The sequence below is a fragment of the Leptosomus discolor genome, chromosome 8 (assembly GCF_034619465.1).
Source record: "Leptosomus discolor isolate bLepDis1 chromosome 8, bLepDis1.hap2, whole genome shotgun sequence".
Lineage (NCBI taxonomy): Eukaryota > Metazoa > Chordata > Aves > Leptosomiformes > Leptosomidae > Leptosomus > Leptosomus discolor.
In genome coordinates, this window is record NC_141398.1 from 42,465,965 (window position 1) to 42,610,143 (window position 144,179).

Here is a 144,179-nt window from a genome sequence, read left to right on the forward strand (position 1 = left end):
TTGATTGCTTTTTTCTCTGTTCCCCCCTCCTCCACTTCTGCCAATAGCAAAACTCACAAGTTTTGGTCATGTAGGGATTTCATGGCACCAAAGGATGTAAGAAAAATTAAATGGAGTCTTTAAAGATCGTTTGAAGGCAAGTAATAGAAGGGAGGCATTGAGAACAGAGAGCAGATGTCTTCCCTCAAAGAGTCAGTGGATAAGCTCTGAGCCAGCCTGGTCCAAGCATAATCGAGGGAGCTTTGAATTTGACACTTCTGTATTCTCAGTTTCGCTTAACATATTGGCTTTTTCTTCAGCCTGTTGGTTGTCATATTGTTAGCCAGTGTTGAAGCTGTAAGGGAACAGAAGTAGTTGTTTAATAACACAATTGATTCAAATAATGATAGTGAGAGATGTTTTAAATACATTGGTTGACAAATATAGAGTTACAAAGAGGTTTCAAAATAACAGATAGTTTATAGCTAAATTTCTGTGCATTCCAGTTTGCAGTGAGAAACGTGCTGAATATAAAAGCTATTTAGTCAGCTCTCAGTTCAGTTTTAAAATTCAGAACTGCCAAACATATAAGAGAAGAAAATTTTTGTGCTTGTTTGGTTACGGTAGTAGGTGGTTTTTTTACAAACTTAAGCATCATGAACAAAGCACTAACTATGCTTTAGCAATAACAAAGCTATTCCCAGCTGTTCATTGAAGACAGCAACATGGTTTGAGGTATCATTAGGAATTTAGTTCTGAGTGCAGTCTTTTCTAATTTACGTGAAATTAATTTACTTCCTTTTTGCCAGTATAGATTTGGGTTCAGAGGACCAGTACTGTGTAGGAATGGCTGTTCATTCACACAGGAATATCTGCCTCTGGAAAAACCAAGTTATTACTTACAGCTGGAACATTAAATCCTCAGACAACTGAGGGCAGGAATAGGGGAAAGAGAAGGCAGGAAGAAGTGCTGTGCTACTACATATTCTTGGCCACATCAAATAAATTATGGTCATGAAACAGGAAGTCTTTTCTTCCTTCTTCCATTCTGCATCCCATGAATCTACACTTGGATTATTTCCTTTAAAATTCAAAATTATACTTCAAACAGTATTTTTCAGAGGAAGCAAAAGACAAATTTATTTTTTCAATACCAACATACAAACCACCACTATAAAATCTGGGTCATGTTTTGAGGTGGTGTGCATAATTCTAGTTGCTTTCCACTTTGAAGACAGAAAGTGGTCCAGCATGAATTTTGATAAGTGTAACAAGCTCCATATTTGCATCCTTTTCATCTTCTATAAAAAGGACTTTATTTCAATAAGCTCATTTTATTTGCTAAAAGGAAAGCAGTATTTGGAAACCTGTAGCATATTGTTCGTGGCTGCTTAAGAAGTCTCCAGTAGTGTTTTCAATGAACTGTAGGCCTGTGGGGAAAGCCTGTCCCACATAACCTAGCACACTATTTCATCACAGCCATTATGTCAAAGCTCTGATACTGGATATTTGTTTTGCTGCTTACCATGTGTTGTGGTACGTAATTGGAGCAGAGGAGACATGACTCCAGATTGCTGTGCAATAACTGAGGCTGAAGCTATGACCTGTTCAAATGCACATGATAGTTTGGAAATACCTTTGTCTCTTGGTGAGATCTCACTGTATTCAGATACAACCTAAAATACTGGATTCAGGTGATCTGTAAAATTGTGGGTTCCGCTTAGTCAAAGAAGGAAGGTGCCAAAAGCCTTCCAACAGAGTTGGTGTCTATGATACTGAGCCTCCTGCTTCTTATCATACTGGCAGAAATAAAGAACCACAGACCTGCAAAGGTATCCACTATGAGGAGATTGGTGCAAACCTGTAGTTGTTACTAAAGACAGAAAAGGGTTGGTATCAGGAGTACAAAAGGAGTACAAACCTTAAACTGCCTGACATTTCCTTGGGTCACAAGTTGGTGCTCATTTTCAGGTGTGATGCAGTAAGCAAGTCTCTAAACCAGGTGGGAAGAAGAGGAAAAAGTCAGCCATATGAAGTGGGATTATGTCTGTAATCCCAAATCTATAATGGAGAAGTAGCGTGAACTTTATTTAAAATGGTGACTTAAATCTTTAATATCACTGCATCATATGCCTTTAACTTAGTCAGTGAGAGAACAAGCTTATTATAAGCCCCTTGGTATTAGCCTTTAATATAAGAGCAACAGTAGAAAGTTTATGCAAATACAAAGTGCAAATATTTTTCTACATACAAGGAAGAAGTTCTTCACCAAAGAAGTTCTTCAACCTGAGGGTGGTGAGACACTGGAACAGGTTGCCTAGGGAAGTTGTGGATGCTCCATCCCTGGCAGTGCTCAAGACCAGGTTGGATGGAGCCTTGAGCAACCTGGTCTAGTGGGAGGTGTCCCTGCCATGGCAGGGGAGTCTGAACTAGAAGATCTTTGAGGTCCCATCCAACCCAAACCATCCTATGATTCTCTGATTTAGCAATTGCATATGGAAAAGAACATCAGGAACAAGCTGGTATCACAGGCCTCACATCCCCTAAATTCATGCTTTTCTGTTAGTGCTGTAATGGGGTTGACCAGTACCAGTGGGAAAGGAAGAAGGTACTATTTCCCAGCTCTTCTCCCGTGTCTACCCCTATGCTGTGCTATTTGGGATCACATGTAGATTTTGCTCCATCATGAACTTTCAACCAGCTTAGGGAGTTCCCATTAGACTAAGACCATACCTTTCCCCATACTTTTAAAAGTGACAATTGAGGACATCATATCTTATAGTTGTTATTCGGATGTAATCTACTAGCCTTTTGCTATATTTCTTATGGGGAAACTGGAGAGTTGTTGTCTACAGGAGATGTAAAAGACAAACCAGAATTTGAACTATACAATGAATGAGAAAATGTGGATTTGGCCAATGGCTTCTGCATCCCAATATCATTAAACTTGTGGCAGCTGGCAAAAGCCTGTTGGGCCAGTACAAATTATTCTTTAACACTTAGGTGATAATAGAAAATGGGTTTGTAAACCCCCAGGACTGGAAAAAAAACAAAGGTCTTCTAGAACTGCTGGAAATGAGAACTAGAAATTGTGCACGTCATTGAAATGTTGGAGCTGATGAAAACAGGGCAGGTGAAGAGGAGTTCCCATTTTGGGGTGCCTTTCTGAGGTGAACATTAAATGAGGTGAGTGTAATGTTTCAGGAGCAAGGCATTTATCCTTTTGGGTCTATGCAGGGTGGTGCACTCTGTCTAGTTAAAGGGTGAGATCTTATTTTGTGCTTAATTCTCTATGTGGCGGTGGCTTAAAGCCTAAAAGCATTAGTATCTTGCTGCACCACTGTGTAACTAGCTGCAGGAAAGGAAAGCATTAGAACTAGGTAAAAGTCAGAGAGTCTAGATTAGGTTATAAAATTATGACATGTAATGGGACAAAAATTGGTGCTGTGTAATGTTGAGGAGTCTTTTGAACATCATTAGAGGTTTTAAGACTATAGATAATTTACTGTGATGGTGATGGTAAAATTAATATGATCAGTGAACCTTAATCCTGTGCCATTTTGAACTGTTAAATAAAGAAAAATACAGGGGGGTGAACTGTAAGGAAATATGGATGCATTTTTTCCCATAGAAGCAGGTTCTTTTAAATAGAATTAATACATTGATATTACAGATAAACATATACATGAATTTAAAAGAACACTATTAAGATTGTAATATTAAACTTCTTGCTGTTAGGTAAATCATTAGAATAAGATGGTCACAAATGGTTTCTCCCTCAGTTTCTGTGATATTCAGTGCACAGACCAGGCATATTATGCGTGAAGTGGTTTTATGTAGTGCAAGATGCTGCAGTCTAGTACCCTGGTTCTTTTACTGAAGTAGTTAAAAAGCAACAGGCTAGATGAGACCATAAGCAGTGCCTATATCAGAATTTTCTTGATTTCCAGATCTATTTTCAGTACCTTGGTCTATCCTGAATATTAAGTTTCTTCAAGCATTTTGGTATTAGTGATGAACACAATAGAAAGACCTGCATTAATTCTAGCCTTGGCAGAATGTTGAAATAATTCCAGTAAACAGAGGATAAGGATACATATTTGACAGAGAAAATCAAATATGAAGTGGCTGCTGTTAAAGACAGAATACCTCAGAGCTGAATAAGAAGATACCATAATTTGTATCTTTTTTGTTAGTAGGGGAAAAAAAGAATCTCATCAACGGATTAATTACTTGCATTAAAAATAGTTTTTCAGAATTATTATGGTGCTGTCTGTAAAGCTGATTTCTATCTCGAAACTCAAACAGCATTCAGTAATCCTGCCTCAAAATTACAATCCATCTGGTCGTTGGATCCAAAAGGTCACTCATAAGCAATAAGTTTCAGGAGACACAGAAACAAACTGCCAACTTAGATCCAGCCATTTAATTTCATAGCAACATTTCATGACATTTTATTAGCATTCCACTTACTTCTTTAAAGGTCCCACGCACATTCATAAATTTATAGATAATATAGGCAGGCACGAGTATCATTGAAGATAATGCTATTCCCCAGCCAATGCGATTTGCCCAGAGAGGGAAGGTGTAGTCATCGTAGGTCAGAGGTTTGAAATTTATTATGCTGACTATCACAACAAACTAGGGAAGAAAGAATAAAATGAATCACAGTTTTGAGATGAAGAAACTTAGTGGAAAAATGATTTCATGTGTTTTCTTAGGCAACCACCCTAAGGTATATTTTCAACTCAGCTTTACCATTTATCTTCATCCTATTTACTTTGTGCCTCTTACTGCTTAAACTGTTGAAGTTCTTGATGCCTTTACTAGTATTAACAGTTCATTTTAGCTACTCTGATTGTTTGAATTATTTAGCTACACATATTATTTGAAATTTTGATGGGAAGACCAGGTGGTTGTATGCTACTGCCTCATTTAAACTAGCGTTACAGATAAAGGGAAAAAAGGAAGACCCAGGGAACTACAAGCCCAGCAAGATCATGGAGCAGATCCTCCTCGAAAATTTGCTAAGGCACATGGAAAATAAGGAGGTGATTGGTGACAGCCAATGTTTTTGGGTTTTTTGCTGGTGTTACCCTGTCCAGTACTAGATGGAAGAAGGAAAGAGTGTGGTACCACCCTATTTCCCTTCTGTTAATTCCATATGGGTTGTGTAATATGTAGAGTTCCTTGATTTGGTTCTCTGGGCCTAGACATTCTGCTTCATATAGCAATTTCAAATTAGAGTATTTTGAGCCTAGGGTTTCAAAGGCTACACAAGGAGAGTACTGCAGGCAGTGTTGAGAAAAAGCTTTGAGGAGGTATCTCCTCAGATCAGATACCTGACCAATTGTAACTTACCTTTTTCTTACAGAGAATTGTATTTATCATTAGGAATAGCTATAATACATTACCAGTCCCAAACAGGGGCCACCCTGCACTAAGCACGCATGGGCTTGTTAGAGCAAGAACTATACTGAAGTCTGACAATTTTATAGCCTTTTTCAAATTATCCTAAACTATATATATACATATATATATATATATATATATATATAAAAATACGTATATCTGGGTTTTTTTCCTTTGTGTTTACTATGGTCATGGTCTCAGTCTCTTCTGGTGAGGCAGTTTTTATGCTTCATATCGGTGGTATAAAAATGCTGTTTCTCAGATCAAGTGACCAAATTTCTAGAAATAGTAATTTTTGATTATGTAGGCTAATGGTGGACTACCTTTTTTCATGCTAGTGACTGTCTTTATAGTTTTCACTTATTAATAAATTATATCATTTGGGCCAATTTAAAGTAATTTGCTTTAGTTTCTTAATGTATTGAATAATTAACCCAAAAGATAGGCTGTATCTAATATTTACTTTTCCCCTGTAAATCAAGATTGTAATGTCCATGTTGCCTTTTAGAAAATTGAGAAAATCTGCAGCTATAACAAAACTGCTCAATATCCACTCCCCAGTGTGATATCATTCCCATGGGTTTTAAAATACATTGGTATCAGCAATTAAGTTGGTATGTTCCAAGTTTAGCACTTCCAGCTGGAAAAAAATTTTGTGCATTGTGATGGCTGAAAGATGCATTACCTACAGATCATTCTGACCCTTGAGTCTATAGGCTTCGGTAGGAAAGTATTGGGGCCATTTCACCAAAAAATCTTAAGGTACCTGAAGGTTATACTGACAGTCACTTCAGCTTTCTCTAGCTACCTTGCTAGAACTCCCTCTTTGTAAAATTTAATTTTTCATCAGTCTTCTAATGTGCAAAACCCAAGGATAGTTGCTGCAGCATTTTTCTGTGCTATTTCAGTCAGTCTGTTTGAAGTGCTGTGGGATATAGTTCTATACAAGCTTCTTTATATTTAAAAGGATAATGAGTACATGCTTAGTACGTACATACTGATGAATTGGGGCCAGAAGCTTTTATATATGAAAAAAAAAAGTGGACCTGAAGGCTGTCATAAAAGCCCACCTAGTGTACCTTTGGAATACCAGTACTGCTTTAAGAATGCACAGCTTTAAGGCAATTAATAATATCCTAAAATCATAGTGAGGTCAAGTTTCCATGTGATTCATCCTGACCTTTTGATTTACAAATATGCATCGCAAAAGATCCCAACATAAAACTGTAGTTTAGCTCTGTATCTAACCTTTACACAAAGCAACCAAATTCACACTTCGGGATTTCCCCCTCCGAAATGTAATGAAGTGCTTGTTTTTCATATCAGGCAGCTTACAAGGTATATTTAATACATGTCTCCAGTGTTTCACATAGCTAATTACTGGGTGTAGTTGCTTGTTAGCTTTTGTAAGGTGTCATTCCATGGTTCCGGGATCTTGGTATCCTCCAATGAAAAATAAAATCTTGCTAACAATCTTTTATCCCTGGCTAGTATATTTTCCCAACAGAATGATTTGTGTTTAATACACATAGATGCTGGAGGGACAGGCAGGACACTGCCTAAGTGTTCAGTGTTCCCTACGAAAAGCTGCTTTCTTCAAATCCAGCCAAAGTGAAGGAACAGAAGATGACCACAGCCACAATTAGCTTCCCTTTCACAACTGAAATGTATTCTACAAAATATAACCAATGTGATTGAGAAAAAAAAAGAATTAATTGGACTGTCTTCTATTCATCCTGACAACGTCAGGCATAGCAATGGGTATCTTGCTCTTGGTACCTATTGTATATGCTAGCAAACAACATACTAGTATTATTTCCATGATCAAATAATTATCATCACTTACCAATAAAAAAGCAGGGCTAACAAATTTCCAGCACAATCTCCAGTAGAGGCCTGGCTTGAAGCCCATCATTTGTTGAATATCTTCACTGAATCTGTCCACACCTAGAAGGGTTGTGAACATCAGACTGGCATAAATCTAAACTGATAAGATGCTGGCATACCTAAAACCATCTGCTTTTTCAGAAAGCAGACATGAATGATTTCCGAATCAGAAGACATATAACAACATTGAAACTCCTTTCAGTGACTAGATATGTCTTTGACATCACTGTATCCAAGACTTAAATGCCTGCAAGTGCTTAAGGCCTGTTGCAAATAGCATTACCATTGAAAAGTGGCATTTCACAAATATCTAAAATTTAAGTTGTGAATGGGGGACATGTTTTTTAATAGTTGTGAACTGTTGTAACTTAATGACTCAATACAATTATGACTACACTGAAGGAAAAAGCAGACCATTACTCACACAAACTGCTTACTGATAATGAGGTAGATTCTTAATTTATCAAAGGAGGCTTACTTGTTCCTCTTAATGGCATGCTTTACTTTCAGTGTTTCACGGAGTATCACGGAATGTTCATTATATCTATGACAAATGTAATTTCATCTTTTATCAACTTTCCAAGGAACTAGAGAGATGCTTTTTCTGTTCAATGTAAATGTGTGCAAAACAACATCAGCTAGGAACAGGTGGCCTTTTTTTAGAGTATCCTGTGTGGTTTTGAAAATTATAATACCAACTAGAATTTTCTAAAATTGTTATCTCTGTATGCATCTAAATACTTGGTAATGTAGCTGTTGTTAGATACTTTAGAAGATACATGATCTGTTCATGTGAGTAAAAACCAAGAGTAGTCGGAATTTTTACCTGCTGCAGTAATTAAGACGGCAGAGGATAACATGAAAATCGTTAAATTAAGACATAGATCAAAGATAAGTCCTGCTAATTGTACCAGGAATATAGAATATGGGTTTAGGAACATGGATGGCTTGATTATTATAATAACCTTGACAGTAACATACAATATTTCATTACAAGACTTTATAAAACTTAGCATGGAAGAAGTAATGTACAAGATCTCTATTGTCAGGAAAACTATATAACAGTATTCCATTCAAAATCACTCAAACATTAGCTAACTGCAGTGAGATTCACTGCAGTGCAGAGAAATGGAGACATCAGGACAAAGTGTTTAACAAGTGATGTAATGGACAGAGGGGAGAAGAGCCACAAATACCAAGTTCTGTCTTTAATATCCCTTGAGTCCATCTTGTCTGAGATTTTGTATTTGTGTGCATTTAGTACTTATGTCAGTGGAAGTATTAATAGCTATAAAAACAATGTAAATAGTTGCATCAGAAATGTGTTCCCACAGGCAATGCAGAAAGGAAGATCCTCTGACCTTGTTGACTCCCCTTCATAAACACTATATAGACTGTGACTTCAAAATCAGAATAGGTCATGCTATGCAGGCCAAGGTGAAAACAAAAAAGTCTGCTGTCCTGGCTTCCTGAGGACATACCAAATTCTTTAACAGTGAATAAGGAAGAAATGGCATTTCTGTCAGTGTCTTTTAATTCCTTATGTGTTTTACACATTTAAGTAAGTGCTATGAATTCTGTGTCTGAAGCACTGCACAAGTATAATGTGATTTCTGTGAGTGGCACGAGCCTTCTCTAGCTAATAATTTTGAGATGTCTACAAGGATATCAAGCTGTCTCTATGTGAGAAATGTAAATTTTTTTACTCTAGTAATATTAATTCATGTCAACTCACATCCTTTGGACTTGCTGGAAATAGTCTAGTCTTCAGTGGGACATTTTCTATCTTCAGTATTTATTGGAACACATTTTTGCATTAAGTAATTTACTATAATTTACTATGCAAAGCAAACATGCATTTTATAGTGACTGTAAAACCTCTATTTAAATGGTAGCTTCTTCCCACCTTTTTAATTTATTCTATTCTGGTTGGACTTACCAGTGTGCGGTATGTTGCAAAAGTTTAATCTAAGCTCACGCTATTTTCCCCACTGTATTTTAGAATGGGATGATTATCACTGATATAAAAATGGAGAATAAATGTCCTCAGTTTTCTTTGAAAAGAAAACAATCTCTGACTTTCCGTCTTAGAGGTACTGTCTCACAGAGAATTAGTTCTCTAGTGCAATCTGTCATGTCAGACTACTAGGTTGTAAGTTACTATGCTTGATGTGTTCAGGAAGTTTACTTTTAATCCTGAACCCCATTAGGTAAACAGCAGAAATGCAGCTTTTTGCCATGTATATTTGTTCATTAGAGAGGATGTATAGTTTACCGTAATAATTGTTTCTCTTCAAGTGAATCAGTTCAGTAGGATGTATTTAATGTAAATAATTAGGACAGCTTGAGCTAGTCCTTTACGTGCGGCCAGGATGTAACGTATTTACAAGGTCTGGACATTTGAGTGTGAACTTCTCTTTGATTTCCACTCCCCCAATATTATGTACAGGTGACGAAAAGTAGCTGAAAGAATCTGCAAATGCTCTTTAAATTTAATCTAATTCTATTTACAGTGCCTTCTGTGAACTTTAAAGTGACTGATTTTCAACTGCTATGAATACTGAGTGAAATTTATCATCATGCAGAAGGTCAAAGACAAGAACTAGGTATCTCCAAAAATTTTATTCATAGGTTTCCAGACAGATGTACCTAGAGATCAGGCAGTTCTTGGTGTTCAATTTCTGCTCAAAATGGGGGATAGGTAGGACATGATCTCAGACTGCTTTTTCAACAGCATGCTTTTTCAATACTGTATGTGTTCAAATAACGGTTCTAAGAGTCAAGCTGCAAAGTAGAACATAGCTATAGCTACAGGTGAGGGTAGCTGTAGGGCTTGTTTTTTTCCAGATCTTGAAAGCATTTACTCATTTTTTTGTGATTCTGTAGGACAAACTGAAACTGTGGGTGACTTGATTAATTACAGGAAAGAACTGGTGTACCACAAACAAAACTCCAGATTACTTGTTGGAGACCTGTTGAATATGGAAATAATTTCCTTGTTTTTCCAGTGAAAAACAAGTAAGAGATACTTAAAATTTATGATCAGGTCCTGCTTAAATACACTGAACCCAAAGAGAATTTCAGTGTGATTTCTGAATTAATAAACACTGTAGCTGCCTGAGAATGTCACCGCTGTAATGGTCTATTAAATGGCACAGAAAATTTGTCCTGTTCTCTATGAACGTAATATTGTGTTGTCAAGGGACTTAAATCAATATGCAAAAAAGAACAGATTAGGAAGAAAGTGAAAGTAGATTTGGCTATAAATGGAAGTTACCCTCCTCACATTGGGACAACCTTCTTTCATCTTGGTCAGGCAGAGATTAAAGATCAGATAGAATGAAAGTCTATGTGTTACCAGTACCTCCTGCACTCACTGCCTGCTGGAACTTTCTAAGTCATTTTGGTGCACAGGCTCAGCCAACGGCTCTCAGAACCACTCACTTGCACAGAAGCCCTTGACCAGGTTCTGGCCCTGAGGTGAAACTACTTGGTGGACATAGCTGAAATAATTTGTGGACATATTTCCAAAAAGTAGTGTTACAGCTTCACCAATCATTAGGATCCCTACAAGCAATCTTTGTATGTGTTGTTTTCCCCGCCTGTCTTGTTTAATTATGCGATGTATAGTATTCTGTTATGTGCTTGAATTTTTTTTTTCAATTTGGAAAGTAAAAATTAGTAATATTGCCTTTAATGCCACATATGATTTAAATGAATCCTAGAAATCAAATGTCAGCACTGAAATAGTATAGTAGTAAGATAAAAGGTGTATTGAATCAACCTTGAAGTTATTTTGCACTTAGTTCCCTTTTCCTGTGAATGTTACTTCACTGGTTTTTCTCCCATATTGAGTTTTACTTGTGTGGACAGTCGTAGCGGTGTATGAGCTCACACATAGTGAAACTGCTTCATTGATCCATCCTATATTTTGGCCCTTGGGAATTACAGTAAAACATGGAACCATCAAATCATTCCTGTTGTAGGAGTTCTTGGAAAGTCTCTAGCTCAGTCTCTTCCTCATATCAAGGTCAGCACAATTCAGAACAGCTTTCTCATGGCTTTCTCCAGCTGGGTCTTGACAAAACCTCCAAGAACAGAATCGGCAAGCACTCTCTGGGCAGATTGTTCCAGTGTGTAATTATCCTTACACAGAAAAATGATTTTCCTCCTTTCAATTTGATCACGGTCTTCTGTCCTCCCATTGTGCACCTTAGTGAAAAGTCTGATTCTCTTGACAACTTCCTTATAGGTATTAGAACGCCACTGTCAGGTCCTCCCTAAGCCTCCTCCAGGATAAATAAGCTCAGTTCTTTCAGACTTTCTTCACAGGGCATGTGCTCCAGCTCCTGAATGTCTGGTGGCCCAGCACTGGACTCTTGCCAGTTTAACACCACCTTCTTTTACTGAGGGTCAAAAACAGGACACAGTATTCCAGATGCAGTCTAACAAGTCCCAAGTAAAAGTCACCATTTCCCGTAATCTCCTGGTTATGCTTCTGCTGTTTGCCTTCATATCCTGGCAGATCACTCTTCTGATTTGTTTAGTCTGCTGCCCACATCCCCGACCAGCTTATGTTTGAGTGCAAGTAGCAGGAAATCCAGATGAGTGTCACTTCTGGTTTGCCCACCTAGCATCTATGCTAAGAAGTTGCTCCTGATACCTTCATCTGTAAGAACCAGGGTCTGATCTGGACTTGCATAAAGAAGGCTTCTTTCACTTCCTGACCCTGATCAGGTGCTCTGTAACAATATTCCCCACGATGCCACTCTTGCTGGCCTCTGCCCTGACCCACAAGCACTCAGTCATCCTGTCATTCATTGCCTACATCTGAGTTGCTTTTCTGCACATAAAGATGACACCTGCTCACTGCTTCTGTCCTAACGAGCATATATTTATCAAATGTAGAACCCCCAGTCATACAAGCCCTCAGCCAGGAGAAGATGGGGAAAGATACTGTTTTTTCACACAGTTCAGCAATCATTGGTATTGGGAACATGAGAAAGAAGGGATAACAAGAATATAAAAGCCATTGTATGGTGTTCATTTGCAAATCCTACAGAGCACAGAACAAGGTATCTGTTGATTAGCCATGTAGTGAAGTAACAACAACTGTCCCTTTTTGTTCCTGAGTCTCCTAACTCTGAAGCAATATTGATACTTATTGGTGGTGACCCTCACCTGATGGCAGTAAGGGAAGAAGCCATCCTGGTACCATTCCCAAAGAAGGGCAGCTGTGCTGGTATAAAAGCAAGCAGAACAATAGGAAACATTTCCCCACCATGGCAGTGCAGTAAGCTCTCCAACTGGGTTTGCCCCGTTTGTATTTCCATTCAGTGGAAATGTGTGTATTCATACTTTGTGTCTCATACCAGGCACGCATCCATACAAAAGTATCTGTGAGCAAAGATGAGTACCAGCAGTCAGTACTTCTTGATTTCTTTCCCTTTTTCAAAATCAAGCTGTCACCTTTGCCTTTATATGAAAAGAAAATCTTCTTTTGATCTGAAATTTCAGTCTAAGGAATCATTTTTTGAAATTATTTAAGTAAGTGAAAGCAATGAGATTACAGGTGAGGATGAAGATCATTGCTAGCTCATACTGAGCTTATTTTAGTCATTCAGGGAGGTGCTCACAGTAAAATCTGACTGAATAGAGACTTTCCTGCAAGTGAAACTGCAGGGCAGTTTTGTGTCAGTGAGAGATGAGTCCGGCTTCTTTTAGAATATTTATCAGAGGGATGATATCAGGTTTGCACAAGAGGAAAAATGGTAACAAGCTAGCAGTCATAACAAAAATACATCTGTGTAGCAAACTAACTAGCTCTCCCTTCTCTTACACATACAATTGGTCTTTGCAAGAAGAAACTTCACAGTAAGTGGTCATAGGTATAATTTGAAGTAAATTTCCGTGGTTTTGGTCTGTGCCAAAATGTCAATGCTTGCCTTCAGGCTGGCTTAATATTCATCTGGGTCATCAAGGCAACTGGGGTCTATCAGAAAAAAAGAGGTAGACAAGACTATGCCAGATTTAATCAGATTAAATAGCACCTGGGGCTGTAATAAATTCTTTATAAAGCAACAGGTCATGCTGTGTCAGTAAAAATATCTGTTAGCTGCTTAACACAAATGAATAGATATTTTCCTGGTTGTGGGGAGGCAGGAGGGAGAAAGGAAAGGATGATGAAGGACAGAAGGCACAACAAATAAAGAAAATTTGACTAACCTTAGCTTAGTCTGTGAACCATATACAAAGCCTAGCTATTGTAAAATGCAGTAAATCCTATTTTAATAGTAGCAGAGAATAACTTGCCCTTACTAACTGAAGAATATTTTTATGCCTCTGCTTCCAAGCTAAGATGTGATCACTGTCCTGCATTCAGCTCTTTTACAGGGATTAAGGATGGTTGTCTGTGAAATATAGTGCCTCCACTATTTTGAGGGAGAACAGCATATGAGCTGCTAGCTCCATGCTGATGTTGGGTGGCAGAATTAGTACATTAAAGCAAAACTATTTCTTTAGTAGATTGAACAGCTTTATGTATGAATGCCATTCTTTCACCTCATTCATTCATCAATAGTTTTTAACTCTAAGAAAGAGTTTGTTCGACTGGAAGAATATGGTGGCACAGAACAGATGGATAAATAAGTGACTGAGGGAGGTAAATGGCAATAAGAATGATAGTGTCTAAGATCCTTCTGAATCATACATTAACTATAAACACTATCTCTGAATAGAAATGAAGATGACTTTCAGGGGAAGAAAAATCTTATTAGGAATCAGGGCAGCTAGTTCAATACAGACTTCAGTGGGAAGAAGATTTGCAGGCTGTTGTGACATTGAAACCTGGTAATAATGAAAAGTTTTGACCAACCAGGAAGTATGACATGAGAATTAAGAGGAGACCTGGAGGAAAAACTTTAAAAAGACACTTGATTAATCTAGAGCAAGCAGTTTCAGATATAACTGATAGTTTGGACTGTTGCAGTGAGATTTGTATAAGACATAAGATGCAGAATACTATTGCTTTATTTGGAAAAAATGAGATAGTCTTTAGTAAACCTGTCTATGACAAGATAAAGAACTGATAGCATTCTCCCCAAAAGAAAAAGGAAGAATCGCTTTCACTGTTTCTTTAGCAAGTTATGCCTAATTCAGATTAATTTTTTTTTTTTCTGCTTGATTTGGTGACTTAACAGCACTTCATAATTTCTGCTCTTCTGGAGGTGGCATCTTTTCCAGTGAATAAGCTTGAGGCTATGAATTGCCCTACCTTCCTATATGATAGAGGAAATTTGGAACTCTTGGTCAGTGCTAGAACGTAAAAAGAACTCCTCTAGGTTGGGGGCATAAGGGGAAAAGGGTGATGTTTGAAACACTGACTTCAGATATTTAAAACCACTTAATCTAGTAAAAGCTGAATTAGGCATGGGGAGAACACCCAGAGGCCAGATACTCTCTCATAACTTTATAATCAGAGGTTCAGCAGGCTACATATAATCAAATATTTCTACTGTAAGCAATATTCTGTTTAACCTTTTCGTTTCACTTCTTTGAGAGTAGTAGTAGTCAGCTTTGTCGCTTATAGCAGCGGATTGGGTTTTCTTCCGTGGTGAAATTAGACAACACAGGATACTTCACAAGACTGTAAAGTTCCTGTAGGCTAAGGACTGAGCTCAGGCAGACTCGGTGTCCTGTTATTTTGCCAACGTCAGTATTGTGGCAGAAAGCACAACTTCACTTTGTTGGGGTTTTCCCAGATAAGGCTATCCAAGTGCATTCATACGGGTTTTAGAGCAGTGAATGTGGCTGTTTGCCATCATTGTGGTCATTTATACAGGGTGAAAGAAAAAAAAGAAAAAGGTTTTCTTCTTTCGTGTGACAGTTGTGTATCAAGTGTCTTGCTTTTTATTTATGTTACTTGAAGGAGGAGAAAAATATTAAGGAGCAAATAGGGCCAGAGAAGTTATTTAATAAACAGTACATATCATCTGAGACCTGACTTAAATTGTGACCCATATTTTTTTCAGGGTACTGTAGCACATCACTGCACTCTGGTTGGCATACAATAATTCCAGCCTAGTGCCAGAGATCAACTGAATACTCCTAAAGCTTGCTATATTGGGGATAAAGCGTATTACTGTACCCTTTTTGTGGCATAAATCAATATGAAATAATAGAAATAGTATTACTTCTGGTATTCCATACTATGCTATGGAATAAGGTAAATTTTAAGCCACTAGTGTTTTGCAATTAAGTAGAATACTGTTTCAAACAAAAGGGACTAATGTAGGAATTATTATAACTCCCTAAAGACAAACTACGTTTATTTGTATTGTATGGCGGGGAGAGCTTGAGATTGACCCTGGGGAAATCATGGAAAGGAGGAACAGGTGAGTCTGTATTTAGGCTAATCTACTTGCTTTCAAAGTACCAGGTATAAACCTGATACTGCAAGTCATCAGCTATGTTAAGAGCTGCAAAATACTGCCAAAAGTAGCAACACTTCTGTCCCACTGTAATCTCCTTCACAAGGCAGTTTTCTTTGGCTTTGTGCAGGGTTTCACAGCTTGGCTCACTGAATGTCTGCATTCCTGTCACTATGCATAAATCAGATGAAAATCACTGTATGAAACCTGGCTTGTCATGGTTTCATATATACAAGGCTATGCTGTCCCTTGAAACAATGTGTAAGCCTGCCATGAGCACTTGGAGTTTTAGAAAAGATTTTGCAGGTGCTTACCGTAAAACCAGGAAACTCCAATTGCCTCCATTAGAACAGCAAACAATATCGAAGTCCCAGCTGCAAATGTGTCCAGAAGTGTGAGCACATAAATTCCACCCTAGCATTGGGGAGTTAAAAGATGCAACAAAATGAAGTTACAAATGGAATCATCTCAGTAGTTTAGCATGTAGTTAACAGAAATCTGCTTTACTTGAAACATTATCTTAACCCAAGTATTTTAATATGGAGCTGATGCTGCAGACAGAGGTTCATATTTGCATACAAAATAGTGGAATCAGACTTGCAACTCTTCTAAAGAGGCTTCCTTTCACCTATGTCCTCACTTAACTGGGAACCAGAAGCCTAGGCTTAGCATGATGAATGGGTGCTCTTGGCACTTAGTGTTCACTGGAAGTTGAAGGCACTGTGTGGGGAAATGCTCAGCGGCTTGTAAGACAGGGCCTGCCTGCAGCAGTTAATGAAGATCTTCCTAAATTATAGGCAGGAATGAAGTGCTACAGGAGTTCCCAAAAGCCATTATCACTCAGTTTGATCCTAAGGCAAATTACTCTGTAGTGCAGTGAATCTGCTTAGACTGATGTCTCCTTTTCCCAGGCTGCCTGTATCTCTCTTCCAATGTTCCTGCAAAGGGAGTGGTTGCATATTAAGTCTCTGTTACCAGCCCAGCATGGAAGCAGCTTTGCCCTGTTTAGTTTCTTGGCTGCGGTATTAGCAACCCTTTGCTCCATGGAGAGCAAACCAGATCACCTCCCTTCACAACAGCACATTTCTGTGCTTCGCTGGTTCGTGACTGAGAACTGTAAATGCAATTACTAAAGTCTGGTTTCACTGATAATTCTTTTTAGCTGCAATTTGACCATTTTGGCCTCATTTTACAATGTGGTATGAATTTGTATAAATTACTGCTCATTTTCTTTAGTTCGGGCTGATGAGGAATGGAAGACCATGGTATGTTTACTTGTTTCAAAATGAACCTGAATAAAGTGTTTCAGGAAAGTCTTTGTCACATCTAAACAACTGAAATGTTTGCAGTTGCATTAGATTTTCATTAAAATCTTTTACAACCAAACTGGATCTGACTGTGCCTGTTCAGAAGGGGAGGAACAAAGGAATTATTTTCCATGTTTTTACCAATGGTATAAATAACACTTGTACTATTTAGATCTCTAGGTGATTCTAATCTCTCCAATCAATCAGTTTTCTTTTTTTTCTTCTAAAAAGATCGTTTTCTGAAACAGCTGTGCATATTTACAAAAATAGAGAGAACAGTACTTAGGCCTTGTCTAGGTTTTTAATTCTGTGGGGACGTGTCCGGAAGCTGAATGAACTTTGGTTGTTGTGTTAGAAAGAAAATGTTGCTTCTTGAATAACATTTGAGTTTGACCTCTTGTTTTTGCTCTACACCTGCTCTAAATGAATGCTTTTGCTATTAAACTTAGTAAAGTGAATGACAAATACAGTTTTGTAAGAAACATGTTTTGAAAATACAGCCTTAATATTTGAGAGGACAAAATCAAACAGATTAATGTGACGGTATAAGGGTTTTTCTTTGTATTTTGTGCACATTAGAAATGTTGTTCTTCAGTAATGTGAACCAATACATTTGGACAAGTCTGGGCAGTTTTGTGCATTCCAGCTGGTGGGGTGTAGCTAAGTCTATATAGGTGCCGTTATTTAAAAGCTAGTGCTAGGCTGTTATCTTGAACTGCTTTAGTTCACTTGAAGACAGTGGAATTGCACCCAGGTCCTTAACCACCGAGTTTCTCCTGATCTTATACTTCAGGAAATTTTATTCCAGTTGAAACTTTGAATAAGGAAGGGGGATGTTCAACTCTTTAGTTAATAATAGAGACAGCATGGTATTAAAAGGATAGTTATTTAAAATTATTTATCTATTTTTAGCGTCTCAAATGTTTTCCAGTTTGAGGAAACTAGCGTACAAATATTTGGGTATTCTTTTAGTGTAAAAAGAGCTTTTTTATCTATAAAATGATGCCATTTCAGTAATATTAATAATAGGTCTGGAAACCATTTCTACAGAAGGAGAGAGGTTCTGCACATCTACTTCCATGGTGGCTACGTCAAGCTTCATTTGTTTTCTGACACTTTTGGCATCTTTGCTTACAGGGCTTTTTGCTTTTTTGTCTAAAAAAGACCTCGAAAAATCAGAAGTTCTCTCTAACTTAGAACACTCTGATTCTCATCCTTTCATTAGTTGTCAAAAGCCCAGTGAGGCAAATCATTCAGGATGATGGTAGTGATAAATACAGGCTACTAGATGTTCAGGATAAGTTAACTGTGGTTTTTATGGTTTTAAGAGTAAGAGATAAAATCTAGGCACATGAAGGAACATTAAGAAACACATGGGGAAAGGAGATCATTATTCTAAATCTTTTCACAAGAAGTGAATGCTTACTTGCTTCAAGAAGAGAATAGCCTGATGACTAAGAGTCTGGTCGCTTGAAATTCCTGGTTCATCACACAGGAATAAGTACTCAACAGTGTTCCAGTTAATGTGATATAGAAAACCAAAACCAAGACAAGCTACACAAAACTAAATAAAACCAAGCAAGTTCTTTGGAACAAAAACCTGCAGATTCGGTCGATAACTAATGATCTTGTGCAAAAAAAGCAAAGAAGCTTCATGTAATTACTAAAACTACTAAATTACTAAAAGTAATTATCTGACAATAAAGTTGTTTTAGAATTAAAATGTATAGCAAAAATAGTCACCTGAGCCTATTCATATTTCTATATGATGAGGTTAACTGCATTTTTAAGGTAGTTTGTTGATGGAAGCTTTTGTTGTACTTACATTGGTGATGCAAAAAAGTGCAAGTAGGAAAGTGCCAAAAGAAACACCAAAGGTGAAGAGCTTTCTATGCTGCTTCAGAATTTGGAAATCATCTGCCAAGCCAGTGATGACAGCCTCCATTCCGCCCATCTGAGGAAAGGAAGGCAAGAGCTCTGGTTAAACGCTACTGAGTGTTGTAAATACAGACTGAAGAATGTAAAGCAGCTTGTATAATTAATTCCCAGCCTCTGTATGATTTCTGACATTTCATCTGTAAATCACTGATATTCTAAGGCATAACTTATTTTCTCATGGTAAAGAACTGAGTCAGGGAACTGGACACAAAGTGCCATCGTTAGCCATATCCTCTGTGGACTGTTTGCTGACTCACCAGTAAACTAAGTAGTCAGTACTTTGGGAAAATAATATACATTTTAATATACTTTGGGGAAGAAGCTAGTAGCTTAAGTAACCAAGCTCCTTAAGAGATTTCTAAGACAAAGACAGACACATCAAGCATCTAGGGGAAATGTACTGAACAAAGATTCAGTTTAGCCACTGATTAACCAAATCCAGTTTGGCAAAAATCTTTACAGACCTGGAAGAATCACTACATAGGAAGCTTGATGTAGTATTTTTTTTGTTGACAACATGAAAGAATTTTATGTTGTTTTCTATAAGTTAATGCTGAACATCACCCATTGTTTTGCTATTTACCTAATACAAGAAAGTTACTTTCCAAGTTTTCATTGAAATTGCTGGGTTATGTAGGTGGTTATGAATTTTACTTTCTTGCTACCAATGAAAGCATTCTGCCCCCCCTCCTCCACCAAGAAGTTGTGAAAATGAATTCCAGTCTCCTGTTATAATAAATAAATTTATTTAATATTTTGAGGAGGCTGGATTCTATGCTCTTTCTGAGTCTGAAAGACCATGGCAGGACCTGGAGTGCTTGGTGCAATACAATAGTTGGTTAGCAGATGCTGACACAGCCTATCCCTTTCCTATGAGAATTTGATGAAACCAACATCTCTGGTTGAAATCAGTAGCAGATAATTTTCTCTCTAGAATTTGAATAATTCCTGTCTAGAGCCAAATTTCTGGGCACAGTAGATCTGTGGGTTTTTTTTTTTTGAAAGTAACTAATAGTTCACATGAAAAACATCCTAAAACCTAGCATAGGCTTGTATTTCCTAAAGTCTGGGGGAGCATCAGTGGGTGCCCTGCAGTTAAGATGGGTTAATATTTGATGTTCTTAGAAGTTGTTACTGTGTAGGCACTTGAATGGTCTTGGAGAAGTTGAAGAACAAGACAGCTTGGATTATTTTGGCTAAGTACCACTTCTTAATATATCAGGATTTATTCCCCTTGTTAATTCCCTATGCCAAGCTAGATACTTACTCCAAAAAATGTTTGCAAATGTTTGTTCCATTTTCTGTCTGTTCCATTGTTGCTTGCTTAAACTTGCATGATCAGATTTCTCTTTGCTTAAATATTTTGACAGTTCCATTTTTGTAAGGATGTCTGTATTTCTGTGCCAGTCCAGGCTTATATGCGTGAATAAAAGTATTTTTATGTAATTATTCCTCTTTAGCTTTGGGGTAATTTGATTTTTAGCTTTAAAAATTTTCATTTTTCCTTCAGGGTCTTGAGCAGTCAAATGTGGGGGGGAGAGTTGGGAAGACCACCATAAAAAATATTACATGACCTGAGTTTTCTTAGGTAAATAATGAGAAATCCTGACCAAAACATGAACTATCAAATCCCTCCCCTTTTAGAAAGAAAGAGCTAAACTTGTCCACAGTTTATCAGTTCATAGTATTTTAATTAGCTCCACAAGAAAGAGCTTTCTCCACTTGTAGGAAAAGTGTGTTCTGCAATCTAAAGCCCTGTGTCTTTGCCACTCACATTTCTTTACATTGCCTTAAATTGACTGCTGTTGCAAAGTTAAGTGTTTTGGATCTAGCTCATTTTTCTTAGTTTTGCTCTTATCCATGTCAATTCATTCTTTCCCTTTCTTGTCCTTGAAAATGAATGAAACTTTCTGAAGTTGTAAGCAATGGAAACACTTTTTTTTTTGCCATTTCCAGCAACAATTTCCTAGGTCAGCTCTGTACATTCAGAACTACAAAAGAGACTTCTATGCTTTAGAATAGTAAGAAACCCCTACCCTACCAAAAATTATGAATGTTTGTTCATGGTTTTATTCCTCAAATACCCTGTTTGTTTTTCCCAGAAATTAATCAATCTTTAAGCTAAATATAACAGGATTTTGCGATGCCTCTTTGACCAGAACAAAGCAGTACAAAAGTTGTTAGGGGACTTGGGATATTTTCTGGGCTGAAGTTTCTGTGATTCTGAATGTCATGGTATAGTAGATGTCATCACAGTGTGGAAAGAGCAGACACACTTGTTGGACTAGACATTTTATAGTAGGCATAAAATGAAACCACTATGGAAATACTCTGGTGTGATTTTTAAATTGTGGCTAAATTTACAGGAAATTCTATGTCATTGCATATAGAAAAAAAATCAGACTACCTTCAGACATTGTCTATCTTGAGCATAATTTAATTTCAGCATGTGTAAAAAAATCTCTTCTAGGAACCACTCTACTCAATGTCTTACTGTGGCTTGTATTTTGCAAGCAGGGTTCCAAAACCTTATTGCAGGTTCGTAGTAGTAATAGCTCACATCAGTGATATTGGGTCATACCTTTAAATAGTAATAATTGTTGACGAACAGCCCCTCTGTAAGGTCATAAAAAAGCAGCAGTGAGTAATTATTTGCTGGCTTGTAATAAATTTGATCTTTTCCTAAACCTCTTAAATATCGTGAGTCTTTAAATATACTGCCAGGAGTAATACTATTGGTATGTGACTGTGAAAACAGATTCAGAGACTGCACAGAATGTTTGTTTAAAATGTAATAAACCCTCTGTTTAAGGTTGATAGCTCTCCAGTTACAGAATATAACAGTAAAAGAAAAATGTCAAGGCTAGAAGGAAGAAGTACTCACAGAACTGTCAATGCCAAGAGTAAGGAGCATGATGAAGAATACCACAGCCCAAAATGTAGATCCTGAAAGAGTTGAAATCGCCTCTGGATACAGGATGAAAACTAAACCAGCTCCTGCAATACAAAAGAATAAAAAAAGTATTACTAAATGATATTTCTTAGCTTCATAAAAGTGTTCATTTTAATAAGATAAATTATGACTAAGTTGACTTTTACATCAGTCCACATCACACTGAGTAGCTGTTAAAAGAAAATTTGCATTATACCAAAAATATCTCCAAAATACTTTAATAATGTACTCATGACAGTTTTTTATTTAAAAAAAAAATAATCTACCCCATTCTTTTCCACTTCTAATAATCTTTTATGGTGTTTGCAACCTTACTAGCTATTTTTCAGCTATGTAGTAGTGAAGGAACCGTGTGAATGTGGACTCCACTGTTTGGCAGGAGATCTCAGATGGATGAGAGATAAAGGAACTGAAATCATGGGTGACCTGTTACCAGAGAAAGGACTCTACAGATAGGCTTACCAGAACCATCCAAAACAGCCACCTGTGGCACTGAACAGCAATACTTTCACAAGGTACTATGTAGTCGTAAATGCCTGTTTGTTGCACAGGCTAAACTTGTGAGGGGCAGGATGTTGGGGAACCTCAATTGAGAAGAGGTGAGATCAATCAATACCATTTACAGTTCACATTTCAGCAAGGCATTTACACACAGTTTTTGTTCTAAGTAAGTTAATTCAGGTCACTTAATGAGATTTTCGTACACTTGTTTGAAACAAATATAAACACATTTGTAGAGAAATGGTGGACAAAAAGCGGTAAAACTAGTATGAAATTAACTTCCTACCTTCAGTGGCTACATCCTCAATTTTAACTTTGTGCTCATGAGCCATGTAGCCCAATATTGAAAAAATTGCGAATCCTGAGATGAAGCTTGTGACACAGTTGATGGTACTAGTCAGCAAAGCATCCCTAATGATGGAGAGAAGAACAGCCCAGTGAAAAAAAACACTTTAAGAACTAGATGGGGATTATTTTAGAGGGATAGGAAGATTCTTGTGATAATGCTAATTGTGCAATTATCTTGATGATTAAAAGCTCATATCAGCATACCATGCTAGGGAATTACCTACTTTGGTTTACTATTTTGATTTAAAACCGAGTTCTATTAAAAAAAATCAACAAAGCTATATTAAATATTAAGGTATTAAAGAGTAATGTTGTCATCCTAACCGGGAGCCGTAACATAGCAAGAGAGTGTCCTGAAGTGAGAGAGCATTACTATTCATCAGTTCACATGAGTAGGTATTCAGGAGTATTTTTGGACAAATCCAGAGTGCATTTTTAGCAAACTGTGCTGCCATTCAGATGGCACTGGATATCTATCCTTAATCTGTAATAAGGTCCCTTTGTCTCTGAAGGTGGCTAGGCTTTTCTGAAAAAAATACAACTCTTCTTTATCAGATTGTTACAATAGTGAATTTAGTTTAAAGGTTAAATAATATCCAGTGTGCATCATATAGTAATGATTGTACAAAGTCGTGGTTTTAATCAATCTACCATGGTGTTATGATAGACACATGAGTTTTCCTGGGTATTAATAATCCGTATTACCAAACCTCACCTGAAGATACGTAGCCCATACATCTTTAGATGTCTGCCTAATCTGCACAGTGTCTTGTATGTGATCTTTTGCTGCATATGACCTTCAGGACAGAGGACGTGGCTCTATGAACATCAGTAATGCCAAACAGTGCTTAAACAAGCAGAAAGATATGACTTCCTTTCATCAGTTACAATACCCAAAAACACAGGTGCCATCACCAAAATTTATCCTCATCCTTATATTACTTTATTTTGATAACATTGAAGAATTTGTCCTGCATAAGCCCTTTGAGTGTTTTCCTGGAGGAAGGCTGCAGGATCAAGAGAGACCAGATTGGACCCATAAACTCAAATTCTTTTCAGTTATTAAAGAAGAAAATTGCTAGGCATTTGTCACTGATGAGATGGCAACAGTATTTCTTGTTTCCCACAGTTCAAAAACACTTTTATGCAAGTGAATAATGCTTCTTTTTGCTTAGTCAATAACTGGATTATGTGATGCTTATCTCCATATAAAACTGAGCTGAGATAGTTTTCAGTATTTTGCATGTAAAACTAGATAATAAGTTTCAGATTTTCGTTATTATTACCCTACCTTACATTACTGGCACTATTCCTCCCAAGGAAGGTGTGTTGAAGCATAGATGGGACAGTACAGTGCTGAGTCATGGTCTTCATTAGGAAACTGTACTATTTTCAATTTGTTCTGTTTCATGAAAGCCTTCTGAGCAAAATATGTCAGCACATTATGGAGTTATTTGACCAAAAGAAGGATATCTGTAAGTGTTGTAAATGCTACTGAATTGAAGCTTACTTTTATTTTTAGAACTAAACCACAGTATTTAATGAAACTACAGATTAGTTTAATGGGGAAGGCAAGGCTTATGAAGCAACATTGAACAAATATACTAAGCTAAGAACTAAACAATATCATTTTACATATAGTCTGTGGTGTGTTTCTCAATTTCAAGTGTATTTTTTCCATTTCAGAGAAAAAATTAGAATACAGAAGAAAAACAATATATAGAGGGAGCTGCTATGAGATTAAGGCAAAATTATTTGCAGAAGACGATGGTTGTTATTTTGGAATACTGCTATGACTAGCATTCTAACTGAAGTGTCTCAAACCTGATAATACCACCTATTGCAAAGAATCAGCTGGCAACCTAAAGTTGCTCTGGGTTAAGTACAAAGCTCTCTGAAGTCAGTAGAATTATTCCATGATTTTTGCTTTCAGTCTAAGGCAGTTCTAATTATATATTTTCTTGTACCTTTTTACTTCAACATTTTTTTTGCCACCCTTCAGTTCACAATGTATTTATACTACTTTCTGGATTTATATTTCATGGGAAAATTTAAAGTGATGCTTGTTTTCATTCTAAAATGGAATGTTAACAAAACTTGAGCAGTTCTGGTTGAATTTCCATGGTGGTGATTCAGCAAAACACTTACAAACGGACTTAATTTAAAGTGCAGTCCTAAATTGGAACTCAACATAAAATATCAGAAATATAATTCCAAAGCACAGAAACACTTCTGGAAACTGGAATCCTTCTGCTTTTAGTTCCTGGACCAATAAGATTTTGGCCTGTGTTCACTGTTGCACTTAATGGTACTTTTGAAAGGCAAATACAAGCACAGTTTACACAGCTGTCTAAAGTCCAAATCTAATCCCATTCTGTTTTGCTATACAGCAGATATCTTGGCAGGTTCCTGTTACTAAAATTTCAGTAAGGAAGACAGTGTTTCAAGATTTGGGTTGGTTGCTATGTCTACACAAGACTGTGTAGTCATTAATAAATGACTGAAAATAAAAAGATAGCTTAGTACTTATTCCAGCTGTGGTTAGAGTAGAACAGTATCATTCTGAAGCAGTAATGAAAGAATAGGCTGTCTTACCTGTAACAGTTGTTGTCAAACTTGTTGTAACTGGCAAATGCAATTAAAACACCAAACCCGGCTCCTAAGGAGTAAAATATCTGAGTAGCTGCATCAATCCATACCTGCGTAATGACACCAACATCGTCAGTGTCAGTTCAGTCCAAAAGATACATGCAAGTGTACAAGACAGCTGGCTTTTGAAAGATGATCAGCATTCATGCTTACGGGAGTGTAAGTGCTTCTCAGCCCCCAGGAGATGTCACATGGAGCACAGTCATGGTCTGGAATGGCTTAACCTGAAATGGTAAGGGCCAAAGCAGTGGGCCAGTTCTCAGTGCATGCACACTGCTGCCATGGTGGGGTGTACCAGCTGGATCTGTATTTCTGAGCTTTTAGCAAGTACTGAAATGATTACATGATTTTTCTCCTGGGTGACAGAAATACACTTCAAATAGTTCTTGTTCCAAGTTAGTTTGGAATGTACAACCAGAAAACTAAAAATAGTTAATGGGTCAAGAGTTACAGGACATTTTCTTTCCCTTAAGAGAGCTTTCTTCATGGGGCTGTTAGTTCACTTTATACGATGCTTTCTTGTTTCAGAAGCTGAAGCACAACTTACATGCCATGCACAGAACCATGGAGGTTATCTGTCAGCTTTCCCACTTGGTTAAAGAAGGAGTTATTCCTGTGATTGTCATTACATTTCAGTTTAGGTGCAACTTGGTCATTTTTAGAATTGTCCATTAGGGAAAACATGTTTTTAATGCTGTAACATTTTCTAAAGTGACCCTCCAGCCCAACATCCACTCAAGACATGTAGACAGCAGTCAGGAACAATGCCACAGCACTGCTTTCCTGAATCAGAAGCCTGAAAATAGCCTACCCTGGTTAATGAGGGTTTCACTTGTGCAGTTGTTACACAGTGATATTTAAACAAGCATCTTCAACAAGGGTATTGAAGTCAGTGCCGTGAATAATACTCAACATTTCTCAAAATGAGATCTTCAATGTTTGATTAAATCTGCCAAGTTCTCAAGACTATGAAAAGCACTGGATTTCATCTCCATCCATCTTTACAAAATCACATCCAATATATCTATTCAGCAGTGGCTTTCTAACAGATCTAAGCAGCTTGTGAGCTCCATCTGCATTGGGATTTTGTTGCTAAGCTTTCACATTTGGCCTAGTGCAAAGAGAGTGCCTTATCCCATCCTAACACGATATATAAAAGCACTTATACTAGTGATCTATTTTTTTTCTTAACATAAATGATAGATGTTTTCAGCTACTCCCTGCTGAAGACTGTGAACCATTTATTGAACTCTGGATTTATAGAGAAACTTAATTTTATGAAATGTTGACAGTTATTTACTTGAAACATAATATGAAGAACAGCCTATGATGTGTTTATTGCAAACCAGCGAGTAGGTGGATATGATTTTTCTCAAATTGCAGTTCATACAGGGCTTTTAGGTGTCATGGATTTCTTTTACTAAATAGCAAAACAATCCTGTAAAATGAATTCCTTGCTCATTTTTTTATATACTCAGTTACATCATAGTGTTTTATCTCCACACAAAGATTGAAATCAAATAGGGTTGTAGTCTCTGAAGAGCATTTATGTGGGTAAGAGTGCATCCTGTAATTTTCCTTTTTTTTTTTAAAAAAAAAAAAACAACTTCCCATAACTTGTGTTGTTAATAAAGTTAACTTTTTAGAATAGATTTTGCTTAAACTATAACTAGATCTGAATGCTGCCACCATAAGGGATTTGGTTTTAGTGGTTCTGTAGCTCTTTTGTGTCTTGCCAGTGGAATTGTACTCATCATACTTCTCCTTTCTTAGTATTCAAGTACTGTTTTAAGCATGTGCTTAAATCCTATTGATTCAAGTAAGAGGTTAGCACCTGCTGCCTACCAAAGGAGTTATGCATATGCTTAAGTATCTGTTGAGTAGAGTCTTGGCTTATAGTAGCTGATTAGGAAACAAATTGAGAAGATCAAGATGAAGGGAAAAAAGACCAGAAACCAGAAATTCCTTTAGAACTAAGATTAAATGCAAAACACTCCCTTTGTTGTAACAGAGCACGATGTGAAACAGTGGGGCTGGTTCTTCTGCAGTTTACACTCATGTTCTCTGCTCACTTCAGCTGAATGACTTCTGATTGATGCATAGTCTAATATACTTTATGGTAGGATATTGGTTTTGTACGCATTAAAATTGTCCAGAATTTCCATCCCTGGAAACATTCAAGATCAGGTTGCACAGGGCTCTGAGCAACCTGATCTGGCTAAAGATGTCCCTGCTCACTGCAGGGCCTTTAAAGGTCCTTTCCACCCCAAAGCATTTTATGATTCTGTGAAAAAATAGAAACATTTTGCAGGAGGTAGTCATCAGTCTTTCCGGCTTTCTTCAGTTCTTTATGCCATTGTAACTTTTATGCCTATTCTTTCTTGTGTATGTGGATTTAAATAATTACTGTGCTGTGTGCAGAGGAAACGTTGTGTGCACCCCCAGATGTTACATATTTTCAGGAAACTTGTTAAGGTGTATGAAAGAACATGTGTCATCCTCATGTCTGATTTAATTCTGTATTAAATGCTGATTCCTTTAGTAGAACAGAAGTGTAGCTGCTGTTTACACAGATGTTTGATGTATCCATTTGTGCCATGGAGATGAGTATTGTGGCTACAAAGCTCCTGGACTTTCAGCAATGAACGTAGCTAGGCATTGGTCTAGTTAAGAGGTCCTCAGGTATCTTTCTCTCCTTTTTATAGAGACACTATATGGATTCAATGTCCCTGAAAATTGAGGTGTCTCAGGGCTTGCTCAGTGCTGTGCAGTTTGTGGCCCATAAAATGAGGCAGACCTTGACATTGGTCAGGATGCTCTCAGGTCTTTTAGAAGAACATTGGCAGAGCCCTCTGTTGTTACTGTTTGCGACTTTCAATGTTTCTTCATTAGATTCTTAAGCAGCACTTGGGAAAAACCTCCTTTGTTCATCCTTGCATCTTTGTATTTATGTGTATGCATAAATGTCAACTACTGAGGTGGCTACTGCATTGGTGACGAAGGTGGATGAAAGTCCCCTATTTGAAGTTTGGTTTGACTGTTCCAAAATAGAGTGAGACGGGGTCAGGGTGCTGCTGCTAACTTCTGTTGTTGAAGAAATGCCAGTTTCCAAATTTAGTGTTACAAAACCAGGGAAGGATTGTTTTGCTAAGAGTATATGAAATAGGTCTGTATTCTAACACTCAAAGTCTTTTTGATTATTCAGGAAAAATCAAGATAGGATGTATAGGAAATGTACAGTGCAACTATGTACAGACTGCAGACATCTCTGAAAGCTGCAAATTTTCAAGACAGTTCATTTTGTTTTAGTAGAACTACGTTCTTGCTTCGTAGTGTTGTAAGCATTTGAATGGCCTCGTGACCCATCCACAGAGATACCACTTCTTATAAATGATTTATGATATTTTTAGAGTAGCATAGTGGTAAGATCTCTCTTTAGTCACCACATCATTGCTCTTTGTAGGTCTGAAACGCTGGTAATTTCATGAGTTAGTGACTATATATATATATATATACTCATAGATGTTGCTTTACAATGGATGAAATAGTTCTTAGTTCCAAGGTACTCCACCAATTGAGTTGATTCGGATATATTTAATGAGAAGGTTCTGCAACGTTGTTAACTGATAAAGTGAAATGTACATTACTTTCAATAGTAAGATAAGAACACCACACTGTTGAAAATCTCATTCATATGAAGGATCATGATTTGATAAGGTGAGTTATTCCTGACTTAGTATGTTTAGTATTTCATAGTCCAGGATTTTTGTTTACCAGACTAATATTAAACCTAGTGATTCAAAAAGAAATTTTTCTCTTGAGGGAATTCTTAGCATTTTGAGAACTAAATTTTTGCATGACTCAATTTTCATGTATCAAGGATACTGCAGTTTACAGGGTGCACAGTCAAAGCATGGAATTTTTTAAGGGACTGCTGGACCTGAAGCTGCCCTCGTACAGGTTTCTTACGATCAAAATAGTTTGGGTTCAGGCTGAGATAGTCCTGTTATGGAGAGTGTTGGAAAGTTAGGCTATCAAGGACAGTGGACTAGTGCTTAGGCAAAAGCAGAAGTGTGGCTATATAATTTCACAAATTAGCTCTAATATTTTCAGTTTTAATTACAGGGGCAACAGGTTTAATACTAACAAGAGAATGAGAGCACAAGAGGACACTTACTGTGGCTTCTTTTAATCTTCTGAAATCTATGTGCAGGTATGCATTTATTCCATTGTATGCACCAGGCAGGGTTATTCCATGTATTAGCAAGACAAATAATACAACATAAGGCAAAGTGGCTGTTATCCAAACAACCTGCAGACAACAGAGATCCCAAAAGTTAATCAGTTGTTACAGAAGATTTAAGAATGTAGGAAAAATACAGCTGTCGCTTTCTTAGTTTTGTCCATTCAGTTCTATGGAGAACCTCTTTATAGGATGTCTTGGGGGAAAACGCTGTTATGTGCCGTAAGTCTTTAGGTATGTATGTTTACAGATACCAGTAGGAGACAGTTTTGACAAACAGACGACTTGGAGTGCTTATACATTACCAGTGTGTGTTGGACTGCTGATTACCTGTTCAGCTACATATTCATTTACTAAACAAGTGCAGTCATTGCCTGACGTTAGGTGATACTTTCATGAAAATGTACAAAAAGCTCTCAGATGTATCCAACCCTAGAATTTCTGTTGAGGTGTCTTCTGAGGGATGTCAAAGAGTAATTTCAAATTACTTTCATCGTCATGGCATTTTATAGAATAAAACTAGAGCATCTTAAACCATTGAAACTTTAGTACATCTGCCTAAGAATAGGAGGCACATGTAAGACAATTTGAAGTCTTTCAAAATATTTTCTGGATGAGACCACTAATGTTGAATCAAAAATAATATGCTAATAATTCCTGCTGGAACATCAGACAAGCAAAACTTGTAAATAAAATAAAGGTTGAATTGGGAGTGTGTATTTCCACTGTACGTATATGAAGGCCTCTCACATGGTCTGGTCCCCGAGGATCCCTCAGAAGCAGTGATTTAGTCTCTTGCTTTCTAAAATTAGGAGACTTCTTAAAGGAGACAAAGAATGTAGTTGAGATAGAAGGACAATATTAGCTCTACCTTTCCTGAAGTCTTCACGCCTTTCCACAGACTAAAGAAAAGAATGATTACCACCACCAAGAGGCAGAGGGAAAGTTGCCAGCGAGGCAAGCCAAGGTCATGGATTCCACGGCTTTCGTGCAGGTGCAGAACTCCTCGCCTACATACCGGATACACAGAAACAAAGCAAAGTCACTGGGGGAAAAAGGCTTTTACATATCTCATCCTGTGGACTGCAGAAGTGGATGCTGCACTGCAGTAGTAGTTGCCCTACTCACATCACTAGCAGTTGGTGAAATCTGTTTTGTGAAGCCATGTATTGTGCTTCTTCCCACAATGCCTTTATGGTATCACTGGCCCATCAGTGTCTGTTTAGCACCATAGTGCCATAATGATAGCACTCTTTTGTTCACTGGAAGTGTTTGGGCATTTTGGAAGTGTCATTCATTGATTCTTGCTTGAACACTGAACGATGCCCAGAGAGGCTGCAGAGTCTCTGTCCTTGGAGATTTTAAAACTTGGCCAGTAAAGGTCTTGAGCATACTGCTTTACTTTCAAAGTTAGCCTTGCTTTTGGGCAAGGAGTTGTATTAGATGGCCTTCAGAGACCTCTTTCAACATAAATTATTTTGTGATTCTAGGTAAGCAAACACTGGCTTCCTGCAACTTGAGCAGTTCCAAAGTTACTTTCAATTTCTTTTTGAATAGGCTGTAAGTGGTTGGCTAGGAAAAGCAACAGTTGGTAAATTTAAATTGTATTTAGTGTTCTGTGTTGTTCACTGAGAGAGTGGAGCGATAGCAGAGGAAATTCTGTTTCTTACCAAGGCAGGCTAATTCTTTTGAGATCTACACAGTGAAATGGATTGAAGTGTAGAAAAGAGTGTCTTCATCACTCCAGTTAGAGTTGTCAAAACACATTGTGTGCAACAGGCACAGGAATATGGGAGAGATGTTATAGTGGATCTCCCTTCCTTTAACTCAGTTCTATGCTATTGAAGTGTCTCTTACTGCTTTTACAAGTCTAAAAAATGCAAAAAGATTTTGCTTTCCTGAAAGCTGTATTTGCAAAGAGAAATGGCATTGCAGCTGGAGCACTGCACTAGAGGTGAACTGCAGAACTAACTCCTGGTTCTGATCTGCATCTAAAGGATGCTGGCTCAGGGATTCAATTTCTTAGTGTTTCGGTGCCTGTACAGATAAAATGGTCATGACCTTCCCTGTCTCCTCCCCTTTCTCTATCCCCTTTTATTTGTTATACACTGCTTGGGTGAAATAGAAAGTTGATCTCTGTTGGCTTCTCTTAGCACCATGATAGTACAAACAAATCAAATCAAAGAAGCAGTTTTCACTGGAGGACCTTGACGTGTTTTATGACGATAACTATATTTCAGAGAAACTGAAGTACTGAGTGATTTGCCCAGCATGGCTGCAGGCATGTAGAGACGAAAGCCTGAGGAGTCTAATTCCAGCCCCATTGGCTGTCCCCGTACAATCTTTTACTGGATAGATGGTGCTTCAGAATTAACTTAATCCCTTTTCTTATCAAGTCAGAGATGAGTGAGATAATTGAATAAGTTCCAAGACAGGGCAAACCTGTGTCAAATTACATGGAGGTAAACTAAATTTTTTCTACAGTACTAAAACTGTAGAAAAATGATGGGAAAATTAAGATCCACTAGAACGATCCATCTAGTAATATGAGAGAGTTGCATAAAACTACCTTTTGATCCCTAAAATATCAAGATATGATCAGCTAAGAATTGTAATAGTTCTGCTTCTGTGGTTTCTCATGCTTAGTAAGAAATGCTGTATTTTTTAACTCTTTCAACGATCAATCCCAGGTTAGATAAAAAAATACCTATAGAAAGCATCCTCCTAAATTAAGCAGCTGATCTGTTTCTGTTGCATTGTAAGGCTATAACAAGTAAGGCATTAAAAGGGTAGTGACCATGTGTTTGTGGCATATATTCAAGAATGTTGCTATTTAGAAAGTATGAGGTGAGTATATAGCTGTTACCTGTGGAAACAGTAAAAGAGGCAGACTTCTTGATATCTCATCTAAAAACCTATTATCTTTAAATATAAATAAATAGGTAGGTCTCATTCAACTTTTGCTTAGAGTGTGAATGAAAGTTACTTGAATTTCTGCTGATAAAGTATAATTTGCCAGAGGATCCACAGGTGTAAGTGAATCCTGGGCAGGGATGCCTGATTACACTTCAAACTTACCAGCTTGGGCAGTTGTTAAGTATAGCCAGGAAAAGCTTCACAGGTTTCTGATAAGAACTTTTGTCCAGGATCTTGGGGGAGTTTTGGCAATCTGTGCTATCGCAGTTACACTGCTATCATTATTAGAGCTGGATGTTGTAAAGAAAGTCCTTTGGATTACGATGTGTAGGTGTCTACTCAGAAAAACTGAATCTGAACGTGTGTTCTTTGTGCATGTTTAACTTTTTATTTTGCTTGCCCAAGTATTTTTTGAGATTTGTAAAGAAGCCAGCTTCCTTATGTGTTTGCTCTCCAAGAAGCAGCTAGCAATGTGTCTTTCTGTTTGGAACACTTGCCAGAACTGCCACTTCAAATGTGGGATTCCTAGGATTTTCAGGAGAATCTCCATTCCAAGACTCCCTTAATCAGGGTAAGGGATCATAAAATAGGAAGCGAAAAATAAGTTTGTAACCAGTCAAAACAGCTGTGTAACTCGGCAGCTAAACAAGGAAATCTTCATAGACAGCTGCTGTTTCTGAGCTGTAATTCTGGCAGGTTTTGCTTCCTTTTCCTTTTTTCTTTTTTGTTTTTCTTTGTGACCTTTGAAGATAAGTCACAGAAGCTTTCCAAAAGATGCCCTTGTTGAGGGTTGCTGGGAAGTAGTTCATGACTGTTTACCTACTAGAAGCTACATTTCTGTTCCAGTGGCACCATAAAGTATAAAAGATCTAGTGCTAGACTGCGATTTAGGTTAAGATGTGCTGACAACCGAAGAGATAGAGAAGCAGTGGCCAAAGTATTAGACTAAACCTTCTTGGTTTGAAGGAGATATATATATATATAGTTCTGTAATATTCTTTGAAAAACAGTCATTTTTGAAGAAGGCAAATATGAAAAGAACTTAGTATTCATCATGTTCATCCAAGTTAGCATACATCAGTGATGCTATAGAAAATCCAGTTAGCTCAGTTATGCCACAATTATTCTTATTTCACATCAAGGAGTACTTATTTCAGGAGCAGCTGAGGCTGTTTTTAGCCTGTCTATGTTAAGGTAGGATGAGTGATAAATCCCTAACTGGCTCCTTTAGGTTATATTCAGTCACTTCGCTTATACTGGCTACAAAGAGGAAAATGTGAAGTAAGAGATACTGCAATATTCCCCATTCAGGAAGCTCTGAGGTCGAAACACCTGAATTTTGAGCCTTTTGATATTACAGCAGAATAATGCAATGTGGCCAACATCCATTCCTGAATTGAGGTTGCCTTCACTAGCTGCAGGATTGTCCCATTTTCCAATGCTATAAAGACATGTACAAGTCATAGACAAAATGGCATTAACTGATCTCTCTTAAACCCCTAAGCCAGGGAACTAGAGGAGATACAGCACCAATTAGTATCGGCCTCTGTTGTCTGTCAACTTCTTTAAATTATGTCCAAAGCTACTGAGGATGTCTTAAGTAAAAGCTTCTGAAAGTGATTCTTGTTTGATAAGTATAGAGATATACGTCCAATTCTGCTGACAAAATAAACTCTCATAATTCAGAACCCTGAATTAAAGAGAAAGGAAAAATCAGAGGCAGTAAGACAACTAGAATTAGTATTTTGCCTGGAGATTGTTGTTATTGAGAAAGGAATTCGAGTAGATGAATGATACATGTGAAAAGGAGAAGAAAATGTTATGGGGGAAAGATTGAGAATAAACATTAACAGATGGAGCTGACAAAGTAGAACAAGGACCTATTATATTATGCTGAGCAAAATACAAGAGCAGCTAATAAATTGTTTAAGCTTTCTGGTGTTCTAGTCAGAGCTCTAGCAATATTTAGTTAGCACAGCACCAAGAATCAAAGAACATGCAAGAACATGCACTAGAGATAAGAAATTAACCTTTTTTAAAATTATTTATTTATTTTATATCAGGGATTTGTGCAAAGGAGACTGATTAAGCTAAGACTGCTTTCCGTGTAAGGGAGTGTAAATTACATTTGCAATGACTTTGAGACTGTACATCACTGTAAATACAGGTCCCGAGAGTCCTTCTGCCTATCTGCAAGAGGAGCAGGCATGTGAAGGGATTTCAGATTGAAGTTCCATTCAGAGATTCTGGTTTCTCTCTTTGGGAGATGTCTTCTTGTTCTCTCCTTACCTGTGGACTCTGCTGGGAAGATACCCCTAGTCACCCAATAACTCTAGCACCAATTCTTGCCTTGCTTCCACACTGCATTCAGCTAAAGGGAAATAGTTCACCTCCATTGAAATCAGCAAACAGCAATTCACTTGCTGGTACCACTGTCTTCTGTTTTGACTTTGTGCAGCACTTAAGTCCTCTTTAATTTGGTGTCAGATCGCAAAGAGCCAACAGGAAGCCCAGCTGTTTGGTATTCACACATAAACCCTACTAAAGACAAATTATTGAGGAGGCAGGGGGGCAGCTGCTCAGTGGGACTCAGTAAATGAATGATCCAGTCATAGTTCTAATAATAGGTAATGTTGGAACCAATAAACTCTTCTCTGTATCTTAGTGTTCCCATCTATAAAACAAGGATTATTATAAACCTTTGCTTTGTCTCCATTCTGAGCAATTCACAACATACTCTTTATGGAGGTGGTGAGTATTTGAGTATAAATAGGGAACCAAACCAAAGGAAAAAGAAATGCCAAGGGTCATGATCTGAAAATTACTCTGTATCTTGTTCCCTCCAAAACATTTAATCCATAGCCAGAAAACAGGAGGTAAGAGTTTTAGGTGTAGAATTCTCCTAGACTTTGTCAGACTGGTCCTTTCTAAGGAGCCTTATCTATTATTGATCCCTAGGCAGATTTACATGATTGTTTTTTGGAAATTTAGAAGGTTTTGTACAAACAGATCAAGTTAAAGGTCTTGGAGTAGGCCTATTTTTTCTAGTCCCAAGTCAATTATAATTTTAGGTTTCAATCCAAATATGATTACACAGCTTTATAGGCTCATTCTTTCTCTTTTTATTAAAGGTGAAAGTTGTTTGCCTAAATTTGATATGATCAATAGAAGGGTGTTGTTCATCTAAACAGTTTTTAGATGTCTTGTATTAGATTTGTTCAGATGCAAAAATGTTATCAACTTGTCAGCAAGTTAGTATGTTAACTAACAAATGCATTTGTTACTTAACATATTAAGTACTTCTAAAAACTTAAGTACTTCCAAGACCTTCCAAGTACTTCTAAAAGTTAGTAGTCACTTTTATGGGATCAAACCCAAATGGCTTGCATAGAGTAAGTATCAATAAAATGGCTAAGATATAAATAGATATAGCCCTGGTCTCCTGAGCTCGATTCCCTATTCTGGTAGTTAGACTAATTTTTTACGATTTAAAACTTAATGCAAATTGTAGATTGAAGATGCTAAAAGGACTGTCAGTGTATACAGTGTGCAATCTATAGAAATTAAATTACATACTCAATTTAGAAGGCAATCTGAAGCATGATAATTGTGCTCAATTAGAAGGCTCTCCTATATGCATCTCTTGTGTTATATATTTGGGCAACCATAGTTAAGTCATGACTGCTGCCAGTTTCCTTCAGAGTATAAAATGTGGTTGGTTCTTTTATCTGTGGAAAGTTGGGCTAGCTGTATTAAGCAGGTGTGGATAGAGTTCTTTTTGCATGGAATTTGCCAGGCTCCAGGTATTTTTACTTCAGGTACAGCATTGCTTAAATTCAGCTGTACTGTTTCCATGGCAGTTTGTGTCCACAAGGTATATATCCACAGCTGTGTGGGGCAGAGCTGGTGGTACAAACTCTGCAGATCTGAGTTGTCTCCAGGCAGATTGAACACCACTGTCTCCTTGCTGTAATTCTGGGGCTAGGGGTGCAGTGCAGAGATAGTGGAGTGGCTCCACATGAAGTCAGCAAAGTGCAACTGGGTTACCCTGGCTCTGCCATAGATCCAGCTGCTGCCTGAGCTGCTTAGGTGCCTCTGGGTGCTTTGTAAAGAGCTCTAGGTATGGCACCACTGCAGTGCAGGACAGCCTAGCTCCGGGAGAGTGCTCTCCTACAGCCAACAACATTGGAGAGTGGTGCTGAGCCATCTGATGTGCAATGTTACATGTGCACTACATACCTCTTCCTCACCCTGGAGTCCGGGCATGCCAGGGGCTCTGAAGCAGCCAGTTTGCGTTCAGGTGGATGTACTCACTCCAGCTCTGTTGGATACTGCATTGCCAACACCTTTGTTGTCTGGGTTTTTCTGTTTCTCAAGATATTTCAGCTCCCTCTTGTGTTGGAGAATGGAGCTGTGTAATGGACTTCAAGCTAGATTTTGGGAATCTTACAGAAAATTTACCAGTGGCACCATGGCTGGCATATAATAAATTATTATTTGTACTGATGAAATGGTATTTCTTTTTAAATCACAATATTCCTTAAATTATATGTGGCCACCAGGACTAAACTCTTCATTTACTGAGAATGTTTATCTCAACCCGCTGAAGTCTACCCAGCTTAATTCTCCCATTGATTTCATAATTCTGACCTTCCCTGCTATTTGTGCCATTGTGCCACACTTCAGCACATTCAAGTCTGCACAGCACTCTGAAAAAAGATTTTCAAAACCTTTTAAACCCACTATGTTGAGATTTGCAGATAGAATGGAAACGCTTGAATTTCACCCCTCTGTAGATCTCATAAATGCTGAACTCCTGAAAAAAGTTTATTGTTTGAAGATACATGGCAAAGCAGTTAGAGCACATGTGCTCCCAACTGCCCCAGCTCTTAATCAGCAAGTTAAATGGTGCTTCAGTCAGCATTTCAATGCGCCATGCACTGCCCTAGACAGGAGAGTCATGAAAGAAAAGCCCCAGCCTCTCCAAAGAAGCTGTTGAGCTTTCATGGAGCTTTACTGATTTCAGAAGAGCTGCATGGAAAGACACAAAAGTTGCCAGAATAAAGTCAGGCATAGGAATAGGCCCATGTGCTGCAAACTGAGGACATAAACGAATGCTCACTTTATGGTTTGACATTGGTTGTAATGCTGGGTCCTCTACACAGTGAGGTTAAGTTTGTCACCTTTTCATGGATTAATGGTTAGATGTGGTAGTTTTGGATGAGCAAACACTTCCCCTACAGGAAGCAACACATAAAACGCCAGTGATGGTGATACTATGTCAGTACTGTGTTGTAGAGAACATTTGATGAGAAACAGGTGAATACAAATACATGGGTGTTAGTTGTGTGTGACACTTTTATTTGCTTTGCCTTGAGCAATATGTGCAGGGGGAGGTGTTCCACAGAGAAAGGCTCTGCTTCTGCTCTCTAGGATTTCAAATGCAGGGTAATACAGGGGAGGTGTTGCAGCACTGACCTCAGTTGTTGTAATTATTGCTCAGAGCCTGGTACCACTACCAAACTACATAAGATTCTGTATGTAAAGAAATGGAGTTAGAATTCTTCCTACAAGTTAGCAAAAGGAAGCCCATCACATGCAGCATAATGTGCAGCTCCTGACATTTACAATAGCTCATAAACCCACCCCTGCAAATTTAAGTTGGCAAAGTGGTCATCCTTCCAGTTTTCTGGACTTGCTACACAAGGGTGTGTTGTGTTTTAGGAATCATTTCCATAAAGCTGTCCAAAGCCTAAGAACATGTGTACACACTTACATGGATTGACTTCCACTGTACTCGCATTTAATTATTTTTCTCTTTGTGCAAGTAAATGGTCAACAAATGTGAAGATGTGAACATATGTGAAAAGTAAATTTCAAAGCTGTCCATGTAAATATTTGTGGAATAGCTGCTTTTATTTTATGCACATAAATAATTGTACAAGAAATTTCTGTGCACTGAGTCAAAACCAGAAAGATTGAATTACTTAGTTGAGTCCAAAAAAATCAACACAGTCAAAAAGTAAATATACAATGTGTAGGGATGCAAATATGTTAGTCTGAGACTATGGATGTGTAAACAATGCACCCAAACACTTCATATATGATGTGCAGTTAATACAGAATTGATATCTAAAGCAGCTTGCTTATTGCTATTTCAGCAATGTGGCCATACATTTTCCACATAAATCACAGAATCACAGAATGCTAGGGGTGGAAGGGACCTCTGGAGATCAACTAGTCCAACCCCCCTGCCAAAGCAGGACCACCTAGAACAGGTTGCACAGGACTGCATCCAGACAGTTTTGAATATCTCCAGGGAAGGAGACTCCACAGCCTCCCTGGGCAGCCTGTTCCAGTGCTCTGTAAATGCAAAGAAGTTTTTCCTCTCATTGAGGCAGAACTTCCTGTGCTCCAGTTTGTGCCTGTTGCCTCTTGTCCTGTCAAAGTATTTAATAATGTATTTAATAAAGTATTTAATAACCTGATTCTAAGCTGACTGAAATCAGAGAAGTTCTGTTCCATTCAGGGGCTTTTCTAGGGGTGAAGGTACAGAATCTGGCTAGAATTGTTTAGCCTTTGATTGAGAGATCTCTATGAAGGTAAACAGATGACTGCTACCCAACTTCAAACCTGTCAGGAATATCTGACAACTTTCCTTTCAATCAAGATGCAAAAGATTAGTAAGTCTAGATGTCTAGAGAGGTTCTTAATTTCTCATTGCTTACAAACTCTCTAATTAGTTTATAGGATATGGATGTTGTGTGAGGAAGCCTCTTAAAGAAGCTTCAGGTGTATTCAGTGAAGGTTTGTTGTCCAGGAAAGTGACGTATCATTGAGAACTGCTGCTCATGTTTAGCATGAGCTTAGTCTTTTCTTACCAGATGTGATTAGCAGAATATAGGGCTTATCCACTCTTCCTAGTTCTTATTGTCTGATTCAATTTTTATAAGCATTTATAGGCAGAATTGCTTATGCTTTCTTTCAAAGTGGTGTTTTCTCTCTTTTGGGAGAGGTTGCTTCACAATTGTTTTATGGGCATAGGTTCCTGCATCTTCCTTTGGAGTACACAGTGTTAATCACTCCATTTGATGTGATACTGAACTATGTGGACCCTTTGGTCTGTGGTGGTATTTCCAATGAAAACTTGTACCCCAAAGCACAAACCTATTGGTCTATAAAAGTAACGTTTGCTGTATAGGGTGAGGGGTTTTTTCAGGATATTCTTGGTTCACTCACTCCTCATAAATTTATGCTCATAAATATGATAGATGTAGACTGCCATGACTGACAGTTGTCTTTTTTCCTTGTTGTTAGGTAGCTTTTTGCAGTTACTCACAGCTGAGCAGACTTGTGAATTCTGTGAATTTCCTTTACTGAATCTGGCATGAAAATTTCTTTGTAAAAATGTGGTTTATTTCTTACACAGAAAGAACAGATTACAGCCCTGAGAAAAAGTGCTAGCAGAGGAAAATAGGGGTAGCTCGACACATTTGTTGACAATTTCACTGTTTTGTTTAAAAAATTGCCAGGATTTGTTCCTACAACAGATCATGATTTTTTTACAGGCACAGTACCTCATGAGAAGAATAGTGCTTTTGTTCCTCCAAACTGGTATTTCTTAATTGTCAGCGTAAATGAAAGCAAGATGGTAACAAAGTTTTCCCAGACACAAGAATGGAGAAGAAAAATATAAAGTATGCCTGTATTCAGATGCAGTATTTAGATAGGAGTGATGTGGAGTAAATAGGGGACCTTTTTTTTTTTGCAGTGATGCGCTTGTGTTCTTCCCCAAAAAAATGTTTATGATGATTTTTTTAACATATGTTGAAAGGATAGAAGGTCTTTTGAATTTTGTGTATTTAACTACAAACCACTGAAAAGGGAAGTAATTAAAGCAATGTGTGTCTCCAAAGAAATGTGGATTTGACATTTTATTCCTAACTGGATTTCTCTTATGACTGATTATTACTAGCAGAATGGCACCAGTTGTTATCAGATTTTGGAGTGCTTGCTTTGCTAAGTTTGCAGTGTACAAATACTTTATAATTGATTTTTTAAATGAAGTATTGTAGAGGTCCCATTCCTTCCTGTTGTAACTCTCCCATTGACCTCCCTGGCACCTTGGCCTGAATTAAGCCTGAACAACTGAAACCAGACTTAGGGAAACTCTAGAAAGCCTAAGTGTAGAACTACTTCAACCTGAATTATTGCCCAGCTCTTGAGCTTGAAAACAAAGGCCAAATATGTTTGTCAAAATCTGCCTGTCACTGCCTTGGCATGGAAATTGCAATTTCAAGTGATTTCTTCCAAGTCTGAGGCTTAGAGGTTTCTCCCTGCTTTCCCTCCCCGCCAAATACTGGACAGCTGAAAGATTTGGCCTAGATTGCTAGCAAGTTTTCCCTTCTCTCACTCAATGTAAGTAAGTGGTGAGAATCAGCATATTTCTGTTGAACTTAGAGGTGACTTTCTTGAAGTATTAGATGAACTATCACATTACAGTACTCCCACCTCTTCCTACAGTTTATTCCTGTGCTGGTGAAGATGGAGACAGTCAGTTCTGGCAGCTGCATGGTTTTAGGAAATAATCTACTCTAAACTCATGGTGAGGCCAGCTTTGTGTGAAGACATTATGTCACAAAGAGAAGTGTCTGCTTGTGGCCTGTTTTGGAAGTACCTCTTTTCCGTCATTCTCCAACTGCAAAGTAGATGTTTGGTGTTTCTAGTGTCCCTGCCAACAAAAGTTTGCACATGTTCTTGGTGTAAATACAGAACCTAGAGAAACAAGTTCAAGCTGTACCACTTCTTATGCAGTCTTGAGGCTGAAGACTGAAGTGCTTGAGTGCATTTAGCATCTTTATCAAGTTTTCCATAAGTTGCAGTGCATCCCAGTAACACAGAGCAGCAAGTTCTTGTTACACTAGTTACTGTGGTTGAAAACATGCCCCCAAATACTCCCAGTTGAATGATTTCCCATATGCCTTGGTAGTACTGAGGAGAATAATGGAACTTATTTTCACCTCTACTGACAAAATCATTCTCTTTCTGTATTTTTACAGTGGGCATCAATGCTATTGCTGTTTTCAATCCCTGTTTTAACAATGCTGATTATCACACCTTATTGTGTTAGTGCAGAGGCTGGGCTTCCACAGGTATCCCACTGAAGTTTGAGTGGCATAGTTTGATTTTCCTCTGGTATAAAAGTAGCTGCTCTGTTTCCTTGGTTCTCTGTATAACTGATCGAGACTCAAAACCTGAAATCTAACGTATTAAATCTATTGCCTGAAAAGGAATCATTTCTGTTATTGCTAATGTCTTGCACCACTGGATAGCGGTACAAACCTTAAGACAGTAAACATGATCACAGAATTTGGAAACCAGTGTCTTCATGATGCTGTTACTTAAAAACTCTAATTCATCCTCACTATTTCTGAGGAGGGATCAATTAGCTACCCAGTTGATAATTTAGGATTTCTGGCTGTAAGGAATAGACTGACCTGACACAAACTATTCTGTCAGGAGCTGTAGTTTTCCTCTGGCAAAGATTTGTTGGTTAAGAAGTGACTAATGGCTATTTACCAGGAAGAATCAGGTGTGATTCCTACACAAGCACTTGGGTCAAGTTCAGCAGTCATTCAAGCAGTAGTGCAATATGGTATAAGGACACCAACTATTCTTAAAGGAATATTCAGCCTTGAAGGGGTTTTCAGAGGGAATGTAGCCAGTGAAGACCCTTACTTGAACTATTAATCAACATACTGCATGCAAAAATGGTGGTTCATTTTGTAAACCCACTATACTGATGCAAATTTAATATTACATCATTGCTTCTATTTCCTGACCCTGTTGCACATAATATGAACCTTTATAATCAGAAGATTCAGCTTTCCCTGTTGTAAAAAGACCATGGGAATGGGTTTGGTTATTTGATATAAGAGAAGAAACACTGTTTTCTGAATTGGGCTGTCTTTATTAGGTTGGATCTGAATACACTAAAACTTTGCACAAGTTTGGATCCACACCTGAGCTGTATAGCTGGACTCAATGAGCTAATCCAAATACTGGATAAGTGAACGTAATGCCCCTTGTGATTCCTTGTTTCTACAGCTGGGGAAGCAGATGTTACAGACTGTGTTACTTGAGTGGTTATTCTTCTCATTTTTGCAATATAGTCTAGTTGCTAATTAGTACAGGGCTTAGGGATGGCCCCAAAATGTAATGAAATGTCAAGTTCCCTTTTCATTCTTACCTTCTGAAAACTGCACTTTGAATCTATTTCATGATGAGGAAAGAGCCCTAATATTTCAAGTTTCTGTGCACAGACTGAATCACAAATTGAGCTGTTCCCCAGATCAGTGGAACTAAATCAAAACATTGTGAATAGATTCTACCACAACCTCACCCACTAAAGTCAAAATCATACCCCAAGCATGATGTGATAACAAAAATGTGTAGAACCACTTTAAATCATAAAGAAGCAAAGTGAGAATATAGGGATTACCTTTTGCTTTACAAAGGCTTAAGCGTAAGAAAATTAGGAAGAAAACATTTTTTAAAATGTTGTTCAAATGAAAGTTCTGTAATAATGCAACTGTTTGTTTGAGGATGCTGAATGTATAGTTTATTATAGTTCACTTCAAAGTCAGCTTCTTTAACTGACTACATGTGTAGATAGCCTTTTGCTATAAATGATCTGTCTTTACATTTGAGTTATGAACACATCATATATTGTCTTCGTAAGAGCAGTAGATTTCCTAGCTGCCATCATTTACCATTGTAGTGAGTTCCTTTGAACTCACTTCCCCTTATTGTCTTCAAAGCACTGAGTTTAGTTTACCCAGACCCCTGATACAGTTTGTGTATCACTACTGATCTTTCACTGTGCTGTCTTTAGAGGAGAAACAGCAGCCACAAATGTTTCAGAGCTATAAACACACTGTGTCCCTACTGTAGCCAGGCATGGTGTAACACACGCTAGATTATTTATGGTAACAGTGGTGCACCTTTGTTTCAACAGGGTTGGACTCACTGCTCAGCAGGTGTCTGCCCTGATAGCCTTCTATTCCCCACACAGAAATATTAGTTGATTATTCCGATTAATTCAACAGCTGATTCAATTAGCCTGATGCCCATCCTCCTTTCTGTCTCCTAATCAAATCCCATTTCCCTGGAGGTACATAATGCAATTATTTATACACAGATTGATATCTTTCTTTTATAGTTCAATTGTTAAATTAAATACCTTTTTGGGTTTGATTCCAGGTGTTTAATTTGAGCGTGCCTTTGCCTGTCTTGGCCCATATTGCAGAAGGCTTTTTTACTTAGGAATTAGAAAAAGTCCTTCTTTCTACAACTGTGATGCTCTCCTGCTCAATGCTGCATCTCACTTCATTGAATTACTGAAACAGCTGAGCAAACAGAAGCCTGCTCTGAAATATTTTGCAAGGAGAGAAACAGGCCAAGCCTGTTGAACAAATGATTATTTTAAAGCCTTAAAGTCAGCTCAGTTTGGCATGCAGTCGTCTTTGTCAGAATATTGCTGTGTTTCCTTGCCCTGGCAAAGTTGGTGCAAGCAAAAGTGGTACATTGGGGAAGATCTGTGTCTTTGGTCCAATTCCATTGTGCTCAGTGGCAAGTATTGCATTTGTACAGGAGAAACCAAAGCTCACAGAGACAAGAGTCTTAATTACACAGGAATACAGATCAACATTACAACTGCATTTTAACCTTAGTCTTCTGATGCTTATTCTAGAGGCTGGATGATAAGCTATTTTACCTTCCAGAGAAACACTCTTAGATGTAGAATTTTGAATAAATAGCAAAGTGAAGTCAACACTTACTCATAAAATTCAGCTGCAGGAGTGAGCTTGTACTTCGAGTATTTGGTACCATTGCCAAGCACTGATGCATTGAAGAGTTTGGGATCTGTACAGTTTGGACTGTTCCAACTGTTGTCGCAGTTTGTCCAGGGGAGCTCAAATGTGAATGATGAAAATAGATAATACAGAGACCAAGCTATGATAACGTTGTAGTAGAAACCCACGTAAAGAGCTATGAGTATCACTGCATAGCCTACACCTAAAGACAAAGGAAAACTAGATTATACATTGCATTTCACATGCAACAGTATATGCAAATACTATAGTTACTCAGCCATACAGGATTGCAAATTCATTTTAGATCTTCAGACCAATAAAAGGAATTTTTGACGTTTACATACACACATGCGGACACAGTGTCACTGACCTTGAAACAAAAAATTACATTAATGATTTTGGAAAACCACTGGCTTTTAGCAAATCCAGTTGTTTGCCGGAAAAAGAAATTAAGCAGTGCAATGTCAATATTTGCTCTTGTACAACTCCATGGCTGATTTGCTTCCAACGCATAAGATTACAAGCCCATCTTAGGAGTGAAACTCACTTCATTTTCATAATGTCAGAATCCTTGGCAACTTTTCTTGGAAAAGTAAATCTTGACACTTAAGGGAAGTTTCCCTATGCTTCACATTCCCACCCTGAGCTAGTTTGGAACAGACACCGATCTCTCTCCTGTTTCTTTCCCATTGTTACTCTCCAGACTGGCTTCCGTCAGTGTGTAACTATGTCCAAAACATGCATGAAACAGTGTGTGCTGTTCCACCGAGGGGGCTCCAAGTGGTGCTTGGGCATGCCAGTAAATTTTGGTGAATATCAAGCTTGGGGCTAAACTCTGTGTGGAACTTCAAACCATTTTATTATCTCCCCAGGATTAGAGAATCACCACTGTAAGCATTCTCTTTTGACTTTGAGCACTTATTTTGTGGTTTTGTGTACTGTGAAGTGTGCTTGTAAGGTCCCTTTAGCGAGAGAGCCCCAGAGAGTGCATGTTCTTTTCATGAAAACGGACATTTTTCCAATGGTTTGGGAGGAAGCTGTGGTACTAATGTCAGAGCAGAACAATAATTTGTTGCTAGGATTGTTCAGGAAGCTTGCTTTACCTTGGCTTATGTCATTCTTCCTTTACTCTGTGCACAGCATTGTCCTCTGAATCCTACCCCAAAGTTGTATGTATTACATATAACAGGTAGAGACTAAAGCTGTTTTATGACTGTCATCACTGTACTGTCACAGCACCTAAGTGTAAACCTTTACTTCTGATTTTCTTCAGCTTAGTTTTTTGAAGATACTGCATTGGAGGCCTAGAAGTTGGAGACCATTAGGCTTTCATATTTCTTGATAAAGCAAGGAAGTAGCACACACTTGGAGTATTAATCCTTGGTTTAAAATCTGCATAAGGAACAGATGCTGACCCTGAAGGAGTCGGTAGTTCAACGACTGCTGCATATACCAATGTTAGTCTTTGCTCTTCGGGTGGCTTTTAATAAATAGGCCAGTTTGCTCATCCCTAACATCAGGGAAACGATTGTGAAAGTAAAGATGAAACTGTATCTTCAAATGCTTGGGGCTTAAATGAATCCAGTACATGAACACTCAAACTCTAGTGATACTTTATCATCAACAGAATGGAGCAAAGGCGGGAATCACCCAAGGGGATAATTCTTAAATATTAATGTGAATGTTAAAATACTAAGTGTGAATTATACATGTTGCACTGAAATGGGATGACTCCTGTTTGAAAAAATTGTTCCTGGAATTCCTCCAATTCAGAAGGACAATAGATATTTAATATCAAGATTAAAAATACTGGATCAAATGTATCTTAAATGTCACTCCTCTGAAATCGTAAGAATGTTCAGGAATTAATTTGCTCTCCTGCTTCTAGGTCTAGCTTTTCCTAAAAGTAGTGCTGCACCACCCACACTCTAAAATAGACGCTGGAAAATGCAGAGATGAAAGACTGTGTTGCAAAGGTTACAGGGTATATTTTTAATTACTTGTGTTATGAGAGCATCTCATTAGAAGTAGAGTCCTTAGTATTCATAGCAATAATATTCATAGCTAAAATTAGTACTATAGTGCTGTTCATTTAGAGAAGCTGTTATAAATCTGTGTAGACTGTGTACTCTTCATTTGAGTGAGAGATTTGTGTTATTCCAGAAACAACTCAAAAGGATTAGCAGTAAAACGTGTTTGTATGTTATCAGAAGATCTGGTCAAAACCGTAAAAGTACTGAGTTCGTACTAGTGCTGAGGTGGAAATACAACTCAATGCTTATTACTTTTTGAGAATCAAATAACTTATGCTATTCTATATCCTAGTAATAAGAACACTTAAAAATCAACAGTAATGTATGTTTAGTCCACCTTGAAAATGTCAGCTTAAAACCATAGCTGGAATGTCAACATGACTATACATGAAATATGTTCTATTTTCCTTTCTCATCATCTTTTCAATCCTGAAGTCAACAGATAGAGTACCTCTGAGTGCAGTGGTATTTGGCTTAAACACTTTGAGATCCTTAAGGTCTAATTTTTGCAGTTAGGTTTTCAAAATCCTTGTTGCCATCCAAAGGTATTAACTGATACAGGCAGGAGTTTTGATTAAGCAAGGGTCTTCAGCTTCCTGGGTGCTGGGATGAATTTAAGGTGGGATTATAGAAGGGCTAGGTAAATCCATATGAATTCATTTTAAAATTTTGAGGCACATATTTTATTAGCTCGCTTATTTCTTTCTTATTGTATCTCTAATTTTGCTGTGAGTTTTGAGTTTGACTGATAAAAAACCCTGCAGTTTTCTTATTCTGTGGCACTAGACTCCTTGAAGAGGAAAACTGTATTTTGAGAAAGAAGACTAACATTTACTCAGTGTATGTAACCTATATCCAAGCACTGGATCTGCCATGTTTGGACTGCTATTGTTAAGCTCCTCAGCATTTGTCAGTCATGGGATGAACATGATCTGAATTTTAAGCTTCTAAGATCAACTGAGCTTGACTGGTTTCATTTCAGATAGCTCTGTGTTGAAAGGGCTTTTACATAAGATTTTAGATACAGCCATGTAGATATAAGGGAACTTAAAATTTTTGCTGGTAAGCAATGCTTAAGAAAATTCTTGAGGCTCCTTAACAAATCTTTGTTTCATGTACAGAAAGCATATGACTTCTTTCACCCAGGGAGATCCCTTTATCCCTGGTGAAAGCCAAATACCCTGGTCAGTATCCAAACACCTAACCTCAGCTATTTCTTCCTTGCTGAATGACTGCAACTCAGCGCACAAGACAACACTCTGCAGCCTTTTATTGTGACACTGGAGAGTTAACCCTAGTGGAAAACACTCAATAATAATGTTTAGGTTTAAAAAGTTCTTTTCATTGCTAGATTTGAAAAACACTCTACAAAGTCTATCACAATCATTGCTCCCATTTCATAGGCAGGAAAACTGAGCTACAGAGCCACAGATAACTCATGTGATGTTACAAGTCTAGCGGCTGAACTACAGTCTTCACAATTCCATGGAGTCAGTGGTTATCTTAGGCACTGGGAGAGACAAGGCTGAACTGACCTGGATGCGATTTGGTATTTCCAAATGTTTGCATTGCCAAGCCTCTCTCCACCTAGAGATACCTAGTTCCTCCCACTCCCCAATATGCAGGGGAAAGGGAGGGCAGGGCTGAACTGCTCCTGCTCTCATTGCTCTCTGTTGCACTCCTCAGCAACCACCCTGATGATGATTTCTGTGGCTTTTCCCATTTTGTGCTCCACCTGTGATAACAAAAAGACTTCTGATTTCAAGGGTTGGGGAAAGGTCTGCAAATATCATGCTGTCCGTGAAAAGATGAGAGACCTTTACTTTGTTTGTGATCACAAGTGTGTGGCACCCTCACGGTGCTATTCAGGTGAGCAGAGGGACACTTACCTTTGAAAACCGGACAGATTTTCCACACAGTGGCAGCCCCTTCTCGGTTATACTGTCCCAGTGCTAATTCCATATAGAACAGAGGCATTCCAGCAATGATTAAGAAGAGGATATAGGGAATAAGAAAAGCACCTGGAAAGAGAATATTTAGGCATTGTAGTGTATGTTTTGGTTACATTTTGCTTTCTCTATTGCTTACTTCTACTGGCTGAAGACAAAGCCACTGCCTTTGAGAAGCAGAAGGGAAATATCAGGAAGCAAGAACCCATGTTCTCTTGTCCCTTTCCTGTATTTTTTTTTTAAGGTCTCAGACACAGAGCCCCTGAATAAAAAGCTGTGGACCGTGGCTCCTATTCCCCCCTAATGTTTCCCCTCTGCTTTTTGGCTTCAAAGGGGAAAAAAAAAAGTGTCCCTGAAAATTAATCCCTAACTGCAGAAGAAATGATGCTGAATACACTTGCAGAGCTAAAATGGAAAGGGACTATGAAAAATTTTGTTTAAGATTTTTTTAGTGTAGTATGGTCAAAAGGGAGCACGGAGGCCAGCAACAGAGGGAAAAAAAATGTTGTATGAGTTCCTGTTAGTGTGGTTTAAATCATACTGTGTAAGGTGTCTGCAGGAACCTCTGGCTTGAAAATGAATCACTACTGGTCAGTCATACAGAATTCGGGCTTCTATGGCATATTTTGGGATTTTTTTGTTATAATAAATTCCCTTTTTCTTATGAAATGTGTTAGACAACACACCCCTTTCCTACCTAGTGATACTCATCATCGTTAATGTGGAGTATGTACCAGGTTTCGCTGCTAGGCCCAAGTAGAGCATCTTTCTATTGCAGCAGGACAGTGCTGGCACTGCTTGCACTTTCCTGGAATACAGAACTTTACTTGATTGAGGATTCTCCTGTGAGTTCATAGCACAGAAACTGTCACTTGTGGAAAAATCCTGATGTGTCAGTGCTACTATCATAAGAAGTATTGCCATCTGAAATAGTGATCTGAAAAGGATCATCTAATATGGAAAATTTCTTAGCTATTTTATATGATCCAGGTCACAGAAAGAAGACTACCCCAGTGCATGGCTACATATGATACTATAAAGCAATTATAGTTGGTCTCATGTTTAATAACTGGATGCTCTGTCAGTCCACTGCTTTGTGGTATCTGTGAAGTGTAGCTTTTATTTTATTGCATTGCTTACTTGGTCCAGAACAGTTCAATGCATGTAAAATTTGTCTGTATAAAAAAATGATTAGATTGTTTTGATAAATAAAGAGATGACAGAGCTACGTATCCTGAATAACTGACTGCTGTCCTTAGGAGTTACATATGAAAAAGACACTAGATTGTGAAACTCATGGTTAAAAAAAGAAAAGATGAAAATAAGAGCAGCTGTCTATTTCTTCCAATAGTAAGTAGCAGGAAATTTTGCAAACCTTTAAAATCTGTGATGCTGGTTTAGTAATTTGAAAACTTGCCTTGCAAGTAAATTTGCATTGCTTCTAAGTATATAAACTTACAGAAGGCATGTGTAGTCTATAAAAGTATAAAAGCTGAAAGCATGACTGTAGCTATCTAAAACATGCCAGTACGCAGAATGAATTGCATAGTTTAAAAGTACTTCTGAAACTACTGTTGTGCTTTTAAAAGTCTGAATAGTTGTTGCTTGTTTACCTTTCATGTTTGCTTTTCACATAGTAGTAGTGTAAGCTGCCTAGCGTGACTGTTCAGAGAGGGAATTTTGAGGTTATACAGGAGAATAAGAATGGAAAAACAAACTCTGTTCTCTTAGTTGTACCACAAATCTACTTCTAAAAGTAATGTACCGTAACGTAATGATAAGGACAATGTATTCAGCATTCAGTCTTAAGTTTAGGCATTTGAAAGTTGAGATCTTGCAATGAAACGGAGAGATATCAACAGAAAGAAAGAATAGCTTAAAGCTTTGAGAATGTATCCTAAAAGCTGAAATATATTAGTTGTACCACTCTGAGGGCAGGAATCTTCTTATTCATGATGTTTATATGGAGTGTAGTGTGAACGCAACCTGCATTCACATAAGTGACTACAGTACCAGTGATATATGTTTTAATAATATTTCAGTGTTATTCATAAGCTGCTTACTATGATTGGCATGTTGGAACCATCATATGTTTGAATATTGCAGAGAAAAAAAATTTGTATTCAACAAATACTTGATACCCTGCAGTTCTGAGCTCTGTTCAATGTTGAAACATACTTGGCTAAATCAATGTGGGATACTACATATTGCTTTCACTATATCTACTATCTAGAAAAATTATTTTAGGTGGTTTTACTGTCAGATTTCTTGTGACAGCCTTTGAAGTGCTATACTGTCTTGCTTTGATAGTATTACTGTGTGTGGAGCTGACTCACAAACCTAGCTTGTATTTGGGAGGTATGGAGTTTGCACAGAGTGGTTTGATTACCTTTAATGTCAAGAGCCTCTGGAAAACATGATGCCACAAATTGAATAGGAAAGTTTGTGTTTGAAAAAATTAATCCGGAGATGTGTAGTGGACATACATATTAAATGCTAATTTAAAGTACATGTTTTTAAAGTATGACTAATACCATGATGAACTGTGAAGTGTACTGTACTTAGGCATACTTGCTTAAGCGTCATCTGTTTGGCTGTGAGTGTCATTCCAGGCTTTAGTTAAAGGAGGTTTCTTTCTTTTTTTTCTTCCCCCGCCCTGCCCCCGCAAGGGATTAATAAGATGTGGTGTAATTTTCAGCAAAGAGCAATTACACAGTATGGCAGGGTTTCATAGCTGGGTTACTTTTCAGGTAACTAAATGATTGAAGTATTTTGAAATTGAGATAAATATCGAAGTAAGGGTGCTTAGTCACATTAAGTTGATTTAATGTTTTGGAGACTTCTGGAAACTTCTTGTTTAGCAGCTTCTGGTTAGGTAAAAAAAATAGCAAAAAGTCAGGTATTCTATAAATATCTTGATATTTGCTCTTCTCTTCTTAGCCAATATCCAGAATCAAACTTCATGGTGTTCACCGAACCCTTTCTGAGATCATGGGCACTTCAAAGGAAAATAAATGATGGTCAAAGTATCATTCAAATTGTGGCAAACTAGAATGGTATGCAAATGCTTATAAACAGCGTATGTGTGATATATGATCAACCTCACTCTGCGGTTGCACAGGTGCTCCATCATAGGACTGGTTTGTATACAGTAACTTATGAACAAGAGGTGTTGTTTGGAAGGAGACTTCATACCATCCTGCATGTGTGGACATTCTGTGGGCCAGAGAGGAGGCAAACAGGCATCCTGGTGGGCCTCCCTCTGTAGGTCCACTGGTGTGAATTTGAGCATCATACCAGACTTCTTTGAAGGAGTAACCTCGCTGTTAATGCCTACGTGGTCTATGAAGTCAAAATGTGTTAGGAAGAGTGTCACAATGCCAGCAATGTCACTCCCGCCTGTGCCACTGGCCACAGAAGCTGCTGTGCTTTCATTGTGTGAATCCAAGGGCCAGTCAGATTTGTATAGCCCAGACAGCTGAACTCTTAGGGAACACACAGTTTGGCTAACACTTCAGACTAGCTTGCCAAGATCTACCTACCTCAGAGAGCAGAGTGAATGCAATCTGTGGGATTGCTGCATTGGCAGTTAACATGCTAACAGCACTCAAGGGGATTCCACTCCCCCACTGTGTGATGAGATTGGGCTGAGCACACAGCTGCATCCCACAAGGCAATGCTGGTCTCAGCAATCCCTAATGGTTCAAAATTTCCCTTTACAGCTACAAACTGAAGTAATTAACATCTGTAATACAGCCCTGGCATACTTGGCTTGCTACAGAGTCACATGCAGCTCAAAAGCCACAGGTTGGCCCCCAACTGTTGCGAATTGCTACATCTCTCTGTTAACAGATTTCATGAGATCTATATACATCCCTTAGGGTATCAGTGGACACATGGAGTTAACACAGCCTTGTGTCTTATGCAAAACTAGATTAGGTCAAACCCTCAGCTTCTACAAGAACCATCTGTGTGAAACTTCAAGTGGAAACTTATACAGAAGTTTTTTTTAAAAACTATTACGTTTAATTAATGAAGGACAAAGTACATGACGGGCTTTGCATTCCTGTGTTCAGTGCCAAAACAACTTCTTAATTTTAGTATAACAGAATCACACAAAGAGTGTCTCCTTCCTCTGTTCTTCAGCATTCACAGCATCCTAGGGGGTGGGAACCAAAGAGGAATACAGCTCTAAATACTCCTTTCAGTCCTATAAGGAGGTCTCCTCTTGCTTTTAAATACCAGAAAGAAAGAAGCATCAATTTACTAACGACTGAAAAATCATTTAAACAGCTGCTGTTATCCTAAAATGATCTGTTGATACACATGCAAGAAGCAGGCCAGGAGATGGGTAGTTAAACAACTTTGAACTATTTGTGCTCGTTAGCCTTCTGCATTTTTTACCATGGTTATTCTAGTCAAAATGTTAACTGGCAGGGATGTCTGCTAAAACAACAATCTTTGTGCAAATATTGCAGTATATTTTCAGATAGGAGTGTTTCCAGTATTTGTGCAGGAAAAGAGTCTAAAACCAAAGATCTCTCAATTGGTGAATTGAAATACAAGCTAATCACTGTAGCTGATTAACACTGCTTGTCCTTTTTTTTCATACAGAATAAGTAGTACTTCAAACAGTATCAGCAAACAGTTGATAGAATACAGTACGTTTGCTTGGACAACGAGGAAAATGGGTGGAAGCTGTAATCTGTGCAGACTCTTGTGAATGAAAAAGGAAGTCTTCAATGCAGAGATCTTAAAATATACATTGTACAAGATCACCCTAGGTAGAAAAACAAAACTAAGTAAACAGAAAGGCAGGCATTTCTTAGTGCATGAACGTTAGTTCTGGCTCTTCAGCAGACTAGCTACCAGCTGGCTTGCACAGCCATAGAGGGCACTTCTGATGTAGGATGTAAGCTTGAGGCTGTTGCTGACTCCTGGGAAGAAGGGGTGGAAGGGTAGATCTTTATTGACCTGAGATTAAAAGCAATAAAGGTTTGTGTGGTATAGCAAAGAGAAGTCAGAGATACAAAGGAGCATGATGTAACCTCAGTGTCAAAGCCAAGGTGCTGATTTTAACAGCAGCTGTATGATGATGTTGAGTCCAGCCAGCAATAGATTATAGTAGTCAAAAATAACATTTTTCTGCAAAACAGATCACATGACATACTATAAAAACTTCAGCAGCACTTTGCACATATAAAATCCTTCAAACAATAAAATCTTCCAAGTATGCAACCTTTTTCATGGAAAGTATTTCTGAATCATAAAACCAGTGGAGCTATACTATGGTGAGTGACATGTTTCTTTTGAAGCCCTTATATTTAGCAACTGCCTCTAACAAACCATTGCTAGATTTGAACCTATTTATATTTCTACTCCTCAATTTGGGCTCAGAGCCTTCAGTTTTTCCAGAATTCCAATTTTAATAGTGTTCCTTTTACTCAAAAGAAAGTGAAAACAAATAGTTTCCAGAAATGTTTTGGTGCTGTTCATGGACTGATGCCAACTGAAGCCTGCATTTTTTTGTCTTGAGCTGTTAACCTGTTACTGCCTTGAAATCGCTTGAAGTGACTTAAGTGCAGTGTATTTATAAGCTGGTCACTGGGTTGGAAGAGAAAGGGTTACCCAAGCCCTTCCATGCAAACACAGTCATCTCTTTGGCTTTTTGTTACAAGAGTAATGAGGTAAAGAAACCCATTAGTAGCTATTTTGAACAAATTAATGAGAGTTAAATATACCCAGCCACTCAGAGCAGCATGATTCATTCATAAGTTAACACCCAAATCATTGTCTAAGGTCCTATTTACATAAATAAATGAAATGATCACCTTTAAAACAGTGTGTAGTTTAAAGACAATTGCAGGAGTGTACAGCGGAGCCCTGGCTTATGTTGTTTGATAGGAAGTTAAAGGATAAAGAGACATGGTGGGTTTGAGAGATTTGAGGTTGGCCAGTGTGGCAGTGGGCGCTCCGGAGCTTTGCAGGGGGTTCCTACTGCTGATCTTCCTAACACTCTCACTGCTGCTTGCTTAGGAAATTAAGTCATTCCCATCTTCTGCCATGACTGTGACTGTTGAAAGTCCAAAAATCTGCTTTGCAAGGTTGCAGTGATAGCTTCTGGTTTTACACCTTGCCTCCTTATAGCAGAGTACTATTGAAGCTGGCCCCTTTGTTTCTAAATAAATGAATTAGCATCAAGGTGAGTTTTGACAGTAGTTTGCTAAGTAAATAGCCTGGAGTTTGTAACAATGTGAAGGTCTAGCTACTAACACTCCTGCCCAAATCCATCTTCTTGTTCTTCTGCCTTTTTCTTTTTTAACTACCTGGCTGGTTTAAAAAAGAAATGAGAGAGTAAGTGAGCTGGAATGTGGAGCCATCTTGTAGACTGTTTTGTTATGTGACTTATGAAATCCCTAGAGTTCAACAGGACAGGGTTTGTACGAGTGGTAGTATCCTTTCCTGGAACAGCTAACACTATTGGGAACAAAATGGCAAACTTTCTAGTTCACAAGCTCTTTGGAAGGTGCTGGTCAGAGGAAGTATGTACACTGGACTGTTGCGTCAGCGTGCAGATGCCTAGCTGGAGAATTCTGCTGCTTCACAACAGACATGACTGGAAGCTTAAGAGATAATAAATTAAGAGGAAAAAATACACTTCTATCATTTTATTAACAAGAGTATTCTATTCATGCTTTTCCCCCAACCTAGCAATTATTAGGGGTGACACAAGGGTATATTCACCTGCAATTGCATATCAGCAAAACCACCCATGTAAGGTGTAGGCTGTACTTGAGATGTACAAAATCAGTTGTCTGTCAGAATGTACCCTGACTTATTGGTGGTAGAACATCCATGGCTAATAATATTTTTGAATGAAGACATAAGAAGTTATTTGCTGTGAGCTTGTGGATCAAGATAAGCAGATTTTGCTGGATTCCAGCACTAGAATATCCATAATAACGTAACCTTATGGGATGTTTTCCTTGAAAGGTTTGTACTGAAAAACTATTTTCTGTGATGTACAGAACATAGTCATATTCATGAAAGGAAATACTATTTCATCAGCTTTAGCTGTCTCTTAAGTGTAGGGAAGTCCTTGTTTGGTGCCAGGGAGATTTTGGCAAGTTTCACTTCAGATACAGACTTGGTCATAGTTTTCTCTCCCTTCTGAGAGAACTTGTATGTTTGTTTGTGTTTGTTTTGTCTCAGCTAGCTGTAAACTAAAATGAATGTTTCAAAATTCATGGATCCATCTGATGTTGATGCCAAAATGGACTGTTAGATACTTTGATCTAACTTCCTGTCTAACATAAACTAGAGTTTCAGACAGAAAAACATACAATCGTGATTTGAAGATAGCAGGCAGATCCTTTGTGTATTTTGGTAGTTTATTTCATAGGTTAATAACTCTGGTGTTTTATAAAACCCAGTATTTTTAAAAAAATCATTATTTCTAATTTGAATATATCTGACAATTGATTGTGGCAGTACTTTACCTGATAAATTAAAATACTCTGCAATACTTTCTGTTTCCCTCCTGTGAAGATGCTTAAGCCCTGCAATCAAGTGTTTCAGCCTTCTTTTTATAATCTGAAGAGACTGAGTGAACTAAACTAATGAATTACAGTGATTCATGCTTTTCTGTCTAAAATTCCCACCTTACAGGTATTTCTTGGTGTAGCGGGTTTATATATTGGCAGGTTGAAAAGTTATGTGGGCACTTTTTGTACCCACATTAAGTTATGGTACTCAATTTGAGCTGCGCATTTGATGCTTCAGGAATGTCAAGTTTCTATTCCTGACATGTTCCTCCACCTTACTAGAAAAGAGCCTGGGGTGAATCCTCTGGATTGCGGCCCCTCATTTAGGCAATGTTAGTCCTTGATTTGGTCTTTCTACTCTTTCTAACGTTCTCAGGATTGCCCTTGTGGGAGCTGCTCACCATCCTGTGTACATTGTACAGGATATACACGGGGCAGACTGACCTCCTAGTTATGCCACCTGCATTGGGTGCCTAATATGAGGTGATGCGACTGCCCTGGCAGAGCTAACTAGAGCCACAGTAGTAGCTAATGTACACAGTGAGACAAGGCGTGTTAAATGTGCTTTGTTCTGTAGATGTAACAGTGCAACTTGTGATTCACAACACAACCACAGATGGAGGGGGTTTCTCTTAAAGACCGCTTTTCTTTTGCAGGTTGTCAAAATAAAAAACGGCCCCAAAGTTAAGCACCCTCTGGAGAGGACACAGTACCCGTTTTAGGCAGCATGAGATGCATTACTGTGCCAGAGTAAAACAAAGTGCTTAAGACATCTTAAATCAACTCTAGACAAGTGCCAGGCAGCTTTCAAGAGGATTAATGTACAAACCAATAGGAGGTAAATGCCTTGAAATTCTGCTAGAGAAGAATCAAGTATAAACACTCTGAGGTACACTGAAAACTTGCCTTACCATTTAGTGATTAATCCAATTTTAAGTTGTAACTCAAATTTTTTGACTCGGTGACCAAAGTAAAACATTCCTTTTCCTTCTAGGCTTTACTAGAGATTTATTTGTAATAGTGTAATACTTTCTGTACTATCTTAATCTTTACAAACTCTTGCACAGCAGAATCCTCTAAATTCTTCCTATCAATAAAGGGCTGTGTTCTAGCACAGAATTGTAAGACAGTTATATGGTCCCAGCTATAAGAATTCTAGGAAATCTAACCTTTACTCTCAGTCATTATAAAGGAAGCTTGCAAGACGAACGTTCTTTCTGATGCCACTAAAGGAAGCAAAATAACTATACTCTAAACTATATATAATGCATGTTTATACAGGGCATTAAAGTAGAAGGCAAACAGTTACATACACTATAAAGCCATTCTCTGTGTTTTATTAAAACCTGCCTATGTTTCCTGTCAACACTACTGGAAAGTATTCTTTATGTACAGTTTTCTGGTACAGCTGTATTTCTTAGACATGCTATATACATTACAAAGTACAGATTTCACACATATTTTGAAATATATAGTATGCTATCTAGCCATAAATAATATTTTCTTATATAAGAGAACAAATGTTGCATCAATTTAATTTATTTGTAAATGTTAATGGCTGTGTGTGATGCTGTTGGCAATGTTTTTGGCAAGTTTACCATTACGGTGATGGCTATTACTGCAAATTGCCTTGAACAAGGCAAAACCCTTGTACTCATATCAAAGGTTATAGTTGCTATTGGATTGTGCTAAAATTTTGGAAGGTCTGGGTGAGGGTAGCTTCCAAATGACTGTGGCTTATTTGTAGCTTTCTATTAGCACTGAACACAAGAATTTCACAAAAACTGAAACAGCGTTCTTCAGAGAAAACCTTTCAATTTGGAAAAAATCTGTATTTAGCCTAGGGTAGTGCTGGTAATATTCTGTATGCAATGCAGAGCCATTGGGAGGGGTCTGAGAATTCAGGCATTGTGGGCACAAAGCAAAACTTCTCAGTAGCACCCATATAGGAGGACTGTAATAACTACTTCTCTCAATGTTACCTTGCTCCAATGAGTAGATCTAGCTGCACTGGCTAGCAACACCATTCCTTCTTTTTATGTCCAATTACTCTCCTTCTTCTGTGGGAATTAATCACACAAAAGTTTTTATTTGTTTGAAACCCGAGCTTTATGTTTGTTCTTATTTAGTGGACTATTTTCCTAATAGGCTTTGAGCAATGAAGTAAATTTTCCCCTCAGTCCAAGCTGTCCAGTACGTACTTTATCACTGCCATTCTGCAGAGGGCCTCCTAGCTTGAAATGCCATAGAAGAATGTGAAAATGACCTCAGGGCCCATCATAGCTCACTGCCAAGATGAAGCAGAGGCTTATTAACAGTTTGAAGGAAAATCCTTCTTGTTTCATCACAGTGCAAACTTTTGCTACGGCAGATTGCGGGGCAATTTTCTTCATTGATTACTCAGACCTTATGATAAATCAGTGTGTCTGAGCTTGGTGTTTTCAACATACTACACAGCCTTTTTTTTTTTTTTCATATTTGTAAATGGCTTTTAAACACATAATACCTCATGAGTGTAAAACAGTATTTAGAAGGAAAAATTTAGGTGATCTTGAAGATCTCCAAATCTCTTAATTTAGGGTTAGAGGCAGTGATTTTTGTCATCAGTCTCTGTATGCATCAATGAAGGGTTAACCTGCAATTTAGGAATAGCCTGGTAACTGTTTGTCACTTTCTTTTAGGGAAGAGTCAAGGGAGAGAGTAACCGATGCCAGCTATATTCCTACAACCACCAATTTCAAAAGTTCAAAAAACACGGGTTAGGCCCCAGAATAATTTAAAATGTCTTAATATGTAAGATCTTCTAGCCCAATCCTTTTATTTGCCTTCTAGCTTTTACTCTTGTGCTTGCTTTGTATTTTCCCAGCTTTTCTCTTTAGCCTTGAAAGCTAAGAGATTCCTGCCCAATCATTTGTCTCTATGAAACTGTGAGAGTAAAAGGCACTTCTTAAAATAGTACTTTTTTTATTGCTTGACCCCTACATAGGAGAATACCGAGGTCATAGTCTAACTCTCACAGAGTAAATTTATTTTGTGTAATAATGACCATCATCTGTGTAAGTCCTGACATTTTGCTTATTAGGTAAAGTACTAAGCTATTGCACTGAGTGAAGATCAGTTATTAGTCAGTGGAAGTCTTCTATATCAGTTTAGTCTGAATAGTTTTTTATTACTTTACTCTGTTTTTCTTCTCACATAATTCTTAGTCTGGAAATTCTGTCTACTTAGGAGTCCTTAAGAGAGAGACGTCTGCTATTTGGGTTGAAATCCTGACTCTGGTGACGTCAATGGAAAAAAACCACCCATTGACTTCAGCTGGGTCAGGATTTCTCCCTTGAGGTTTACAAATCTATTGATTTTAACTAAGGCTCTAGAGCCGTATATAATTGAGAAACAAACTGCAGAAAAAGAGCAAATGATCAGACACTTCCCCAAAACAAAATCCTGGAGTGTTTCTGGTCTCACCAACACCTGCCTCATGAGCTCATTGACACATCTGCATTTCTCTTGTGAGAGGAGACAAAAGCACTGCACAGCACAAGCTATTCCTTAGTTTTATGATAAATCTTATTTATAAGATGCCCATGTACAGCTATAACCACTCCTCAGTCGGTTTCTTCTAGCTTCTTCTAGCATCAGTATTACTGGACATCAGAAGGCAGATACAGTCCTGCATGCTGACAAACAGTCCTGTAGCAAAGATACCTTTGAGTAGCTTCTAAGCTGTGTTTTGATAACACTTAGCCCTGAACTTTCTAATATCATAGTTAGTCCAATATACTTAATTGTTCTTGCTCACTGAAACTCTTTGCTTTCTGTAACTGATGTTGTGAAATAATGATGTTTCTGCCAAGAAGGCAAGACACTGAGACCTGCTGGAAGGCGGGTTACATTAACATTGAAGAAGAAAAAAAATAAGCATGAAAAAAAAAAAAGAATGGTAGTGAAATTCTGTGTGGAGCTTGTTTGTTTTCCAAAGGTAAATCTTCTGAGGGGACTGCAGAGAACAACCTCCTAAACTTAGTAGTTGAGAAATTATTTCCTCCTGTATCATTCCCTGGGGGAAAGAGACTGTATCTCCATTTTAATGTTGCATTTGTTTAAAAAATAGTGTCTTCAGGGGGTAACATCTTGTTACCAGTGGATTGTCTCCATGCTGACAAGGGAGCTCCTTGATGTGAATTTGGCATCACTAAAAGCTGCCACTCCTATAAAGTCCTAATAATTTAAATGAATGAGGAAATCCAAGAAGGGTCTGCTTGAGAACAGTCTTTGCTATTACTGGGCAGCTCTGTATTTGAAAGTCACGAGCCACACTGTTAGGTGCTCTAGTAATACTTTTTTTTCTATAAATGCAGTAGGTTGTTGTTACATTAATTATCTGGTTAGGATCTACGAAGATCTCTAAGGATCTACTGCTCCACCTTGTGGTGTGAAAAAAGTTTTCTATTGTGTTGTGTAGAGTGGTGTGTCAGGAAAAGTCCAGCCTCTCCTTTTTTTATTAAACTGGAATTTGACTGGAATCGGTATCATACTTTTCCTTGAGATACCGACCTTAGGGCAAGTAAGTTGTTGTCACCTTTGGCATGCTTCAGGATAGACATTGCAAGAGGTGTCTGATTACAGAAGAGAAAAAGAAGAGAAATAAAAGTTAAATCACTGAAGAGTGCTATTCATAGTTCAGAAGGTGCAGAATAAATTATAAATAGCTAGCAAAAAGTAAGATACACAATACTCGGCTGCTTTTTTTCAGTACGTACGTTAGGCCCATGGTAACAGCTTGTTTGTATGGTCAGTGAGGCAATCAGATAGGGTGTATTCTTCCATGCTGCCAATGGGCCAGAAAATCAGTGGCTTCCCACAGTTCTGCAGACTTTGGTAAAGATGAATGCTGTGCAATTATCTGTCCACAATCCTTCCTGTACATCAATGCCACAAAAACTAACAAGAGTGCTATAGCAAGGAATGGCTTTTTGCTCACTCTGTCACTAATTGCAGTGCTTGGAAAGCATGCAGTATTTTTCCTCAGCTCTGAAATAAAGACCGTAAAGGAGTAATAGTCTCTGCTGTTGAAATCACAACTCCTGTGTACTTCAATGGGGCGGGATCAAACCGGTACTGCTCTTCTGATGCTGGGTTTGTTCTAGGGAAGCAGTTTATAACAGAGCAGTCCAAAAAGGCTTTGTATTTGTGTAGTCTAACACCACCAGTTTGGGAGTGTTGGACCCTATTTTGGACAGTTAAATTAACTTGTATTTTTAAACAATAGTAATAGCCAAACAATAGCAACCAGTTAATACCTACATTAAAAGCACAGCTTCTGCAATCACTTGTGCTTTTGGAAGTGAGTGGTTGTGCTTATAAAGCCTTAAAGAGTAGGAGCACTGGGAAAATTACCATCTTCTATAAAAAGGTTTATTGTATAATAAGGGCAGCTTGCCTTACTGCATACCAGCAATCGGAATGCTAGTCATAAAAAAAACATTTATGGACTGGCAAAAGACAACTGCTTGCCCAATCCTGTCCAAGTTTTGTTTAGTTTTTGTTTAGTAATATGTTATCACCGAATTCCACGCACTGGAAAGTTGGTAGTGTGCTTTGGATGAATATGAGTGTAAAGAAGTATGTGGCTTACATAGCCAGACCTCCCTGTTGGCAGCTTCTGTTTCTGAATGGTAGAACCTAGTTCTCAAAGTGGTGTACTGTGCTGTCACCTTTGTCATGCTTCAGGAGAGAGATTGCAAAACTTGTTCAAATGGAGAATAGGGGAAAGGAGAAGGAAAAGGGAAAAATAAAACAAAGGATAGCTTTAATAAGTCATTTAGAGGTTTGTTCCTATGGTCTTCATGAAGAATACTATGTCACAAGGCAAGGAACTTAACTGTTTCCCTTCCATTCCCCACACTTCCTTCCCCCTTCTTTATGGATTAAAGGTTTCAAAATCTGTAGGGCTAAAATTAAGTATGTTGTACCTATACAGAAATTAAGACGCAGAATTACACTGCAGTTCTCTCTCCAGAACTTCCATAGGAACAGGGTTTATTCAGCATTACTGGGGGTCTAGGCACTTCTAATGCCAATTTCCTGAAGGACTCTGATATCCATCTTTATGAAGTCAAGTTTTGGGTGTCAGTAAAGCCTTTCATTTGAAACAATTCTGACTTGGCACCAGTGTGTAAGATCTACACAATTAGGATGAAACCTTGACATGAAAGGTTCAAGACTTAACTCGGAGGCAGGGAGAAGGAAACGGGAAGATTAAGGAGTTGTAGTTGGAGGAGGGAATTACAGGTTGTCAAGTCACGGGTAATAGGCTACTAACATGAATCCTTTGTCTCCAAATGCCCCAGAAAGGGAAACTGAAGGTTTATAATCAGTGTGATATTCCTGGAGTCTTTACATACTCTACACTGAAACTGGATTGGGGCAGCAGAGTTGTCCTGAATACAATTTATTTCAACTTTAATAGTAATTTCTTATGGTCACATTTCAAGTCAACAGTCAGTTGCAAGATTTGCCCAAATCCATTATCATGGCTTTGTATATTATATATGTAGGATATATACAGAAAGAATGGAAAGTACAAAAAGCAAGGTAGTACTGAAAGATCCTGAACTGTATTACAAAGACATGCCATTTAAATTTGTTTCCTGCCTCCTCAATTACAATGTTTTAATATAAATACAAGTATAGAATTTATTTGGTTATGGTTTATTATTTTGTAATAGTGTTGAGGGCATCATCTAATAATTGCAATGTATGTAAATGCTGTGGAGTTTACAGTGCAAACTGGTATTAGACAGCCATACTACAGTTCTTAACTATTTAATCAGTTGGCAACCTGGGACAAAGGCTTTAGAACTGGGAGTTGCTGATGTGCTTCCCATTAGACATAGTAAAAATGAAAGCATGAGCTATTTGATGTTGCTCCTCAGAACTGTTCAGAATTCTTTAAACCATTTGTTTCTGTTTTAATTCACAGCAAGAGGTTCAGTAATTTGTCGACTGATTTTAATCATCATTTCCCTCACAGCGTACCTAAACACTCACTAAAGCTGTATGTTCCCCCTGATCCTATGTGTAGTATTTGTATTAGCATTCTGTTTTGTATGGGTAGAAGTATGGACAGCAAAGCATCTGTCTTGAAATAACATCTTTAGACTGCTGGAGCTGTATTCACATACTGACAGACAGTGTGATATTTTGCCAAAAGATGAAAGGAAAATTCTGCCCCCAAACCATGTACACCATGTCTCAGTCTCCTTAGAGATATTTTGGTTTCTTCAGTAAAGAAGGGCTGTTGGCTGCTACACTCCTAATACAGCCTTTCTATTTTCCATTGCTCCCAGCGAATTTAATACAGAGCTTAAAAAGTTGTTACTGAGAAAACAGACTAGAAACAGATGAAGCCTGAGTGCCTCCTACTTCAGCTTGAACGAGTATCCAAAACCTGAGATCCCTAGCCAAACTCTAAGAAACCCCTGTATCTGTTTTAATGGGTGTTAATACGAATGTAGAAGGCTTCCTAATGTGACGTTCAAAATTTACTTGTCCAGGAGGGATATATATCCTACTGAAATGGCTTTCTAGTGATATTTCAGTGCTTCAGTTTCTTGGCAGCATTGAGAAGGGCATATAGGAATAAGGGCGGGTGGGGAGAGGGGGGAAAACCTCAAGCAGAGATTTTAAGTTTCCAAACAACAAAGTTTACTACTTGACGCCTTGTCTGCCTCTTACTTTAGAATGAAGTGCTTCTGAGAAGTAATCAAAATGAGTTCATTCAGCACGCTTAGCAAGAGGTATCTTTGCTTTGTCAGAACGGCTCGTTTGGTTCATACCAGCTTTTTTATTGTCTCAGTAACATGGAGGAGCAAAGGTGGAAACCCAGTTTTGGTGATTGATTGGAGCACCCCTTAGATCAGTTCTGAATACCTGCCCTGCATTAATCACAGGATAGTCCTCCTAAGGCGTAACATCAAGCTAAGTACTATGAATCTTGTCTAGAACCTTTCTGTGCTTGTCTGTCTCTAGAACCTTTGTAGAAGTGTCAATCTAAGGGTTGCTAGAATTGTTCAGGGACAAATAACTTCTTTGCTCAACCATGTATTAGCTGAGAGTCCATATACTGTACCACCTACACACTATTTCATGGTATCTTATCCCAGAGTCAGAACCTAGAACTTTAGAATTGATGAAAGATTTGGGTGAGGAAGATTCAGTTCTTTCTTACCAACTGTGTAGTAGGTATGTGACATAGTAGCTTATAAACCTATGGACATTACAGTTCCAAAGATTTATTATGCTGAGCCAACAAGACATGTAGAGAACAAGGGAATTCAGAGAAGCGGCTGGCAACTGGTGTGTGAGCTCCAGTGCTGGTGAGCCAAGGTGAGTCTGTGCCCTGTGTACACCAGACGATTAGTGGCTGATCAAGGAAAGGAAAGAGAGGTGGTGAAGTCATGTGGGAAAGGGAAGAGAGCAACTGTGAGCTGGCCACTGAATCCAGCTCTGGGGAAGGAGGTACTGCCACACTTCACAACTGAATATTGTTCCCAATGTCACACGATGCCCAGGAGCTCATGGCCACAGTGTGGAGATCAGCATAACAGTTGAACCTACCTGAGGTCACTGTTAACAGGAATTGAAAATCCCTTATAGAAAAACATTAGATTTGCATCTAAGCTTTGATTGATTGATGAGTCAAACTCTTGGCGTAGGCTTTGCAGTGAGATTACTTTCATCATCAATGCTATTTTGGAACGTAAACCCAGATGTTACAAGGCAAAGGTCATCCACCTTTGAAGTGTAAAGTGCCAGACTACATTCTTTTTCAAAATAGTGATAAAATTTGGTGGCAGACACTTGGCTAACCACAGGGGGCAGAGCTAGTAGAAAGGCAAGGTGCTGCTGGTTGGCATCATAGTTTGCTTTTGGTGAAGTGGTGCACTAGGCAGGCTCACAGCTCTGTGGGAGGTGATACTTTCCCTGGTGTCATACTCAGTGTGCAACAGCTCTTGGCTCTTGCCTTTGTGCTGGCCCTGTTTGGTGATATTCGGATTTGGTTGTGTGCTGTCTTTGGTACCTGTGCTGTGGATTGCTCAGTCCTGCGTTACGCCTTATGGGAGTATGAATAGGAAAGGGAGCATTAGGATAAATTGTAAGCTACTTTTGTTCTAAAGTGTATTGATTGCTGGTGAACTGTTCTTTGAAACAATTTCTTCTAGAAATACTGTGGTCTACAAACACTTTAAAAATAATGCTTCAGAGGAGGTTAAAAGTGTGTATTATGATAGCTAGAGAACTGTTAAAATATTTATCTACAGCTATTTGTAAATTCATGAAAAGCTTAATCTGATTCTTATGATACAATAAGTCTCCAGTGACTAATCCGACAATTACATGTTTCCTAATGAGTAGTCGGAACATGACTGACCTTGCAAATACTTTGGCTCACAAAAAAAAAAGTACTTTATGTTGGTAAATTCTTTTTCAACAAATTTCAATGGGAAATAGTAATTTTGCCTATGACTATGCAGGAAAACAGACCAAAAATTAACATTAATACTAAAAGTATCCTGTACAAAAACTACAATAGCTTTGTTAACTAAGACTAAGCATCTTCCTCCTCCACTGTGAGCACATCAGTTAATCATACCAGGCATTACTCAACTTCATTTGGCATCAGTAAAATTTTAGATGTAATCCAAATATCAGGGTAAATCTTTCTCGAAGTTGATGAGAGTCTAATTTTAATACTTTTCTTCAATTCAGCATAGCCTCTTACAGAACTAGGGAGTACTTAAAAGGCTGGATGTGTTATAAAGACTTGTTTTGAATATATTGATGTTGACCACTTACATGGACAGTCATACAGCTAGGGAGTCTCTTTTTTTAAAAAAAAAATAAATATTTAGGCTCTTGCCAGAAATGAATTATAGCGAGGATATAGCACTTGTGAGAACAGTCAGTAGAAATGACCGTAGTTGATGATTTCTCCAGTGACATACCCTGCTCCTTGAAACTCTCACAGATGGACTGCAGAAAAAGTATTTGATTTGCTGCGTTTCCTTTGTGCTGTGAGCAGCAGTCAAATACATGTAAGTTGTGGTGTTTATTGATCAGCCAAAGTGACAAGGTGATGTTTGAGAATTCCCCCTTCTGGAGTGTTGCCTTACCTGCTTAATAAGCGCTTGCAGAATTTTACCATCTGTACAAAGCCTCCCTGTCATCTTATACAGTAGTTTAGAGCACATAGTGGGCTTATCCTGCTTCCAAGAAGTCAGTGAGGGCAAGATCTCATCCAGTCTGTCTGATCATACTAAACTGTCTGGAAAGTTTTCTGTGGCTCATTTCATATTATAAGGCAGCCACTGGATCTGTCTCTGCCCTTGTTAGGCAGGCAAGTCCTATGGAAGTAGGTGACTGATGCAAAAAATAAACACTCTAGCTTTTTAGATCTTACTAAAGATTGGGGATTTTTTTTTTTTTTTTATAGCAGAAGAATGTTTCCAAAAATCACAGTTGTTCACAGAAGGGTTACATTCTGCCATCTATCTTTGTGCAGAAGTCCCATTGGGGTCTCTCAGCAGGCTACTCCCAAAACACAGATGTTTCTGGCTATTCATTCAGCATTTTAGTGCTGCTGGATGCTTTTTACTCTCTAGCTTTTTGTTACTGGCAGCTTGTTAAAATAAAAATAGGGTTTTTCTTGTTAACACCACCGTTGCCGTCTCCAAAGTTACCTAACATAAAAAAGTCTATGTAACTACCACTGGGTGGTGTATGCCTCGTGTAAGTAAAACTCACTGAAGTAAACTATTGGAGTTCTGTATGTGTGGAACTTCAAGATCTAAGCTAAAAGCCTGTATGTCTAGGTTTTAATCAGGAAATTTCACTGGCGTTTATCAAAGAAAGAAACACAAGGATTTGGCTAGTAAGAAAGTGGGGGTGCATACGCATCCATGTCCTTATAAAAGTCAACTTTGAATGAGGGAATACAGGGTGTATTTATACTTTCCTTCTGAGTTCCTGTAAGTTCTCATGCTTTACTGAGAACCACCTATTTTTACAAGCATAGAAAAGCCCTTAGTGTGTCTGCTGGCATCTTAAATTAATCATAGCCAGTCTCAGGAACATAACAGTCTACATGTCACCCACATCACTTTTTTTCAGATCTAAAGAGGGATGCCATTTTCTATCACTTCCATGTCCTCCATGCTGCTGTTGAACATCTAACAGTGTTTGTAGAACCTTTGTGGGTGTAGATTTTGGAAAGATAACAGAGTTTCTTTTCACTAGATAGCACAACCTATGCTGAAAACGAGCATTAAAATACTTCAGTGGCTTAGGACTTACTGCATTGCAACATGCTTCCTTTTCACTGCCTATTTTGTATCAATCTGTTGAAGATATCCGAGTTCGTAACTCATATTTGACTATCTTTGTCTAAAGTCAGGTCCAGTTAAATTGCTGAGGCTGACTAATCGCTGAGGTTTTCAGGATAAAGAGAAACTGAGGGAGGAAGAGGAAAGGAAACCTTTTTCCTTCCACTAATTTACTTTATACATGCCATCCAATTCAAGTTTAATCTGTTTGGGGTTCGTTTCCTTTATCTACTAGCTCCTTGTAAATATCAAAAGGCAAACTGTAATCCCATTATAAGCATCTTGTAAAACTTTTTTAAAGAGCAAGTCTGAAAGTATAGAAATGCCACCTGATTTTGTCTCTTCAGCTTGCTCGACAGTCCACCAAAACTACTAAGATAATGAAATTAAATTTTCTCCACATCTATTGGTACTTTTATTTTTATTACACCTTCTGTTTGCAGATATGTAAGCCAGCAGCTATAGGAAACCCATTGGATTATTCTTTTGAGGTAGGAAAACTTGTTCTAGTGCTAGAAAGGTTCCCTCCTGCAGTAGTAGTGTGGGGGAAAAAAAGATATCAATGAAAATCAGCTCCCATAGCTCTGCCCATTGCCTCACGTTCTGAGGTCTTGTAGGAAAATTTACCCATAGAGCAAACAAGCTCCAAAACCCAGTTTGAAATAGAGAAGGGAGTGAGTTGCCTTGAAACTCAGTACTTTTAGAGCCTGAATCTCTTACAGGAGTTTATACTAAACAAAATTGATATGGAAGTCCAATGGACGGAAAATTTGTAAGATAACATAGAGACAATTGTCGTAAAGAGAAGGAAGAGAGCTGTTAACCAGTCCCTGGCTATATTTCCATTTGGTACTTCTCAGCATGGGTCTATCCTGGAAATTCTGTCATGACTGAATACTATTAGCTGATATGCTGATGGCCATACTCTATCAAACAGCATAGAAAACGAAAAATAATTTCAATACCTAGATATGATTAAACTTCATTAAGCCAAACACAATCAAACTCTAAAAATTAGTTTGTCCCCCTGTTAGCCACAGCCAATGTGTCTTTGTCCAGGTCAGCTAGCTGATGTCCTCCATGAGAACACCTCCTTAGGAAAAGCCCATTGTTGATCGTTTTTGACCATCGGGATTATCCCACCTTTCATTTTATGGTAAAATAAGTCTTTTAAGCGCCAGTAAAGGATGTTGTGATATTACATACGTGTTGAAGAATGACATCCTAGGTGTTGACTGAGATGCTTCACACTGCGGTTTGTTCTCTATTGAAGAGCAGAGTAAAGTGCTTGTAATCTCTGTATCAGTAAGCAGTTCTCAGTCATTCTATAGACTTTGATAGCATAGGGCCTCTCTACCTTTGCTTGTAAAGGTCTGATTTCACTTTGATGGTATGGAAGAATTGGTGCAAACTTTTCACTGAAGGGTGCCTCGTGTAGCTGTGAAGTAGTTAGATTTCTCTCTGCTGCAATTTGGAAGTATTTGAATTAAAAGATGCTAATGCAAACCCAGGTTTCTCTGGCTGAACTGACACAAGAACACATGGAGACTAAACAAAACACACAAGAGTTGCAGGCTGTTACTTCCTGTGCCTGAGCTAGCGGCAAATTATAAAGGAAGTAGGTTAGGACATTAAGTGACCCAAAATACGATTGAAAAGAGAATTCAAGCACTCTGGGTGTCACCTAGTGTAATGTGAGATTGATTGAGGGGAATATATCACTTTCCCTAAAAACTGCCAGACGACCTGGAGATATGGCAATGGTGCATATATATGTACTGAGGGGCATGAATGCTGCTGCTGCTGCTACACCTGCACCTGACATGTGGAAGCCTGCTGGGTTCATGATGCATTGTACTGCTGTAGTGTGAATTGCTAGAATCATTTTTGGAGATAATGAAATAAGGATGGAGGTTATTTTTCAGTACTGACTACTTTTCTTCAGCCTGTCTGGGGGGGTGAGCAGAGAGATTTTCTGACTCCCCTCAGAAGTTTTGGAGGTACCAAACTAGACCAAATGTTTCAGTACCAGCCCTTTCTAGTATCCTACTAAGTTCCAAGGATAGGTGTAATTCCATGTTAATTGACAGGGATTTTCCCATCCTGTATTCCTCTTTTCACAGGAAGCAAGTATTTTATGCTACAAGTGTGAACCATTAGCCTTTATCACCAGGCAACCACGTTATCAAGACATACATAACTGTCTTAAAGAACATGCCTTCTCTCTAGTAGTTCTTCTATCTGTGTCGTTCACCATTCACACAAACAGTCCTCCATCTGCTAGGCAGGGTCTGTTCTTCCTATGTGCGATTGGAAAGCACCCCAGGCACCTGCCCGGCTTGCAGATGGTGTTACTCCATCACAGTGTGGACTCATCACTGACAACGCAGCGTATTGAAGGGGGATGGTGGAGTTAAGGTCTTACTAAAAATGTGCCAGACAGTGTGAGCTAACTGTAGTTATTGTGTGTAATTTTTTTGTTGTTGTTGCTGTCATTGCCAAACTGTGCAGGAGGTGAGGTTTTGTTTGTAGCAAACCCCCAAAGTGCGGAAGGAAGGGCAGAAATCCTGATCCCACGTTAAAACTGCCCCCAAGAAAACTTTCAGTGGTCCGGTGGTAACTTTTCTGGATGCCGTTTTTCTGCTCAAGTGGTTTTGGCTTGGGTTTTTTGTTTTGTTTTCGTGTTGTTTTTTCCCCTCTAGATGCCATTTTTGGCAAACGAAAAAAGCGTTAAAGCAGGCTGAAGTGGCAGCAGAAGGCGCATACGCCTGTGCTCAAAGCTAAGTTAAACTCCGAGGGGAGTGCGAGCAATCCTCGCCGTGAGGGACCCGAGCGGCACGGCGGGGAGCGGCACCCCGTGCGCTCTCGGGGCCCGGCGCCGCGGCGGGTGCCCCGCTCGCCGGGACGGCGGTGCCGGCTGGCGGAGCGGGAGCCGAGGAGCGCCGGGGCAGAGCGGCAGTGCCGTCGCTCCTCCCTTCGCCAGCCGGCACCGCTCCCGGGCACAGCGGGGTAAGCCCCGGCTCTTGGCTTCCCCCCTGGAACTCCGGGAAGAAGAAGGGGATGCCGCCCCTGCGGCGGTGCGGCTTTGGGGCGCGGGGAAAAGGACCTCGCGAGCGGTGCTCTTACCCCCTCCATTTTTGTAGCAGAGGTATGGAAATCGCCAGACGTTGGCCAGGTCCACGGCGAAGCCAATGACGGAGAGGAGGAAGTCGATCTTCTTGCCCCAGGTCTCCCTGTCCTGGGGGCCGTAGCGCGGCGCGGGGGCGGCGGGCAGGAGGCTGCTGCTGGTGTACTGCACCCCGTTGTGCTCCTTCACCAGGATCAGCTCCACGTCCTTCCGCGGGGGCGGCGGCCCCGCGCGCTCCGGCAAGGGGGCCACCACCGACACTTTGCGGTCGGGCTGGATCTGTTTGTTCATCCTCGCCTTAAACATCCAGAGAGAGCGGGCTGAGGCGGGGAGCGGGCGCGCAGATAACGGAAGTGCACTTCCCGCTGGAGGCGACTCCGCGCTCCAGCCCGCCGGTGTCAGCGCGGCAGGAGCGAGGCACGGCCGTAATAAGAGCCATGCAAATGAGGCGGGAGAGGGGGGACCGCGGCGCCCGCGCCCGCCGGGGTGCCCCCGGGGAGCGGGGCTTCCCGCGCCCTTCCTCCGCGGGGGAGCGGCCGGGCGCGGCGCCGCTGCCCGCAGCCTGCCGAGCCGCGGGCGCACCTGGGGCACGGCGCCCCTGCCCCGGCCGCCGGCGGAGACCGAGCCAGAGCCTCCCGACCCGCGCCGCGAGCCGGCTGGGCCAGGGAGAGCGGAGCCGGCCGGAGCCCCGCACCGGCCGGCCCCGCGCTGCCCCGCCGCCAGCGCTGCCCCTTGTCCCCCGGCGGCAGTTTCACCTTAGAGCTGGACAATTAGGGCTTGTCCGGCCGCAGGCTGCGGGGCGCCCGGAGCTGCTGCTTCCCGCCAGGCCAAATAGGCATCCCCGGTCGGGCAACCTGAAAGTGCCGGGCAACCTTAGCAGGCAACAGGTAGAGCTAATGTGGATTGCCCACTTGCCTTCTTCCCCGACTGAGCTGCAGTACAGAGGCAGCTTTCCCCTGTCTGCTAGCGTGGCTTTAGTTAAACACCAGAATTTGGCTTTTGACATCAGAACCTGGTGGGGTGCGGGTTGAATGGCAGAGCTGGACACTGCTCATACTCCTATGCCAGGATTGGTGCATGCCCGGCTTTTTCTTTCCAGGCAAGCGTGGGGCTGGTAGGAATCAGTTGTCAGGTTGAGGTATTTGCAGGACACTAACTATTTGCTGCTATTCCAAATGGGACCCGAGTCTTTTGCATGTTGAATGAGCAAAGAATTAGCTGGCAGAAGAGCGGTGGTTGGTGCCAAAAGTTGCCTAAATACAGCTGCAGAAAGGGGTTTTCAGGGGCTCTTCCTGTTACAGCTGTGAGCAGTAACTCTCCATTCAGTGTCTGTTAAGGGCATAAAATTCAAGCACAAAAGGCAGAAAGTGGCTTCCCCTCCCCAGTGTTAAACAGCTTCCTTTCGGCCTGGCATCAATGAGAACAGGTCAGATCGCAGAGGATTCTCAGTGGTGTTACAGCTTACCTCTCTTATTCACTCTGCTAGCACTGATAATACAGTATTATAATTGTAATATATGAAGAGGTTCGCTAAGAATACCAGGTTCCTCTGCAAACTTGGAATGTGGAAAAGAAACCCAGTTCAGAGTTGAAGCTCGCATATTGGCATCTTCCCCTCCTCTCTTTAGGCCACAGACTACAAAGATGCTAGTAAGACAGCTATTGACAATTTGCAGATTTTTCTGCCTTCACAAAAAGCTCTTGGTTCAAGCTCCAAGATCCAAGCTGTGACTTGGATCCGAAAGCCCTCATCTGGGTGAAGCATTGGAGCAGTGGCTGTACTGTTGCAGAGCAATTGTACGCTTACAACTTGCAGCTCATATGTTCTCTTTTGGTTACTCCATGATTTCCTGCCCTCATCTTCTCTGAGTACACCACACAAGACCATTTCTTCTATTCTTTTTGACACTTCATGCCATACGTGCTGCAAGTACTTCCCCTGTCCACAGTCATTTCATAGTAAGTACACTGTAAATACCTGCCATTTGCCCATGCAGTACAACCCATGTTTTTACACTCATGCACAGCTACTCTGCTGCCTACTCCTCATACCATCCGTCACTGCCACCACATGCATCACATACATACCCATGTTATATGCCCCCACTCCCCTGCGTTTCAGTGGGCCTGCACGCCCATTCTCCCATAGCAAATAAAGGACAAGCTCTGTTCTGGGCATAAGGAGAGCCTCTGCGCCCAGCTGCAGAGGCCTGAAGCCACGTTGCTGACAGACTCACCAGGTAGCACTGGGGATGTCTCTGTCCCATTCCCTCGCACCTATGGGGAGGGGGAAGCTGACTGAAGGGGGGATTCCTCCTTCTTGCTTCCACCACTCTGGGACTGCAGTCTCTCTGGGAGCTGAAGCTGTAGCCTAGCCAGTAAGGAGCTTTTTAAACCTGGTTCCTCTCTCTCCACGTGACTATTACTGCCTTAATAATCTGCACAGACTTCCTACGCCAGGCAACAGCACTCCCATATTGCTTCTGGAAAAATAAGGCCTTGCTAAGGAACACCCTTTTCCTCACAAGGTCTCAATTAGCTGAGCTTGATCATGATGTCTATGGTGGGAGGAATCTAGAAAGCCCCCGCTTATTTCCTAAGAGAATTAAGTCACTGTGCATATATATATATATGCCTTTAGTTCTTGCATGGAAAGCATGCACAATCTGGTTAATGTAATATCTGCTGCACCCTCAAGGTAAGAAAGTCCTCAATTGGATTTTATAAAAAAGTTGCTTAATCTTGAATCTGTCTGGATCTTGTTATGCCTAATGGAGCCTGACAGCGGGTAGAGGTGAAGTCAGAGAAGGGAATATAGTATTTAGAAACCTCAATGGAGCCAGGCAAGATGGCAGGGTGTTAGTGATATTCCACTGTTGACTGGGAAATAGGCTATAATTTAATTTAGAAAATAGTCAGGTGTTGCTAGGTTAGTCATCAATTATTCAAATTCTTTTCTGTCATTCTCTTTGCAATGTATAGAATATACTGTATGCTGTCACAGTAAGCTGGGATTGTCACTCATACATTAGTGTCTATGAAGAAAAAAACCCGCAATGGACAACAATTTAGTGTGTACTTCTAGATCTCCATTTGCTGCGGGTGTGAAGGCTCACTGTGCTTGTCGGCAGCAGGGTTTGAATTCTCCACCTTTGGCAGCACAGCCTTCTGCCACTGATACTGCAGAACTGGACAGGAGCTGGCTACTGTCCTGCCTATGGACCAGCTTTTGAGAAGGGCTGTATCAGACAGTGTTCAAGTATGTTGGAAGTCACACTTGTGCAGTTGCTGCATCTGAAAGCGTCTTGCTTCATGTTGTGTCTGATACACTTGATGAAAGAGCTTGACAGTTAAGCCAAACAAAAAAGTGACCCAGAGAGGATATGATCGCTTTATAAATAAATTGAGGTAAATGCTGTTGAGGAAAAAAACCCGCCACGAACAACATTTAAAGCAAAGGACAAAAGAATCATGATAATTTTAGTTGGAAAATTTGATAGTTAGAGTTCTAACTATCAAAGCAGTGCACAGAGAGGTAACTACAGACCTAGGTTTTACGATATTGTTTTATGAGCAGGGTTGTATGATGAAGTTGCTTGTGAGAGCTGGGATTTGGACTTGAAGACCCAGGGCATCACTATCTTATTATAATGCAAGATAAAATGAAAAGAGTAAGAAGGGGCAGGGGATATATATACCGACTATTTAGTTTTACATCCTGGTACATTCACAGAAACTCTGAGCTCACTCTGGCCTTAGGGCTCACTGGCACTGAAAGACTAAATCTTTTTCAACCAAAGTGCATAATGAATGAAGTTAGGTTTGGTTATTCTGTGATAGAAGAAACTTGGGGAATAGCCAGTTGCTGCAGGAACAGGGAACAAAGTAGACAACAGCATTTTAACTGAATCAATGTTAAAACAGTTTCACAGTGCTAGGAACATGGCAGTGGCAGGGATGCCCATCTTTCTAGGTTAGCAGGTAAAGGATGCCACGCTGTAGACTGTATCAGATGCCTTTTGATAACAGTAGGTACATCAGCTCCAGCTTCTTGGCCTGTTAGGTGTGGGTTGGGCAGGTTTGCTTCATCGTATCTCTAAAAATATATTGCCATTCCAATAGTATTTAAGAGCTTTGTATTGTGTTGTTAGGAGGCTGTTGTCATAGCATCTCTTCCCTAGAGCCAAAGAAATGCATCTCTTTCACCGAGAGGGCCCATTTGGGTTGGTCCAAGCCTGCATTTTGACAATCAGTGTCTGTCATGCTACAAACTGTCTTCAGACTGAAAACAAATATTACAAAAGCACTCCACAATGTTTTGGTATTCCATTTATGCAAGAATGTCAAGTTCCAAGGGAAGACAAGGCCTCTCCCTGTTTCTTACAATAGTAGTATTTGTATCTTCCTTATCAAGTTGCTTGAGATTGTCACAAATACATGCCTCCCAAGCTCATTTTACCTGTGATCTGCTATCCCTGGCATCACATGACCTTCTTTAAGGGAGCCATCAGCGTCACCCAAGCAAGCTAACCCATGGCATCTATCATTTTATCATATATAGAATATGTGTGTGTGTGGAGAGGATGATGGTGAAGTCTAGGAGGTTTGTCCCTCACAGTTCCACCACTACCCCCTCTCTATAGGCACACCCTCTTCACCTCACTTTGACCTCTTTCCAGCTTACTAACCTTACTGTCTTTTAAAGATTATATATCTACTTTGGAACATTTCACACCAAAAGTAGTTAAGTTCAAGCTTCAAGAATATTCTTTCTCACTACCTGTTTTGAATTGCTAGCTCTGGTAGCTGCTTTAGTATCAGGTTTATTCTTTCTCAGAGATAGTTGTATGAGAGCAATTTGCAAAGCTACCTATAAGCAGGGTGAAACAGGAAGCATTCCCAATTTCAGTCTGACTATGCATGAGGTGCAATCCGTCCTCCTCCCTTCATCTTGGCTTGTGCAGGAGAGAATCCAGGTGCAGGGTCTAGGAGGGAGCAAGGGCACACACTGACCTAGTCCCTGCTTTGAGCAGTAAGAGAACCAGAACGCTTGTGTCCACTGTAGTCCATCCTCCCTTCGCCTTCACTATGACATATGTCCATGTAATCTTTTTTTTTTTTTTTTTTTCTAGTTGGGATACATCTTTGCTAGGCAATAATGGCCTAGATTTTATAAGTTTTACCAACATTTAGTGAAACAGTAATAATTCCCAGGGTTATCAGCCAAGACTTTAATGAGAAGGGGTTCTCACTTGCCTTTTTCACACCTGTATTAAATGTCTGTCCACAAACAGGTTATAAACACCCAAGTCATTCTGCTCTGTCATTTCTGTAATTCTTAAAGGCCAGGTGTAACATTTTACTCTGTTCGCTTCCATCCCATTTCTCTTACTCTAGGATTCCTTTTTTTTTTTTTTCCTGTACGAGTCCCATTCTTCACTGATGTAATATTGCCTGCCAACTTCATCATCTCCAAATTTCATTAGCAAACACAAACTTTTGGGTGCATATTACTAATGCAAATATTTAATAAGCTTATTCCCAATAACAGATCTTTCAGGATGGATAATCTCACTCCAAGGCTGTAATTATCCTTATAGCACAACGTAGTATTATATCCTCTTTAGTCAGTTCCTTTCCTGTCTTAACAGTTCTATTTGTCTCCATCTCTTCTGCTCAGACTAACAATTACAAGTGTCATTGTAGCAGCTGCTTTTGTTAAGTTGTGATAGATTAGTATCTACCACATTTTCTTTGCTTTTATAAAAGGCGGTTATCAGAATAAGGTACCAGATTAATCTGGCTTCCTTGGGGAAGTTCGTTTTGCATGTAGCAGTCTTCTGTGCTTATATGCCTATGGGTAGAATTTGTGAAAAGGGTTTCAACTTGAGAACACCATGTGGTCATAGGATTATGTGCATCTCCCTAAATCATGGCTTTTGTAAGATACTTCATAATTTCTGTCATCTGCAGACCCTGAACAAGTTGTCCAAAGCTAGACTGAGAGATGACTCAAAATATATCATGATATGAAAACTCGTTGAATTTCAGATGATCCAAAGATTAGATTTTTTTTTACTGCACTGCTGATGGCAAGGTGCTCGATATTATTTTGCTCCTGTTGAAAAGACTAAACAAAAAACCAGAAGCAATCTGTCCTTGCTTGCTGGGAGGACCTGGCCTTTCTCTTGGTGCCAGTCTCTTGCTGATATCTCTGCTTGTACAGCAGGTAACATACATCCAATTGTGCAGGCTGCAAAAAAAGACTGAGAATGAGCACTGGTACCTTGCTTAATTAGGAATAGGCACCTTAACATGGGCTTCTGATCTTAAGTTTATTGTGTACTACACTGATTATTGAAAATACACAAAGCCAATCTTTATGTACCCGCATATATTTTAAGAGGCATCATGCACCTATATCTGAAGACACAATACGACTGATTCTTCTTCCAAATGCAAACTAGTTGATTTCACTGATTATACTAAAGCCCAAACAAACAGTGAGAACATCTAAATTATTCACTGTTGGTGCTTTCTACTAGGCCTAATATTAACATTTGGGACCAAACTATTTCCTTTGGTATAGAAACAGTGCTCCCTTTGTGGCCAGTGAGAATGGTATGCACAGATCTGGAGAGGAGATGTGGAAATGAAGGCCTCACTTAATCTAAATTCTGTTTGTAATTTTTGGCTTTTCTAAGAGTACTCAGAAACAAACGAATTGTGCTCAGTAAAGTTGCCTTTTCAATAAGAGAAAGCCTGCAAGCAGCAGCTGACACTAATGTTGCCCAAGGCTTACACGGCAGTTATATCTAGATCAGAGTTCCGCTGTGGTAGACGCTGAACGTGCACAAGCAGAGAAAAAAGTCAGGTTCACCTTATCTACCTAGAAGCAATTAGCTTTGCATTGCGGGTAGCTCGAGAGAAAGGACCGCTGTGACTGTCAGTGGTTCTAAGGCAACTGGTTTCCTGAAGCTTTGCATATTGTGATCCATTTCTTCAAGACAAGAGAAAAAAAAAAAATAGCTAATTGAAAATAGTCTCCTCCAAACACTGAACAAGACCAATTCTTTATTTCTTTTAGAAACAAAGTGAATCTGTAAAAATACAAACATTCAAAAGGATCCAAGGGTATTAGTTGAAGAGCCAAAAATAATTTCTTCTCAAAGTTTAAGAACTTTTGTGTATGTTTTGCCTTATGTAAGTTTACACATTCATCTTACAAGTATTTTCAAGTGGTCACCTTATGTATAGGTTTGAATGGTTTTACTTATTTTTACAGTTCAAAGTCTTTGCAGTTCTATAGCAACAGGTCCATCAAGTTGTGGACTGATTTAATGCTTGGAAACCTCCAGTTGCCCTCAGTTGTAGCATTTATCCGAGTACAGCATCAAGTAGCAAATAAGCTTCCCAGCTAACATTGACTAGTTTGGACAGTAATAAGTAAATTGTTTTTGTTGAGCTGATTGTTTTAAAATTAAGCCTCCAAGCACTGAAAGAATCAGCAATGCTGAAGGAGACTCAGAGCCTGTCTTCAAAGTTATGACAAGTCAGGCACTTGGCAGTTTTCACAAGGACCTATATTTTAATATGGGCTATTGGATTATTTCTAAAGAGGCTTCTTAGCCATAAAAGAATTATGCTCATTGGCTGGGCTGTGGCAAAAATACAATTGAATTAAGGATCGAAATAATTTAGGATCCAGCTGGACAAGTTGTCCCTGCGGCTGAGCAGTCACAGATGTATTAAGCATTGGAAATTGCACAGAAAAAAAGGTATAATTGATCTAAGGTAACCTCACTACTTTATATTAAATAAATCAGTGCTGATAAGCTGAAAGGTTAGAAGGCAAGAAGCTGAATTGAAGGAAGGTGGACCTGGGAAAAAGGAAGTCTAGGTATAACAAGTTAACTTTTAGGTCCTAAATGTGGTATGGACCGCGGACAGTTGAGCACTCTGTACGTACAGTGGCTACGAGTTTCCAAATCAGCAGGAATGCTGGAAGGTGTTGGGGCAGGGCAGAGGAGGGGGTACCAAATTGCTCATCCTTTGAGAAGGGACACATTTTCTAAGTGAGGAAAAAAAATATAATTAGCTGTCTCTATGTTAATCTGTGCATCTGAAATAATTTGCCACTGAAAACCATAGGTGACCCACAGCCCTCACTCTCTCACATGCTTATGTACCTGTCTGTATCACTGCATTTCAGCTCAAGGATTAAAAGGGAAGGCTGCACTGTGACAACCACGTTACACAGAGCAGTTGATGTTTTAGGAGTGCAGTGTGTGTGTGTGTGTGTGTGTGTGCGCACATGTGGGTTAAAAGAAGCAGGTAAAACCAAGCGGTTGGCAAGTCATGTAGGATACAGTAAAATCCTTCTGGAGACACTCAGTGCCTGGACACTAGCAAATGGAGCGGTACTGGAGTGGAAGACTATAGAATGAAGAAAATTTTTTTTTTCTAGCCGTATCTGAAAAGTCAGAGACTAACATTGCATAGTGAGAGCAACTTCAAATAAACTCATGTGTTTTTAGTATAGATGGAAACACTGAAAGGTAGTAGAAGACAGGATTTCCCTGTTTTACTCACTTGTAGTTCCTTTTCTGCATTTTCAGACTAAGCACAGGTGGTTTCATAGGCATTAACCTTGTTTTGCAAAGAGCAAGAGGGTATAGAAAAGACATTGTGTTACTGCTTTGAGAACGTATATTAAAGTGAACTTGTACTTGCATGACTGTTACTGCTTTGGGTGTACATCTATTAAAGCGAACATAAACTTGCACGTCTATTGAAACTGAGAAAAGGAGGCACCCAGTTTGGCAGAGACAGGCTCGCCTCGGCGAGGGTGTTGTAGCGAGTTCTGTTGCCGCGTGTCCCGCTGAGCAGGTAGAGCAGGTGCCAAGATGGGGTTCCGTTTGTCCGGATCGGGGTTATTAAGTAAGTGCCTAGAGGGATAGGAATCACGGTGCTTCGGCCTCTGGTTTCAGAGCGGCTCTGTTTCTCTGGGGTGAAGCCTTGCGGGGCCGGCGGCGGGACACGCAGGAGCGGCTGCCGGGGGGTGCTGCGGAAGGGTAGGGCGCGGCGCGGCGCGGTAGGGCGCGGCGCGGCAGGGCGCGGCGCGGCGCGGCTGCCGGTGGCCCTCAGGCGCCCCCTGCTGGCGGGCCGGCCCTCAGGCGCCCCCTGCTGGCGGGCCGGCCCTCAGGCGCCCCCTGCTGGCGGGCCGGCCCTCAGGCGCCCCCTGCTGGCGGGCCGGCCCTCCGCCGCGGGGTGCGAGGAGGGCTGGTCCTGCGGAACACGAAACTTAAGAAAAGTCGCTTAAAGGAAGGTGGGTCTTGGCTTTGTGCCTGCCTTCTTGCTCCTACCAAGTGCTGTAGACCTCTGAAAAGAGTAGAGCTCAGTGGTTTTCTACAGAAATTAAAGGCACCTGCTTTGAAAATAAGGAAGGCATGAACGTCCTAATGATGCAGCAAATATGCTGATTTAAAGCATATATTTGAGACCTATGAATGGTAATGTTAAAAGCCAGTCCCAGCTGCAAAGTCAAGCACTCAAAGTTTAGGACATGTTGTCAGGGCAATGTTTTAGTTAGGATTTTGCTGTGGCACAGGCAAATGGAAGAGCTGGTGTTAGATCCTACAACATGGCTGCGCCTCTGACGTTCCTCTGACAGCCAGCCCTCTTGCACATCAGACGTCTGCTGTCTCTCTGCCATTTCCAGGAATTGAAACTTTTGTGAGCTAGTAATTCCATGTAGGTTTCCTAAAGCCGGTACCAAATTTTGCCTGATTGCTCCTTGTCCTGAGCAGACAAGAATCTTTGACGTAAAAGGAAGCGGAATTAAAATGCTGAATTTGAAGTTAGATGTGGATTTGAAGAATCGGTTGTTTCTTTGTTCATTTCAAATAAATGAGCTGAGATGTAACCAGCAGGTAAACATGCAGTTATCCCTCCTTGCTGTCATTATTTAGTTTTCAAGCTGTTCTTAATCAAAGTACATTACTTGCATGTCAGCAAACATAAGCATAGAAATGGCTAAACATAAAATTAAAAAATACGGTGATACTTTGCCCAGCCAAAGCTTCAATATTTGTTTATGTACTGAAGGAGTAGTGATACCGGAAGATTAATCAGCATGAGAGAGTCTTTGTGAGATACTATACTCTGAAGGAAAGATGAGGCATTCAGATGTATCCTCAACATTCAAAAATCTCTTTTGTGCTCTGAAGATTTTCATGTTGCATTCCCTTGGTGTCCAAGTTATGATGACAGAGTATATAATTTCTCATGGTCAAAGTCAACAATTATCATTCATTGGGAAACAATGGTGGGGAAGTTGAATGTACTCCCCTCTATACTGTCATTAACAATTTTTGTGCTGTTTCTGAGAGAACACTGTGACTCGTTTGACAGCAGAGTCTAGAACCCTGTTGTAATAGCAAGTCTACAGTGGACTTCATCCTGTGTTCATGCACAGTTAGAGACAGGAACAGGAGATCACGGTGGCAACAGATTAGAGGGAGAGGAGAAGAGATATGTAAACAGTGTCTCAAATTATGCTATGGAAGAGGTCATCTGCTAGTCCATGGGCAGAATAGGATCCTCTGAGTGTTAGTTCTTAGATTTTCTGCAGACTGAGGATACATCTGCAGACTCTTACAGTCTCTCTTCTACCTGGGTAGCTTAATATTGGGATAATTTCTCTCTGATGCATTTTAGAGTACAAACTTTTTAGCATTCACAGGAGGAATCATGGTGGTAAGTGTGGTAACACTGGGATTCCACGTTGGTAACTGGACTCCCATTGCATTTCATGAGGTATAATGAGAACTTACCCTGTTAATAAGAGCTGACAGCTATGCTCATTTTCTTTCTTAGTGAACACCTGTATTTACAGTCTCCCCATTCTCTATCCCACTGGTGGTCCTTTATATCCCTTTGCAGATTATCATTATTAATTGATTAGTGCATGTTCTCTCAGCATAAGAGTATTCTGCCTCCCTTTGCTGTGTCTTCAATTTGGATTTTTCAAATTTAGGCATAGAGAATATGACTGTGCACTGGAAAGGCAAAGTTGCTACACAGCTTATCTCCAGGCATGGCAGAACGTTGTGCTATGCACCCACCTACCCTTCATCTGTGCTTTTGACTCTGGTGAACTGCAGTCACTGTTCTTTTAGGATTCAGGTACAGGATGGAAACCCAAAAGACGCCATTCTCTCCTGGTTTAACTGACACCATTTGTACATGAAGAACAGTGCAGTGGGAATGGGATGGGACCTGGGCCTGCCTTCACTGTGTAAGGGGAGGAACTGGGGTGGTGCAAATGTATTTGCTCTTCTGGTCATAGAGAGGAGCCTAGAAAAATAAGCACAGGGTGGATCAGCAGTGCGTGCTCTGAAAGGATCTCCCGCAGAAGGGAATCTCTTTTTAAAGAGAATCTGAGAGAGTGCCAGCCCCAGGGAGTCCCTGGCAGCGAGGTGGAGTTAGTTGGAATAGGGCTGGTGGGTGGTGTGGCCTGGTGCAGATGGGCCACTATGCTGCAGCTCCCCAGGGATCCTCTGCATTTGTGGGTAGGCCCAGGGTTGCCAGCTTGCCCAAACCTCACAATATTTAGGGACTTTTATTTTCATAAAATCCCACCTTCTGAATTCATGTGATTCTGTTAGAAACCCAGCTTCCATTCAAGAATAAGAAGATAACATTTCTAGCTCATAAGCTTGAAAGTGTGAACCATAAGGACTCCAAACCAGAAGGCTAATAAGAATAAATGCCTTACTATTTTTTGGAATGAAAACAAAGATGAATTTAGGAGGGCTTTGTAGTTTGTTTTTGAATATCTTTGTGAGACAGAAACTGTTTGAGCCCCTTTCTGTGCATTCAGGGAGACATCTTGGAACCTTTTTAAGATACTTCACGGTCTGAAGTTCTGCCATGGTAGGGAGATAGAGATGGGGAAGCAAATAGGATCAGGCCCTAATTACATAATGTATTACTCAATTGTGCTGTCCTGTAGCTGTACAGTGCAGAAATTTCCTGCACAAAGGAGCACGTGGAAATTTAAAAAATTTTTAAAACAGATGGGGTGGGAGGGGAAGTGAGTTGAATGTGTGTGAAAAGATGGCAAACTAAAAGCAAACTAGCACATTATTACGGAAAGTCAAGATACCCTAGCAATCACGGTGTGATCTGTTGAGCAGCATAGAACAATGAGTTCTACGTGCTCACTCCAGATTCCTCAAAGAAACTTTTGCTGTTAATAGCAAGCTGTTGTTAATTATTTGTCTGCATGTTATTAATGTAGGCGGTGCTATTTCTTAAGATGTTCTTGTGATGCCAGTGTTTTCTATTGTTTTGTTTGTTTTAATTTCCAAAGTTTGGACAAGGATCTGCCTGAGCTTCCATATGTACTGCAGAAGGAAATCAAAAGGCCAGTCTCATCCCCGACTTCTGCATCTTATTAGCAGTTTGGAGATTTTTCTAGGGGAGGGAGTGTCGAATATATTCAGTACCTCTTTATGAGGGGCTCAGACTCCTGTGGGGCCACACAGCATTGTGGTTTGCCTTGAGTTCAACTCCACCCAGAGTTCAGAGTCCTTCTGGTGAGGGCTCTGAGCTAATATAGTCTGATGCAAGTGAGTTGAGTCAGACTCAAAACTTTCAGAGGAAGTTGGGAAATGGGGTTTCTCCTTTTTTATTTTATTTTTTCTTATGAAGGAGAAAAAAGAAAAAAAGAGATAGGTATAGGTACTGGTTAAGATTTGGATATGCTGGCAGCTAAGAGCTGGTTTGTTTATTTAGGTTACAAGGAGGAGTAGGCTAGCGTATTTGCTGGACTCTGATCTCTGGTTAGTGCAGGAGCCCTTTCAATAAATTAACAAGTACGGAGGAAATTATGGGGGAGTTGGAGGGTGGGAGGATGAGTTGCTTCAGTGTGGGACTTCTCTGAAGATTCCTGCATCTTTTTTTACATCAGGGCTCTAGGAGGCCTTAGGTCAAATTTGGAAGGCAAACTCTACTTTGAAGGAATATTGTGTATTTAGTTATGTCAGTATATGCTGACTTAATGAGACTAGAAGAGGGAAAATAAGAAGATAGAACCAAATTAAGTTTGTATGGTTAATAACCTGATCAGAGAGAGGGCTACTGAAGGCAAAGCTACCTGTATTTTACTACATCTAGGTCAGTTACTAGTTCGACTGCTTCTTTTGGTTCTAGGATTGCTGCATCTCCCCTTCCTAAGGGCTTCAGCCCCTGCAGCTCTTCATCTATATGTCTATAAGGAGGCATAAAAAGGGTTCAATGCAGCAACAGCATTTCAGGATTCTCTTTCTCAGTAAATTAATCATTAATATTGACTACTGACTCCCATATTATTTATCTTATACTTTTCCCTATTTTCTCTTACCCTCATTCTTTTTTCCCCTCTTCTGAGTTGATCTCAGCAAAAGTTTGTTCCAGTCCCTGCTGTTGGGTAAGTCTCTGCAGCCCCTGCGGGGAGAAGGAGAAAATGGGTTAGAGCTACAGAGGCAGCAGCAGGGCACGGTCTTCTTACTGGAATGAGTATGAGGCCAGGAACAGAGAAGTGCTGGAAGCTTCGTGCTGTGTTTCTGTGGTATAATAACATAGCTTTGATAGCACACTAATTCAGTTTTTTTACTTTTAGGAACCACTAAGGTAGTATTGATGCTTCCTTAACTGTGCTAGTTCATTGTCATACAATGTAATTATCTGATTCTGGTGTACAGTTTGTAGGACCTGTTTTCTGGGGCCTGTGTCTTGACAGATCTACCTGATAATGCAGCGTCCAAAAATGTATGTTAGAGGGTCAGATTGCTCTGCTGAATAAATTCTTATTTGTATTTTGCTGGGGTTTGGGGCCCTGTTGTGATAGGTTCTGTAAAATGTCTAACATAAGGCCAGTCCAAGCCCTAAAGAATCCAAGTTTTAAAAAAACCCCAACGGGTAAGAGTATGTAATAGGTTCGAGTCAAAATCCCAACCTTTTGGAAGGAATTTGGATGTAAATTGGAACTTGGCAGCTCTGGAGGGTTTATAATTAAAAATGCCAAATAAAACTTTGTTAGGAGCCTTACCATATCATTGCTGACATGAACGTTAGGCTGCCTTACTTAGATTGATAGAGGCTTTCTTTCTTCTTGTTTAATAATGTATTTCCTCTTGGAGGAAAACTGCGGTGGTAAAACTCAGCAAAGCCAATAAAGTCTCATAAACAAATTAATTTCCTTCTTCAAACATTGTTTCATTCAAGAGCAATACATTCGAAATTCCTTTTAGCACTATGTCTTTAATTAGTTCCTTCTGCAGGAATGAAGGAGCCATTCTTTGAATCTCCCTTGAAGTTTGCTGAATTTGTTAAAATCTGCTGTGTTATCTCCTGTTGGGAATGCATCCTTTACTGAATTGCAGCAAGCGAATGACCTTGATAGCATACTTGATGTACAACTTTATTTGGAGTTTCCTAGGAAAAACCCATACATTTGTTTTTAATGGTGAGCATTTGCCTGTAATATGTAAAAAAGTCACCTTTAACGTTTCTCTAGAGGGATGCAGTTAGAGTTTCAGGATTGTTTAACGTTAGATTTTTAAAATGCAGGAGACCTGTTCCTGGAGTGAGGAGACCTCATTTCAGCTGTCTCTGAGAAAGCCTCAGCTGCTCTATTTCTCCCAGAAACTTATTTAGTAAGGCCCAAGGAAGAGGTAATAGGGCACTTTCGTTTGTTTAACGTCAGGTGTAGCTTTTGTTGCATTTCTTGATTAATTGATTATTTTTTTTTTGTTTTCCACACAGTACTGTGATGTACAGATGTGATTTGAATACAGGTTTGTTTTTTTGTTTTTTTTTTTTTTGTTTTGTTTTTTTTTTATTCAGACTATACAGTCTCTTTGCCTCCAGTTAGTAGGCATAGTTATTTGAAATGCAAATGTATCTGTGTTACTTCCAGTGTTTAATGTTCTGTACAGGGAAGAGACAGAAATGGAGAGGGTGAAGGTAAAGGAGAAGTGATATGATCTAAATGATTTTGTGGTTTAAGACTGAATGCTGACAAAATCTGGGAGGAATAAGCACTTGTTTGGGGAGTATTTCAGCAAGAAACTAAGTTCAGTTTATTATATTCTGTAGGAACAAACGAAATTCAGATTGCTAGTTGCCAGACGTTCATTGAAACAGTTATGCAACTAAAGTTACCTTGCTTTTAGCATTAATATTGCCTCGAAGAGCATTAATATTTCCTGGAAGGCTATGGTTAGATTAGTGGTTTATATTCCCTCCTTTTTTGGGACGTTTTGGGATTTTAAAAAATATGTTTATCCAATCAAAGAATAGGGGATACACCATGTGGTCACAACCATATAGTGGGAGTGGTAAATAAGGCTGAAGCTGTGGAAGACGGTCTGTAGTGTAACCCAGGGCTGAATGTGTTCAATTAGAACTATTCATTAGATGCTCTCTCATGATGAGTGGATTCAGAGAAGATCAGCACTGGCTTTTGAACCATTTATCAATTAATGAGAAACCAAAGTTGCCATGAGTACGAGGATAAACATTGACTAGTTATAGTAGAAGCTTGTAAGCAAGAAGAGGCCAGAACAAAACATGGCACCTTGGCAATCTTTCCTCACCCAGCCCTGAATAATGAAAGATCTGAATAGAAGTTGCCATGTTGGAAAAAAGCCTACACACATAGCCCTGCCTTATGAGGTGGCACCAACTTTCAGTAGCAGTAACTAAGTCAATGTGCTACTGTGCCATATAAATGAGATGAGCTTCCTTGTGCATAATTGAGGCTTTCAGCAAAGACAATACACGGGGTTTGTTGCACTGGGTGGCAAACACCTTCCGTTATCCCCATAGCAATGCTGACTGGAAATTACTTGGTTTACCACTGTAAGCCAAAAAGGCTGTGTCATGCTGCTGCTGTGCCTCTAGTTGCAGTTGCCTAATTAGCAGGACGAGAGTTGTTCTTCTGCCAGTATGGTAAGCACTGCCTGGCTTATCATCAGCCTTTGTTTGCTCTAAGAAAGCAGTGGGGAAAGAATGGCTTGTGTTATTTTACCGGTCCTGTGCTTAGGTCCTCCAGACAGCTTATTTTCACAGTGAAAATGGAGTTAATAGGGATTTTCTTCTCTTCTATCACAGCCTTTTTGTGCCCTTCAGCTGATTGGGCTGTGTTTTCTGAAAAAACAAGCTGAAAATGTATTTTAATGATACTTGGTCCTCTAAACTGCAGGTGGCTCTTGGAAAATGGTACTTTAGGCACAGAGGCACCTTTGAGCTTTAGACAACATGACCTTCTGTCTGTGAGTGCTTCCACACAGCATTTATCTAGAGATCAAGGTAATTTTTTGCCTGAGATGTTGCCTTTAACTGCTTCTGAAGAAATAGAGAAGAGCTCTTGATGTTTTTTCATCATTCACCACTGTCTGAAAGTGCATGCCACCAGTGGGTCACAAGCATCTGTCTAGTGGCAAACTTCTAACCCAAAATTAATATTCTTGTTTGGTGGTTCATTTCACCACTAAAGACACGAGCTATAGAGTTCTAGTAACTGAAGACTCCACATCTATATGTGTTTTATTCCTTAGAGTTTATTCCTTTTGGGTGACTGGATCGCAATAGCACTATTTTCAGGAGAGAAGAGATGCTAACCTTATCATCCCAACTTTATTACAGTTAAGGTTGCATCTGAAACAGTTGCCAAGGTGGTTTCTTTACTGACATTTTTAACTAGGAAGCATCACCTATAAATTGGGTTCAGTTTTGCTGTATCAGTATAATTTATTACGGAGAGCACTGTGAGATGAAATATATGTAGTTGGCTATCAACTTCATGTCATTAAGTTTTTTTATATTTTTGCAATTAGAAGATGGTGGGATACCCTGATGGGTAGGCCTGATGTAGGCTCTGAATAGGATTAGAATATATTTTTCATCTAAGAATAATATGGGAGTTTCAGTATTTTAAAGAAAGGGATGAAATACATAAAATTTATTGCACTTATAGCACAAATTACTTTCAGAGAAACATCCAGTGATTAGGAATGATTCAGTCTTGATGAGTTACCCTGCCTTACACAGTGATACAGCTAAAGGACACTTCTAGCTGGCTTCGTTTTGTATGGCCGGTGCGATATATTCACAAGAGGCTGAAGCATTTTCTAAGGAGGGAATACATTGTCTTCATTGCATCAATAGTCCTTTCTTGGGTACATTGTGGCATCCTTTTTGTGGGATGTGTTTGTCACCGTGCTGTATGGGAGATGTGTGCGTAATGAATCCAGTGGAAATAAACAGTGTTTTCCCCCTTATGAATATTTGATCTATGATTTATTTATCCACCCAGACTTGGACTAATAGCATGTCAAATGCTGCCTGCTTGTTTTCCTGTTGACATATTTCTATCAGCAGTGTCTTCTGTATTATGGACAGGAAAAATATTAGCAGACTCATAAAACAATGGCTTAACAAGACCAATTCTTTGATGTAAGCTAGATGGACTCCACTTGGGAAAATAATAAGAGATTAGGTGGAGAGGAGGGGTTTTTTGTCTACTGTGAAATTGTTCACATTTGGCTAGAAGAAGAGCAAATTGAGACTGACTGACTCCACCAGAAGGTCAGTCACTGACCGGTGCTGGCAGGCCGGTGTCTGCTAGGGCAGAGCTTACCTACGTACCCCTGTGTAACTGTACGGAGACCTGAGATTTCTTTCTTTTGCACCTTAGCATGCACCAAGTCATGGTGGAAAGAATCAGGCTTGATATCACTGAAAATGCCTAGTGACAACAAGCAAGTCAGAGATAGCTGCAGGTAAGAAGTACAAGTATTTTGAGAGGGGAAAAGGTGCTAAAAGAGACTAAATGCACCATCTTGCCATAAATGATCAAATCTGTTTAAGCCATGCTTTTCATGATCTGATGCTGAGTTTGCCTTCTTGCATCTGAAAAAAAAAATCAGTGGGAGTGTTAAAGCAAAGAATGTCAAATTTGATTGCGAGGTTTGCAACACCATGAGCACCCATGGGTAATTCACTTAATCAGGCGTCAGAACTCCTGTATTTCTCTCTGCTATGCCAGTACCCTCTGTGTAACTTTTGGCAAGGTAGTCACTTCACTTTTGCCTTGTCTATTTACAAACTGTTAAATATCCAGGAAAGGTAGAAACCCTTGATGTGCTTCACACAATACTTACTTCAATGGCTGTTAATGTTAGCTCTTCTGCTAGAGCTGTGAAGTCCATTGTAATAAAATGAGTCATAATGGTTTTGTCAAAGTTGTCTCCTGTTACTTGTCATTGTTTGAAGGGCTGGTTCTCTTTGGTCCAGAGTGTCTTTTCTACTGAAAGAGAAGTTTCCACTATATAAAACACAAACTTTTGCCTTTAAAATTGGCAATAGTAAAGGTAGAACGAATGGCTCCTGCTTGTATTTATTTCAAAGGTTGTTTTATGTTTAGTATAGCTTTGAGTTAATAATAGTTCAAACCTGCATTCAAGCTGCATAGGTGAAAATGCTACTGCTTCTCTCTCCCCAGTGTATATTGACAATATACTTTTCTGCTTACAAGAGACAGGCTGTCAAAGACATGTAATTAAATAACATTATGGAGGTTGGCATGCTTTCATTTGAAAGACCAGAATCTAAACACTTTAAATTATTTCTGCTTTGAATGGCTGCTGCAGTTCATGGCTGGTTATCTCCCGTTTCAAAGACTTCCGGCATTGAGGAAAACAGCTTTCCTAAAAGCTGCTCGCAGTTCTGGTATGACTCCTTCTAGTCTCCTACACTTTTTCCTGTTCATTTCTTTTTTACATTTTGAGAAAACATTTTGAATTTTCCTGCAATCTTTGATATCGGGAGATATGAGCAGAAACACAGACTTGTGTATCTAATTGTGCACTTGGCCTTATCTTTGTCTGCAAGGCTGATGTTTACCTTTGAAAAGGAAATGATTCCTTTTGAACAATTATAGCCTCTAAACTTTCATCATGTCTCTCTAATTTGTAGTGCTTTGCTTCTAGTGCACTGTCAGATGCTTAGTGAAGTTTTAGTAAGATAATGTCCTTAACGAAAGGGACATCCTTCCTAAAACATCCTTTTTTTTTTTTAGAAGGAAGCTCTTTTAACAATAATCTGAGTTGATCAAATGTTCTTGATAAACTGGTCTTTTAAATTCGGTAAGGATAAAGCTAACATACTGCAGTAGGTAGCAATGAGCAATAGTAGGAAGAGAGAAAAGGGGAAATTGGTTAAGGAACAGTTATTTAGAAGAGGATCTAGGGCTTACAGGTTGGTGATAGCTGTATGAGTGGGCAATGCTGTGTGGTTTTGGAAAAGCCAAGCCTTATGCTGGATGTGTATGAGCAGGATTATTGACAGCAAACTATGGAAAGAAAGTGTTCAAATCTACTGAGGAATGGTAGGGCTGGAGCTGAAGCACTATTTCTGGAGAACCTAAATGAAAAAAATCAGTAGTCTAGAAAGTGTGATCTGCGAGGAAAGAAAGAAAGAGGTTTTGCTTTTTGGCTTAAGAAAGGCAGGCTGGCAGAGGCAAGAGTGAAACAGGCATGATGATAAGCTCTGGATGTAGATATGTAAAGATACAAATAGTTACCCTGCAGAGAAATAGAAATTAATCAATTCTTCTTGAGCAAGGTCAACATAAGAACTGGTGACTTCAGCTGCAGAAGTATTCAGATTATACCGTGAGAACAAAATTTGTAACAGCAGAAATTGTTAAGCAATGGGCTAGATGGTCTGGCAAGGCTGTGCAGTCTTCCTCTGTGGAGGCCTGTAATGACAGGTTTAACGTAATGAATTCTCTCTTCTGCAAATAAATTCTATTTGCTGGGTTTATAGGAAGGGAATGCTTTTTTTTGATGTGTGTTTATTGGGTATTCTTGCTAATGTCAAATGAAAAATAAACTAGGTAACATCTTAAAATGCCTCTATTTTGCTCGCAATTCTTAGAAAATACAAATTCCACAATGTCTTTTATAAAACCCATGACTGGTTTGAATGGTTCCTGTTGTAGTTCTGTTACACCACTAAATTGTGTCTCGTGCAGCCATTGTATAACCTCAAGAGATAACACACTCAAGGAGACTTCTAGAAACTAGGGAAAAATGCTCTTGTCTAAAGCAGTATGCATGCAGATGTAACTTTAAAGATGAGCCTCACTTAAACTTATTTTATCATGCAAAAGAAGATTTTCAGTAGAATATTTTCTAGATAGACTAATAAAAATTAATGATGAAAAAGTTAATATCATTGATTTACTTTCAGCTCATTAAAGCATGTAATAGCATGAAAACAGAATAATCGTGGTGTGAGAATAGAGGAGGGATGCATGTTTACTTTCAACCTGTTGCAGCACAGTGGTCTTAAAAAAAGACAACAGTGGGTAGTGCCTAGCTAGGGTGATGAAGTATTTCCTGTTATAACATTGTCATGTGTGTCTGAAGTCTCACCAGTCAAGCTGTGGTTGTTACAGAATATCTTAAGCTAAGGGGATTGCACAATAAATGATAGCTTCCATAAAATTTAATCAGTTGTGATACTGTTTTCCTTGGTGGGGGGGGGGTAATTCTTACCACCATTAACAATAGCTAGCCATGGAGATTTTTCCTCTTTTCTAATTATTATTATTGTGTGCTTCTAATAAGTACGAACTATCTGGTTGATGCCCAGAGGATTAAGCATACACTTAAGTGCTTAGCAGAAGTTGGGTCCTTAAATGACCCTTCTGCATTTCCTTTGTCACAGCACTAAACCTGCTGCGCTTCTTGAACTTTATCTGAGTAAGTGCCGCATACTGTATTTATATCAGACACATTTTTTTGTTTGCATTTTGGCTTTATGAAATGTCAGAATCAATCTTATACTAATGAAATGTCCAAATTTCATCTCAGCTATGAACATAGCTGCTAATCCTATAAGATGTTTACTTTCTGCCTGTCTGGCTATGTATAGTAACAGAGAGTCTGCCGACTTAAGCACTGCTGACAAATGTCTCCCTACTGCTAGTCAGTCTAATAAATGTTATTTCATTGAGTAAAGATTTAAAATTAATTAATTAAATGTCATTAAAATCCCTTGCAACCTTTGACAAGTTTGCTTTTACTGCAGGCCAGTAAAAGAGGTTACCTGAATGCTGCATTCAGTAATTTTTATGCTTTAATCTTACAATTTCTTAACTTTAATCATTGTGGAATACAACTTTTGATGGTAGTGTCTGTGTTTTGGAGGAAATTGTGGAGGGAGAAAGCAGAGAGGAAAGTAGGCTGTTCCGAGGGATGCAGAACTGTCAGAAAAAATGTAAGCCAAAGGCCACTCTGAACAGAGTCAAGCCTTCCTAGCAAATCATACAAAATGTAACTACAATCTCCCAAACCTTTCTTAAAAATGGATTCTAAATTTTTTACTGTGGCATACAGTGAGAACTATGTAATTCTCAGGGTGAAACCTCAGGCTGCTTTGCTCGGTGAAGGCTTTGGCTGAACAGTCACAGGCAGACTGTCCACAGAGGAATGTGGGTGTGTTTGTGTATGTAGTGACATATTTCACATTTAGTTTTTAAGCTTCAGGCTCTGATTTTCCACATCCATGCATTCTGACTAGCCCTTGGCACCTATGCAACCACCACCAGAAGCCTGCTCAGGCAGAATGGCGTGTTTATTTGCACTGGCATAGTGCCTGAGGAATTACCCAGGAATAGGGCCCTGGTGTGCTGACCACCATAGAAAAAAATTTCTCAACAAATGTTTCTCAGCCTTCTGATACTCAGGGAGCACTTTGTTTTAGATGGGAATTGCTTGGAAGATGACAGATGTGGCCAAGCAGCCCTCACCCTGTGCAGCAGTCCTATGAACAGTCATTAGACCTGTCACACAACACGATCCTTCTTTGGACTCCCAGGGCTCTTACTCCTGCTGCGTTCTTGAGAGGAGTTGAACAGGTAGAGCACAGAGCTGTCTTGCAAAATTTCCCTGGAAAACCATTTGGGAATCACTGAACTTTTTTTTTCCCTCTGTGTTCTAGAGCAAGCTGATGAGGAAGTAGTGCCCACAGGAACACTGTGGGAATACGATTTGGCATCTTACTTGTTCTAATGTAGATGAGTACAAAAGCTCGGAAGCAGCAGCCACTGCCTGGCTTGGTACCTCTGAGCGATGCTGCACAGCTATTGACTGTGAAACAGGAGATCCATTTTCGGATGCTTTCTGTCTACATGTTACTGCTCCTCATAGTTCTACTGATGGACAGCAACCAGCCAGGAATTAGGTGATTTTGGCAGTTTAGGACCAGATCTTATAGCAGCATGATCTGACATGGAACCTGGATGTGTCATCTCTGCTTCGGTATTTATTTAGGCAGTGCCACTGATATAGCAAAGGATGTACAAATACAGTTTTAATTTTCTTGGATCAGAAGATTTTTCCCTCAGAAATCAACCTCTGGTATGGCCAGTGGAGAACCTGTTGATTCAATTTCCTTAAACAAATTGATCAGGATTTACAGTATTAGTATCTTCCTTGTTCCGGGGTGAATAAGGAAGGTCCACTTTTCTAGGTGACCTACCATTGCCTTTCATGTGTTCAGAAACAGGAGCCTAGCTTTTAAAAAATGTAAACAAGATTTATTCATAGTATACATACATAGTTATCAGAAAACATGAAAACCAGCAGCCCATGGGCCTCTGTTCTTGAGAGTTAGTTGTGTTTTCCTCTTGTAATAGACTTGTCCTCATCTGATTCTCACCCTTGTTCAGTTAAGATCACTGGAGTTTCTATATGCTTTACAGTGTCTTATTTTGGTATCTGTGAAGGATTTATCATCAAATCCATGTTACAGCATGACAGAGAAGTACTAATTAAATAAGTGATGTTTCCTGTAGTAACATGGGACCAAATATACCTTTCTACTAGCTGTACTGTGCAGGACACAAAATGACCATTAAGCAGCCCATAGAGTTAACTTCCTGAGGAAGTTTCAGGCAGAAAGGTGTCATCCCTCAATGCTTGATGGAGAACCATTTTCTGTTTAGTATTTTTAACCTTCTCTTTCTGTTTAGTTCCTGCTCTGCCACTTAATGTAATGCCTGTTTATTGCAGACTGCTTTTACTTCGGTCCTTTTAAAAGCTCCCTGAGGCACAATGATACCTAGAAATTAATGTATTCCCTTCCTGCACATCAAGCAGATGTGTGTATATTGAATTAGTGTCTCTAATGTTTAGGTGGTTTCTTTTCAGAGTGTAGTTGAATCACTGCTACATACCAAACCCATTTGTAGCCTTTCCTCCTTAAACTATTGGGATATGTAGATTTATATACACAGTATTTTTAGCTTTAATCGCAAAGTGCTTGTGTGACTTGCAGGCTTTTGTAAAATCACTAGTACTAAATATGCTATGCTATTGGGCAGCATAGTGCTCCAATTGTTGAATGTGGCTGGATTCAACAGGAGCACGCGTAAAACACGCTTGGCATTCCAAAACCTTGGAAGTGGTGCCTTTGTCATCTTTGCCCACCCATCTTTTTCTTACTGTTTGGAATAGAAGTTGTCTTTGAAAAGATTACTGCTGGTTGCAAAGCTGAGGACTTTGGTTAACATGCTAGGTAAAAGCATCTTTGCCAAGGAATTAACATGTATTCCAGCTTCTGTACAGCCAGGTTAGGGTAACTCCTGGTTCTTCTTCCCTAAAGTGAAAGAAAATCCTCTCCGAATGTTTGTATTGCACAAAGCTATGATTGTTACTTTTCAACTGTGGTTGAGGTCACTCATTTTACCTGTAATTGGCGAAGCCTTGTTTTCCATCAGCTAATGCAGGTAACTCTCCCTATACCTGCAAATCTTCTTTGTATCATATCCCCTCTTGCTGAGGCAGTCAACCGAAGTAACTCTTTGGAAGAGCATCAGTCCTGTCCTATTTTCCTAGCTTTACCATAAAGAAAATTGCCGTTACACTCAGAACTAAAAATGCCAACTTCAGGTTGCATTGTATTTCTCAAGGTAAAACATCATAAGGATGATTTCCTGGAAATCCCCCCAGACCCTTAAGGTAGACAAGAGTACCCTTTCCACTGTACTAAAAACACTTAGCTGTTCAAGTAGAGTCTTTTAAAAATATAGATTTATTTTAAGCACATGAAACATCAGGATAGGCACCATTATAATAAACACAGACAGACTAAACATGGCAATGAGCTTGCAGCCAGACAATGCAAGCAATAACTTAAGAGGCAGAGGTTACCATTTCACATATGAAAACCTGCTGAAAATCAGCTATTTTTGGTACTAGACATTCTAGACTTTGCTCATCTCAGTTTTAATTTGAAAGTATCCTGTCACTCCACCCCTTCCAAGTTTTTATTTAAAGTACTTGTGTAAATACCTATATATTTTAAATACTGTATAAAGTGCATTCAGATGAAGGATGGAAAAAGGTAAAGGCCCGATTTCCAGTGCACTAGAGGGGATTGAAGCAAAACATACTCAAATCATGGACGAGAGCAAGCTTGGTTTTGAATCAAACCCTAAGAACACACTTAAGTAATGGCACAGTAATGCAAATACAGTTTCTAGGAGATAACTTTAGAGTAAATACTAGAACTATGGCTGGACAGCATATTTGCCTTGTAAGTTTTGCAGAGCAAGGTCACATTCCTCTGTTGATAATTATTAGAATAAAAACATGCTGAAGTTTGAAGTGTTCCTCCTAAAGTGATCCTGAACAGTTGATACTGTAAACAACATTCTATTTATTTTGAAATAGTCATTAATTCTTGGGTCTTATTGTCTGCATTTTCCTGTAGACTGTGAGCTGCTATCTTGGCATTCCAATTAGTTTTTTGTTGTTAGAAGTGCAGCCATTTCCATCTTTAACTAGCCTTTAAGCCTGAAGCTGTTTCTGTTAACACCAGTGAATCAGCATGTCTTGTTCAGAAGCTTGGGCTTTATAGTTCACAAGTAGTTAAAGGAAATCTAAGGTCGGCTAAAAGAAAACACCAGCTTCAACTCTCAGCTTCTTGTAACTCATCTGCATCTCTCAGAGACCTGAGAAAGGCTAAGGGATGTTGCAAATTATAACATTCTGGCATAATTTTTTTTCCCCCTTAAGACATATTGGGAATGTACAGCAACCAAGCAGCACCAAAAAGCCCACTTGTTACACAAGTGGACTCCTCGGTCTCCATTCTGAGAAGTCACTGCAGTGCTGGAGCCTATTACCCCTCTTAGCACATCTGTTATTTTTATGGAAGTGTGAACTTGGAAGACAGTGAGCAACATTCCCAGTACTGTGATACTGACATCAGGGATACAATAGTTACAGCATTTTTTTCACTTACACTCAAACAGGAATAACTCCTCCTGATAGGAAAGTAAAAAAGGAAACTTTTTTTTAAATTGTAACTTCCATCTCTATTTTATATCATTTGTGCTTATGAATAGCTAGAAAAAAAATAGCTAGAAAGTCCTGCAGAATTCAAGAGCTGAATTCTTTAATTCTTCTCAGTCATCCTTTTTGTCAGAGGTACTTGAGTTATCCTCTTCATTGCCTTCAGGACAGACTTTATTTCTTGCAATTGGCATTGTTTCTGAGGCTGGGACTGTACCCTTTCTTACTGGGCTGTGTTTGACTTGAGGTGACTCAATGTCATCCTCCTCCAACATATCTAATTGGTATCTCTGTAGCTCTAGGTATGTAGTAAACAACTTGGCGTATTCTGGATGCTTGAATGCAAAGTCTTTGAACTCATCTGAAAAATACAAAAAACACAGATACTATAGGGCAGCAACAGAATCAAAGACAATTTCAGTGCCTGCTCCTGTTACTTTGCTCTGAAGCATCTTGGGCATATCACACAAAGTATCTAGGTCTGTGCTTCAACAGTTTTACCCAGAAACAGGGTATGAGAACCATCAGATAATTTCAGGGAGAAAAAAGTAGGAAACTCTCACTGTTAATGTGCCTATCAGAGTGCTCTTTGTTATAAAAGCATGTAACTTACCATAGGACAGCTTCCCGGTTTCATCTGCATCTATTTCTTTAAAAAGCATAGAAACATCAAGGTCAGGCACCCCCAGAGCTGACTGAATGATACAAGCAAACTCATCCTCTGTTATAGTGCCATCCTCATCCATGTCGAAGAGCTGGAAAAGACATTACATGTAGAAATACTTCAGCATCAGTTTGCCTATGAACCTTCTGTGCACATTATCCACCCATATTAAGTTTCTAGTATTCAAGAGGTGATCTGCAAACAATGCCGGGGATTTGAAGAAACCAGTTGCATCTCAGCTACTCTCTCTTGCAGCAGTTTGTATGTATTTTCTCTGGAATAAGACTAAGCAGACACTTAGCAAAGCAATGTACATGCTGTAGTTGGGATTAGAATATGCTCTAATAGGAAAGGTATGTGGCTAACCTTCAACAGCAAACCAACCTCACAGTGTTATTCAGTAATAAAACTCATACAAAACTGATAAAAACAAAACAGAAACAAAGGTTTATGTTAATTGTCACCATGAGCTATGCTAAGGGCCTATGGGATTCAGCTGCTCCACACTGGAACATCTTAGGTTTTAGTCTGCACTTTCATTAAGTTATGGCACATCTACCATCAGATCAAACTTGCTATAGTTTATGCTCAGATGTAAAATACCTAAATTTTAGTATATGTGATCTATCACCCAGTAAAGAATTACTGTAATTAACAAGCAATTTTGATGACCAGAATGCAGGCAGTGGATGTACACTGCTCATCCTTCCCAGCGCAGCGACAGTAAGCATCTGCTATGAATCAACCCCTTGAGAAATCCAAGGGATGGATGGCTATAATTCTTAAGTACTTGCTACAGGCAAACTTTCCCATTGCAACGGAAAGTGGCAGAGAAAACAGGTAGCAAAAGGAAACCCACAGTTCCATTTCAGAATGAAACAGGCTTTTACCTGCTGAACCACTCATTTCCTGCTGAAACTGGGCATTAAAACAAATTACTAATTTTATATTCAGCACAACCGTTAGGATACTGAAGAGTATCGTCTAGAAAACAAAACAATGAGACAGCAACAATAGCTGCTAGGCTTGCTTCTTCATAGGAATCCGTAGCGATAAAACACCCCTGAAAAAGCACAAACCACTTCGAACAGCTGTAGTGCTTATCTGTAAAGCTGCCAGTGGATATAATGGGTTGCCATAAAAATTGTGGTACTTCCCACATATGCATCAGTAGTAAAAAGTAGCCAGTTTAAGATGAATGTGATCCATATCCCAATATATTGTTCAATATGGTTTGGAAGAACAGATTAGTGGGTAAAATAACTGAATCTGTGTCAAAGATCTACTAAAAAAAGAAGCCACTCGAGCATTTTCCTATTCACGGATTCACAACCTGGGCATCCCTGTCATGTACTGCCTGCTTGTACCTGAGATCTGAAAGGAGCTACTGCTCCTTGACTGCTTCTACTATCAGGACAACATAGTACAAGCCAATAGATGATCTTAGATGTAGCACAATTTTGGATGTGCCAGTCCTGAATAGCCCTTCATTTTTTTTTTCCCCCTCCTCATTGTTAACAACAGTGACTCTACTGAGCGGTTGACCCACAGGAGGATATTGCTCCATCTATTGTGTACTTGTGACACTGAAGAATCACAGCAGAAAAAAACGCAGGCGAAAAAACTGCAAGTGTTGCTGAATAATTTTTGGAGTTAGCCTGCCAAGTTGCATATTCATTAGTGCCTTCACATGGCTTTTGAAACCTTTTTCTATGAAGTTGATGCCTGCAATTCTCCCCCTCCTCTTCACACTCTAAATGTCAATTGATTTAAGAGTATTACTCTCATTTGCATAACAGATTGAAGCTATAAATTTATGATTTGAAAGCTAACAGATTTACAGTCAGTCCTGATTTGTCAGGTTTGTAGATTTACACTAAATTGTACTGACCTTAAATGCCATCCGAATAGTCTCTTCGGTGTTGGCTGGGTTACAAAGAATAGACAAACCAATTACATATTCTCTGAAGTCAATGGTGCCATCTCCATTCTGTAACCAAAATACACGTGGCAGTAGTTATAGTTAATATTGTAAATCACTTTAAAAGCTGTTGTATAAATCAACTATACAACATGCACTAAGACAGTTTACAACACTAGAGCTATTTGTTCTTCCTGGAAAAAATACTAACAGCTCGTTAAAGATATGTAATACTAGGGCTGAAGCAGCAATATATGTATTTTCAATAGCTAGAAATTTGGTATCAATTTCTATCTTATAAACACCCAAATTAAAAAGATTTAAAACAACTTACAAGTTTTTCTTTAGGATATGATCTCTGAGAAGCCTCTAACAAGAACTGGAATATATGTGTTTAAGGTAACTGTAACAGTTCATGATGCACTGACATTTGCTGAAGTTCAGAGACCAATGCAACGTCCTACGATAAACAGGCCAACACGGAGGCTGTTGCCTTGAGTTAATTCTTCCTAAGAACCTTTAGCAAAAAAATACATGCCAGCAAAAGTACAGCCTGATGATGCAGTAAACCTACATGGTCTATCTTAAGCCTTCCTTTGAAGCAAATGCATTGCCCTACATGCTATTTTTAAGCAAATACACTGTCCTACCTTTTAAGCCAGAAATGCAATGAATTCATTGTAACAGCCTCTCTGATAATTCCAGTTTTGATCTGGATGAACATTTCACTGTGTTATCTAGAAAGCTACATCAACAAAACATTTGAAGCTTGCATTGATGGGATTCGTGATTAATTCTATGTAAGGTGCATTATATTTGCAGAGAGGGAAAATGGCAGATGCCTGTTGAAATATATTCTTAAGTCAATAGTGTTCCTGTGACCACAGTGGAAGTTTCTTGAGGGTTTTGAGAAACATCCTGTCTGGAAAAAAGCCTTATGTAAGCGTTAGGTGATGGGACACAGAGTAGTTAATGAAAGCATAGTAAAGATGACTAGTAGCTCATAGTTTGGAACATTTATAATAAGGACATTAATCAAAAACATTTTAAAAGCAAACAAAAGTGTAAAGCAGAGTTCCCTTTGTGGAGAATGTGTTGTACATTTCAAGAAGAAAAAAGGTTTTTTAAGAAGTGGACTCCCTAAGTCTGAGAACAGCACAAAACTTTTTCAGCCAAGTGAGAGAGGGCTGGTATCCTGGGTAAATCTGTAGTGAACAGCCAGATCTAGGTTCTGTTTCTGGCTCTCCTGCCAACTTCAAATGCCCACTTGAGCATAGCAGCCTTAACCTTCCTGTTCTTGGTTTTCTGCTGCTGAATAGTCGAATATGGAGCTTGCCAGTGGAGAAATGCTAAGGCTGCTCTGTCAAGTGCTTTGAAAATCTTGGGTTCTATGAAATAGGGATTTCTGTTATTGAATTTAGGTTTTAAGATAGTTCTTGATTAACAAAGTATATGTAATAATGTGTTCACGACTAAATCTTCTTTATGAAGCTATACATTTGACAGTATTTAAAACTGCCAAGATACAATTTTATTTGGGTCTTCAAAACCAATTCAGGACTGTTTTGCACAGACGTGTTATTCTTGTTATATTGATGGTCTAATCATTGCTTTTTGAAGACATGACCTTTGAACATCTTGTACTTTAAAAACGTGTGAATTTCAGGGAAACTTTTTAGCAAAGATATGAATAGTCTTTAAGTTACTTTGGTGTGTGTCTGAGGGATATAACTTTTGACAGTTTTTAATCATTAGAAAAGGACAATGTTCTCTCATAAATGCTGTTTTATTTACAAATCTGTGCTTTCATTGTGCTGCAGAGTTTGACTTCAAATATTTTGGCTACATCACAGTTCTCATAATAGAGATAATAGATCTAACTTTAAAATGTATCATTATAAACCTAAACTTGAAACAACTGAAGCAAGAGTGTAGATAATAGTTGTTCAGAGTTCCATGGAATATTACTTTTGGACAGTTTTACAGACTGTATTCTTAGCAAAGGAATCGTTTAATGCGATTACAGTATTTTTTAAAATTTATTTTTAAAGTTAAGAATATGTATCACAGGAAAAGAACTGGGAAGTAAACTTTAAATAAAATAGTCTCATTAAAAACCAGCTTCTGAAATAAGCTAAGACAGCCAGGGCTGCACATGGAAAAATGACAAGAGCTAATAAGGGTCATATTACTTTCACTAAAGCACTAAAACCCAGTAAACAAAACTGCGTGCAACCTGATACCCAGAACTCCAGCCATCTGAGTAGGAGATAAAAGTTACTATACTTGCAAGATCATGTTGTGACTAGCTCTACTGAACCCCAGGATGCTGGCTAACTTCCAAATGCCGTGGCATTTTGGTTAAGGAGAAATGATAGGGCTGCTGCTTGGAAAAAGAGATGGGAGTTAAACTGAAAATGCAGGAAAACTTTCAGTGCTTGTGTAGCACCACTGCAAGCAAGCACTTGCAATAGTCTTTCTATACATATCTAGCTCTGTCTGCAGCCTATGCACCCAAGACTGTTTTAAGGAAGCAACATGTGAGCTGAGCTCCAATTCTCTAGATAGCAAAGTAGAACATCAATATTTAGATACTTGTATTTATGTTACATAAAATAATCAAAACATAGTGTAACCTCAACAGTGTTTGTTTCTTTAAGAAACCTAGTTTTCTGCTACTATTTTCACTATAGCATGCTATGGTAACTAGGGTTTTGTTGTTGGTTTTTTTTTATGTAATACAGTAAATCTTACATTTTGGGAAACAAGAAAGTTCACTTTGTCATAAGCAGTCTCCATTTAGAGTGCACAAGGACTGCAAAACAGATGCAGTCAATAAAGTTTAAAGTACTACTCAAAACTTTTCTCACTATGTAAGGCAACGGGAGAAATCAAGTGTGTATGTGTGTGCACTAGTCATTCCTGTTTAGCTAAGTAAATCCCGAGTCAGGACTACCACAAACAACCTGCAACTGCACCATCTGGGGAGGAACTGCAGATGCACGTCTCTATACCCCTTTGCTCTAACTCCAAAATTTCCACTGCCTGTTGCTACATGTTCTAACTAGTCAGAAAGGGAAATTCTGAAACAATCCTGGCAGGATGATGCTCACCTGGAGGTATCACACTTCCCCTTGTGCTCACTCTTCTATTACTGAGAGCCCAAATGCCCCTGTGGATAACTGTGTGCTTTTCCATTGAGTAACTGGCAGGGGAGTGAATGCCATTAGGAAGGAGCCGACCTCTTTCATCACAATTTGGGCCAATACAAATATTTTTACTGTTTCTGTCACCCAGCTTAGCATTAAACAAAGTGCAGGAGGAAAAAAGTCTGGGCAAAAGTTGTAGGTTACTTTTTCCTAAGTTGCAAGTAAAAGCCTTCTGCAAGTATAGCAGGGAGGAGGTTTCATCATTTTGGAAAACGCTATTTGCCAAGTGTAACTGCAAGATTTAGAAATCAAAGTTATGGAATTTACAAACAAAACCAAACCATGGTACTGCATTAGCATTCAGATGCCCTGCAGGTACTGTGTGGTATTTCTCAATTAGTCACTGCTGTCTCCTTGGGGAGGGGCAGGGGCACGTGGACTCTTCCATCTGGAGACTGCCTGTAGTGCAAAGGCTTCTACTCATCCTTTCACACTCCAGTCAGCTAGCACGCACCCAAGACAGTTTTGTTTTTTTTTTTAAAGCAGCAGAGCCCTGCTGAGAAATCTGCCTTGTTACATTGCAGTGCAAGAGCTGTTTTTATCAACTATGTAATCCTTAATTCAAAGAAATGTACCTCTGACAGTTTATGTTATTCCTTTTTCTTTTACTCAAAACTTGACATCTTAGACAGAACTGCGTAACTAGCTTGAGTGGGACACTGCACTCTGATAAAATTTAACTCAGATAGCCAGAGGTTGATTTTGGCTGGCTGGCTGCTATGTGACTGTATTATGACAGGAAGCTTCTCTAAATATAAATGTAGTATTTTAAGTTGTTTTCGTTATAACCATAATAAGGCTTGAAGAAAAGAGAGAAAAGACTAGTTAACAGAATTGTAGGAAGGAGAAAAAAAGGTTGTAAAAGTAGCCTTATATATGTCTTCAATTTTGTCCTGGCCAGCAGGTAGAACTGACAATACCACTCAGGTTTTGCTTCAGCAGACAAGCATGAAAAAGGAGAAGTAGGAAGGAAATTAAGTATGACTATGAAGGAAATTAAATATGATTATGTAAATTCATTGATCATTATAGTTATTGCAACTCTCATGGTTTTCCCCTTGTCAGAAATAACTGCACAACTCTCTTTACTAGTGATTGCCTTCAGGCAAACAGAGCTTTATTCCAGCTTAGCAAATGCTAACAAATCAGAACAGTAACATCAACGCCAAACTTATGTAATAGTTATACTCATATACAAGCCACTTCACGTGAAGAAATAACTAAACTTTGATCCTTCAACATATTCCCTCACTTCAGAGTCTAGGGATTGCTGAGACAGACATGCGCACATGTCCAAGTGACAACTTCCGCAAACCCTTCAGAAAAGCAGACTAATGCATGCACAAGAGGAATCACAACACTTCAAGCTGAGCCATCTACCACTAGCTATATATGCCTTAGAACAAGAAAACGACTACAGTTCTGTAGTACAGGATCGTAGTCTTCCATGTTTATCTTCCAGATGAAGCTTATTCTTTTCTGCTGTGCCTTCAGGAATACATGGTCAGCTGCAGCCAGTCTTCAATGGTCATTTTGATCTGTCCATCTCCATCTCGATCCAGGGACTTGAAGGCCCGGAACATGCTGTCCAGTCGTACCAAGCAGCTAATGAAGTTGTTGAAATCCATGCTACCATCGCTGTCAGCATACCTGCGCATGATTACTTGGCAGAGTTGTTCATTCAGGTGGAACCCTGCAGCCTTCATGGCATCTGGCAGCTGAGCTCTCCCAACAGTGCCTGACTGATCAGTATCATACCGCTTGTATACACATTGCCATTTCTTGATGTTGTTCCACAGATACTTAAACTCTTCAAAGCCCAGTTTGCCATTTGTATCACTGTCCATGACGGCTACCATGCTACGGCATGTGTCTAAGCTGAAGCCATCTGTCTTCAAGTCTTGATGTCTGGAAACGACTTTGTTCAGGATGTCCCTTAGCTCTGTGGCAGACACTTCCATATCATCTCCAGCCAGCTGGACAAAAAGGCGACGAAACTGTCTGATCTCCTCGCTCTCATAAGCTTCCACATTTGTAGAATGGTTGTGAGGAGGTGGAGGTGGCTCCGGATTATACTGAGCTGCTGCTTCGCTTATAAGATTGACAAGACCTCCAACAAGTCCTCCAAGATTCCCTCCACGTCCACCTCCTGTTAGAAGACCTCCAAGGCCACGTGCAAGGCTCCCTCCATGACCACTACCACTTCCTCCACTCAGCAAAGCTTTAGCAAGGAACATCACAAAGATTTTTTGAAGTGACTTACTCGAGATCCAGTGCTTCTCTAACTCTCCGAAGCCGTATTGTCTCTGAGTTGGGTGTGGGCAAACCACAGTTTATCTGCGTGTTTAGACTTCACCGTGTCTGTGCATGTCTCCAGCTACCAGAGTTATGTAATGTCTTGGGAGTTTCTGTCAATTGTTGATACGCCTCTATTTCTTTTTTTTTTTCCTTCTCTGCATAGTTAGCTTTATGTAATTTGAGGAATCTTTTTAGAAAACAAAATAACAATGAGGTTGAAAGCCACAGAGCAGAAGTCTCAAAATACCTGTGGTTATAGTTGAAGCAATTTGAAAAAAGCCCTGCCAAATTAGTGTGACTGTTCTTCAGTTAAGCTGATCGCCTTAAAAAGATGCAGTGAAAGCTTACGAGAGTCTTGTCTTAGGCCTTCAACTTCTCAGTGAATTGAGTACATTCCTAATTCTAGTCACTGACGCTGTTGTGCCAGATAGGGAAAGTGAAAGGAGTCTTGATTGCCCTTAATTATTTTGATTGCTACATCGTATTTCTATTTGTATGTACTGTCCTTCAGGACTCTGACTACATGTTCATAGGAGTCAATGGTCCAAGGTGGGGAGGAAAGAATGAAGAAAGGATGAGTACCTAGCTCTGTTAGAGCTTCAGTGCATTCAGCAATTAGGGAAATACAATTGACTCTTTCTATTTCAGAGCTTGTAAAATCTTTTTATGTGGAAAAATCTGGAAACTGCTTTAATCAGCATAGATAACACAATGACCTCCCAAGGACGGGCATACTGTTAAAGCTAACTTGATCAGGAAGAGTGATGCTGAGTTGAGAGATCTCCTAAGACAAGAAACAAACTCCAGTTCAAAAGCACTTGCAGTACAACATGCTGCTTTGCACTCCAGCCCACACTGGATGCCTAGAAGTAAGATGTTTCTACACTACACTCTAGTCACTGACACTTCTGGTATAGTCAGAGGGGTGCATCCACAGGGCAATTTTTCTCATCTTCAGAGAAGTAAAAAATGGGAGAGATCACCACTGACTATGGAAGAAAGCCTAAATGATCACATAGCCTCCTTTATGGCTGGAGATAGGCAAGAGGAATCCTTACAATGTCTAACAGCACCCTTCACAAACACAGCAGGAACATACGCTCTAGTCAGCTTCAATCTGCCTTAGAAACTACATCAGTTAATTAAGCTGTCAGAGAGTACATAAGCTCAAAATCTGGGGTAGGCAGAAAGAAATATTCAGCCATTACCAGCATGAAGATTATCATCTGATGGTGGTGCAGCAACTTGGTCCTAGAGATGGCTGTCATCTCAGAAGCTACAAACTGACCAACCTTTTTCCATTGAAACTTAAGAAGGAAACTGTAAGAGTCACCTATCTTGCCTACAGGAATTGCTAACCAAGAAGCATTTACTAAGCTGGACATAAGGAATTAAATATCCTTTTGGGATGTGATTTTTAACAAAACATTGTCAACAAGTCAATTAGCCAACTACTCACCCTGTCAAAGAGTAGAAACAGCTCTTTGAGGACATCTGAAACAGGCAGCTTCAAGTACTCTGCAAACTCCTCAATTCCAATTCTTCCCCCTTTGGAAGCACTTGCAATAGCAGCAAAGGTATCCAACTGCTCCCTGACATGATTCCATTTTAGGCTATGCAAACATGAGGGAGAGGAGATATTTCTATACAGCAGATCTTGGACAGATGGAATTTCAGTAGGAGTTATTACAGTGTTCAAAGACAAAAAATAGCCAAACAGAGCATGTGCATACAGCATTAGAAATCAGCAATTAAGGACTGCTGCCCCCAGTTATTAATATTAAAATCAGGCAGTTCTATGCTTGGGTACATCAGACTTCCTTAGAGCCATCTGTCTTAGAATCATCTGTCCAGGTACTAGGCTAGTCTAGCAGAGAGCTTTTCATTACCATAAATCCAGGTGCAGCATTATTTTGCTGCATCATGCTCTAGGGTAAATATTTCCTTAAAAGAAGAGAACAGATCTCAGCTCTATTAGCTAACTCTCTACTCAAATGCTAGTATTGCTACAGCCTGAGAAGTGTCTGATCTCCGTGCAGAAATACACCACTGTACTTCCCTAAGAATAATTAGGATTGCCATGTAACTATTGAAGATTGTTCCAGACAAGAGTTCTATAAATGGATATAATGTCAAGATTCACTGTGCACATGAAACACGGCTGCACAGTACCACTAAGAACAGTAAGTCACTGGCTTAAGTCTCAGGCTGGAAAGAAGGTTTTTTACTTCCTACCACACACTGCCTGTGCATCTCCACAAAAGCAATTTAAATTGGGCACCAAGATTACCATCAAGTGCCTAAACCAGGTACTGCTCTATCTTCCTCACCTTTCAGTGAGTTAAATCCATAAAAGATTAGAAAAATCCATTTTTCCTCTTGTAACACTGCCCACAAAAATTACTTGGGATCAGTTCTTACTGGGATTTTCCTCATCTCTGATTTCCATATAGTTCATGTATGTAAGTTGTATACATAAATACACTATATTACCCGCTATTACACATGCCCAAGTCAGTTGTCTGGTAATTTATCCTTTTGTAGATGGCCATCAACACCTGCAGCAACTATGCTACCAACAGCTAAACCTCCCTTACTTGAGTTTCTTGCTAATTTTGGTGAACTCCACCAGCCCAGCCTCCATGGGTAAAGTCAGCTGTCCTGCTGAAATCATCAGTCTGCAGTCTTCAAAAGTGTGATCAGTGACTGGCACATTCAAAGCACTGAAAAAAAAATAATGAAAAAGAAAAATTAATTTATTATATTGAAATTACTTTTAGTTGACTGTTTCCCTTCTCTGTCTCAGTTTGGCTTTAATGCTAATATACAAAACAAACGATAATTCATTCTTGCACTGCTGCAAGTAGGATAAAGCAATACATAGCACTTTGTGAAACTGTGAAATCATACTGTCAAACTACATTATGACAGCATCATGAAACAGTCTTGTAAATGCAGCCCAGTAACCCTGGAGAACAAGCCACCCACTTATTCTTGCCAAGCAGATAAGGGACCAATTTATTCCAGCTTTCCATGAATCGAACATACTATGCTCCAATGCAAGACAACTTCCTTTATGGTCCATGTAGAAACAATCAGGGTGTTTTAGTGTAGGAATTTGACACCTGTTGGTGAAAATCTAGAGCAATTCCTATATACAGTACCTGGGACTTGACTAAAGTGTACTTAATGGCTAGGGTATGTATGGAATTGTTGGATATAAAAGAGAAGTTCTTGAAGATTTTATGCATGACTGATTACATACGTTGCCATGGTTTGTCGGACTCTGTTGGCAAAAAGAATGGGATCGTTCTTTTCTTCCTCAGTAGGAACATGAACAGGCAGAAACTGAAAGGGATGAGTTATCCAATCAATTCAATAGTCACCACTTTATTAGCCACATGAACAACTTCGTGTTATTGTTTGGATGTGGGAAAAGCAGGAGAAAATAAATTACCCGTGAAATGAAGGAACTGGACACTAGAGGTCTCAACCGCCTTAGAAACCACTCTGGCTCCTCTGCCCTAGCTACACAAATGAGATTTAGTGCAAAACTAGCTCTTTAAGCTTTGGAGAAGCTGCTTTAAGATGAAAAATCAACTCCCCAAAGAAGGAAAGTATAATAAATGCATACTTAGTTAGAAAATTAAATGCTACATAGGTAAGAATGTGAGTCCGAAATACTGTACACTCCTTTTCAAAGAACCTTTACAAGTGATGTTATAAACTAGAGCAGTGTATCTAAGATTTTTAATGTTTTTAATTACACACTGCAGTCCCACCTCTTACCTGTTACTTTTATCTGTCAGCATGTGACTGATAAGTTTCCTCTAAGTTTTTCCCTCATGATAAAAATGTTAAGGAATCTTAGTTTTGAATGGTAAGTAGAGCACTAACTGGCCACAAATGTTGTAAAATTTTGGAACTCCAAGCAGAGAGTAAAAAATCCCCCAACAACCCCCTCTCCTCCCAAACCTAGAAAACATGCTAGATATCTAAATGGCACATTTACTGTTGAGGATTTATTCAATGTTAATAAGTAAGAAGCTGAAGTAGCATCACACTAAAAATGTACTATAGATGAATTATTATCTAATGGGGCATGAATCAGCATCTGTTTGTTTGCAAAGCAATGTGTGTGGAGGAGTATTTTGGTTTTTTCTATTTCAGTCTACAGTGTTCATTTGCAGCTCTTTACCATGTCTCTTCTCAGTTATGGTTATCATTTATCTGAGTTCTGCTACTCCCCACCCTGCAATCCTGCCCTTACATCCTAGAATACAGTAATTTTAGAATAAGTATAAGGTGTTGCTCATGGTTCACTGGAAGATACAGGTGCTAATTATGTGTCAATACGTTTCTTCAGCTATTTTGCAGTTGCTGGTGATGGCAATAATACAGTGGTAACTGACCCATATGAATGCAGTCCATCCTGAACAGCCTTTTTGTGTTTGTTTTTATGGAATGCTGCCTCTTTATGATTAAAAACAGTAAGTTTGTGGAATCAGTTACCTGTCACATAGCCATAACAATTTTCTGTTTACAGCTAAGAGTTTCTTCCCTGTAAGGAAAGCAGGGGTCCAGCTGCTCACGTGAATGTTTGAGATTTCATCCTTCTATAAGCAGTAGCTAGTTCTGTTCAAGGTCTGACATATGTCGCTGCTTATCACAACTCCCTTTCAGAAGTCACGGAACTCTTAAAACAAGGAAGCACAGGCACACTGTCCAGACACAAGAGAAGCTTGTCATCACTGGTTTGAGATCAAGTTATAACTCTGAGAAGTTTATCTATGTGAACAGGGGCTTGAAAGTGGTCATTACTTCATTTGAGGCTGAGGTCTAGCTCAGACAGCAACCTAAACTTCTGTCAGGTTAAACATGTCCATCCCCTTCAAAAAACCCACCTACAATTATTCATAAAACCAGTTTGCCAGAAACCACAGCTGGGGATGAAGAATTTGGCCTCCTGAGGTGACATGTGTGATCTCACACACACCCAGCTGCTTATCTGGTGAAGACTAGTAAGCATACCTTCCCTGCCAAACTGTAGTCCTATGACAAAAATTCTTCGCAGCTCTTTCAGTAGCAGAAATACTTCTCTTGATCTGCTTTTGACCTAGTCTCTCTTCTTACAGAATTTGCTAAATGCTGTATCTTTTGCAGCCCTAAAAGTCACTGCCAGGTTCACTGTTTAATCTTCAATAGCCACAGTTTGTCAGAATATGACTAGACATGCATGCACATACTCCCCTGGACTACAGGACTACGTCACTGTTCATGCACAGCAGGTAGTGGCAGCGCAAGACTGATGGGAGTGGAGAGGCTACCTGCTCACAGCATGGGACAGCAACAGAAATGCCCATCCCTAAAAGGAGTAGTTTGGTCTCCTCCTTCCCCAGGCAAATCTGCCCCTTCTCTTTTTAGAAATGGAAGGACTTTTGCATTAATGCTAAGAAATTGGTTCCACTGCATAATTTTTCATGTTTCAGTTTCATCTTTTGGAACATGCCATTTGTTTTCTAACAGGCAAGTTTGAGTTCTGTTATGAAGTAGGGGAAAATAAACCTTCTACATTAACTATTTCTTGCTCCCATGTATGTAAATTACATATGTATGTCCTTCTGTACAAAAGCATTAGGAGAATTAGCTCTTTAGTACACCGTCTGTAAATGTCTGCTGCATGTGCTGTACAGTAACAAGGTGCTCCCTTAAAGTGAATTTCATTGTTTCACAACAAAGATCATATTACTAATTATTAGGAGTAACAACACTGCTTGTATTCACAAAGCTTTGCACAACTTTGCTAAATTCTGTGTTTTGCAAATAAACAGCAAAACCTGTCTGAATTTCTCCTATTCCTCAGAGAATTCCTCCTCCCTAAACCAGCTTAGTCCACACTGACAATCCTTTATGGCCCGGTAAGGATTGTGAAGCACAACACTTAAACTGATCGCACCTTCAGTCATCTGGCTCCTCGCTTTTGAATGTTGACTCTTTGACAGGGAGCAGTTAGAGCATGTGTACCGGTATTATGAAGTGTGTATGTTGTTTCAGTTGTCATTCATCTGTCTTTGCGCTCTGCAGCTGATCTTAATGATCAAGGGAACTGGTTCATCATACAAGGCTCAGTACAAGTACTAGAGTCCTTAAGTAAGCTCTTAAGTTGCAGAAACCTGTCAGAGTTCAGTCTGGGAAGATGGTGAGGAAGACAAGGATACTTTGAAGGCAGCAGGGAAATGAGAAGGTGGGGAAAAAGAAGTCATTACCTTTAACAGAACATATAATTCTTACTTTTAACATCTGTAAAATGCATGTGGTGATAATTAGCAATGATTCTAAAATGCTTTAAAAATAAAGGCATTTCTGACAGCTTTCTTTTAGGAACTCATCAGATTAAGTGATACATAGATATGGACAATAAATCTAAATATATTACTACTCACCATGATTCTGTTCTTGTACCATGATTCTGTTCTTGTTTCTGAGACATTTGTTTATTGTTCACTAACAGTGACTAATAATGTGAAGAATGTGTTATACTTTATTATAAATTCCCTGGTTGCTGAATCTTAGTACAAAAATACTCTTACCTCAACTTCTACTCTTGTGAAAAGCTGACATAATGTCATTACGCACAGTTCTTTTCTGCAAGCAAGAGAAAGAGGAACAAAAATACATTTTACTCATTTAAAAACAAAGTATTTGCACATCAGTAGATGAAATTTTTTAAAGCATTGACAAAAACACAGCCAATACTGGGCAAGGTTTTTAAGAACCTTACAGTGAAATTCCCTGAAATGTTGCTTTCGACATTTTTTTCTACAGGGCTTCTGCATATACCTGCTGCTTGCTCACTATGCAGGAAACCTGTTGTCTGCTGTCATGTATATTAACAATACTACACAGTTCTTTGGCCAGCAAAATATATATATGTTACTTTAAAGAGGTGGATACATACTGGATTTTAAAGCTTTAAAAGCTTTGATTCTGAGACGTAACTTTATCTTTTATTCTCTCATCTGCAAAATGGGACCAGTAACTTCCTTCTGCAGAACTGAAGCAAGGATTTGTTAGTATTTGCTAGCCATTTTGCAAATTATAGTAGTGTTTACACAAATGTGTTAATGAAGTGTCAGTATGTTCGGGACCTTCAGTGCTTTTCGAAAAAGTCACAAATTTTAGTATCAACAGGTAGAGGGAAGAAGAAATCGCAAAAGAGGATAAGCATAATCACTTCCACTTCCGACTTGTTCCTTTCACTGTGATTTTTAAGCATAAATGCACATTTGCTCTTTACTTTAAATCAGTTAAATTATAATAGAAAACCTTCAAGAAATCATTCTTCTGGTTTTGTTTTGGCCAAAATAAAAAAGAGAAAAGGAAAAGGCAGGAGAACAACTAAGGGATCCTTTCTACTTTCTGCAGGAATATACTCTAAATGCTTCATTTTCTAACACGTAACATTAGGCATTCCTCCCAGTGAGGCACAAAAGAAAGAAGTAGTAAGTGAAAGCAGAAACTGAATCAGGAAGTTTCTGATAAGGAGACTGGTACTGTCCTGTCCTGGCTGCAATATCCAGGAAGTTTTACAAAGAGTGTGACAGTTCTACATTTTGTGATCTGCAGGTTTGTGTGGGGGATGTTCTTCTCCTGCTTCCAGTTACTCTTGTTAAGAGTCTCTAGCTTCTCCCCCATCCATCCCTTCTCTTCCCATGATTTTGCCAGGCTGTTCCTTTCATCTTCTCACAGGTTTTGATTTGAGCCTTCAGCACCCAGGCACCAGGCTTAGAGCATTTCTCAGTTTTGAGTGAATGGGCAGCCTCCTCCCTTCCACAGGAATACCTCTGATCTCATTTCTTTCTTCACCTGTTCCTGCACCATCTCTCCTAACTGAAGACATAGCTCCTTTTCAATCTTCCAGCATAAATCCTTCATAAGGGAAATCTGCAGTATGCTACTAATTTGCAATGTTCATTACTCTCAGTATGCTGATAACTGTAACAGCAGTAATAATAATAGCCAAAAATTCTTGGGAAACAGAGATGGACATTTTCATCTAGGTCAGCATTCATAACATCATTCTACAAGTGTACAGGTGCTAGGATTAACTAATGATAGCTTAAAAGCCACTTTGATCTGCCCCACTAGTTCAGACATGTTTCACAATTAGTACCCTTAAAAATTTTAGTCTCTTAGTAAATCAGTATTACTGTACCTAGATACACTACATAGTCCACATGAAAATGTGGTATATAGATTATGCAACTCCACATTTTAATGGAGTTTTTAAGGTGAAAAGTATTTTCCAGATACATTTTCAGTGAAGCTGTAAAGGTTTTTTAATACTTTAATAAAATATTTTAGCATATTAGAAGGCCGCCTGTGTTGAAAAATAAACACAGATCCATTGCCTAACCGGTTTAATGAAACATTTTTCATTATTTCAATGTCAGATACTCTATATACATATATAGCCTCTTCACTGGGATCGCAAAACAATTGCTTTTGTTGAGTCAGGCAAAAATAAACATCTGAAGAAGAATCCTAGATGTTTGAATGGGGAAAGATGGGAAAAATTGGTAATTGTTTTGCCCATCTTCTTGATTTACTCTCATATGACTCTTCAAATGAGATAGAGGAGTAAATAAACAGAGGGGATAAAATAACATTTATTTTTCCTTGTTTGTATACCACACAGGAAACTGTAAACATCTATGGACTTTGATGAGTATGATTGTTTCCCAAAGAAAAAAGTATTTCAAGTATTTCTTTTGCCCTAGTGTAACATGCAAAGCATAGGAGAAAATTAAACAAAACAGTGGCAGAGCTGGAAGTAATGCTTCCCCATTTGCAAACCCTTTCTCTAGGCATTCAGATATGAAATCTACTGCATGACAGCATTATCCCCAAGTATTTCCCCCTCATAAAAAACAGATCTCGAAGAACATGTGTCTTGGCTTAGCTGAATCTGTTTGGCAGACTGTTTAGCAACAGGGGAAAAAACATTCTATATGTAATTTTCAGTAGGATTAAGAAACTTACAGTGAATAGCCCTGCCATGTCCAGGTCACAGTATCCTAAGGAAAAAAATAAAACACAGAAATGTATGACAAAACCAGATGAAAGTTAGAGCAGATAAGTTACAATATAAAACAAGCACAAGTTTAGTAAAAGCAGATGATGGTTTTATAGTCCTGTAGTGAAAATAAAGGTGTCAAGGCGACTAGGATTCCTTTCCTTAAAAATCTGGAAATAAGCATGGCAGACTTTTGATAAAATCAACAATCGGGAATAAAATGTATATAGTTACTTATATATTTTAAATCATTCATTCTGATCCAAACAACAAAATTAGGAAAAATACAATCTAGTAAGACTTTTTCAGAGGACTTCACCAGTCCCTTTAGAAAGGCACTCTCATCAATATGTTTGATTTAGATTTAAGGACATTTCTGCATAATCTATCATGCTGTTTCTTTGCTTTTTTTTCCTTATTCTAAGTTTATTACTTCTGATATATAATTTTTACAATGTATACTGCAGGTCCTTAAATCCTATCAGTGAAATCCGATACCAACCCCCTTTAGTGGTTCACTTCAGTTTTGAAACTGATCTGTAAAAGGATTTTACAAGGGACTATCTGTAAACAACAACAATAAAAATCACTTGTTTTTCATCTTAAAAACCATTAGGAATTAAAAGGTTGGTCTTTTCTGGATTTGTGGGATGACCAGATCATTACAAAAAAGTTAGCAAGTTGCGAGACTCACGTCCCAGCATTAGACATGTCAGTGAAGAAGAGCCATACGTCTATACTCCTATACTTGACAGAAAGTCTAAACATTGACTGACAAAACAAGGGAAAGTTGCATGAAAAGAACCATCTGCCCTCCTGGGATACCTGAAGGAGGGGGCGTTGAGGTACTGCATGGCTCAGCCTTGCTTTTGTTCAGAACCTTTGCAAGCCCCTTTGCAGTAAGAGTATTTTGAGCTTAAACAAAAAATGATGACTAGTAGGGAAGCTGTGTGCATTTCAGACTTCAAAGTGCAGGCTCTGTGGCTTTGCAGGAAGTTTCTAACTTCCGCTGCAATACTTTCCCGTGCTCCCTTACTTTAACTATAGCTAAGCAGCCCAGCAGTAAGTTTTTCACAATCAGAATAGCAACTACACCATGGTGACATGTGGGAAGTCTGGCTGCTTCCAGGAGCTCTCTGATGCTAAAGCTCAGTACAATAGATTCTTCATTGACAATGCAAAATATTTATTGTAGGTACCATTTAAGTCAGGATTTGGCTTCTGTATTACTAGTTAGTGATAAACTAATGTTCTGCTTACCAGCTTGTTGGGGTACCGGAGCAACACAGGTTGTACAGGGACTTGTGGAACAAAGGCACCTGCAGTAACAAATCAGAACTGATTGTTAAGACTCAATACAGCAGTTGGGAGTTTTAAGTGACTCATGTAAGACATGGTATCTGGAAGGAGAAATTGTAAAAAGGCAATAAGAATGGGAAGTGTTCTTATTGTTGTGAGTTTTTTTGTTTTAGTTTGGGGGGTATGTTTTGGGTTTTTTTTTGTAAATCAGCAGTGAAATTAGCAAGATGTCAGGACAGAAAAGGCTTAATCTCCATTTCAAGGAGAAAGCTGCCTAAGATTCCTGGACTGTTCAAACTCATTTTCTGGGTATTATCTCCCCACTGATTGGCATTCATTTCAAAGGATTAGATGCTCACAAGGCTGTTGAGCATTTCCTGAACCCTTTTCTGTTCTGATCATCTTCATAAGTGATCTGGATCCCAGCATGTAGTACTGGTTTTGTAACTTTGCTATCCAAGACACTGTACAACAGTAAGAAAGGAGAGCAACATGGTTTTAACTGAAGTACAGCATCACTGATCATTCGATTGTTGTGCTATCAAGTACCTTTCTGTGTTAAAAATAATCTATTGGCCTGCCTGGCTAAGCACTACACAAAGAGATTTCATAACTTGGTTGCTGAGTCTTGCATGGCAAAATTTACAGGAATCTAAGATGGCACGACTGTAGGTTAAGTTAAAAGAACATCATAAGTGGCATGTATTTTGGTAGTTCTCATAATAAACACAGTCAAGTTTCTGTGTAGATCAATTAGTTGAAAACTGCACCCAGGAAAAAACCTAACCAACTAACCATATACATCATAGATATTCTGCATCCTACAAAATACCAAAAATCAGAAAAGTAAACTGACTAATATAAAATAGTGGGTTTAGTGCCACTGAAACTTTAATGATGTAAGACACTACTACAGTGCTGTTGTGGCTGATGTACCTGCGGGAGTATCGGCCTTACTAGAACTACCAAATTACTATTTCACACATTATTTTCCAACAATTATGCAACAAAATCTCTCACCTTGTTTAAATGTGATCAGGCAAGATCGGTTTGTGCAGGTGCCTTCTGGGAAAATCAGTATCTTGGATTTAAAGAGAAAGAAATACATATATACACACACTGCATAAAAAGCTTGTACTTAAGCATCAGTTACATAAAGACTGACTTTTTATGTAAGCTCTGTGACATGTTACACTGCATCACAAGAATAACATTACTGTTTCAAAAGGAAACGAACAAGTGAAGGATGCTCGCAGTAATATTAACCTGATCCATCTTGATTTGGAAACAAATGCTTTGAAAAAGAGGATTTCCGGGGAAAGGCCTTTACCAGTTCAGAAACATGGTACAAAAGACTTCGTGTGTTTCACTTGAAATGTTTATAGGGTTGGTAATGATGCAACAATTGTTCCTCTCACTGAACTGTTGGGCGTATAAACATCAAGAGTCTGGGCTGACATGAAGTGCATAAGGTAGAGGCATAGATGCTATCAACGTGAGCTGAGATGCCAGCTGTGATGAGAAGGTGACAGCTTGAGGGGTAGCAGTAAAAGGCAGAGCATGAGCAGCTGTGCTGCAGAGCTCTAAAGGCATTACACACCACTACATAGCCTCTGAACCTGAGTGACCCAGGCACACCAAATACCCAGAAGGTTTCTGAATTAGTGTCTGAAAGACACTAGATTAGATGCACAGTGGGCTGCAATGTGACACACTGAATCCAGCCCCCTATGGAATACAAGGAAGCTTTGTGTTTCTCATATCACTACAGGATCATAAGCAGCATTCCATAAAAAACTCAGCACAAGAACTGGTCTGGATGAAAAGAGTGTTCAAGGTGTGCTCCCACTTCAGTCTGAATGAACAGGTCAAGGCTAAACAAAAGAGGGCGTCATTAGGTCACACCCAAGAGACACTGGCTGTTCTAAGGTATGACAGAGACAGCTGCACACACTGATTTACAGTTAGTCCTCAACTATGTGTTCTGTAATTAGAAATTGCTTGCTGGTGCTATGGACACAAAAATGGGTATGTTTCTGATTAGCATGTGTCATAAGCTCCAGAAAACATATAGTGACTGACCAAAGAATTAAGTAATCATCCCCTCCTTCCCTATTGTTTTGGTACAGGGTTCAGAGAAGCACTAATCAGGACCTCATGCAATTAATAAGCATAAGTGCTGCCCAGACTGTAGTTTTGGTTTTAGGAGGGAATGGGTAAGCCAACTTTTTTCTTTTCTATTGTGCTAAGAGAATCCAGCCCAGGCACTCTGAAGGCGATGTGACACACAGCATCTTGCGGTCAAGTTTCTCAAACAAAAAAAAAAAAAAAAAAAAAAAGAAAAAAGGAGTAGGCCAGGGCACAGGACTAGGCATCACCCAGTGACACCCCCAGTTGTACTGCTGACTCAGTCTTGCAGATCCTAGACTACTTGACTCATAGGCTATTTATGCCATAATGCATATCTCATTTTTATTCCAAGTGCAGTATTGGTGTAGAGGCAATTCCCCTTTCCTCCCCATGCTGTTTTCAGCAGAGATTAGTTCTACCAGGGCTTTGCTAGAATCACTTCATCCATAACAGTTTAGCAAATCACAAGCATCAGTGTACTTTGTAAGCACAGTATTAGAAAAAAAAAAGCCTTCCTACCTTTGGCATGTGTTTGAAGGCTCTAAAAATATTTATGGCAGCTTAGAAAAATGCATTTATGAGCCAAATTAAAGTACCCTAAACACTAACTAAAAAGCTTTTCGTAAGGTGCTTGCTAAGTAAAAATGATGCATGAAATGTCTAAATAATGCAATTTTTAAAAAAGTGGCAACTGCTGGTCTTCCCTACTTGAATGTTATCTGTTTCTAGAGACTATACAGGTAGAGCAGTGAATTCAGGTCTAGCTGTCAGAGATACCTGCTACTGAAGTCTCTATTTTCACTTGTCTCTTTTAATTTTCCTCAAGAGCCATTCACTGAAACTGAAGTGAAGCAAAAGTTAACTTTTCTCAGTCATTTAGGAGGTATCCATGTTAAGACTTGAATAGGGAAAAGAGAAAATCAAGAGCATCTGCATTTGGAACAGCATTTGGTACTGGCTGGATTTTAACAGACCCATATGTCACAACAAAACTCTTTCTGGGCACCAGCCTCTCATCTTCCCTTCCTAAACCAGTCATATACCTGAGAGCTGACTTCAACTTTGTACATCAACAGAATCCTATTCAGCTGGGCACTTGTGATATTATGATGCACAGTGAATATGGAATATGAATACACAACAGAAAAGTAGTAGTATATTTATTACCTGTGGCCACTGGCCTCTTGATAATGCCCGCTTAGTTATCTCAGTGACTGTATTTTTCCGTGAATCAGGGTCTTGACGAGAAACTGCTACAGGCTGAAGGGAACTTAAAATTGCTGTGAAAGAGATAAAAAATTTTGTCTTATACTAGTGCTTAGAAAACACATGTGTTCAAGGCTCCCTTGTAGCAAAAACTTGTTATTCTCATACTAGACAGACTGCACAAACAGCTTTCAGACTAAATAGATGAGTGTTACTATTGTCCTCATTCTACAAAACAAGAAGACAGAAATAGAAGACATACCTACACTGCCAGCTGAGGAGCTTTACAGTAGGTATAAACATGCCAAATTCACCCAAACACATTCTACTAATATTGCTGTTGTTCTTCACTCAGCATTTCCATACAATTCTAAGGAAGAGACCTGATTGTCTCTGCTCGTGGGCCATGCTCAGGCCTAACTCATGCAGACTGCAACCAACAAGCAGTCTGAGCCTATGCTGAAGAATTAAGATGTCCCTTTTCAGTTACAAAGCATGCGCAGCTTCTGTGTAAATTACAGAAAAAAAACCCTAATTTAATCAGAAGTCTGCATCAGAATGTGCAGACCTAATAAGATGTGATGAGAAACCTGGGGAAGAATTATCTTCTCTGTCCCACGCCTGTGCTTTTAAGAGAAGATCAATATATTATAAATTAGTTTATTTCCTACAAAGACAATTTTCTATGTTGCCTACTAAGTTTAGTTTTGGATTACTGTACAGCCAGCAGAAAGTCTACAGCTAATTCCAGTAATAATACAAATGGGGATTCTTTTTGTGCCAAAAGGAGGAGAAAATAATAGAAGCATGAGTCATCTGATCTTTTCCATTCTCTGCATGTCCTTTTTGAGTAACTTCTCTTTTATTCTTTCTTGGTTTGACTCCCATTAAAAAAAATCCACAACAGTGCCTGCATGTTTAAATTTATAAATATGGTATTTTCCAGACTGCTGTAGTTTGGTTGTTTCGAAATAACCTTCACTAACCTCTTTTCTACATTTGTGGGCCACACTGTTAAAAGACAGCAGTGAAACAGATTTCTCAAGCTACCTACTGGTAGAATTTTAAGAGAAAGTTTCTAGTCTGAGCAGTTACAAGACATGCTTTCAGTATAAAGCAAATTTAAAGTGATATTATACTTCACATCTGAAAAGAAACAATATACATTTAGACATTTTGACTGATTCAGAAAGATAACTTGTCACAGGGATTTCACTGGAAATATTTTTGGAACCTAAGGATTTAAAAAAGTCTGCCCCTAAATCACTTTCAGAGATAAGATTATTGGCCTCATGTCAAATTACTGACTTCTAACATTTTATTTTTTCATAAATACTTACTGCCAAATACCGGAGTTGACAGGTTCTCTGCTCTAGACACTACTGATGGCATTCCAGTCAGGGCAGAAATAATGGCATCAAAAAAGCTTGAATGAGGAGCTGCAACAAAGATTGGGGCTTCCAGTAGAGTTGCTATTTTCCCTTTTACTTTAACTTGGAAACCCATTACGAAGAACAAGGTACGAGTTAGGCATGAGAGGGTTGTCTGGATCATCCTCCTTGTAAACAGAAACACAACAATATCATCCATCTTAACAGTTAGTATTTCTTTTGTACTTCAAAAGAAAAGGCCATAAAAGATTTCCTAGTTCCCAACAGCACTGGGGCCAGCCAGGCACGGGGTAGCAATACTACTCACCAGGAGAGTGTGGGGCTAAAGGGGAAGAAGTAGAAGTAGGGAAGAGAACATCACTGTTTCATGTTGAAACCAGACTATAATTTTAAAGATAGGGCAATGTACCACGTTGTTAAACCTTCCTCCCAGATACGCCATTTCTCTTGACGTATTTTATAGCACTGCCGCATATTGCGAGGGGAGGGTGGGTAATTAGCAGAGTCAGTGTCTTTTTTATAAGAACTTAGGTAACTCTGATACTGTTCTTTTGCTATCAGTTTTAAACAAGTAAGATTAAATGACAATGTTCCCCTACTGGAACATGTTCCCTCAGTAGGGGCCGTGTTCCCTTTATGGGACTGTCCATAATCTCTCAGCCTTGTTAGAATTCACTTCCTGCCTCCTCCTCTGCGTGCAGCTGTAGTGCATTGCAGCTAGAAAGGAACTTCATCGCCCTGAGGTCAGAAGCTGAGCAACTGAAACCCAGAACCACAGAGGCAGCTGTAAAATACTCCTTCAAGGGCAACATAGCTAAGAGAGGAGCTGTCAAAGCTAATTTTGCTCTAAATTATAGCATAGCAGGAATGACAATGGCTACACACAAACTCAGCCTATGTAACATTACCAAATACTTTTCTTACTGAGTTTCTTTTCTCAAATATTCCTATCAGTATTATTACTAAAATAAGTTCTGGCTTACAAATAGTCTATAAAGATTTTTATACAGATTTGTTTTAGCCTCAAGACAATTGAAAATTACCTATTTAAAAAGCTCCACTATTGTAAAATACACTCATCAAAAAGTTGCTTCACCTAGATGGATAAAACTAAGATTTGTCCGAGGACTCCTCTTTAATCAAAAGGAGGAAAGGAGTAAGAGGGAAAAAAAAAAAAGCTTTAGACCCTGGTTTTGTGTTACTAAAAACCGAAAGAGCGGAGTTTTCACAAATACTGGCCACTTTTTACCTTCTCCATCCTTTAAGCGGCACAGATCCTCTTCCACGGTGACGGAAAGTTGCAATTGATGCAAACAGCCATGCTAGCAGTAAAATGAATGCAATGCATATGGCACGGAGGGGTAGCAAAATAATCCCCTGAAGAACAGTCTGGGAAAAAATAGAGGGGAAAAATCTTAAGAAATCGTATCAACAGGAATGACACTGATACCTGTGTAGTTACATTATATGGACTTTAAAATACTAACATTACTGTTATATGATTTAGTAAGGAAAGCATTAATGATTCCAGTGTTCATATGGGAAGTCAGTTATTCACAGCATTTAATTTTCACTTTTGGGTTCCCATTTTAGGTAGAACTGGAACACCCAAGTATTTGAGTTTTTGGCTCAGATGTTGTTAGACAGAGAGGGTAAACAGAGTTTGCTGCCTTTAGTTTATACTTAGCCTTGGTCTGCAGCATACAACCAGCTCAGATGAGTCTGCCCAGCTGATACATATCTCCACTACAGAGCCTTCTGTCACTAGCTGCCTGTCTAGAGGCCAAGCGGGATTGTTAAGATGACTAAAATGTATTCTTGCCCTTTCAGAATGACAAATCTTGCACTGAGTCACACTATTGCTGCAAGTGATCCTCACTACTACTGCCTGGAGTAGTTGGTGCACACTCAACACAACTTCACTTCCCCTAGTTGAGACTTAAGTAAAATGGAGTTTTCAGTAAAACTGAACCTGTGGTTTAAGGCAAAGGTTCAGACTTTATAGTGCTGCTGAAGCTGCTGTAGCAGCTCTTGGCTCATTGCCTTTGGAAGTGGTTTGCTCACTGCTCGCTGTAAACATACAGCACAATCCTACTCATTATGAAATTATCTTGTTGCCTCCGGTTTGAAGCACCTTGGGTATTAACCTCTGTACTAGGACTTCCCTGAATTTTCCAGAATAAATTGAGAAAGCTTAGTTCCCTTTCCTCCCTGCAATCAGGAAACTTATTGGCTTGCTTTAACTTGAAGCAAAAGAAACTACTGAGTTCTGCTATGGTCATAGACAGCCAAGCTATGTAGCAAAACCAGTATGAAACAGATACAAGCCTGTTCACCGCTTCTTCAATTCTTCATATATATTCGTAAGGGGAATGGAGGGAAGAAGAAACACTAACATGCCCTTGTTGCAAATAATCCCCAAATATCATCCCCGGCCCCCCTGCCAAGGAATTTTTAGCTTGCATTTTTTCTTGCACAGCTCCAGGAACTAGGTGCATTGGCACAAGGTTGTTAACAGGCAGCTGTGGTACAGGGCTGTGCGGGAAGAAATTCTTAATTGTTTTACCCCAGTAAATGAGGTTAAAAACTATATCCTGAAGGTTGGCCTTTATGGCGTAATGCAGCACTATGCAAATTGAGCAAGCACAGGGCTGGGAGGCAGGTGAGCTGTGTTATCATGCGGACATCAGAGCCTAGCATTCCTGGTAAGCTAGTAAATGGTTCAACTCCTTTTGGCACCTTATCCAGCTCAGCTACCACTCAGTGATGAGGATCAGCTCTGTGGGCATACATATGCACAAAACAATACACACTCAAGCAGAATTGCAATAGTGAACTTTTTTAATTGGGGCTGTGTTTCTAAAAGTCTCTCAAAACTTATATGAGAGTGCATCATTGGTCACAGACTGACAACTCCACCACTTCAAAAGTACAGCAGAAGTTACTGAAGGAGAGTTATGCTAGTTTAACTTACGCTTGTGAGCTTACTATTTTTTAGGCTTAATTTTAAAAGGAAAGCTACAACAGAACAACAGTGTTCCTCTCTCAAAATCAGCCTTTCTGGTCAGATCTTTAGCAATGGCTACTTACTGTACAGGAAAAGCAAGGCTTTTAATAATAAGTAAGTTTTACAAAATAGTTTGCAACTTACATACTTGAACTATGATTATTAAACAACACAGTGGATTTTAATTTATGTCTTTTCTTTAAAAAGGAACAAGTGTTTGTAGTCCATTTGGACTATAAGCATCTTTGAGTATTATTTACCCAATTCTTTGATATAATAGGTTGGTTCTAATTTTCCTTTCATCAACACAGTCCTTTTCCCTCCCCACCAAATCCCTTCCATCCATCTTCACATAATGTCCTCTTGTCAATATTCAGGAGAGGCTCTGGCCTCTGGCTCTAAACTCTGTGATACTGACAAGGATTAACAGGAATTTTGGGCCTTCAGGACTCAGTTCTGTGTTAGAAAAGGCACAGTGACAACAGACCAAACATGACAGTGGAAATTAGGGTAAGCATGAGAAGCAGGTACACGGTGTGGATGCATATGTTCTGTAAGCACTGCCATGTAATATATTTCCAGGAGAGATCTGAACATTCAGGTATGATTATTTCCTTCTTTTATATAACAGTTGTATATAACTAGCTATGTAATTTTAACCATAACTTCAAGTCCAGCAGGAAAAAGACTGCTTTGGATCACAGAAATGGGTTCAGTAGCTGGGCATGAGAGATTTAGCATTGGAGATCTATTGCACCCGCTCTCTTTGGTGACATTTGTGGTGAATCTGAAAAAGTCAGGTAGCAAGATAAACCAACTCCTTGCTTGTCTCCCAAAATCTGATGTGTCTTTTCTTCTCCATATGTGTCCTTTTGTACTATGACCTATAGTCCCAGTTCAACATTTCAGCTGCACTCAGTTATCCAGAATGGGCCACATTTGACTTAAAATATTTTTTTTCTTTATAAAAAATAGAGGAATATAAATGCACTGACCTACAATGAAAAATAAAGAATGCAATAGCAAAAGCAAAGCAGACCCTTCCTCAAAACTTTAATAAATTCATTAATCTATTTTTGGCAGATGCGCAGGTGGTACTGATTTGCTGATGGAAACTATTGAATTTCTAGGTCACTGTGTAATGAGGCAGAGTTGATTTCTGCTTCATCAGCTGCAGAGTAGGGTAAGAAAAGGACAGAAAAGAGAAAGGTCAAGGTAGGCTAGAAAAGAAGTAGTGTAGGGAAAAAAAAAAACAGAGAAGAAAATACAGGTTCAAAGTTTAGTAACTACTAAGTAGGATCAGAGCCACTCCAGCTTCTGTATACAATAATCACAAAGACAGAATTATTCTGAGTCATCCAAAGAACCTTTTCCCACATTTGGAATCACCTGTCTACTTTCTATTTAAAGAGTCTGCAACAACTGCATGGCCTGTCACTGCAGTTGCAGCAGACACCTGCAGCAGTCCTTGCAGTCCAGGTCACACTCCCACAGCTGACTGACTCTTGAGCAATACAGGGGATTATACTGTCACTGATGTCAGGAACTGGGGAAGAGGAAAAGCACGTCTATCAGAAAGCCACAGAATTCAGTTCGAAATTTTGTTCTACTTCAGCTGCTGCCAAGTTATCTAGGAAGAAGCAGAAGAGCACGCTGGGGACCAGAATGCAGCCCAACTCCAACTGAACTCCTCTGACATCCAAGACTCTGATCAGATGGGCTGTCTCCCAAAGCAGTACACCCATAGAAAGACAGGGTCTTCCATGAGCGTCCAGAGTATGTCACAGCTCTGCCAGGCAGTCTAGCTGCTTGTTTCCAAGCACAGGGTTAAAAATAACACTTTCACCATAGTGGCTGTGCCATTACATAGTTCACCATTACATATATCCACTGAGCATCTTTTCTGAATAAAGTGGAATCTAGTAATGACTTAACCAGTATTTGTGCTTTGCAGTTGCAGTTCAGAAGTTAAGAGGGCAAGTGAGCAATGAGGAAGAACAGAACTAAAACTAAAAAAGGAAAAAATCCCAGTTATGAATTGCAGCCAGCTTCAGTAAGAGGATGGAAACCAGAAGTATTTGAAAAACCGTTTTAAAATCTTGTCTGGCACACGGAGATGTTTAGGACAGCACACCTGATCCTTGGTTTGCACATTCTAAAGACAGACAAAAATCTCATTGGCTGGTAAGCTATTAGCAATTAAAGAACTGGCAAAAAAAATTATAAAATCTTCTCACTCCACTTTTCAGTCTGGCTACAGCCTATTTTTATATTTGAACTTGAATGAAATGCAAACAGCTAGCCTGTCTCACTTCAAGCTCCATTCATCAGGGGACAGCAGCCTTTACATTCAAGAAGTTCACCAACATATGAAAATTCAGCTTTGGGCTCCCAGAGAGGGTTTTAAAATTGTATCTGTTTTTATCAGCATATGTTAAAGCAATAGTATAGAATAGGGGGAATATAATAAAACAATCCTTTAACATGCAAGAATGGAGATACACTACGCTCAATATACATCGAAAGAGAAGGGACACTTCTCTTTTTTGAAATGTGTAGTAACACTGTCTGCTAAGGCTCTGATTCCCGAGCAGTGGTCCAACACGCAGCGCTGGGCAAGAGAGGGGCAGATGTCTACAAGATAAAGTAGACAGTAGGAAGTATCCTGGTCTCTATGACTATAAGGGAAAAAGAACAGAAGGGAGCAACACACAATACAAAAAGGTTGTCTCTCTTGTGCCTCTCTGCTTTAAAATTCTGTGACTGCTGCAGTTTTGCTTCAAAGCTCACCAGCGCCGGGCCCTGACCCAGCTGGGTGCTTTTCCTTCCAGGTGCATTGTGGAGTTATGTATGGAGGGTTTCTTGCTTTAAGATATACCATGTTTTTCATCCCTTCCTCCTGAAGGAAAAAAGCAGGATATGTTTATTACAGCTAAAATGGTAATTGTAGCTCAAAATTGCAAGCCTTTGAAAGTAGTCTGTGCATCCTCTAGAAAGAACAGCCAGCACAGAAAGCTGTCCATTTCTGGAACCTCATTAAGAAACTGGTTTCTTTACCTTGGGGTTCATGCCTACAGCTACTGATACAGATGCACTTGACATGTGTTTCAGGCTGCTAGTAAAACATATGGGATAAAAGGATTTGAAATTGTTTTCCAGGTTTCTCACATTTCCTCTACCCAGTTACCTTCAGGGCAAACATTGTTTATAGCTTGAGGAAGAGCTATATGAAACATAAAATATTTAGTTGCACATCAGCCTCAGATATTTGTAACAATCAGCAGAAAATGCTGTAAGTTCACCTACACACTGATGTCCTCATTGTCCTCACTGAGGTCATAGTTGAGTCATCAGCTTAATTTTTAAAGAGAATGTTTTTAAAAATCAAAGCCCAGAAATACTGTTTGCTTTCTTGATTGTAAAAGTACCTCTTTAAGTACCTCTTTAAGTCTTGTGTGTGCTTGTACGCAGCTGTACTGGGACAGCATTCAGCTCAGAACCCTATTCAGTTCACCCAGTGACACCAGTCTGTAACCCAGTGGAACTGGGGCTGGCTTTTTTTGTTGTGCACAATGCAATACGGAACCAAGAGATTAAATCCCCCAACCCCAGGCTTAAAATCAGTCTAAGGTGAGTTACGTGTCTGAAACAGAATTACTGTAAAGTTATTTTCTATTTTAGCTTCTCATATCAGAGAAAAGTTAGTATCTTCTTCACTCCAGAGCTGAGGCATCTGACAGGATGGACAGAAGGTTAGTGTTTCAGTCTTGCAATTCAAACAGGATGCAAACGAGAGTCCAATGGGACTCCTGTTTTCTCTGGGAGTAATATGTTAGCTGTAACGACTGTGCAAATCTTTTCAAAAGCTTGTTGCAAATCTGCTGTTAGAAGTTTTAAGTCTGAAGTTACTAAGCCTGTGTCTGTGTGCAGAGCAAGAGTGCACATTGTGGACTCTGAGGAGCGATGGCTTGAAGAACTTCATTTCAAAAAACAGTGATTTTTTATGCTGAACACCTTTTCATCTTTGCTTTGACCATTTACGTATTGTCATTTTCTGCTATCACTAGACTAGATCAGGAAGCTCGCTATGCCGTACGTGGGAAGGAAATGTTCTTACTAGATGCCTTTTCCTGGAAAAGGCAGGAGCTGCCGATGTTTAACGGTGCCAGGTTCGCTCCCGTCCCTTCACCGCCCGGCACCGGGCAGTACCCGCGGCGCTGCGGCGAAGCGGGCTGCAGGGCAGGCCCCAGCCCCGCCCGCGCTCCCGTCAGGCAGGACAGCGGTGCCGGCGGAGCAAGCGGCAGTTTTCAACAGAATTTATTCACACAGTCACCTCCTCCCATCGGAAGGAGGTCTTTTTAAGGCGACCATCCACCTTCACACCGCGCTGGTGGCAACTCTTTGGCTCAGAGCAGCGAAAGCAACGTCGGTTTAGACAAACTGGCAAAAAACCGCGCCCGGCGGCCCCCAGCGGGAGGTGGCAGCCTCCTCCGCCGCTCCGCCGGCTGGGCTCCCGGCCGCACCGATGCGCATCCGAACACCGGGCAGCCCCAGCCCAGCCCCGGCCCGCCCGGGCAGGGCGCGCCCCGGCGCCCCCTCACGCCCGCGCCGCCAGCCTTACCCGCAGCTTGTCCCTGGCGCCCAGGCGCCCCGGGTAGACGAAGGGGTTGGGGACGCTGGGCGGGCAGAAGGACTGCTGCCTGGGCAGCGGCAGCACCCTCGGCGCCATGCTCCGCCGCCGCCGCGCCCCGCCACCCCGGGCGATTGCGCATGAGCCGCCGGCGGCGCCGGGGGACGGCGGCACCTCGGTCCGGTCCGGCCCGGCCCGGCCCGCCTCAGCCGGCCCTGCCCACCGCGGGGAGCCCCGCCTCGGGGCAGGCCCCCTCAGGGCAGGTGAGGGCTGGCCAGACTGCCCTCACCGCGATGAGCTGCGGGCGGTGCCGCAGCGGCCCCGCCGCGGGTCTCCTCAGGAGACGGTGCTGCGGCGGGCGCTGCCGGCCGGAACCCCGAGGGGGGCGCTGGGCGTTCCTGCCCGCTGCGGTGTCCCGGCAGCCCTCCCCTACCCTTGCGCAGCTGCTCCGCACTGGGCAGAGCCATGGGCGCCTCTTATAAACACTGCAAGGCCGGTCGCCGAGGCGATGTGTGCAATACCGCGGATGCGTTGTTGATAAGCCCAGCCTACCCGGGGTCAGCGCGGTCTGTTATCGGAGGGAGCAAAGAGGCAAACGCAGGCATGGCCTGCAACTGAGGCCGTTTGTAGCAGAAGGGTGCTTTTCTACCACTGCAGAGGGCTAGTACGGTCTTGAGCAGGTGGGGTCTGGAAAAAAGGCTGCAGCCTTTCTTGTGCAGAAGTGGGTTCACACGGGATCTGTGCCCGCCCGCCCTGTAGGGATGTGCCGCCGGCCGCCTCTGAGGGACACCCGCTGCCCTGGGGCTGCCTTCGGCGAGCAGGCCGCAGGCCAGGCCCCGCGGGCGGTTCAGGCTGAGCAGCAATGTAAAACACTTGGTTCCTCACCGCCTTCTGCCGGTCGTGCAGCTTCGAGCACAATGCTGCTGCTTCTGGTGTCAACCCAAAGGAAGTTTCAGCCTGACCGTATTTAGGAAACAAGCTGTTAGGTTCTCACAGTAATCTGCTACAATGGTGGGGGTGAGCCACCAGCAGGGCGAGCACTGGTCTAAGACCGCTGGCTCCTGGCCTCTTTGTGACATTGGTTCAGATGCTTTGTTTTGCTATAGTGCTTTTCCGTTTTGTGTATCTGACCTTCACACGAAAACATTAGTACTTCCAAACACAACATTAGTCTGTATGTTGCTGGACTGTTTGTATTGCTGTAATGAAAATAATTATAAATGTCATAGTTTAGTTCCCAGTTTGACGTGATTGCTTCCACAAAGATATCATCAGAATTAATAAAACTTAATTATTATAAAATTATTATTTGTATTTTGCAACTGCAGGTGCTTAAGGAGTAATCATAATGATATCTTTGGCCTAACTGAAGCCTGTGTATAATGGTAGCTTGAGGAGTGTAGTGTAGGATTTCCCTTGGCTGGTTTCCAGGGTCTCCCTGTGATTGCCAGTCCTTGCAACCGGCACTGTGTTCTGAAAAACCTGAGGGCTGTGTACAAACCAGATCAGCACAACTGCCACAGAAAGTAAGGTTGGGAGAACCCCAAAGTAGAAGGATCAATTCTAGCTCCGTTAACTCCTGACAGGTGATTGTACAAGCTGTTCTTCAAACTCTGTGACTTCTCTAGCTGGTGTGTTTCAGCACTTCTCTGGTGATACCATGAAACATTTTTTTCTGTTTCTGAGTAGAGTCTTTCTCATTCCAATTTGTATCCATTCTTGGTAGACATAAGAACTGTTCGCTTCCCTCTTTGCAGCTACTTTTTTCATGCTTGTGTAGCGGTGTGGTTCTCTCAAGCATTCACTGGACTAAACGATCTCATGCTTTTAGTTTTGTTCTCCCAGGTCGTAGTTTCTAGATATCTGATAATTCTTAATGCTTGCTTCTGGCCTTTCTCCAGTAAGTCCACACCTAGTTTGAAGTACCCAAACTGGAAATACTGCTCCCTAGGAGGACTGACCAGTGCTACTGAATGGGCAGGAAGGATTAATTTGTGTCTAATGCATAATATTTATTTATAAATCACCATATAGTTATTATAAATCCCTGCTTTTTTTGTCACTAGCCTGACCCTGTGACTCACACTGTGATTTGCGATAACACTTAGGTCCATTTCTCAACACTTACTTGTCATTTACAATATGGAGTTCTAAGAAACACTGCATTTGTCCTTATCAGATGGTGATAGTGAACTCAACTCTAGAGCTGGGAAATACTAAAACATCTGGCTTTACAGACATGATGCTTTTATGGTGAAGAATGTTTCTGGTGACTTGGACGTTTGTTAAAAACAATTATATTGATAAGGCTGATTAGCCATAGCACCATCAAAAAGGCTTAACATCGCAGACACCAAGATACAAACACAGTGCAAAAAAAGTTTTAGAGTTCAGAACACGAGAAGGTGTGATCACATGTAATTCTTTTGTCTAAATTGATGTCAGCATCTCTTTTGAATAATAATTCCTTTTTAATCTGTGAATCTATGGTAAATGAACCTTGATCAATGGTCCACTAACACAAAACACCAGCAAACTTTTATGAAACTGATGTGTAGAATCACCTCAACATCTTTCCTTCACCAGAAGGTGCACGTGGTGCTAGAGACAGGCATTGAGGGAACGGTAGCATTAGCTTGCAACTAATTATTTTTTTAGGTTGAAGCTACAGCTTTAGTTCTGCAGGTCACTGTATAGATGTATGCTTTCCCTGAAAAGCTTTGCCCTGTATTGTCTTGATTCTGCCTAGAAATGAGAATAGTGGCGCTGGAGCAAGTATAGCATCCATGTATAATCCAAGTAAATCATATTAGTGATACATGAAAACCCAGTAAACATTTCCATAGTGTAAGACAGGGATTCTTCTCATATAAACAGACACAGATCTATAGTTTTTAATATAAATTGAACACACAGTTTAAATTGGACTAAGATCTTTGTCCATCATAGCTGCCTTTGGCATAGTTTACTGTCTCTTCCTGGCATCTATAAAAATATACTCCAACATATCTTCTTATCATAATGATTTTAATAAAGCAATAGTAATTTCAAAATAACTCCAGTATATATCTATAAAATTCTATAAAATGTGAGGTAGACAAAATCATCCACTGCAGAATATGAAATCCTTGCAAACATTTTTAAAAATCTGTCAGTAATTCCTAGCTGAAACAGAAGCTAAAAGAAGTTGTTGCTCTTTTTAGCATTTTCATATTTTAGCATTTCCCTATTTAATTCTTCTGATTGGGGCTGTTTGTCTTACGTTTATAAAGCACACTCACAAGGGCATTTTTTGATACAGAAATTGAAAACCTGCTTTGTATTGCTCCCTGCTTGCATTTGACAAAACCCCGCCATCTGGTGGCCACAGTCGTGTAATACTGCTGCACGGAAAAGTTAGGGCAGCATCTATTAGCTGCTTGTAAGAAAAACAACCATTCCTTGAGGACTAGCTACAAGACCTCTTCATGCTAAGTACCACTCTGATTTTCCTCTTTCCTTCTGTGATATTGAATGTGAACTACTTGTGCAAAATGGCTGTGAGAACAGAAATAGATTCCTAATGTGTTTCCATTGTCAGTTTAACTTCTTTCTTTCTTTGCAGGCCATGGTGCCCTAATGCTGGTTCAGTCTCTCCTTCCCTCCTGGAACAATGCTGACTAATGTCTTCCAAGAGGCATTCTGGGCACAGCTGACAGCATGGTCTCTCCAGGAACCATTGCAGCCAAAAAGTATAAGTCAAGTCACATCAAGTTTGTCTTTCTCCACCTGGGACAGTCTTCCAGTGTTATCCTGGTAAGCTATATACCCTTAAAGGTCTTTGTGCCTTGGCCACACAGTATACAACCTCAGTACCATGCTATGTCGATGGCACTGCGGCAGGCTGCCACAGGTATTTTGAACTAATAAGCCACAAATGTTTTTGACAGCTGTTTGTCAGGATCAGAAAGGCACTTTGTGAGGCTCTGAGGACATACAGGCTTAGCACTAAGCGGTGTGGACATGTCTTCTTGATGAAGTCTGCAGGGATAAACGTGGTCTGTTCAGACAATATCAGGTGCAATAGTAGACAAAATACTTACTGTGGAAGAGGAATTAGAATTGCCCTGTACTGTTTCAAGATCTGTAATGATAAAAGATGAGTTAAATGACAGACCTTGGGGAAAAAAAGGATCTGATTATAGAAGGTAACTGAAACAATCATTACTTAACAGTCTTTAGAGCTAATACCTTTTTAGCATTGAATAAAAAAATGCCATCCATGGGAATGTTCAATGGGCTAGGTAACGCATGGTGTAATTCATTAGGGCTCCATCAGTCAATTTCAGTCTGCTGGAATCGAGCTCTGCACATCCCTCAGTAGAATTTATTGGTTTAGTGTGACTTCAGACAAGAAAAGCAGTTCTGGACTGTTCATTTCATCATGCTGAGGTACTTGTGGACTGGAGGATGTGCTGACTGGCATACATGGGTCCATCCAAGCAGGCACACGTGTGCAAGCGTGTGTACGCAAACCCAGACACACTTTCTCTTTTCTTCTAAGACAGTTGCAGAGATATGTGTATCTTAGAGTTTTCATTTAGTGTTAAATAGAACTGAAACACCCCTAAAGCTAGGCTTTCTCCTGGGTATTCCTAGATGTTCCTCTTACAGAAATTCCTTTCTTTGCCTCTTTCCCTTCTTTCCTAAATGTTGGACTTTCTGTGCTAGTGTTGTATCCCTTATATTGGTGCATGTAAGGTTTACACAGTGTTTGCCTGGTAAGTTTCCAAATTATGTGCCCCGCTTGAGAGTTGTTTCTGACTGTTTTTATTAGACTTGCTGTCCCCAGTCTGTTAAGCATGAGAATCTGGCCCATAGGTGTAGGTAAAAAAGTCCAAGCATATGTCCTAGGATGCTGCACCACTGTAACGGGTCTGCGTGGCAAGGTTTTGGTAGCAGGGGGGTTACAGGGGTGGCTTCTGTACGAAGCTGCTAGAAGTTTCCCCTATGTCAGATATAGCCACCGGCTTTAAGACAGACTCGCCGCTGGCCAAGGCCGAGCCAATCAGCGACACTGTTTTTCGCCTCTGTGATAACGTATTTAAGAGAGTGAAAAAGTTGTTGCGCAGCAGTAGTTGCAGCGAGTGAGAGGAGTGAGAATGTGTGAGAGAAACATCCTGCAGACACCAAGGTCAGTGCAGAAGGAGGGGGAGGAGATGCTCCAGGCGCCGGAGCAGCGATTCCCCTGAGGCCTGTGGTGAAGACCATGGTGAAGCAGGCTGTCCCCCTGCAGCCCATGGGCGGTGGAGCAGATGACTGCCTACACCCCGTGGAGGGCCCCGACGCCGGAGTAGGTGGATACCTGATGGAAGCTGTGACCCCGTGGGAAGCCTGCACCGGAGCAGGCTCCTGGCAGGCCCTGTGGCCGTGGAGAGAGAGAAGCCCACGCTGGAGCAGGTTTGCTGCCAGAGACCCCGTGAGGGGGGCTCACGTTGGAGCAGTCGGTTCCTGAAGGACTGCACACCATGGAGGAGACCCACATTGGAGCAGTTCATAAAGGACTGAACCCGTGGGAAGACTCACGTTGGAGAAGTCATGGAGGACTTTCTCCCGTGAGGGGGACCCCACATTGGAGCAGGGGAAACGTGTGAGGAATCCTCCCCCTCAGGAGGAAGAAGCGGCAGAAAACAGCAGTGTGATGAACTGACCCCAACCCCCATTCCCTGTTTTCCCCCTGTGCTGCTGCGGGGGAGGAGGGAGGAAAGTCGGGATCAAAGTTACACCCGGGAAAGGAGGGAGGGGTGGGGGAAGGTGTTTTAAGATTTGGTTTTATTTCTCATTACTCCTCTCTGAGTTAATTGGTAATAAATCACATTTCCTTTCAGTTGAGTCTGTTTTGCCCGTGACGGTAAATGCTGAGTGATCTCCCTGTCCTTATCTCAACCCCACAAGCCTGTTGTTATTTTTTTTTCTCTTCTCTCACTTGTCCAGTTAAGGAGGGGAAGTGGTAGAGCGGCTTTGGTGGGCACCTGGCATTTTGGCCAGGGTCAACCCACCACAACCACAAAGGAAAACATCATGATAAGAGTTCCGTGTAGCTGCTTCTGCTGAATTCCTTTCTCTTTGCACCACTTTTAATGGACAGAAGGCGAATAAAATCAGAGGCAAGAACTTAGTCACTTCAGTTGGCAAGTCATACCTGATGATGACCCCCACAAAGGGAGGCACTTCAGTAGATGCTTAGCTTGTGTGTTGTTAGTCCCAGTGAAGTAAGTAGGACTTGTGTTAGAATTTTGGTCCTAGACAGGCAGATAGATTGCTGAGCTAGCTTTGTTAACAAATTAGGAAAAAAAATAGCGTTGGGTCTTGCTGATGCTGAGTGAAAATAAAGGCAATATCATCTCAGGGAATCCACTGGGTATGTCCCTTTGGAGAATCCTGCTGTTAAAGTTCCTCACCTGAGCTGGCTGCAGAACTGGACAACTTGACGAGAATTTCTCTTCTGTTTCTCTGAGTAAGGAAGGCTCTAGACTGATCATGGGGAATCTCCAGCTCCCAGTGGTCTCAAACTGGCACCTTCCCTGATTATTGAATTCACTTGAAAACAAAAGAAAAAAGTAGATTTACAAGAAAAAGAGAGACTCCAGTGAATTGTGTGAGAATGAGATATAAAATTAACTGTTTTTTTTTCCTTTGAACTGAACCCAGGAGCCTCAGTAAAGTTTACCCTATTTAAAGCATTAATTAGGGAGCTGACTGTACATAAAGATAAAACAGAACTCTTAAAGAAGTCTCCAGGGACTCCAAAAAACCCAGTTTTGTCTACATGAGGCAAAAGAATTTTAATTAGAAGCAACTGAATTGAAGTGAACTGATACGAGCAACAAAAAGAGAATTTATCCCACAATGTATTCAGGGAACATAATTGAATGTTCATTAGCTAAGAGTTATATACTGACTGTTAATGAGCAGAAATGAATATGTATTATTTCTTATTAAGCTGGAAATGTATGGAACTAATTGCATTTAAATATAGTAGCTATAAAGCTGTGTGAAGTGTCACTACTAAGAACAGGAAAGACATAGGTGAATTTGTATTCTTTACTGCAGTATCATTTTAAATATTTATTATGCTAAGTGGTATTAATACATAGCTTTTCATGGAAATGGTTATTATGTTGTGCTAGTAGGACTTGGTGATGCCTTCATTTGGATAAGATTTGTGCTTTGTTTATTGTAAATTAGGGAAGGCAGCATAACCAAGACAGAAGTTCTCCGATTACTCTAAGACAGTGTTATTCTTGCTTCTCATAATGGGAGTCCTCTGTTTTAGTCATGATCAAATGCCACTTGGCTTCTTGATATTATGGCTTGATAATAATCTCAGGAGAGAGTTTTGGTAAAGTTTCTTTGTTGAAGAGGTATAGGAGAAAGCCGACTTGTTATTTGATGTGGTGACAGAAGAACAGAATTAATTTGTATTAACACAGTGAATGGGCTGTGCATACACTCAGGAAGGGCCTATGCCTGCCTGGGAAAGCCTACAGCTATGTGGTAGACTGGGCCTAAGAGGAAGCTGGTAGTGGATAGTGACTACTTCGTCTTATGAGGGGACCTAGAGAAGCATATGGGAGTAAGAAATCATAGAATTGTTTAGGTTGGAAGGGTTCTCTTAAGATTATTTAATCCAGCCCCTCCAAATGTGAGTAAAGGGGGCATGGAGAAGGGCAAAGCAGAGGGAAGGGATGATGTAGCTGGCCAGAGACTTAGGGCAAGTTGTGAAGTGGAAACCCTCGTGTTCAGAAGCTGGTGCTGACCCTTGTTCCTCTCATCTTTGGAGTTTTGTGAGATGAGGGGTGGTGGATCTGCCTGAACATTTTATGGCTTTTACCATGATATCAGTGATCTCTTGGGAAAGGAGAGGGACAAGGAAAGGAGCAGCAATACCCTGAGCGGGTGCAGAGCAGCAGGGAAGAAAGAAGTGTCACAAAGAGGAAGATCCTTAAAAGTAACTCAGTAGAGGTCTGACGGCTTCCCGCTGTTGAGTTAGCCTGTTATCTTCTGGATCTGCTGTGGAGTGCTGGACCAAGATGCACTTGGTCCTGACTCTGGAAAGTTCACTGGGGTCTGCAAATGAAGCTGGACTTAGACCCATGATTATTCATTGCAGCTGAAAGGCCATCTCTTCTGCATGGCAAAACCAGATGTTTTTATCCTCCTGCTCCCTTTGAAATTTAAGGCTATTTTGGGACTGCAGTCGGGGAGGATTAGCACACCTTTGAGCTAGTCTGAGCCATTTGACATCAGTGCTGTAGGCAGGGATTTTGTGGAAGTTAGATTGCTGTCTCCCTGCTTAAATGTAAAAAATACCTTGTTTGGTCTGATCTGAATTTGAATTATTTTTTAATTTTGCAATTTATCCTTTTCTGAGAAAATTATTATAGATTACTACAGTGACCAGTGGTTCTACCTTTAGTAATCCAAATTTATGTTTATTATTATACAGTTATGTTTTTACTACAGGATTCTTTAGTAACAGCAACAACTGCACGTTCATTTTCTGAAAGATTGCAGCTTTTTTTCTCTTCACAAGAGGGCGATAAATCCCTAGTCATCTTTATACAGCCTCTATTAAGTGATCAGCACATTACTGCAAAATATCATAAAAAGCAGCTTACTGTCAGATAACTCGTATATATATACACTGATCTGTACAAAATATTGTGACTCCTTTTGTTTTATGGGAAGTTTAGGCTAGACTGTTTTCATCTGATGCTACTGTAGATCTTATTGTCATTAGAAACTAAATGTGGAAAAGTTATTTATATTATTTCTCCACTGCAAGTGCAAGTGTTTTCTTCAGGGTACACTTACAAGTATTAAATTCAGATGAATGTCAAGTGCCTCAAATAATGCGATTTTCAGCATACCCTTTGGGATAATTTCCTGTAGCCTAGAGGTTGTTGTGTATATTTATTTCTTTCTCATAGTGAAACTGTTTCTTTGATAATCAGAATTTTCCATTTCTTAACTTTAATCCTTTGCTTCAATTGAAGTATCTCTTCTCTTGAACCTCCCCTTTAAATGCAATATTATTTCATCTAAATACGGAACCACAACTTTAAGCCTTTTTGTGGTGATATCAATATGGGAAGCTTCCATTAGCACTGTGATTTCTCCATTTGTGTAGACAATTTTATAATTTATTAGTACACTGTTATATTTTTAAATATTTAGATATAGTCACTTTCACATCCATTGTCTGTCTTAAGTAGTTTATGTTTTACATTGTATAGTAAGAATTATTTCAGGAGTTTTACATGGAATAAGGACTGAGGGAAAGAAAAAAGAACAACTGGTTCAGTGTACTAAATTATTTTATGTCTCTGTTGATGTTACTAGAGTTCATTCCAGCTCCTGTGTTTGAAGGAGCTGGCTTACTTCCATTTCTGAAGTTCCATGACCCAGCCCATGCAATTTTTAAGCTGTCAGTATTAGAACAAATTCTTAATAATTTACGGTATAGTATGGCTTCTGAAGAATGTTTTCACTCTGTGTCTTAATATGAAAAATAAATAAATATCCAAAGTCTCTAGCAATGTATTGAGGCATTTGCTCAAGGGGTTAGTACAGCATCCAGCTGAGTTTAAGAGCTTCAAATGATGTGACTTCCAATATATATCCCTTAAATAATATGAAATGTTCATGTCTCTTAAGGCTCTTTCTACAATCTGAATGGAGTTCTGGGGCTGTCTCAGATAGCTGAGACAAAACCACCTTTATATTGTCTGTCAACAACTTCAGCAGTCTTTGGTTGCAGAGATTCAGTCTTGCCTGGCCCCTTGCCCAGTCTCCAATTACCTCAGGCCTGTGGTAGGAGGGAACTGTTAGAAAGCAGGGCTACCCTTAGCTTATTTATTTTGATATTATCTTGCCTGTAACAACCTTCACAATTCACCTCCACCCTCTCCTTCCTACTGGTTTCTGCAGGGGCTGCACCAGTGCAAGGGCAGACTTGTCCTTGAGGGTAGCACCAGTTCTCCTGCACTACTGGCACCTGCAATGTGAACAGGAGCATGACTGGGCAACAGGCAGAGCTTGGAAGAGATGCAGGTTGGAGTTTTGGAGAGAAAAGCTTGATCTTGCTTACTCTGTTTAACTGAAATTAGTCTGTCCTGTTTCCTTTCCTAATCACTAGACAAGGTCTATGGCCTCTTCATGGTTTTTTCTTAGCTCCAGATCCAAAGGGTTTTAATGGGTGTCTTGCCACAGTCAGTAGTCCCTAGGTTGGGAACTCTGCTTTAAAGACAAGCTCCTTCACAGAGATTCTCTCAGTACAGTCAGGCATTTTGGCTATTTTAGTTAAGACCAAAATTATATAACAAAACCATGTGACTGTGTCTGTTGGTTTACCATCAGCTTTCCTCTGGACAGCAACAGGGTTCTGTGTGCTTCATTAATGTCTCCTAAGTTATTTGGCAGATGCAGCCCCAGTTCTGCAATGCATCCAAGGGTATGGAAGTCTTAATAGGGTAAATTCAATTGTAAATGGCATGTGCCCCACGGTAACGTACAGCTCATGTGTTTCCAGATAAGGAAAACAAACCATTCTTACCACAACTATGCACCCTCCAGAACTCCATCCATATGTCAGAAAGATACTTGAGTCATATTTTTGTCATATTATTTAAAGTTTTAAGTACACCACAATAGTAGGAGAGCAAGTATGCAGACGGGCCAATTCTTTTTAGATATTTACAAGAAATAAAGAGGAGTTGAGAGTGAAAAAGCAAGAACAAGTGAGTCATTTCCCCACCAGCTCACTAACTGTGATTCAGCTGAGGTATCTGAGGAAAGTTAAGACATTGGTAACTGTAATTAAGGGGGGAAAGGCAGGCATGCAATAAACCTTTTTTATCTAGCAACTGTAGGAATATGTCCTCCAGCTTTAGATAATTTTGTTGAAGTCTATGGGCTTCTCACAGTGGGTAGGATCAGAAAATCCTGAAGAACTTGCTTTAGCAGTAGAAAGCTAAAGATTCAGTGCTTTCACTGACTGAACAAAAACAGTGGGAAGCCCGGGACACAGCATGGGCTGTGTCAAACCACCAAGACCATTTAATCTTGTGTGTTGATGTAAGTGTGGACATGACCAAAGATGGTCCATTCTGTAGTGTTACAGATAGCTGCTTTGCTCAAACAGGTTTCTGGATGCCTTTTTAAGTGCTGAAACTGAAGCCATCCTAATGCCATTAATAAGCAAGTGTAGCTGCAAGATTGTAAGGATAGCAGGAAAATTCAGGTGTGTGAGCTCAATTAATGCTAGTGTAATCTGCCCTGAATGACACAGTCTTTTCAAATGCTGCAGATTTGTTGCTGATGGTGAGAAAGTTAGGTAATTTAAAGCAAGACCAAGTATTCATACTGTTTGTGAGTCAGGACCCATGAAGACCATGGCTATGTCTCTTCTACACAGATATTCACAGATAAGGTTGATATGACACAGGGACCAGCCTAGAATTTTGCTATGAAGCACATATCAGAGACATATTGTGAGCGTTGGAGTACAGATTAAAAGAAATATTATTTTAGAGCAGAAGAGCAGGAAGGGTGGAAACCATGATAGTCTTGCAAAGAAAGAGTGAATGCTAGGGAAAAGGCTTGATAGAACGTGGTGGTTTTCAGGGACCTACTGCTACTTGTGCATTAAGAATAAATATTCTACTTTTTCTGCTGACTGTAGCGGAAGTTGGTGGCAAGCCAAAAGGCAGGGGAAGCTCTGAGGAAGAGCATGCATGCAACAGGGAAATTTCAGATGCTGATTACAGGTGCTTTGCCCACATGTTGGAACTCCTTATTTCAAAGAAGATTTGAGTCTGGAAATGTGCTTTAGGATTAGAAACACTGCCTAAGCTCTACCCAGCTGGCTTGGAGAAGCTTTTGGCCACTGATATGCAAGGCAGGTTCGACAGACTGGGACAGGGCCTTGAACAGTAAAACAGTAACCTCTTTTTCTTCTGTGGAATCAGATCACAGATGCGGATGTTAACAAAGGATTATGGAGCTGTAGCTCTTCTCATAAAGAGAAATGGTGATTAGTTACAGAGACTTGAGAGCTTACTTCTTCAGAGCAGCAGAGGGGCATGGACCCGCAGGGGCCGGCTGTTGGAATTTCACTTCACTGGACAAATGACAGCAACTCTGTGTTGGTTTTCCAGTCTGTAGTACTGCGGTTATCTTACTGAAAGGATTGAAAGGCATAATCAGTTGTAAAATGCATTGAAACAGAAAGTGCTATCTCAGTGCAAAGTGGCTTTATCTACTGCTGCACACCCAAAGGATTTAATTTTGAGGTGGAGACACATTTCTTAATGCCTGTGATTTGTACCAAAACAGTTGGAAATAATAAAGCCTTGGGTTAGTGGTGTTGGAACCTTGTTCTTATTGAGGTCAGTGGCAATTCTGTCACTGATTTCAGCAGGAAGAGGATCAGGCTGCTTTATCAGGAAGCATTACGTAAATGCCAGAGTTTCCAAAACTAAGGATCTGGGATTTCTGGAAGGCTAAATTCTGTGGTGCCACTTCTCACCCTGCTAGTCCAATGGTTCAGTATAGACACATTATGTGAACTAATTAGTCAGAGATTTATTAACTTGAAATTTTAAGGAAACTGCTAGCTTCATTGCTGTCTAGAAAACAGAGTGAATAACGTTTGAATAGCCTAGGGATTTTGGCAGAAAGTTAGCATAAGATAAAGTATGTTAATTGAACAAAGGGAGGTAATTTGAAAGGATGTGTGCCATTAAAATGGATCATATGATTCATGAAAAAAGTTAAAAATAAACACAGTACAGCACTGTTGTGGAAATTGAAAAGTGACAGTAGAGGGGGAGAAACCAGTAGAAAGAAAGAAAGATAGAAAAAACTCCACAAAAACAAACCCAAAAAGATTTGTGGAGATTTACCCCAGCATAAATCTAGTTTAAAATGTATTGATAGTTGGGAGATGCCTCTGACAGATGTGAAGTCAAACAAGAAGCATGGCTTTTGCTGTGAAGAATTTCAGAGTGTATAGATCTGCTAACAATTTATATATAAAAGCAGTCAGCAAATGGGCTGGAGAGACAGAGCAACAAATCATTCCCAGAAGCTGCCATTATCAGGATTTAAAAGTAATGTTAATCTCAGTGTTGCTACAAAAGTGAATATTAATGCCTGTATTTTAAATAAAATCTGATTTTGCTTTTGGTTTGGGGTCTTAGAACTCCTTGGAATTGATCTTGGCAAACTGTGCTCTAGCCATGTCAACTGGAGTCTTCTGATACACAAATGACAGAAATCTGGAAAGTTTTCTAAACTCTATGTACTGTCTTGTTAGATCATGGTGCAGGTTTCATCTGACCATTGAAGACCCATATAGTAAGTAGAGCTAACAGACAGGTGTACAGGTGACTTTCTTATTAAAAATCAGAATATCCCTCATTTATTTCTGATGTTTTTCTAAAGGGTTTGTGTTTCCAGATGATTTTATGCCTTTGCATTCATTTCTTATTTTGGAAAGGAAGGTCTTTTAATAATATTTCGCATCAACCTCTCCCACCCCTGAAATTTCCTCCTTTGGTAAAGGTGCTGTTCCTCTGCAAATGCTCGTAACATGCTGTATGAAATGTCAAGAATGATAAAGCAAAACAAAGAACATCTGAAGGAAAACACGCTGCCATGAATATCTGAAATCTGTTGAATCAATGCTTTATTATACTTAAATTTCAATAAACACTTTTAAGAGCTTGTGTTTCACTAGGCAGGGAAATGTGTTTTCTATGTAGATAGCAGTGTTTGCCTTTTCTTTAAAAAATGTATTCTCACCACAGTGGTAAATCCTCCAAGCAAGCTAAAACACAGTTTAGGCTCTGAGATATGGAATAAAATCTCTGAAACCTCTCTCTGTGCTTGTTGGATTGCCATTTGTGACCATAGAGCAAGAACTCCTTAGAGAACTGATTTTCACGATGTTTTTATGTGCGTCCAAGTTGTGAATATAAGAGAGAAGGGAGGAAGCCAAAACCCTGAAAAGGGCACTAGTAAGCTTATTTTGCCTCTTCCTTGTTTTATGTCTTGCTCCAAATTTTATAGCTTCACTATTAGCAGATACAGTATGGTACAAGATTTATTTCTGAGCGCTTATCACTCTTTAGTAGAAAGTATTCAAGTTTTTCCATAAGAATGCTTTCTATTCACCTCTTCCTTGATAGCATTTTTATCCACTTACTTTACCCTGAATTATCACTTAGAACGCTGCTTAGAGGTTGGCAAGCGTTAGTGTAACCATTAATGCATTAAAGTTGAATGCTGGAGGTGTTAATGCTTTGCTGCCAGTTGTGTTTCAGTGCTAGCTATCGCGGGTGTCAAAGGACTTCCTTTCCTAAACGCAAGGCCAGCATTGTCTTTGTCTGAAATCTTCCTCAGTAACTCTACTAACTCTCCCAGTCACCACTTTTGGTTTCCCAAGAAATCAGACTTAAAGCCTTGAAAATGTATCTGTAATCATTTTTAAAATGTTTGCAAATACAACTGATTTTCCTTGGTGATCATTTCAACACGTTTCATTTGCATCTCTTGAGGGTCAATTTAGGAAATAAGTGGGAAGTAAAAAGGGTAGAGTGTAACAGGCCCAGTGTGTGACTCCATCCTTTGCAGAAATACCCCTTGAATTATATTTTCAGAATGAAAGGCAGAGCCTCCACTTCAGTTTTATGTTCTGCTTATGCTTTTGTGCTGCTCTCTTCCACATAACATCTGAGACCTTTTGTGTAGGTTTTCAGGTGAGACAACTGTTATCTGTCATGCAGAGCTTTCTCTTTTTCTCCTTTCCAAAAAGGAGCGTTGTAAGGGAATAGTATAATAATGATACTGCTACCTGTATTACATTGAGTGCTGTGGTGATTGCTTAGTTTTATACGGACTAGAAAAAGGCTAGAGTCGCAGTGTTCTTAAGTCTGCTGGTGGTTTATTCGGTGAGGTTGGGTTGTTTCTCAACCTGGTTTAGAGTTCTGTTTCACTGTGTGGCTAAAACTGGTGATTACAATGCCTATCCATGAAAGTAAAATTGCTTGCTTTTACTCATACCTAAGGCACATCTCCCTTGGAGATAATGGCATAGAAAAAGGTGGTTTAATGAAGGAAACATTGGAGAATTCTTTGGGGTGTTTTTTGAGATTTCATCTTCCTGTTCTCTATCTCAGAGTAAATATTCTCTCTTTGCATGGACAAGTTTAATTGTATGTCAAGACCTCTGAATATGCTTGGATAGCTTAAAATGAAGAGGCTATGTCAGCATGGTTGAGCACAAAGTTTGTGGCCAAGTTTAAATGCTTCTGAGTGGAGAATAAACATGTTTAAGGAACTTTGAGATAAAAGGGCAGGGATCTTAGCATGCACAGTTGTGCAACAGCATTCCAGCTTGTGCTTCATTAAAGAGAAAAAACAATGTGAAGAATTAACAATATCCTGTGACACAGTGGTCTAATCAAATGCCACCGAGCAGATCCTTGGCATAGCATGGGTTTGTAGTCTTACTGAAGTAAAGAAGCAGCTCATTGCTATTTCGGGCCGCACTGTTGCATGCTGGGTTGATTGCCTTATCCGTTTGGGAATGTCTTGGGTAATAAGCTAGAACATGCTGCCGCAGGTGCAGAAGTTCCTATCGTGTTTTCTGGAGAAATCCAATAAATGATTGTGCAATTTCTATCAGTAACTCTGAATGCTGAATACTCTGACCTGGTCTTTCTGAAAGGGAAACTGTATTCTGTTGTTGCTATGCATTCTGCAAGGGCAGTCATGACACCAACTAGATTCTTTAGTGCTGCTGGATTGGAAAGCTGCTGGCTTTTTGGCTAGCACTAGGAGTCTACCGCTAGCTGCCCATAACTGCACCAAAATTAAGAAGCTCCATAATTATGAGGAGTACGGTCATGCTTTCTTCTACCCTATCTTGCCCTGCCTGTTGCTTGCCATGCAAGGGGGAGAGGTTAGCAGATGCCTGTGGTTGCTCTGCAGTTCTTCAGAGAAGGTGGTGTCCTGGATTTGGTGCCTCTTCCTGTGGCAGCTCAGACTCCCCAGCTCCACAGCAAATCCCCCAGTTCCCAGAAGTGCCCCATGGATTCATTAGTTCATGTTTATAATGCACCTTGATGTAGGAAGTGTCACTATTACTTAAAGCTCTTGAACTACTCCTTGGTATAGAGGTGCAAGACTAACAGGTTTTAATTACAAAAAATATGTATGCTGAGAAACACAATCCCATTGTCTGAATTCCAGGGAGTTTTTCTTTGTGGTGTCCTGTTGCCATCCAGTTGACTTTTAAGATTTATTTCTCGTTTATTGTATTGCTTTTTGTCAGAAGCCTTGGAAAGTTAGAAGTAGGTTTTGCTGTGGGTAAATGGTGTAACTGATAAAATGAACATGGATTAATATGGAGTAATTGACAGTCCATCTGTTCTAAAGATATTTATTTCGCTAACTGTTGATCCCATGAAATACTGCAAGCTGATGAAAGCAAAAGCTTCTTTTCACTTCTTTGTCTGATGAGGAATCATTTCCTTGTCTCGCTGGAGGTTGACAAGTCCAGACATACATGTCTTTGCCTGAAAAGATGGACACAGCAATATGGTGGAAACCCTTTTTTAAAAATTAAATATTAATAGTTGCGTTATTTATTTTGTTCTAGTTTAACTTGTGAGAATGTGAAGTTAACCTTTTCAAATGCTTTGGTTCTAGGAACACCAAGTACCAAGTAGTTTGAGCTTCTGCTTAGGGCACTAGGGTTAGCCTGATTTAGTGAGTATTATAAAACAAAGTAACGAACTAACTTTGTAGCACATTTTAAGAAACACATCTGCAGTCAATAACCTTGAAGGGTAAAGAGTGTTATGGACAAATTCATTGAAAGCATATTCTATATTGAATATGAAATTTGTGTGCACAGGTATAAACAGTGTAATTCTTGGGCTCTGAAGGTCTGATACAGGGCTTGGGCTAGACACTCAGCTCCCAGGGTTTGTATGTTTGCACGTAGTTCACAAACAGCATGATTTGGAGCCCAGTCAGGTCCTGTGGTTTCCTCATATCCTTCACGTTGGGTGAAAAATAAGCTGTCATTCATGGCATCATGGAAACAAAACTGCTTAAAAGGACAGTCATTGGATGTGGTAAGTTTTCTGTTGTTTATAGCCTTTAAATCAAGGGTTGTTGCCTATCTAAAAGTGACTGTGATAGATGTAGTAATCAGTGGCTGAAATTTGAGGGGACATTTAAGGAGGTCAGGCTAAAGAATCACAGTGTTCCTTCAAGAGTAAAAGCTATAAAAGCGGTGCTGAGCATATGCACAATTGGAATTTTATGTTGAAATGAGCATCTACTGCTCTAAAGCACTTGGGGGGGGGGGGGCGTCACTTTAACCCTTCTTTCCCCAAAG

The 144,179-nt window shown here is 39.7% G+C and overlaps 3 protein-coding genes across 3 annotated transcripts; all 3 read right to left on the reverse strand.

Moving 5' to 3' along the window:
- Nucleotides 1-310: 310 nt before the first annotated feature.
- SLC6A2 (solute carrier family 6 member 2) lies at nt 311-72,742 on the reverse strand. Its single transcript, XM_086469637.1, has 15 exons — nt 72,713-72,742; nt 70,475-70,772; nt 48,361-48,492; nt 44,403-44,640; nt 30,518-30,656; nt 29,581-29,715; nt 25,350-25,453; nt 22,693-22,817; nt 21,837-21,949; nt 18,840-18,968; nt 16,022-16,121; nt 7,238-7,338; nt 4,453-4,620; nt 1,901-1,972; nt 311-334 (listed from the first exon to the last, which is right to left on the reverse strand). Exons 1-15 carry the CDS (start codon nt 72,740-72,742, stop codon nt 311-313), a joined length of 1,908 nt encoding a protein of 635 aa, XP_086325763.1.
- A 21,867-nt stretch (nt 72,743-94,609) lies between these two features.
- LPCAT2 (lysophosphatidylcholine acyltransferase 2) lies at nt 94,610-126,823 on the reverse strand. The gene is made up of 14 exons (XM_086468859.1): nt 126,716-126,823; nt 120,337-120,476; nt 119,037-119,254; nt 117,658-117,770; nt 115,381-115,441; nt 114,322-114,380; nt 113,028-113,062; nt 110,576-110,630; nt 107,251-107,333; nt 106,583-106,708; nt 105,445-105,598; nt 98,449-98,547; nt 96,507-96,648; nt 94,610-96,254 (listed from the first exon to the last, which is right to left on the reverse strand). The coding sequence occupies exons 1-14, from the start codon at nt 126,821-126,823 to the stop codon at nt 96,007-96,009; spliced, it is 1,641 nt and encodes a 546-aa protein (XP_086324985.1). The 3' UTR covers nt 94,610-96,006.
- On the reverse strand, nt 103,178-103,924 carry CAPNS2 (calpain small subunit 2). Its single transcript, XM_009949127.1, has one exon. It carries the CDS (start codon nt 103,922-103,924, stop codon nt 103,178-103,180), a length of 747 nt encoding a protein of 248 aa, XP_009947429.1.
- Nucleotides 126,824-144,179: the final 17,356 nt, after the last annotated feature.

Coding starts and splice junctions, on each gene's coding strand:
- CAPNS2 (XM_009949127.1), bottom strand. CDS start 103,924: ATGTTCCTTGCTAAAGCTTTGCTGAGTGGAGGAAGTGGTAGTGGTCAT.
- LPCAT2 (XM_086468859.1), bottom strand. CDS start 126,823: ATGGCGCCGAGGGTGCTGCCGCTGCCCAGGCAGCAGTCCTTCTGCCCG. Junction 120,477..126,715: donor GCGCCAGGGACAAGCTGCGG/GTAAGGCTGGCG, acceptor ATTTTTTCCCAG/ACTGTTCTTCAGGGGATTAT. Junction 98,548..105,444: donor TGTTTCTACTCTTTGACAGG/GTGAGTAGTTGG, acceptor TTTTGGTTACAG/AATGGAGATGGCACCATTGA.
- SLC6A2 (XM_086469637.1), bottom strand. CDS start 72,742: ATGGGACAGAGACATCCCCAGTGCTACCTG. Junction 48,493..70,474: donor CTGCTACAAAAATGGAGGGG/GTAAGAGCACCG, acceptor TTCTCTTTCCAG/GTGCTTTTCTTATTCCCTAT. Junction 335..1,900: donor GAAATGTCAGGCAGTTTAAG/GTTTGTACTCCT, acceptor GTTCCCTTACAG/CTTCAACACTGGCTAACAAT.